At 40.5% G+C, this 138,367-nt stretch overlaps 3 protein-coding genes across 7 annotated transcripts; 1 reads left to right on the top strand and 2 right to left on the bottom strand.

The window, feature by feature from the left end:
* Positions 1 to 40,433: 40,433 nt before the first annotated feature.
* On the top strand, positions 40,434 to 73,666 carry LOC115267037 (ras-related protein rab7). Of its 4 annotated transcripts, none has more exons than XM_062846468.1 (5): positions 40,434 to 40,612; positions 60,577 to 60,934; positions 61,707 to 61,925; positions 61,985 to 62,122; positions 71,952 to 73,666. In XM_062846468.1, exons 2-5 carry the CDS (start codon positions 60,755 to 60,757, stop codon positions 72,039 to 72,041), a joined length of 627 nt encoding a protein of 208 aa, XP_062702452.1. In that variant the 5' UTR covers positions 40,434 to 40,612; positions 60,577 to 60,754; the 3' UTR covers positions 72,042 to 73,666. The 4 variants fall into 4 exon arrangements, with proteins under 4 accessions (XP_062702452.1, XP_062702454.1, XP_029729684.1 ...); XM_062846470.1 differs by lacking the exon at positions 40,434 to 40,612 and adding an exon at positions 40,707 to 40,849; XM_029873824.2 differs by lacking the exon at positions 40,434 to 40,612 and adding an exon at positions 40,865 to 41,125.
* A 4,360-nt stretch (positions 73,667 to 78,026) lies between these two features.
* On the bottom strand, positions 78,027 to 84,913 carry LOC115267038 (zinc finger protein 729-like). The gene is made up of 4 exons (XM_062846467.1): positions 84,755 to 84,913; positions 83,594 to 84,537; positions 82,227 to 83,505; positions 78,027 to 79,797 (listed from the first exon to the last, which is right to left on the bottom strand). Exons 1-4 carry the CDS (start codon positions 84,793 to 84,795, stop codon positions 78,483 to 78,485), a joined length of 3,579 nt encoding a protein of 1,192 aa, XP_062702451.1. The 5' UTR covers positions 84,796 to 84,913; the 3' UTR covers positions 78,027 to 78,482.
* A 16,920-nt stretch (positions 84,914 to 101,833) lies between these two features.
* Positions 101,834 to 133,427, bottom strand: LOC115267045 (uncharacterized). 2 transcript variants are annotated; one of them, XM_029873838.2, is made up of 4 exons: positions 133,134 to 133,427; positions 127,683 to 129,430; positions 127,401 to 127,616; positions 101,834 to 102,962 (listed from the first exon to the last, which is right to left on the bottom strand). In XM_029873838.2, the coding sequence occupies exons 2-4, from the start codon at positions 129,300 to 129,302 to the stop codon at positions 102,729 to 102,731; spliced, it is 2,070 nt and encodes a 689-aa protein (XP_029729698.2). In that variant the 5' UTR covers positions 129,303 to 129,430; positions 133,134 to 133,427; the 3' UTR covers positions 101,834 to 102,728. The 2 variants fall into 2 exon arrangements, with proteins under 2 accessions (XP_029729698.2, XP_019556150.3); XM_019700605.3 differs by having other exon boundaries at positions 133,277 to 133,422.
* Between the last annotated feature and the right edge of the window lie 4,940 nt (positions 133,428 to 138,367).

Raw genomic sequence — 138,367 nt, 5'->3', positions numbered from 1 at the left:
CCCCTGAAACCCCCTCGGACCGCCTGGAACGCAACTGATAAATATATACCCTCCTTAACGCCGAAAACGCCACTGAAACGCCTCTGGAATGATTTGAATATTTTCTGAAACTTCCTGAAATAGCACTGAAACCCCCTCGAACCTCCTGTAACGCACCAGAGGTCCCTGAAACCTCGGAAAACCACCCCTTTAACGCCTCCGGAATCCCCTGAAAATCCTCTGAAACTTGATGAATCCCCGTCGTAACCTCTGTAACGCACATGATACCCTCCGAAAACGGTCCTGTAACGCCTCCGGAAATCCCCTGAAACTACGTCGGATCACGCAGAAAAAAGGTAAACTCAAATAAATTGTCAATTTGTTCTGGCAACAAAAATAAAACTGTTTGGAGCAAATCGAACGTCACATTTGAAGCAAATTCAATCCATTTTTGAAACAAACATGTATCTTCTGACTGGTTATGTTAGAAACAAATGTAAAAATTTTTGTTTTTTTTTGTGGCAGGTCGGCCCTACGGAAATATTTGTTTTCCAATTAAATTTACAAAATTATTTCCTTCTCTACACTGAAATAAATTTTGTTGTGGAAACTACCGATTTCATAGTAAAATTACTAACCGTACCTATTGTTCTCAACAGACAACAATTTCCAGTTGATTCCACTAAAACACTGTCAACTTAACTAGCAGTGCAGTTAACATTACTTAAAATAATCTTAATTTAACAAATGAGCATTGTATTTTTAACCATACTGTGTTGTATAATGCGTGTCCAGGAAAAATAACAATGTTTTGTTGTTGAGACGACTACGCGTTTAGTTAAATTTACTACAATGCATTGTAATTTCAAGCATATTTCAGTTACCTAAACAGATTTTGTTGTCGGTTGAGAATCATAGGTACGGTTAGTAATTTTACTATGGAATCGGTAGTTCCCACAACAAAATTTATTTCAGTGTAGGAAAATCAACTTCCCGCGTGGCACTTTCAATGCCAACATTATGTAGATAACATACGCTCCCGAAATCAATGGGATTTCGTGGAAACTTTTGGAGAAACTTGCCTTTTTTGCAAGAGGAAATCTTGTTTGGTGATGCAGCTGGAACTTGAGAGTTTTGTTTATGTTCTCGACGGCGGAACGGAGGGCTCTTCAATGGGTATTGTAGAAATCAATATGTAATTGAGTTTGTTTTAAAAATTAATATTTTAGTTTTAAATATTTTATAAGTTTACCGAATAAACATGAATATTTTTGTTTCAAACGAACGACATTTGTCTCCGTGAACCCTGTGAATCACTTGAGACCCTTCAAAAGTCCCTGAAAACATTCAATGAATCTTGCAACGCCGTAATCCAAATACCCCGCGTGCCTGTACTATCTAGAAGTATACAATGCTTAGGTCTGATCTGTGTGAAAAAAGTAAATCCAATTTTAACATGTTTGTAATTTTCTCCAAAAATCATGTATGCTTCTTTGAGAGACATCATCTGCAAACGTTTTTGTATATGTTCTCTCTGACCATTCCGGATTTTAGAAATATAGTTATGAGATCCAGGCATGGCCATGCTAATTTCATCACTGTCAAAAAAAATTCAACGGATAGAACTGATGGCACTTTAATTTTATCGTTTTCACTAGTAGTTGGAGAATTGAATTTATCTCCATCATTTCGTCGAAGCACTTTATCGGCGCCATCTGGGTTCGTACCAAATATGTTTCTACGAAATGCTATTTCAATAGACTTTTTTAAACGGTAATTCAAACTCCTCATATTTCTCGATGAAATCGGTGATACGTCCAAGACTTGAACTACAGAATTAAATTTGTTCACATTATATGACCCTTGCAATTGATCCGCTGAAGGAACTGATTCTAGAGATGGCACCGTTTCTGAAAAAAAAAATAATAAACATATTGGGCATTTCAATCTTGTAGATAAATATTCAAATGAGCAAGTTGATAATTCACCTAGTATATCATCAGCATGATGACTTGTAGATGGTTGTGAGTCATGGATTTCACCACCACGATTTCTAGATTCCTGATAACTTGTTGAGGGTTGTGAGTCCTCAAGATGATGACCTTGAGCCAGTGGCGTAGCAATGGGGTGGGGGGGATGGGGGGCTGCGGAGGGTGCGGTCCGCACCGGGCCCCCGAATCTAGGGGGCCTTCAAATTAGGGCAGGTCTAGTGTTATAAACCTTCCCTGATTTGGAGGCCCCCTGAATTCGGGGGCCCAGTTTGAATAAAGTTCTGTGATTAGCGAAAAATTCCTACATATAAGTATAAGTTAAATACTTGCCGATCTGCTGATAGGTATGCAGGGGCCTCTTCGTGATTATCAGGAGATTTTGGAATGGGGAACACAGATGGATATTTTGATGTTCTACCCGGGTAGAGCTTAATGGCAAAAGAATGGCAAATTTTACCATTAAAACAGAATGTTTGAATGGCAAAATGTGTTATTTGTTTGTTTGAAATAAGAGTTAAAATAACAAAAATAATAACAAAATTTTGGTAGCAGAAAAACTTAAAAATAACTTATTTTGCCATTGTAATAACAAAGTAATGGTAAAGCATGCGGATTAAATTGAAGAACAAAATAAGTTATTATTAAGATATTGATAACAAAATAAGACCCAAATTAACTGTTATCGGTGAATAACAAAATATGACATTCTTGAGTTATTGATAACAGAATAAGAACAAATTTAGCTGTTTATGTGGCGATCAAAATAATGGTAGGTTTAGTTGTTCAAATTCAATTTTAAAATAATGGTAGATTCGGCTATTTCTTTTTTTTCTTCAATAAATTTTAAGTTCATCAATCAATGTAAAAACAGTTTTATTTTGTGGAAATTAAAAACTCAAAACGAAACGAACTTAAAAATCTACTCTGGCTTCTCCTATTTAGGAACGTTTGCGCAGCGTAGGGTTGTTTGCGATAACATTCGCGATATGCTTATTAACCATTTTGGATTTTGGAGCCCCAAAATACAATAAAAAATGTGTTCGAGATCAAAATTGAATTTTAAGATATTCAGTACCGATATGGAAGTATAATTCATGAGCATTATGAAAATGTCCATGATATTCTAACCACAGAACCAACATAGGTGTTGATTTAGCATAAGATAGCAGCTGAAACTCAGGAGCCCCATTTATCAAAATTAGGAACTGAACGCATGTTACGTTCTTGAAGGGTTTCTGCGGGAATTCCTTCGGGCAAGAATATATTTTTCGATTTATCAGGCAGTTACTTTTTTCAGGGGTTGCTTAAGAAAACTTTCTAAGCATTGGTTTACGAATACTTACAATGATTGCTTCAGGAACTCCTCCTGACATTTCTTCAAGAATTTCTTCAAACAATTATCAAGAATTGCCGGGGCCCGTGACGTAGTTGGTCACACGTTCGCTTCATATGCGGATGGTCATGGGTTTGATTCCCAGCCCCGGCACTTGCAATTTTTCGTCAGCTGCTCTTCCCCCGAGAGTGGCTGACACTGATCCTCTTCTGAGCCCCGTGGCTCAAACGGACCCGGATACCTGGACATCGGTGACATGCAACTCATAATGGACCCCCAATCGGACTGGAAAGGAACAACGGCCATCCATCATCCTTGTGCTCATCATTCTACCATGTATAGAGTAGAAAAGTGAAAGCAGCAGAAGGTAACTAGTTCGATAAAGTAGAATTGAATATACATCTAGGCGCTGTAGGAAATGTAAGTGCAGCTATCAATTGAAATCGCTCACGTAGTGCCCTTGTGGACAAATAGAGCTGTAAATTAGGTTAAGTGATTAAGAATAAAAAAATATCAAGAAATCCTTCAGGAATTCCTTTGAGATTTTTCTGTAAGAATTTCTTCAAGCAGTCATTCAGAAATACCATTTCGGGACCGTTCATAAAGCCATTCAAGGATTATATCATGGAACTCTTCAAGAAATCCTTCAGATGGACCTCAAGGAATTTCTCCAAGTTTGGTTTTAGAGATTTCTTCAAGAAGGAATCTTGCAGTAGTTCCCCAAGCAACACACATGTTATATTAAAGTTACGACAGCGCAAGTTTTGGTTGTATAGAAGTTTATTTTACGTAATTCTAACATTGTGTTGAAATAACGTAAAATAAACTTCTATACAACCAAAACTTGCGCTGTCGTAACTTTTATATAACATGTGTGTTGCTTGGGTCCTTATGGAAAATATATTTGATGATTTTTTGAGATTTTTGAAGTCATGCCCGAATGCATCCTAGGGAGATTTTCCAAAGAAATTTTAATGTATTCCCGAAGGAACTCTTGTAGAAATATCTGTAGGATTTTTTGTAGAAATTTCTAAAAAAAATCTTAAAGAATCGCCTAGATGAATTCTAAGATGTATTAGGAAAGAATCATTGGGTAGATTTTGGAGGTATATTTGATGATGTTCTGGAAGGATTACTACTGTACTATGAAGTAGTACTACAAGTACTAGGAGTACTATGAGTAATTACTTAAAGGATTCCTGAAAAAAATGTGTAAGCAAAGGGATTTTTGGAAGAACTATTTATGAAATGCCTAGATAATTTCTCAAGAAATCAATGACGGAAACCCCAAAGAATTCCAAATTCTTTGGTGCAAATAAAAAAAAAACAATCTTCAAAAGAATTTCCGCAGGAGGCCTTGGGTGAATTTCTGTAAGACCCCCTTTTGCTCTGAAAATTTCCTTTGGCGATATATTTGATTAATTGTTAGGCATTTCCTTTGGAAACTTCTTCAACTAATTCTCAGAAATGCTACAAAAATGGCTTCTGATTTTTATTTCTACGAACTTCTATTTTTCTAATTCTAATTTCTATTTCTACGAAAATTTTGTTGGGGATTCCGTCTGCAACTTTTCACTGACTTTTTTTGACAATTCGTTTGAGAAAACTTCTGGTAATAACTTTCGGAATAACTTTAACACTTTTCTGGAAACTTCTATGCCAATCCCTACGGGAATTGATTGGGTAATTCATATGGCAATTTTTTTGGTAATTTATTCGGCGAGTTTTCTGTGAGTTAACTGAAAAAAACTTTCAAAAATCTTTTGGCGGTTTTTTTTGGCAAATTCTTGGGAAATGCTTTGATTGGATTTGATCCGAAAGTTCCTATAAGAGTGTTCTTGGAATTTTCTCTGCAAATGTTTTTGAAAACTATTTCGGCATAACTCTTTTGGAATTTCTCGGCAATAATATTCTAAGTTAAATTTGGTTATTATTTTTGGAAATATCTTTGACAGAACTTTTTGAAATTCTTTGGGTTTGGAAATTTATTACGGGATTCAGCAATTTCTCTGAAAGTTCTACCAGCAGTCCCTTTGCTCATATACCTGACAATTACTATTGTAATTCTTTCAATAGCACAGCGTAACAAAAATTAACTTTTGGTCTGTCTCAAGAGTAAACTAATGTGTCTCTAACAGATTTTGGGCCGCGGTTATGTTAGGTACGATACAAACCACCCTCCAAATATTGCATGCAAGTTTACATATTGTGGCGTCCTGAAACAAATCTGAGCCCGGATTCGGATTCAGCGGCCCAAAACCTGTCAGAGACACATACAGGTACTTTGAAAATTAATTAGTCGATTCGTTTGTAAATTTAAGTCGCAACTTTTAAAAGCTTCTTTGGTAATTCCTCTGTAAATTTCTTCTGATAATTCTTTATTAAATTCCGTCTGTTATTACTTTTGATGTTCTATGAGATACATCTTTGCAAATTAAAAATAAATCCACGAATTTACAACGGAACGACCGAGAAAAATCTCAAGAGAATTACCAAAAGAATTTCCAAAAAATTAAGATGATTACCAGAAGAGATCACAAACAATTTCCTAAAAATGTATGAAGAAATTTCTATAGAATTTCTAGGAAGAATTTCTGTGAGAATTGAAAGAATTCTTTTTTTTTTGAGTTTCTGAAGTATTCATTGGAGGAATTTATAAATCCTTGAATAGGCTTATTAGAGGAATTTCTAAAAAAAATCTAGTAAAAACACTCAATGCATCCCCTGGAGGAATTCCTATGGAATTTCTTGGAGGTATTTGTATAAGAATCTCCGGAAAACCCTTGCAGTAGTAGTTAAATAAATACATGAAGAAATCGTTGCATAAAAAGACCTCAAAAGATTTCTTGTACAAAATTATTTGTAAAATACCAGGAAAAATCAGTTTAGGAATGAATGAATGAAATCAATTGAAGAAACTCTAAGAGAATACTTGAATAAAATCTGAACGAATCTTCGGGCAAATCGCAAGAAAATTACTAAAGAAATCTCTGGAAAAAATCCTGAAGGAATTTTGGGAGCAATTTCTAAAGGCTACCTTAAAGGAAATCCTTTAGAACTTCGAATAACTTTAGAACATTTCCTAAATCCTTGGAGAGACTTCTGGAGAAGTTATTTGTTTTGATAAGATAGGATATCTGTTTCTTTACAATTTAGCCATTTACGCTGCCATTTTTATCCCACTCAAAGCAATGGAATGAAGCGTTTTTGTTCTGTTTCTTATTTTTGTATATTTGTTAGAAGTGAGCACGGATTATATAAAAATAACGTAATAATTCTGGAGGAATCAATAATAAATTCTGGAGAAATAGAATTTTTTTTTGAAAAGTGCCCAGAGGAATACTAGCAAAAATACCTGAAGGAACTCTTGAGAAAACTCCAAGAGTTGATGGATATTGAAAAATTCGTTAGAGGAAGTTCAGAAGGATTTTTCGAAAGAATTCCTACAGAACTCCTACAGAAGTCCATCTAAAAATTTAATTTAATTAATTTAATTTAATTAATTCAATTTCTTCATTAGGAATCCTTGGAGATTTTGTTTAATTAATGGAGAAATCCTATGATGAATCTCTTAGTAAAACCTTAGAGAAACTTCTTGAAGAATCCTTGAAGATTTTTTTTGGAAAAGGGTATTTCTGAAGTAATCTTAGGAAGTAATTCTTAAGCAATCTTTAAAAGGACACTAAGATAAGTGATGAATGCTTGAGGAAATTCCAAGTTTAATTATTGGAGAAATATCTAAAAGAGTTATTTGAGGGAAGAATTGAGAAATACTTGAAGAATCTATGGAAAATCACCAAAGGAATATTAAGAGGATTCTCTGAAAGAAACGGAAGAATGTTTAAAGAAACCCTAGAAGGGCTTCTCTTCCTCTGAGGGAATCCCGATGTAATTTCTTGGAAGAACATCTGGTTCTAAATGAATCATTGATCATTTTTTTCTGGAATTTTGAAAGAATTCTTTAGATGATCTTCTAGATGAATCCTCAGAATATAATTGATAGATTCTTGAACTAATATTTCGAGAAATACTCGATGAAGCCTTTGCAAGAATTTTTTGAATTACTCTGTAGTATTTTTAAAACATTCCTGCATGTCTGAGGTGAACCAGCCAAGGGACTGAAAGCCTCATTGATAAGGTTAATTATAATAATATCATTCCTGAAGGAGTGCTTTTAGAGGAATACTGAATGATATCCTTGCATTTACAACTTAAAAGTTTCTTGAATACAAATTATTCTTTAAGAAAAAATTCTTAAAGAAAAAAGTAAAACAATCTTTGAAAGCGTTTACAAATGATTATTTGGTGCAATTTCTAAATAAAATGTTAAAACATTTTCGGCATAATTCTTATAAAAAAATCTCGCGCTCCCGAAAAAAATTATAAAGGAAAACAGAAAATAAGATAAGATAGATAATTTTTAACCTTCCGTTGGCCATCACTGCCAGTATCACTAGAATACTGAGTACAAAAAGCGAGATTTTTTCAAAGTTTTGTACAAAATATAACAGTGAGATTATTCGACAGTTATATGTATAGATTTTTCATTGTAAAATATGTACATATTAAGTAATTTTCATGGGGGCCTACCAATTTGCTTCCGCACCGGGCCCCCAAATTTCTAGCTACGCCACTGCCTTGAGCTAATTTGTTTCCATCCGACCGCCTCTTTTTAATACGAGGAGCCCTATTATGCACTAACAGTCCACGACACGACTCACAGATATACATTGTTTCATCCAACTGATGATCAAAGCCACGTGAATGTATGTTCGCTATGATAACTGGTGTTATGCTTCGCAGTTTTTTTTTTTGCTGCAATTCGAGTTGTTGATTTTAGCACAGCAATGCATGACACTAACACGAGAATGATCCATTATCAATAGAAAAACTTATCGTTATAACTTTTAAGGCTGTTAAGCTACTATAAGAATTGTTGTTACATCAAACATAAATATGATGTAGGTAAATATTAATTTATATCTATATTTATACCAATAGTTACAAAAAATATTGTTTCCTCATACATACACCTAAGGTTACTATAATCTGTGTCAAACAAGGTACAAATTATTACCAAACATTCTAGGTACACAATAATTCAATTTCAGCAAACAGAATGCTGTTTTAAGCAATCAGATATCCAAACAGGGGCTCAGAGAGACATAGTGGTAAACGCACAGCTATTCAGCAAAAGCTAATTAATAAAGCTGAGAAACAGGTTCTATTCCAGTTTGGATGTAACGCCAAGAAAAAGAAGGCATCCAACCAAACATAGTTGTAATGCTCATTGAGTGTTATTAAATTGGTATAAGGATTCTTGATACATCCTGTACGAGTAAATACGCAACACGCTCAAAAATAACATGAAAAAGTTTTTGTAAGAAAATTTTGTGATGTATGGAGGAAAGATAGTTTCCTGAGAAAAACCAGCCTATCGCTGGAAATGCAATTTACTCATTTGTTTGAGCTGTTCCAGTTTAGCTAAGTTTTGTGTGAAATTTCTGACCGTGTATGCAAAGTTGCTTATAAAAACCTAGTCTTCACGCCCACCAAGTTTCATTCGATTCAGAGAGGATGTTGCCAACCGCTGGTCGAGTTGGCGCGAAGTTCGTCTAATGCAAAGCCAGGCTCAACAGCTGGGGTACGATTTTGACGAAATCTGATCAATATGTGAGCTTTGTGGACGACATGTAAATTCTGGTTGAAAGTGATGTCACGATACGTCTATCGATGTAATGAAGGAATTCGACTGCATCGAATCCTTACTAACGGCTAGCAACAATCCAAGTCATGACAACTTAAGGCGCACTGAGGGCTGTATTACCAGTATTTCTACGAATACGAGACTTTGGGCATGAGGCATGAGCAAGAATGATCTAGAGAAGGAGTCCTCAGTCCCTTTTTGATCGACACGTGCTAAATACGACATTCGATGGTGTGCAGGAGAATAGTGTGAAGTGGCAAAAGATGAACCACCAGCCCGCTTCTCTTTATGGCGAATCCAACATCCAAATTATGGGAAAAACCTGCAGGATACGGCGTGCAGGACCTGTTGCAAGAATGCTAGATAACAACCCTGCAAAATTAGTGTTATCCTCAGATCTAGTTGGTACAATAATACAAGGAACACAATGGGCAAGATGGGTGGACCACATAGAATGTGATCTGGTGAGCATCGGACGTGATCGAGAATACGATAGTCGCAAGCTGAGTATTGTGGCTTGATTGTGGCGCATTATTGTTGATTATATGATATTTTAAATGTGCTGTAGTGCAAAGAAATGTAGGTATGTATTTCCTGTAGAAATACATGCATTGTGCCCTATTTTTCATCAAAAACCTTTCCATGTGTGCCTTAAGGCGTAGCGCCTCTAAAAATACAATGACAAAATCAATTATCCACTATTGAAAGTTGTTAGAACAGAGATCGCATCTGCCGTCATGAATGTTCAAATCGATGTTCGAATATAGCTGATAAGTAGCACCTCTTACAAGCTCATTTTGTCCGCATTAAGTTACTGAGCTGATGCAGTCGGTTGATTATCTTCAAAGAAGCAGCCTAAATGCAACATCGACGACCACATGAATGACGACGATTATCGGCACGCACTGCTTGTTGAAGCGTTTAAGTGCACCGCTCTCTATGTTGCTGCATCTACTCGTTTGTACCTACCTACATCGCTGAAACAACGCTAATCGTCGTCACTTACCCACCTCGAATGGCGCTTCGTTGGCTATTTGAACCAGGCACCATCATAGATGGTTAATAATTTTCACCTAATCTCCGGGTGATTATCTCTGTTAAATCATTGGAAAGTGCACCAGAAGGATCCGTTTGGTGCAAAACACTGCAAACTACTTCAAATTTCATTCAATTCGTTTCGGAGAAGCAGAACACAGACCTACATATGCGCATATGTTGCCTTGTGGTTCTTGGGATTTTCGGGTCGGGAAACAAAACCATCCTCAGCATTGAAAGAAACGGGAGTCGTCGGATGACTTGATGTGTTTGCAGAACTGGTTCCCTCCTCTGGATTGCGTTTCTTGGCCATTCCCCTTGGATTTTGGCAGGCACTGGCTCCAAACTCGAGCATAATTACATGTTATAAACCATTTTAGATTATACGTAATATGCAAGTGATAACCATATATATTTCTCGGCTTCTCCCTTTTTTTGTTCGGTGTTCCCCCGGCTGTCTGTCGGTGTCTGCTGGTCCAGCCCGAGCGAGAATCCTTTAGCTCCTATAATTAATCGTTTCGGAACTGACCTTTTGGACTCTCGTTAGTTTATGCCGGGTGAAGTTTTCTTTTCGACCCGATATGCAGCCAACAGAACATGCCGAAATTCGAATGGCTCTGTAGTAGGGTGCGGCATATTCATATGAATTCAAAACCATAGTAGGTATTATATATCTAAATTGGGTTTTTTGAAGCTATTCCCATTGTTTCGTATCACGCTTCACCTGGTCCACTCATCATGCTCTCTACGCTCCACACCTTCTTGGGACAACCGCATCAGCTGCGAACACCAACTTTGCAAGTTTGTTGTCCGGCATTCTTGCAACATGCCCTACCCATCGTCAGTGTTGCGAAATGAGCGAGTACTCACACAACTTGTCAAACTCACGAGTGAGTATGAGCAGTACACCTTAAACTCACCGTGAGTATTACTCACATTTGAGTAAGCGCTGTACAACTCACACTCACTCGTGAGTATTGACGTGCAGATACTCACTCACGAGTATGCTTTACTCATATTCATACGGTAATCTAAAATTTATCTAAAGGCTTGGAATCCTATCAAACATTAAAATGGTATGTTTTATTGGGGCGAATGTATTGAATCAGTAGACAAGGTTGCTTGTCAATAATTGTTTTTTTTTTATTCTAGTGAATTGTATCTTACTGGTAGTTCTAAGCGCTCCGTTAAGGGCGGCCCTGAAGAGGTCCCCTTTGAGCCCAACAGCTCAACGTGAGGGCTTTTGTTTGAACTCAAACCTCTTGTAGACAGAGATCAATCCCCTGAAATGGTTGTCATCCACATACTGGCATGAAGCTAAAAATTTGGTGCAGGACGTTGTGCTGATTTGAATGGGCGGTTGCATTAAACTGAAAACAGTGTTTTTTTCTGTTAGTGCAGGCGTGACATTCACATATAATTGAGTTCAGCGTTGTTTTGAATGGACGAAATGTATTTGCATGCTTGTGCGTCTTGTAAATTTAATAAAGAACACTAAACGCATTGAACAAATGTGTAAACGATCGTTTCTCAAATGTACGATAATTCGTACGACAAAGTTCGCTTCCACAAGTAGCAGATTGAAAGGCAGGCTGAAATTTCGTAAACGAGCCCGTTCGAGCTGGCTTCAAGAACTAACGCTTTCTTCAGGGGGTTGGCAGAGATAGCAATTAAGAAAAAGTAATTTTACGGAATCGTGTGGTGTGCTCGATTGGCCGATTTGACCTTGGATTTGACAGTTCGATAGCAGCAGACCTGCTACAAAGGCGCATATAGTGCTGAATTAATGCCACTTTAGCTGCTTATTGGTTACCTGGGTGTGATTACTGGCCATGTTACTGGTAGTAATTTGCTCGGCAGTTTTTTTTTGTTCTTTTTAGGTCCGAGGCTCATATAATTAGGGTGGTCCAACTATATATGAAAAAAAAACTAAGACTTGAAAAAGCTCATGGGATTCCTTCAGAATTTGTTCCTTCTTTTTTATTCTTCAATCACTTTACCTAATTTACAGCTCTTTTGTCCACTAGGGCACTGCGTGAGCGATTCCAATTGCTTTCACTTTCTACACTATCATGGTAGAATGATGAGCACGAGGATGTTGATGTGTGGCTCTTGTTCCTTTTCCAGCCCGATTGGGGGTCCATTATGAGTTGCCGTTAGCCGATATCCAGGTGCCCGGGTCCGTTGGAACATATGCTCTGAAGAGGGTCAGGTGCCAGCTGCTCTCGGGGGGAAGAGCAACTAACGAAAAATTGCAAGTGCCGGGCTGGGATCGAACCCATGACCATCCACTTATGAAGTGAACGTGTAGCCACTACGATACGGGCCCCGGCAATTTGTTTCTTTTGCCACCTATAAGTTCCAATACAGTTTTGTTTCAGTTCTATCAAGTCTAAAAACTTTTTTATGAAACATCTAGCAATTTGTGCTGATAGGGCACAAAGTTGTACCGGATTCTAGCAAACAATTTCTTAAAAATCAACTATTCGTTTTGCTGGTTTTTGCTTTGCTGGATGCGTTTAGTGTGTAAGTTTCATGTTCGAAAGTTGAGTACTCAAGTAAATTTACTATTTTTTGTAAATTTTAAATTACAAACTGATCAAGTATTTAGTATGAGGAAAAACGTTACTTTTCCTTACGGAATAATAGAACGGACTATTTTTCCGCGCAGAAAAAACTACAGCTCTTTTCGATTTGCAAGGGAGGCGTTACCAGTGTAAAACTTGTTTTCCTTACTTGCCTACTCAAGTAATTTTGAAGCGAAACCACTATTTGTCCATTATATGCCTTATCTTTTTGCACAGTAGTAGAAACTAGCCATATGTATGCAGAAAAGAAAAGTTTTGAATGTTTGGACCTAGGAGATGCTGTAATTGACCCAACCATTTTTAATTTGAAGGTAGGTAAATATATGCCAAACATCTTTATTGAATACCGTAAAGTGACCCGAGTTATACCATTAACAAAGTGTAGTGAAATATAGAGATTTCCTAATTGATGATATTACTTTGCATGCGTAGGTAAACAATAAAAGTTTTTAGCCTATGGTGCCAAAGCTCTCGAGCAGATCCACCTTTCCTCGAAAACTGTGCCTTGTATATAAATAATCATCATTGCATTGCAGTACATAACAAACGAAAACATCATTTAAAACCAACAAAAATAACTTACTCACTAAACTCACCGTGAGTAAAATGAGTAACTCACGCGTGAGTAATACTCACGCGAGAGTATGACGTCATTACTCACGCGTGAGTATACTCATACGCGAGTAGCTCACAGCGTGAGCATTACTCGCAAATGAGTAAGGTGAGTGAGTATTTTTTACTCGTGAGCATGAGTTTCGCAACACTGCCCATCGTATCCTTCCGGCTTTTGCCACCTTCTGGATGCTGGGTTCGCCGTAGAGTGCTGCGAGCTCGTGGTTCATCCTTCTCCGCCACACACAATTCTCCTGCACACCATCGAAGATGGTCCTTAACACGCGTCGCTCGAAAACGTCGAGTGCTTGCAGGTCTACCTCGAGCATGGTCCATGTTGTGTCCATATAGAACCACCGGTCTTATCAGCGTCTTGTACATAGTGCACTTGGTGCGTAAGTGAATCTTTTTAGACCACAGCTTCTTCTGGAGCCCATAGTAGGCACGACTTCCACTGATGATGCGCCATCGTATTTCACGACCAGCATTGTTGTCAGCCGTCAGTAAGGATCCGAGGTAGGCGAAATCCTCCACCACCTTGAAGGCATCCCTGCCAATCGTCACATTACTACCTAGACGGACCCGGTCGTGTTCAATTCTGCCTGCCAGTTAGACGCATTCACCAAGAGCCCGACCTTTGCTGCTTCGCGTTTCAGGCGAGTGTACAGTTCAGCCACCGTTCCAAATGTTCTGGCGATAATGTCCATGTCATCCGCAAAGTACACAAGTTGACCGGATTTTGTGAAAATCGTACCCCGGCTGTTGAGTCCGGCTCGTCGGATTACACCTTCCAGAGCAGTGTTGAAGAGTAGGAAGGAATGAGGGTACGTCACCTTGTCGCAGTCCCCGGTGAGATTCGAATGAACTGGATAGTTCACCCGAAACTTTTACGCAGTTTGGTACACTGTCCATTATTGCTTTAATCAGTCTAGTGAGCTTCCCAGGAAAGCCGTTTTTGTCCATAATTTTCCATAGCTCTATGCGGTCGATACTCTCTTATGCTGCTTTGATGTCGATGAACCGGTGATGCGTTAGGACCTAATATTCGCGGCATTTTTTTAGGATTTGCGGCACGGTGAAAATCTGGTCCGTTTCCGGCCGGCCGTCGATAAAGCCGACTTGATAACTTCACACGAACTCATTCGTTTAGGTGACAGACGACGGAAGATGATCTGGGATAGCACTTTGTAGGCAGCATTCAGCCCTGAAGCTATCACATTCCAAATGGTCGTCTTTCTTGTGAACGGGGCAGATTACCCCTTCCTTCCACTCTTCCGATAGCTGTTCGGTTTCCCAGATCCTGACTATCAACTGGTGCAGACAGGTGGCCAACTTTGAGGGCCCATCTTGACGAGTTCAGCTGCGATACCATCCTTACGAGCTGCTTTGTTGGTTTTGAGCTGGTGAATGGCATCCTGAACTTCCCTCAGCGTAGAAGTTGGCTCATATCCGACCTCTGCTGCATTGGCGTAGTCATTCCTTCCGTTGTCGAGGTCTCCCGTGCCTATGTCCCCCACGCCATTCAGATGCTCGTCGAAGTGCTGCTTCCACCTTTCGATCACCTCACGTCCGCCCGTCAAGAGGCCTCCGTCTTTATCCCTGCATATTTCGGCTCGCGGCACGAAGCTGTTGCGGGATGCCTTGGGCTTCTGATAGAACTTCCGTGTTTCTTGGGAACGGCACAGCAGTTCCATTTCTTCACACTCCACCTCTTCCAGGCGGCGCTTTTTCTCCCGAAAGAGGCCGATCTGATGTTTCCCCTTCTGTTTGTAGCGTTCCACGAATTGAACGTTCTCCTCCAAAACCGTTCTGCACTCTTCGTCGAACCATTCGTCCCGTCGATTCCGTTCCACGTACCCGATGGTGCTCTCGGCTGCGTCGTTGATGGCTGCTTTCAATGTATTCCAGCAGTTCTCTAGAGGGGGCTCATCGAGCTCGCCCTCGTCCGGCAACGCTGCCTCGAGATTTTGCGCATATGCTGATGCGACATCCAGTTGTTTCAGTCGCACAAGGTTGTACTGTGGCAGTCGCCGGTACCGTACATTGTTGATGACGGAGAGTTTTGGGCGCAGTTTTTTACGTCGATAATGTCGAGAAGTGTCGACCGTCAATCAGAACGTGGTCGATTTGAGATTCCGTCTGCTGTGGTGATCTCCAGGTGTAACGATAAGGGAGGCTGTGTTGGAAAAAGGTGCTACGTATGGCCATATTTTTGGAGGCGGCGAAATCAATGAGTCATAGGCCGTTTCGTTCGTCTGCTGGTATGCGCTGAACTTACCAATCGTCGGTCTGAATTCCTCCTTTTGGCCTACCTGAGCGTTTAAATCTCCTATGATGATCTTGACGTCGTGGCTTGGGCAGCGATCGTACTCGCGTTCCAGCTGCGCGTAAAATGCGTCCTTGTCATCATCAGTACTTCCGGAGTGTGGGCTGTGCACGTTTATTATGCTGAAGTTGAAGAATCGGCCCTTGATTCTCAACCTGCACATTCTTTCGTCGATCGGCCACCAATCGATCACGCGCCTCTGCATATCGCCCATCACTATAAAAGCTGTTCCCAGCTCACGTGTGTTGCCGCAACTCTGGTAGATGGTATGATTACCTCTAAACGTTCGCACGATGGATCCTGTCCAACACACCTCCTGCAGTGCTACGATGCCGAACCCGCGGTCCTTCAGTAGATCGGCGAGTATGCGGGTGCTCCCAATGAAGTTGAGAGATCGGCAGTTCCACGTACCGAGTTTTCAATCGCAAGTCTTTTTTGTTAGTTGGGGTCGTTGCCGTTGGTCTTGGTTCGTATTATTCTGTTGCTGATTTTCCGTTACTATGGTTTTTTTACGGCTGGCTCGTAAGGCCTGACACCAGCCCCTTACTTTCTGGAAGGCCATAGAGCACAGCTGTGTTTAGAGTCCTTCCCTGGCACTCAGACGTTGGTCAGCCGCCCCTAACATGGGCATCAGACGCTGTTGTGAGCCGTTCCATCTGGAGAACAGACGCTCGGGTTTGCAGAAGAACCCCCCCCCCCCCCCCCCCCTTCCCTGTCAGCCTACCACCAAAGTTCCCACCGGGGTTGGTTACCCGATCTTCCCTAAGGTTGCTCATAGTTTCCAGCCGATACCACGCAGAGGTAGGGATAGGAGTTGCTTTGCAGAGGCTAGTGGATCACAATGCGATCTGAATTGCGCAGCATACCCATCCTTTACCGTGCCTTCTCACAGAATTATATGGCCTCAATATGACCAGAATAACGCTCTAAATGTGTTGTCAACGTTTTAATGCAGTGTACCATTTGTTCGATTTTAATGTGTCCAATGTATTTAGATTGAGAATAAGTTTTAGATAACAGTCTGTACGATTTTTAAAGTCGAAGACGATAAATAAATAAATTCCTCCAAGATTTCCTTCAAGAATTCCTCCAGGAATTCCTCCAGAAATTCCAACATGTATTCCTCCATGAATTTCTTCAACAATTCCTCCAGAATTTATTCCGTAAATATCTCCAGAATTACCTGCAGGAATTTTTCAGGGATTCATACAGGATTTCCTTCAGAAAATCTTTCAGGAATTCCTTCAGAAGTTCCTCCAGGAATTCCTCCGTGGATTCCTTCAGATATTCTTTCAAGGATTCCTCCAGGTATTCTTTCAAGGATTCCTTCACGAATGTCTCCAGGGATGACTCAAGAAATTTCTTCAAGGATTTCTCTTAAAATACCTCCAGGGATTCACCATCTATGAATTCCTCCAGTAAATCCTTCGGGAAATCTTCCAAGAATTCCTCCTGGAATGCCTCCACGGATTCCTGCAGAAATTCCTTCTGGATTTCCTCCAGAAACTCCTCGGGGAATTCCTTGACGGATTCTTCAATGAATTCTTTCACAGATTCCTCCAGCAATTCTTTCAAGGATTCCTTCGGGAATTTGTCCAGGGATTCCTCCGGAAATTTCTTCAAGAGTTCTTAAAGAAATTCTTGCAAGGATTCCTCTAAGGATTCCTTAAGAAATCCCTACAGAGATTTCAATGCATTCCTCCAGGAATTCTATCAAGGATTCCTCCAGGAATTCCTCCCGTTATCCTTCCAGGAATTCATCCTGGAGTTCCTTCATAGATTCCTTAAGGAATTCCTCCAGGGATTCCACCAGGAATTTTCCAGAGCTTCCTCCAAAAAGCCATCCTTCAGGAATGTCTCCATGGATTCCACCAGAATCTTCTTCACGGATACCTTCTAAAATTCTGACAGGGATTTCACCAAGGATCCTCCAGGAATTCCTCCTGTAATCCATCCAGGGATGCGTCCCAAAGTTCCTTCTTAGATTCCTCAAGGAAATTCTCCAGGGATTCCACCAGAGATTTCTCCAGGAATTTTCCAGTGCATGTTCCAGAAATCCTTCCAAGGGTTTCTTTAGAAGTGCCTTCAGGGATTCCTCAATGGATTCCTTCGGAAAATCCTCCAGGTATTCCCCCAGGTATTCTTCCAAGGATTCCTCCAGGAATGCACCAAGGGATTCCTCCAGAAATTCCTTCAGGAATTACTCTTGAATTTCTTCAAGGGATTGTGCCAGGGATTCCTCAAGGATTTTTCTCGAAATTTCTCCTGGGATATCTCCAAGAATTTCTTTAGGAATTTCTCCAGCAACTTCTCCAGGTATTCCTCCAGAAAATCCTCCAGGATTTCTTCTAGAAATTTCTCCAGGGATGCCTTCAGGGATTTTTCCAGGCAATCCTCCAGACATTCCTTCTGAAATTCCTATATTGGTTCCTCGAGGAATTCTTCTAGGAATTCCTCCAGGAATACACATTTAGGGTACCCTCCAGAAATTCCTCAAGGAATTTCTCCCAGATTTCCTCCAAAATTTCCTCCAGGGATTCCTCCATGGATTCCTCCTAGAATTCTTCCAGAAATTCCTTCAAGAAATTTTCGAGAAATTTCTCTACGAATTCCTTCAGGAATTTCTCCTGGAGTTCTACCAGAATTTCCTCCAGAATTTCCTTCATAAACTCGTCCAGGAAGTTCTCTAATTCTTCCAGAAATTCCTCAAGGGATTCCTCCTGAAACTTCTCCAGTGATTCTCCATGAACTTTTCCTGAAATTCCACTAGGAAATCCGTCAGCAATTACTCCTGGAGTTGTTCCTGGAATTCCTGCTAACTGAAAACCCGAGAGCATCCAAGGTTTCTCCAGAAAATCCTCCAGGAATTCCTCTAGAAATGCCTCCAGGAAATCCACCAGGAATTCCTCTAGAAATTCCTCCAGGAATTCCACCAGGAATTCCTCCAGGGATTCGTCAATGAACTCCTTCAGAAATTCCTCCAAATATTTCTCCTGATATTTCTCCAGGAATTTCTCCACGGATTCTTCCATCAAATCCTCCAAGGATTCCTACAGGAATTCCTGGGATTCCTCCTTCAATTCTTTCCTCTAGGAACTCCTCCAGGAATCATTCGTAGCATTCCTCTAGTCAGGCCCGGATTAAGGATTGTGGGGGCCCGGGGCCCAAGCGGATGTGGAGGCCCCTCGGAGAGATGACCAAAACTGTTTTTCCTTATTTTCGAACAGTACTTGAGCAATATGAAAAATATAGCTATTGCTAGCAACCAAAAAAGATTCTTGTGGGGGCCCCTAAAATGTGGGGGCCCGGGGCCCGGGCCCCCCTGGCCCCCCCTTAGATCCGGCCCTGCCTCTAGTAATGCCTTCGGGGATTCCTCCTGGAATTCATCCAGGGATTTCTCCTGCAATGCTTCCAGAAATTTCTCCAGGAATTCTTCCAAGAATTCTTCCAGGTAGTTAAATATGTTCCAGGGCATCAAAATTCATAAAAGTTGGATTTCGGCTCAGTTTGGCATGCAGATTCAGAATATGGAATTATCTCAACACCGCTAAAGAAGCCATTTCATACTAATGAAAAATAAGTCACGTTCAAACATTTTTTTCGAGTGGTGGGACAAAAAGTGAAATAAATATTTGTAACGGCCTTATAAATAAAAAAAAATTACTAAGAGAAATCAGTCAAGTCAGGGTTAGGTCGTAAAGAAAACCCATTTTCGATTTATAAAATTGTCTGTTCTTTTGTAACATCAATTTCAAAGCTTCACACCCTAACCTTGTGATTTCCTACCGGCCAGCAGTATCAGAAAGCAAGGTAGGTATATTTTCCCTCCTGGCCAACCCGAACAAGTATTATTGTACCCTTATTGTTTGCGCTGCGATCTGTGCTACTTAATTCATCCCTCGCTTTAATGAGATCCAATTTACCGAAAACCTCGTTACACGCCAAAAATTGCTCCGAAAGACAACCGGAAGAGGACACGTGTTGACGACGGTTGTTGTTGAAAGGGCTTCCATCGGCGATCCATATGGCTCAAGGGTGTGCTATTTCGAGCTGCACCCGCTGTGCCTTATGGAGTCATCCATCCGCAGTGATGGATCGATCGATCTGTTTCCGATGATGAAAACGGTAGCAGTGCAGGGTCAATTCCATACCTACAGCAAGAGGTGGCTTACCAAGCGATGCAATCGATCATCATCCGTTTCGGACTTGCTGACTGACTGACTCAGTTAAAAGACCACAAAGAGGGAAGTTTGATACAATTGCACTTAATTAAGAGTTATATTGTCCCAAGCTGGGCGAACTATTTGGCTGTTAAAATTGGTTCATTGCAGAAAAATTGAAAACTTCCGCACAGCAGACGACCACGACGGTTGAAAGCTGAGCCCCTTCGTCAAAATAACCTAAAACTGTGTCACTTTGTGACTTAATAAGTTCTCATTATTTCCCACACTGACTCTGCTTGTTCGGTTTCTCGTTAAGTGTGGCTTTTGTTTGCACATTGCATTCCGGTTTCGTTTGCAGTGTGGAGTGAGAATCCAAAATTCATTTCTGAAAAGTCAATCAATTCACATTGCAGAACTGCTCTTAATTATTTGCTCATTTGCTGTCACAAAAGGGTCTTCGCTGACCGGGAGGTATCCCGCTGGGTGCAAAAATGACCGACTTTCGGACAGTCCTTCTGGTCAGCAACAAAGTGCGTGCTCTCTAGTGTGAGCCCTCTTCTATGTAGAGCGATCCAGCATAATGCTATTACTCGAAACAGCAGAATGGGCAATTGCGATAATATGGTTTAAATGTGGACATTGGCCAGTCAGTGGTGACCATCAAACAATACAACTCAGGGTCCGATACCTGATTCCAGACGGTCAGCGAAATGGCAATCCAATTAAAAGTGCCGCTAATTTAGGTAAGAAGAAGGTAAAGGGTTACGAGCTAGTAAGTGGATTCGACTTTTGCAGAAGTCGACTCTAATGGGCTTACATTAATTTGCACAGACTTCTATGCGTAATGTTCCACTGAGGCAGAGTTGGTTGATTTTTTTTTATAGAAGTTCAACATCATGTTATTTAAATAAATGAGATCTAAGAACAAAATTTGGCATTTTTTCATTGGCAAATCTCCAACAATGCCTTTGAGAATTCCTGCTATAGCAAAACCTTTGGGAAATTTTTCGACACTTTCTGTCTTTGGAAACTGTTTTGGCGATTCACTAGGCATTTTTGTTTTTGGAAATTCATACCCTCATAATTACACTTATTAGAAATATCTGTTGATATATGTTAAGATATATGTAAATATCTTGATAATTGATAAGGCATTTTTTCAGTATTCCTGATGGTTATTTTTCCTGCATTTTTTTATGAATTATAGCGGTAATTCTTTTAATGATTTTTTCGAGGTATCCTCGGCGATTTCTTTGTGAAATCCTCCCGAAGCTCCTTTAAAGTGTTTCGGCAATTTCCTTAAGAATTTCTCCTTGATTCTTTTTTTATGTTAATGCCTTCTTAAATTAATTTACGAGAGTTCTCATAGATATTTCTGATGGGTTTAAAAAAACAGACAAAATTTATAAAGTAATTTTCAAAGAAGTTGTCAAAGGAATTTCCGGGGGAATTTTCTAAGAAATTGACTAAGGAGTTCCTAAAGGAATTGAAGAACTAATGTAAACGAAATAATAAATAAAATTCCCTAAAAACTTGCCAAACGAGTTGTCGAGGGAAATCCCAGAGAAATTGATGAAGGATATTCCAGGATCACGAAGGAATTTTTAAAGGAATTACCTAAGGGAATTCCAAAGACACTGCCAAAGAAATGTTCAAAATTTGTCGAGGAAATTGCAAAGACATATCCGAAGGTATTCCAAAAGAATTTCCGAAAAAATAAACCACTCAAAAATTCTAGAGAAATTGACAGCTAAATCTTGAAAGAACTTGCCGCAAGAATTTCCAATCGAATTACAGTTTCAGCTCAGATTTTTTCGGATGAACTATACATGTCAGATTGAAATTGAACATCCCTATCATTTAGTAAAACTCTATTGTAGATCGAATCACATATGAATTGTACTCTTTAGTTCTAGTTTATGAGTGCGGCAGAGCAGTTCGCTTGCCGTGAAAATAAAGGATTGAACTCATAGCTTGTTTACGCGCAATGCAATATGTGTCCGAAATGAACAGTTTAATCGTGGTGGCTTAGATGGTTTCTTTCCCGGTCAACAATTGGGGGCTCGTCCGGGAAACCATGCGCCACAGATTTCGGGATAGAAGCTTGCGGTGTTCGTAGTGATATGCAGTGAGTAATAAAAGTTGGCGACATGGAAGCTAATAGTTGCAGATGCTCGGGCCCAATACACAGTGATTGTGTCCAGTGGGACATGGAGGCTCCATATTACCATACTGATACGGCGAGTTATTTTCTAGATCGTTTAGTTAGAGTAAGCACTCAAATAACGTACATGGTGTATCAAATAACGGAAATGAGCAAAATCATTTGCGATTTACGGCGCGAAAATATGGAGCTGAAAATTAGGTTGAATGAGAATCAAATAGCATCTAACTGTAAACGTACCGATCTTATAGGCAATAGAAGTGATGAGAACAACAGTGATAAGCTCCAACCGTTTCTTCACACAGCCGGATGCGACGGCAGCAAAAAAGAACAAAACTGGGTATCCCATCAATTGCAGATGAAAAATTTGAACATAGTTTCTGAACACGTTAAGGATCGTGATCATGGGAAAAGTCATCGAAGCACTTCACTGAATGTAATGTTAAGAGTTAGGTTTAAGCGAAAAAAAGATCGTGCTAAAAAAATATTTGAAAGGTAGGGTAAAAGGGTATAATACGCCCCACCGGGGCAAAACGCCCCCCTTTATTTTGTAGCGATTCAAGCGCTTTTTGCATGCGAGATCGATTGGGAATCTTAAATATTGATGACTAATTGCCATCAAGCTGATCCGTTAGTTGATTGGTATAGAAAAGCAATAAAAATATCAAAAAGTCTGAAATCGAGGCTTTTGGCGTAATATTATACCTCTTGCAAGCTGGCTTCATTGTAAACGAAGCCAGTTCTGTTCGCTTATGTTATTTTGCAACTTTTATGCAGTTAAACACTTGTTAAAAGGCCCTCCTAGGATAAGCATGTGGTAGAATTATCCCGTGGTACAGTTTTATCACGGAGCTGGACGTTTTTCTTTTGATGGGGCGTATTGCCCCGTTTGTTTTGATAAGGTAAATTTTGGAACGTTTTCGGAAAACGTTTCAAAGCTTCCATAGCCGCCCCTCCAGAGGTAAAGTTCTCATGCAACACTTTACTGACTTTAGAAACAACGATTTGCAGTGGATAATAGATGGAATAAGGCGCCAATTTTAGATATATTGCCATTTCTGCTTAGGGGGGGCATATTATACCTGTTTACCCTATGTGTGGGTTCAAGAAGACAGAATGAAATCAACATTCAATAATAAATGCAGATTTGTCACCATCCGAGTCGGATGGCGGTCAGGGTGGCCGATTGTCAGATTGAAATTGAACATCCCTATCATTAAGTAAAACTCTATTGTAGATCGAATCACATATGAATTGTACTCTTTAGTTCTAGTTTATGAGTGCGGCAGAGCAGTTCGCTTGCCGTGAAAATAAAGGATTGAACTCATAGCTCGTTTACGCGCAATGCAATATGTGTCCGAAATGAACAGTTTAATCGTGGTGGCTTAGATGGTTTCTTTCCCGGTCAACATACATACGTACAACTGAACGTACGATGATTTTTGCAAATGATGATGATGATGATCATGATGATGATGATGATTGTGTACCCACCATCAGCGCAAGGATTACATATGGCTGCAGAGTCATACCGGAAGGGAGTGATCTACCTGATGGTTAGTTGTAGCAGGGTAAGCTAAATTAACTGGAGACCTTCGGAAGACAACACGATGGTTGTTATCTCGTGACAAAGTCTGGCCACCCCACGAACATTTGTCCAGAAATCAGTTCATTTATCTTCCTTAGGCTACCCCTCCCAATATCCCAAGTATCATGTAATTTGAATATATTTAAATATATAGTTGACCAATTACCTGATTTTACCTGAAACAATGAATACTTATTATGATTATGATACAAAGAATGTTAATTGACTTACATTACAATTACAACTTTATTTACCTGAACAGCGCTGAAACAAATCGTTATTTTATTAAAGTTGAAGTTAAAATCAAGCAAATAACATGGAAAAAATGGTACATATATTAGTAGTGAAAAAAACAAAATACAAAAATAAAACAAAACACAGAAAAGTAAACCAAATTTTGATCTTATAATTTTCCTGCATTTAAACCAAGCTGGAAAATTACAAAATCAAAATTGGTTATGGTAGATCTTACGCAGTAACGCACCATTATAAGGTGATCTACCCACGTTACGGGTACGTACGATTATTTTTGCAAATGAACGTAAATATTACCGAACGTACTGAAGTTTTTCGCAAATTTACGGCATTTGTACTACTGCCGTGTGCAACTACAGGGGATAGACAAAATGATCGGGACAGGCAAAATTTTCACTTTTCAAGAAATGTTCAATTAGCTGTAACTTTTCGAAAAGTGCATCAAATATTCTCAAATTTTTACTGTAAGTTCTTCAACTAGTTGTGTATCAGTGGACAAAATTTGGAAAAGATCGGACAATTCTTTACGAAGTTATAAAGATTTTTGAAAAACGTAAAATCATGCGATAGCCAACTTTGAGCTGTTATATCTCCGGATTCAATGAACCGAATGCAATGAAATTTTAACCATTTATGACTTATATAATGAGCTATGAAAAACCATTGACTTAACTTAACATTCTTAACACGGAAAAAATTATAACGATTAGATTATTTTTCTAATAAAACACCAAATTATCCAAAACATCAACATCGTTTCAAAATTCAAGATGAAACTTATAGTTCATTTAGCTTCCCTCTAATTGACTTATATATAAATGCGTTTTGAACGAAAGTGACAACATAACCGCCAATAAGTTGAAAAAGGAATGATATGCATATTAAAAATAGATCAATTTACTAAAAAATCGTGAAAAAATAAAATCGCTATAACTTTTTCGCTTGTCAAAAATTTCAAGTGAAGTTAAATGTTTTCCAGAGTTCATTATATAGGTCATGAATTGTCAAAATCTCATTGCATTCGGTTCATTGAATCCGGAGATATAACAGCTCAAAGTTGGCTATCGGATAATTTCATATTTTTCAAAAACCTTTATAACTTCGTGAAGAGTTGTCCGATCTTTTCCAAATTTTGTCCACTGATACACAACTAGGTGAAGAACTTACAGCAAAAAATTGAGAATATTTGATGCACTTTTCAAAAAGTTACAGCTAGTTGAACATTTTTTGGAAAGTGATAATTTTGCCTGTCCCGATCATTTTGTCTATCCCCTGTATACTATCCCATAATTACTATTACGTTCCCATCCCATCCCTATGGATGGTCTATTACTTCCAGAGACCGTTCTCGGCTAGTATATTTTGTTCGGAAACTCTATCAAAACAACATCAAGTCAATTTGTCAATTTGTTGCGATACATTTGTGGGAGGTGCCATTTCGGAGATAGCGTTGGTTTTGGCTGGATCTGGGCGGAGACCATCCTTATCGACGATGTGGTCCAGAAACTTGATCTGCGGCAGGGAGATAACTTTTCGATGCGAAGATGATAACCATACTCACGAATTCTCTGCAGCACAACGTGAAGCCTGAGGTCGTGTTCTTCTTGAGTCTCTCCAGCGATTAGGATGCCGTCTAGGTAAGGCTTGACACCAGGAAAGCCGGCAACCATGCTGACGATGATCCTCTGGAACTCCCCAGGAGCTGATTTCACAACGGACGGCAGACGGTTATACTAGAACAAACCCTTGTGCGTCTTTATCATGGATAGGTGCAGAATGAAGATTTTTACAGCACGAGTCGTTATCCAAAGAGGCTTGCCGAGTTGGATAATTACAGTTCTGCATCGAGTTGCATACAACATTTTTTGCAATTTCATAAATTAACGCTTTAGGGGCTGTCCATTAATTACGTAAGGGATTTTTTGCGATTTTTCGACTCCCCCTCCCCCCCTTGTAAGATTTTTTGTATGACAACCCGAAATTTTTTGTATGGCGCGTAAGATTTCTCAAAACCCCCCTCCCCCCATAAGCCCTTACGTAATTAATGGACAGCCCCTTAGGGTATTTTTTATATGGGGTCTCCAGTTAGCCTAGTGGTTAAGGGTATGGATCGCCAATCCGGAGACGGCGGGTTCGATTCCCGTTCTGGTCGGGAAAATTCTCTCGACTCCCTGGGCATAGTGTACACAGCTAATCGCGTTCGGTAATTTTTACCGAAATCTCAACCGCTGAGCGTTCGGTAATGGATTTTTAACGAAATTCTGTAAAAAATTATCAAATTTCGGTAAAATGTTATCGTTTATCTGTCAAACTCTAACGAACTTCGGTAAAAGTTGCTACCTTTACCGATTTTTTCCTGTAAAACAAACTTAACGGTTGAGGTTTCGGTAAAAAACTACCGAAGTCGGTGTTTTTTTCTAACTGTGTATCTGAAGGAAAACACGTCCCAAGTAACCAAAAGTTCAGATAAAAGGGTACTTTATAAGCTAAGCAGCTTGTTCGAGGTCACTTATTAGCCTTCTAAGCAGCTTCTTTTTTAAGTAATTTTGGAACTTGAAAGTTCACATAAGCACGCTGGATAGCCTTCTAAGCAGCTTCTGACAGAACTTTGACAAAATTCATGCAGAAACAAAAATGTGTTTTTCAGAATCACACCCCACCCTGTTTTGTTGGTGGGTTTGTGATTCTTATACATAGGGTCTTGTACCATTTGGGCAGGTGTACCTATTTTGGGCACTTGCCGTTATAACTAAGTCGGTTTGAAATCGGTTTGAAATTGATTGATTTGAAATTTTGTATAGAGTTAGGCACGTACAGTATCTAACTCTGTACAAAAATTCAAATCAAACGACTTGAAATTATCTTAGTTATAGCGACAAGTGCCCAAAATATGTACACCTGCCCAAATGGTACAATACCCTATGTCTGGCAATTGCTTCTGATAGTTATATTTACACACATGTCGCTGCTATGTAGATTTGAACTAGATCCTCCTGCGTGATAGCCTGTCGACTAACCGCTGCGCTGCTAAAGACACTTGACAAAGTTAAGCTAACTTCACTACTGTACAAATGTGCAAAACTAGCTGCCGACAGAAAATCGGTTCAAGTCAGACTTTACCTGCTGTTCACTCAATCGCAACTGTAGTACTGTGGTAGAGCGTAGGGTTCTCACACGGTGACTATCGGTTCGAATCCGATGGGCGGCATTTTTTTTTTTGCTCAAGCCTCTCATTCATTGATTTGATAAATTCATATTTGTCTTTTATTCGTGTATGCTTAAACAGTTGTTTTCTGTAAAAGAAATAAATTTAATCTTCATTGAAACACAATGCTACTGAACTGAACTTCTATGAACTTGAAAGTTCCGACAAAGTTCCAAGTAGCATCTTAAGCAGCTTTAAAGTTCCTCGAAGTTCAGATAAAGTTCCGAATGGAACTTTCTGGATGCTTAAGAGGCTAACAATGAGCATTGCCGGAACTTGTGACCGAAGTTCCAGCAAGGCTCATCGTTAGCCTTTTAAGCAGCCAGAAAGTTCCATTTGAAACTTTATCTGAACTTCGCGGAACTTTAAAGTGCATTTTTTTTTTTCAAGGGAAGGGGAACTTTTGATTACTTGGGGTGTGATTGCAACGGAATGACAAACTAGAATGATTTATTTAACTTAAATAATTCAAGGGTTACTATGACCAACATCCCCCCTTAACCCTGAATTTGAGAAACCCCAAGTGATTTTCTTGCTTCTCAGAGTTTCGGATACGGAACCGGCTTCGTCAGGACATCCGCCAGTTGACCTTCGTATAGAACGTGTTAAAGGGCAATAGTTTTTTGCTCCAACTGCTCCTTGACGAAATGATGACGCAGATCGATGTGTTTCGTCCGCGCCGAGTAACCGACTTCTTTTTCGGCTAAACACATTGCACTTCTGTTGTCGCAACGCATTTCAACTATGGTAGTGAGGCCACTGAGCTCTGCTCGGAATGAGCGCCACCATACACGCTAACGCCGCTCAGCACTAAAGTGCATAATTTCCAGACTACACCAAAAATGTGTAACCCTTGCACATTCACAAAATCAGCTCCTGTGTCCGCAAAATCGTTAAATTGTCAAAAAATTTTGCACAGTAACCTAGCTAGGTTTACTAGTGACCTTGGAAAACAAAAACAAAATATCGACATTTCGCATCTAGACGAGTGTACGAGCTGTTTTTGAGAATGTGTAACAGACGTAACACTTGCGAAATTTCCATCGACCACGCTTTTAACGATCATTTTAAATTTTCAGGCGCGCGCATCGTTTTTCTATGCGTTTGACGTTTCTCATTAGCGCCTTCTGTTGACGATATTGCACAACTCAGTGATTCGTGCAACTTTTCCACCAGGTGACGGTAGTGTGAACTGGGCGATGGATTTTCATGAAAATTGTTCAAGGTGTTACGTCTGTTTGTCTGTGGTGTAACTGAAACACATTTTTGTGTGGTCTGGAAATTATGCACCTATGAGTAGGGTTTACACATTTTAGTGCTGAGCGGTTTTACTATGCAGAGCTTCCTGGCCCGCGGCTGCGATCGCCATGTCCTCTGCTTCCGTCGTGGAGAGAGCAACGGTGGGTTGTCTTCTGCAGCTCCATGCAACTGCACCGCCCGAGTGCTTGAAAACGTAGCCTGTCACGTGTTGATCAGCAGGAGTAAATCCATTTAATTTTGTATGGCGAAAAGTATCTAAACTTGAATTACTTGAAATAGAAAGCTCTTCCTACAAAAAAATTTGGTAGGCATAATAGTGGTTGCCATTGTGCACAACCACTACCAAATATGTTTTCGAATATTGTATTCCCCTTCGAGAAATGTGCCTTTAGATGCTATTCGCCATACAATATTTTTGCGATTTACTTTCAGCGGTTTTTCGCGCATAGAAGCTAGCGCCACATTGGTCGATGCGGAGAGTAGGAAAACAGCCGATGCAGGTAATTAATAGGAAGTAATCAGCTGCGTTTTTGCTAGAGTGCCGGTAGAGGCGCTTTTCTGATAAATGCGGTAAACGTGATAACAGTGTAAACAAGCAGAAAAGTTTGCGCTACGGAATCATAGATGGCGCTCGTGTTCCACGTGTTTTTCACATATACAGCGGCGCCGCCTGCACCTATCCACTCGGAAACATCATGCGCAGCACGGGTGGAAAATGCCAGTCAGAAAAAAAGAAGTAAACAGCTTGCAATTTGTATGGTGGCGTAATAAATTCTCTATTACTGTAATGAATCCGGAAGAAACGCGTAGGCATAATGATTTTGTTTCTAATTTGCAACTTTTTGCCCCAGGATACAAATCGCTGCGATGCGGAACAAGTGCAAGCCAGCGATTTGTCCATACAAGAAAAATGATTTTACTTTTAATGTGGTGGCGCCATCTCTGAGAAAAACAACCTTTGATTTCTTACTATTGCTCGAAGTACTTCTCCTTGTCCAATGTGATCCTCCCGTCAACTTGTGTGACCCGCATTCCGAGGATCTGCCCCGCGTAGCCAAGATCTTTCATCTGGAACCGGATCATTAGCTGCTGTTTCAACACGTCGATTATTTCATCATCGTTGGCGAACACCAATATATCGTCCACATACACGATGAGAATCTTGTCGCCGTCGATCAGGAAATACATGCACGAGTCCATCTTCGATTGCTGCAGACCGATTTCCCTGAGTACATTATCGAGCTTCTTGTTCCATACGCGACTCGCTTGCTTGAGTCCGTATAGCGCTTTCTTCAAACGACACACCTGGCCGCCGGGGATAGCGAAGCCTTCTGGTTGCTCCACGTAGATCTCCTCATCCGTCAAGTCGCATTGAAAAAAGGCCGTCACTGCGTCGAGTTGATGGATCTTTAATCCTAACCTCGCTGCTACTGCCATCAGGTAACGGATCGTGGAGTATCGGACCACTGGAAAGTAGGTTTCTCCATAGTCGACTCCTTTGATTTGCGAGTAGCCCTTCGTCACAAATCGCGCTTTGAACCGCTCGATTGAGCCGTCCGCCCGTTCATCTTCAGCTTGAACACCCATTTCTATTTCAGGGCCTTCCGCCCCGCCGGCAGGTCGCACAGCTCCCACGTCCCGTTATCGCTGTGGGATTTCATCTCCGCCTTCATTGCTTCATACCATCGGCTACTGTCATCGCTTTGCATCGCTACTCTTCATCAGGTTCATCCAGAAGTACCTGAGATGGGGAAATGCTTTGAGGGACGGCACTGAAGCTCAACTGAAAAGCATTGTACTTGCCTGGGATACGGCGCTCCCTGCCACTGCGCCTTACCACACATTGGGGGTCCTCTGGTTGTGGATGGAGCGCAATTTGTGATGGGTCCGACAGCACTTCGCCGTCAGTTCCATTCGTTGGTAATGGTTATGCTACGGTAGTTTCTCCGCCTTGCTCGGATTCCGCCCAGACAACCAGTAATCGTATAATATGTTGCATAAGATGATAAAGTGGAGGCCATATGCTTGCATGCCTCCATTTAGGCGCAGGCAAAATGTACGCATATCGCCTCCACTTTAACATCTTATTCCAGCATTCCAGCACTTCCGTCTTCGATCGAATGAAGTAGATGAAGCACTTCCTGCTGCAATCGTCGACGAAGGTGTAGCCTCCGGCTGCTCAGACGGGAAATATATGTGGGAATATTTGCTGATCACAGGGTCGTTCATTCTGAATATTAACAATTCGTTCACTGCAACCAGAGAAGAGAAGGTCATCTCCCGAGTCAGAAATTGATAAATATTTCATGCTGTTGGTCGCGACACCTAGCGGTTGAAGCCACACTTTTTACATGGAAAATTTCAACCGTGTTGACACGAAAAAGCGAAGTATTTCGGAGGCAGGTACACCAACTCAAAAACTGATTCGCAAAAAAAAAATGTGTTTTGTTAGAATGTATTTCGGGGACACAGTCAAAGTTGCTTATCTCTTAAAACCGTAAAGAGTGTACGCGATACAATAGTGATAAGAATATGTATAAAATCGTTAAGATAAATAAGAAAAATAGCTAAAACACCATTATTATGCTTAATAACAGCCTGCAATTGCAAAAAACATCTTTGGTACGTGTACCATATTATTGCAATAGTGGTCGAAACAACAACTGATATGCTCTCAATGAAGCACAATTTCGAAGAATAAGAATCTTATCTGATAATTTATCATCGATATGACGTCATCTGTTCATTAATTTTGATTATGCCTGAAATAATCAATACACTTTGAGCCATGCAGTTGTCTTAACGTTTATACACGATGGAAACGAAATGGGCAGAAACAAAATAAATCGAGTCGATTTTTCACGCCTAAAATTGATCACTTTTCGTGTGTTCGGTTTGTTCTGAGATGCCCTTCTCTTCTCTGCTGCAACGCTGATCACTTACCTGGTAAGAGCATCGGTTTGTAATCAATGAGTGGAATAGGTAGCCAACCGGTTTGTATGTAACCAAGGTGGATCAAAACAATAAAGAGGTCGAAGCCCTAAACTGACTACCCAAAGCCGAGGCTTGGATACCCCTTTAGGTACGGAATCGAACCAAAAGTAGCGGAAATGTATTTAACCTGAGGGACTGCGCCTTTTAAAATGACGTAACTATCAGTGCTTAACTTAACATAATCGTTTTATTCGTCCATTGGACAATAGAGAGAGAGAGAGATAGAGAGGTGGTATACTTGCGTATTACATTGGCGGTTGTTGGTGGCGGGATGGTTGACGGCGACGGTCTACGTTGGCTAGCTTTGTGGATGGCATCTTCGAAGGGGGGCCAGGCGGGCACCGGAGAGGTTGCTACTAACGACGGGCGAGCACTTCCGCCCCGAAATGGCTGTCCAAAGATCGTTGTTGAATGGCAGGTACTCAACCGGATAGGCTAGGGCCCACCAGTAGGCGTACGGGTTGTTGGGAAAGCTTGGCACCTCCAACGGGCAAACCGGGGTGAAATGGCTTGGTAGAACGCTTCTTCACGGCACGACGGCTTAGTTGAGCTTCAGCGCGGGTGGTGGCGGAAGTCCTTCGATCGGCACACACGATGACGGAGGCGGCGATGAAGATTTAGCTTGAATCAGGCCAGGCGGCCCACACAAAAGCTGGGGAGGAGGACCGACTCTCTGGACAGGCTACGGCCCACCAGCGAGGTTACGGTTGATCGTGGGTTACCGTCACCAGGGTCCAGGTATTTCGGCAATACTCTTGGGAAGCTGGGAAGGAGCTTTTCCGTCAGTACTCCTACTGGACCGATGACACTCTGGGGTCCCACTGGAGTGGCTAAGGCCTACCAGCGGTGGGGAGGATTCGCGTTCCTGGTTTTGGGGACGATCTCGGTGATCGACTCTGACGGGCGTCGGCTGAGTGACCACGCGGCCGATTGCGCGGTCTACAAGATGGCGGAGGCAGCAATGGCGATCCCGGTGCGTACTAGGGCTCTAGCTCTACACGAGGGTCGTGCCGCAGGTTTCTGTCCAGTGTTTCGATCCTGGGAAGTAAACGAGACTCTTTGGGAATCATCCGAGGCCACCATAGAATAAAGAAAAGGTCCGGAAACACTCACGGACCTTTTCTTCACAAATTAACACGTTTTCTTTAGGATCGGTCGCTTACGGACAATCTTCAAATGCTTATGGAAACTCAGAACGGCGCGCACTACTAAACTAGAGGGTAGCCTTTTTAGGAATGAGCCCCGTCCAATGCTATGTTCATAGTTTTCTTCGCTTCGGTTTTTCACATCTTCGTGAAAAGCCGAAGGTGTCATTTTAAAAATGTTGGCAGCCCTTCCACGCAGGGTCACATTACGATTAGGTCAACTCCATAAAGGGTGGTTGTCCTAGCTCAGTACGGGCGGTAACGTGTCGGAGTGAGCAAACGCTTTGACTAATATTCGAATGCACGGTTCGGTCAAGCTTATTTCTAGAACAGCTAGGTATACGCCACCAGTAAGGCTGTTCTACGATTGGGATGGAATTGGTTTAGGTGCTTACTGGTAGGTTACGGTGTTAGGAAAAGGAACTTGTGGCAAAGCCAACAAGCCACGAATTGGAACCAACGGTTACAAAGGTAAGGAAGTACTTGCTGCCTTCTACGGAAGTCGTTTCCATGGGACCACACAGATCACTGTGGACAAGTTCCAACACCTATGCTGCTCTGGCCCCTTTGAATTTGAACGGTTTACGTTGACGCTTCCCTTCCAAGCACGGAAAGCACGTCGGCATATCGGATTCGTCGAATTGCACACCACAGACCATACTGCGAAGTTGCTTCAAACTGTGTGCATTAAAGTGTCCCATGCGGCGATGCCATAAGCCTTCTTGGGCGTCGCGATGCACGATACATTTCTTCCGGTTTGGCGGAGACGATATCCGCCTTGCTAATCACCAACAGCCACAATCCGACCGGTCTGGTCGAAAACTTCACACACGTCATTGGAAAACACCACCTGATGACCACGACTGCAGATCTTGTGCACGGATAAATGTTTCATCGCTAGTTCCGGAATGCACAGCACTTCCGAAACATCGAGCACTTCGGTTGCATCACCCAAGTCGGCTTTGATTACCAAGTTGCCCTTAGCAACGCCTGGTGTCTCCATGTGGTTTGCAACTATGACAGTGCACTATCACTCACCTCTTTTGCTTCTTTCAGATCCAATTTGTCCCGACACATGTGAGACGACGTGCCAGAGTCGAAAATCCATTCATCTGTACTGGCGCGTTAGTGCTGTACCATGAAGGCCGAGTGTCTGTTCTTATTGTGTTTGCCTTACAATATACTAATTCATGCAATGGCTGGCAAAGAAAGCCCTCCAATTAATAACTGTGGGAAGTGCTGAAGAACACTAAGTTGAAGAGAGGTAGGCCAAGTTCCAGTGGCAACGTTGAGTCATACAGAAGAAGAATAAGAAGAAGAAGAAGAAGATAGTTTATAAGGAAACAAACTGTCATCGTTTTTCAAAAAATCAAAAGCAGTTTTCTCGCTCAAAATCAAACAGATCTCAATGAAAGTATATCACTGTACTCTATTTACCATCTGGATAGCAGTGAAATAATTTTTATCTACGACTTTGAAAATTTAGGCCACAAAAAATGTTTTTGAATGGTTGATGATTGCTGAAGACTGAATGATGGTTTCTTAAGCCTTAACAAAACTTTTTCATCAAACTGCACCCTGATGTTGATAGCCATGTGGATAGACGTCTGTTCTCTGTGATACAACTCTCAAAATATCAGCATGTTTTTTTTTAATATTTTTACATATATTTAACCACAGAGAGCAGACGTCCAAGCTCATGCAGGGTGGTTGTGTAAAGCATTGCAACGGTTGTTTTGAAATAACTGGTAATGTGGCCATTACGCGGCGCTGTCACATTTCGAAAAGAGGTACAAATTTGCCGTTGTTTACCTTTTGGCGCTAGTGTTACCAAGTGTGCACCCCAATATAGTTCCACCGAGAGAATGTGTTGGATTTACTTGGAAAGCAATAATTGTATTGTTGTTCAACTCACTTCTAATTGAAAGCGATGAAACAAATTATCAATGGGTTTGTCCAAATTTTGTTGTCGAATTAGTGAAATAATCAAAAACATCTTGTTATTGGACCAAATACAGCACAGTCTCTGAGTAGGAAAATTTAAAGGTGCGCTAGTGGAATATTTCTTTAGTAAGCGCCATCATGATGTCGAAACGAGTTTTCAGGTGGGAAAGTCACCGTCGATGCCACTACTGAGCTTGTTTTTTTTTTCATTACACAAGATTTTCAAGCAATTTTGTTCGAGCATGTTCGTCTGTTCTCTGTGATTTAACCACAGAGAACAGACATCCAAGTCCAGTTCCAAAACTGTGTAAGGAATTTAACGGCCATTTGAAATCGGCAACACAAGTGGCAATAGCGCGGCGCTGCAATCGGTTAATTTCCCATACTAATTTAATTCACCACTTGAAATGTTTCAATTCACCACTGACTGTGAAATCGGCAACACAAGTGGCAATAGCGCGGCGCTGCAATCGGTTAATTTCCCATACTAATTTAATTCACCACTTGAAATGTTTCAATTCACCACTGACTGTGGCAATATAGTGTTTGGTGGCGTTAGTGTTGTCATCGTGTATTGGTTTGCAACCTTACTCAAGTAAAGATTCAAATCCTTACACAACTTTCCGAATGAAATTTATTCTAGCCTGGATGTCTGTTCTCTGTGATTTAACGTAGATGTGTACTCAGCATGTGTGCAAAATTTCAGCCAAATCCGTTCCTGAATAAAAAAAAGTTGTCCATATACCAACCAAAAACACTGCTATAAACCTAATTGATGGCTGCTTTAGACACTTCCAAGAATCAAATGAAACCATCGATATCTGATTACACAACGTAACAAAAATTTACTTTTAGTCTGTCTCAAGAGCAAACTTATGTGTCTCTGACAGATTTTGGGTCACTGAATCCAAATCTGGGCTCAAATTTACTCCAGCACATCACAATTTTAAGCTATACCTCAATTTAAAGAGCAAAATATGCGATTTTGGGCTTTTTTGACTGCAAGCCATTAGGCTGATACTATTTTATTTTTGACTTTTTGTCTCCCCTCCCCCCTTTTCAGAAATTTTTGGCTGGATTTTACATTTTGAGGGGGCAGTTAAAAAATATTTATCATATTAATCGGTTTCAGCTAAAAAATCTTTACCAAATCCGATGAGTTTTAATTATTTTATGCAATTCAGTATCATAATTTATATTTTATATAGCTCATTTTGGTATCATAATGGCCAATTTTTCCGACCTGGCTCATTATGCAACTGAAATGAGTTGCATAATGAACATTATGCAACTCAAATGGGTTGCATTATGAAAAAAAATCATTGCATAAAATCTTGTATGAAACTCGTCGCAAAACTCGATTTTTTCAGCACTCTACGTATTTATGTACGACTCGTGCTGAAAAAATCAACTTTTTGCAACTCATTACATAAATAACTATTTAGGATTATGCTTTATTATTTTTATTCCACCACCCCCACACCAGAGAGGTGGGGCAAAAAGTGAAATAAATACTTGTAAGGACGTTAAGCATGGAAATATTTTCTTTACCAATCAAAAGATAAATTGTTCAATTAACATCTAAATTAACGACTCATGCAAAATATTTCGTTTTACCAAACCGAATTTGATAGTTTTAACTGATTTTTGTTAGGTACGATATTTCGCATACAAGATACACTCCAAAAGTTGCATGCAAGTTCACATACTGACATAAAATGCTTAAATCTATCAAATTTGATTTGGTAAAACGAAACATTTTGCTTGAGCCGTTAATTGGGTTTTTAAATTAAGAAAAATTCAATGATTTTATATTTTTAAATGAAAGAGCACCTTTTTCTAAGACACTATGATTTTTTTCAGATTTTTAGAACTTTGTTTTGATACCTAAAATCAATTTCAAAAAGATTTATTTAAATCACCTTGTGACAGCTGAGCAACTGCTTGACAGCTCCGCCCAGTACAAAACCCGATGAGGGGTGATTCAACAAATTGCTCCAATACAAACTTTAAATTGATTTTCAAATAGGTTCCCGGGCTCCTAAATTCATGAAAATTTGGATTTCGGCTCAGTTTGGCGTGCAGATTCAGAATATGGAATTATCTCAACATCGCTTAAAAAGCCAATTTAGATGTTAATTTATCAATTTATCCTTTGATTGCTTAAAAATATATTTCCAAGTTTAATGGCTTGCAGTCAAAAAAGCAAAAAATCACATATTTTGCCCTATAAATTGAGGTAGGTATGGCTCAAAATTGTGAGCAAATCTGAGCCCGGATTCGGATTCAGCGGCCCAAAATCTGTCAGAAACACATAAGCACAGAGAACCGACATCCAAGTCCAGTTCCGAAACTGTGTAAGGAAATTAACGACCATTTGAAATCGGCAACACAAGTGGCAATAGCGTGGCGCTGCAATCGGTTAATTTCCCATACTAATTTAATTCACCACTTGAAATGTTTCAATTCACCACTGACTGTGGCAATATGGTGTTTGGTGGCGTTAGTGTTGTCATCGTGTATTGGTTTGCAACCTTACCCAAGTAAAGATTCAAATCCTTACACAATTTTCTGAATGAAATTTGTTCTAGCCTGGATGTCTGTTCTCTGTGCCATAAGTTTGCTCTTGAGACAAAAAAATGTTGCGCTGTGTTGTTTTTAAATACACTTATATCACGTATAATGTGAATAATGATAATCGATTCATATTGACCAAACATTGATTAAACATGTAGTCGCAAACATTACGTCAGTGTTATGTCTATTTGTATGTAGTTCTGTTTATTAGAAAAATAATAAATTCGCTGAACAAAAAAAATGATAAAACTGAGATATGTACTTTATCTCAGTTTTTGTTTTGCTTTAAAAAAAAACTTGGTGCAAGACGTTTGACATAAAAACGCTTGAAGTTGTAAATCATATGAATGATGATAGTTTTACCACGGCAATAAAATTATCATAATCGTCTTTCATCCCTGAATTTCCATCTCTTCCCATTCAAATGGCCAAAAACCATTTGATTATACTTCTCTACAGCCACAGAGCATCATTTACAGCTCATTTTGCTGGCAGAACAAATTTCCCCATTTCTTGCCTCATTATCCTTTTTTTAATTCTTGCCTAGCCACAAAAGGAGCACAGTAGTGCCACAGAAACTATTCTTACCACACACACGTGTAGTGTATAGATGCTAATTATTATGAAAATTTTATAAAACGTGAGATGTATCTATTTGCAAAGCTAGTATTGATTTTGGTGTAATCGCATAGTCGGGATACGTTACACCAAAACCAACCATGAACAGCTCGCGTGCTGCCTGCACGACCGAGAGCCAAAATTAGCATCTATACACTACAACACGGAAGCTCACACGGTACCTAGTGGGAGGAGTCGGCGGCGGTGGATTATCCCTGGTTTTGCGCTTTCGTCTCGCATGTGTCTTCGTCATCGGCCCCAGTCAGTGGTGAGTGCAGCAGGTTCGGGCCATTTGAACTCTTTCACGGTTCATCATAAAACTTTTAATGCAATTAGAAAAGTAGATTAGAAATATTAGCTCTTCGAAGGTACCGGATTCAGTTGCTGTCTTCCAAGGAACAAGGATTTGAGACTGGACTTTTCGAGCAAACAATCACTTCTCGAAGAGATTATCTGCCTTTGTTGGTTTTTGGTTTTCAGTCCATAAGGTGTTTCGGCTTATTTGGAAGTCGAGATTTTTGCCTCCAAGGAAGGTCGTATGAGCCTTTTAAATGTGATTTATGACTTTTATATTGGATATTTGCGGTATTGGCTGAGAAGGTTGGTTTGTCTTTATTTGTTAACAATTTTGACATTGAATGGAACCGTTTGAAAAAGGTGCTTAGAGAATCAAAAATTGCACGCACAAGAATAGATATTGATCACAAATCACTCAATCATACAATTTGCAATGTATCCGACTCCAGTGCGTCATTTTTATCAGCCTTCCCAAATAACCACGCTGTTGAAGCTGTACGTATTGCTTAAATAACGCCCATATATTGACATGCATTACTCTATATAAACCATTGAAATTGAATTCAAGTGGAAGTGGCACCACTATTGTTGAATTACGATTATACCAGTGGCAATGCATGCGTACAACCTCAACAGTATGGTTACTTGGGTTGTTATCACGTTTCTAGCGATCGATGGCAGAATGAATTAACCAAATTAACTACATCGGCTGTTTTCCTACTCTCCGCATTGACCAATGTGGCGCTAGCTTCTATGCGCGAAAAATCGCTAAAAGTAAATCGCAAAAATATTGTATTGTAAATTTATCGAAGTGGTATACATTATTCGAAAAAATATTTGGTAGTGGTTGTGCACAATGGTGACTACTATTAAGCCTACCAAATATTTTTTCAGTAAAAGCTTTCTACACAGACAAACAGACTTAACACCTTGAACGATTTTCATGAAAATCCATCGCCCAGTTCACACTACCATCACCTGGTGGAAAAGTTGCACGAATCACTGTGTTGTGCAATATCGTCAACAGAAGGCGCTAGTGTGAAACGTCAAACGCATAGAAAAACGATGCGCGCGCCTCTGGTTGTGAAAGCCACAACTATGAAAATTTAAAATGATCGTTGAAAGCGTGGTCGATGGAAATTTCGCAAGTGTTACGTCTGTTTGTCTGTGGTTGAAAGATTGAAAAACCTACATGCCCAAAAACTAGGTAATGTGTTGATTGTTTGTAAAGTGTCTTGTTGTAAAACAAAAATAATTATATTTATTGTTTCGAATAAATACAGATTCCTTGATAAAGATCCGATACGGATCGAAACGTCGGAGTAAGAGAACATAAGGTGTTTTTGATCTCACAATCGGAAAAGCCAAGAAATTCTCCAAACCCTTAAAAACTATTAAAATATTGAAAAAAAAACCTTTTTTTCTGAAGTCCACGTGGACTATAGGGGAGGGGGGTAGGGGTTAAAGCAAAGTCCACACTTGTCCACGGGGAGGGGGGAGGGGCTCAAAAACCACGATTTTGCTGTCCACGTGGTAGGTATATCAGTCCACCTGGATTTCTAGAATGAATCAACTACATCGGCTGTTTAGCCGTATAATATTTTATCACAGAGAACAGACGTTTAAGCTTGAACAAAAATGCGTCGAAATAGTGTGTAAAGGATTGAAGTGTACCTCAACGCCACCAACGGAGACTGCCCCACATATAAAGTCGATTTGACCCCACGATGGCAGTGTTCATCGTTAAAATTCATTAACCCACAAAGTGACACGAGCGCCGAACGATCAAAAACGGCAAGCACTGGAAACAAAAATGACAACACAACAATGTAAGTGATGGGACGCTAGCGCCACGCAACGGGAACATAACCACATACTCTGATATGACCGTTACAAAGTTTTACACAAGGTAGAAAGCAAAGTTAGACGTCTGTTCTCTGTGATTTTATTGACATCATCAAGATTTTCGGTCAGCGCTATCGCTGGAAATGCATTTTTTGAGCTGTTCCAGTTTAGCTCAGTTTTGTGTGAATTTTCTGACCGTGTACTCATTTTAGAGTAACTTTTTCTTAGCGTGTAGTGATATCTCTTTTCAGCGCATGGTCCAGCCATCTGTTGACGAATCATGATTATCGTTTTTGCTACTGCCGCGCCACCGGTTGAACAAAAACAGCTAGAGTTACTGCACCGTTACAACTTACCCTGCCACCTTGCGCGTAAAAGTTTAGCCACGAGAGTGCATCACCGGATGGAAAATCTGACTTTCACTTTTCGGCAGGGACGACCGAGTTTGACGTTATTTGCAGCTGTGTGCGTGAGAGAGAAAATCCGAAATCGATGTGCAAGGATAATAAGAAAGAAGGTGTAATTCAATGTTTTGTTTTATTATGAAGAATCTGATTCAAATCGTTGTTTTCAAAAGTTTAAATGTGTTTATAATTGTTTAAAACATAAACAACGTTTCTGTAAAGCGCTGATCCAGCAAAATAATACAAATTAGACGTAGAGAACGAGCACCTGCTGCAAAACATCTTGATCATTGGCACCAACACAATCGAACTTGTTTGTGTTTTTCTTGTGTCAAACGCCCGTGTAAAGAAAATAAACGCAAACAGTGTCAGCAGTGTGTGAGTGTGTTTGGTAACTATCAGCCAGCCAGTCAGTCGACTGATGGACGAGTGCGAAGAAAATAGGCAGCAGTAGCAACCTAGTGATTCAACAAAGCTTATTATCGCGAGTGATCTGGCAGGAAAACGATTTTTCTTCCGTTCGGAAACTCCTACAGCCTGGAATAAAGTGTCGAAACATCGGATGCAGGATTGGAACACACGGTACGGAAGTATTTTCTGCACGGGGAGATTCGGAGTTGGCGAAGGGTGTCTTGAAAGGTGGTGTGAAATTGTGCTGACGCAAAAACGACGCAGTGTTTTCCCGTTCGTTCCGTCATTCGTCGTATGATCAAATTGTGTAAAATTCCTTTGTTGAAAACGGAGGAGTAAAATAAATGTAGCGTAATATGTGACAAAGACGCATGTGGTTCCTGGTGAAGACGTTCAAATTGGCGAGAAGTATTTGTGCTATAGTTTAAACCTTAGTGTAAAATATAAAAAAAATAATGAAATAGTGTGACTACACATATTCTAGATAATGTTTAGAGTTGAGTCAGCCTAGCTATTTTCACAACGCACTAGATATGAAAGCTCGCGGAAGCTAATAGCAATGTTGGTGAAGTTTTTGTATTTTGTGAGTTTCTGATTCTGTCCACACGAATGAAGCCATTGTAATCCGTGTACCACAAGGGGGAAGCAATTACCAGCGCTCTTATCATCGCTCAGAAGTACCACGTAAGTGAAAGAACCCGGAATACCCTCAGAATAAATTCGGTGCTGACGTTGGCCGATCTGAAGGCCTTTCTTGTGTATTGGGATCCAGGTCACAAAATGGACTCGACGATGACTCGAGGCCGAGAGGGAGAGTAGCAAGTAGTGGAAACATCAAGAAGAAAACACGTAACAACAGAGTGGAGATAAGCTAATTTTTCTATTCTTGTGAGTCGCTGCTGTTGCTGCTGCTGAGAGTGCGATGCGATCGTAGTGATCCATTGTGTGCTGTTGGATTGCTTGGATTGGTGTCGCTTTCAAATCAGCAGACAGAATCAGAACAAGGATTGCTCTGACGGCGGCAGTGAATCAACCAGCAGCAAGTAGACTTGGACGGAACGTACGTATCGCTTGTTACAACGTAGTGCCAGTGCAGAGTGCAAGTCTGATCGACCAACATATTGTAATTATTGCGTCTCTCATTGAACCAATACCTACGTAGTTGGTACACACGGACAGACCAGTTGAGTAGTTTTCGACCTGAAGGCAGAGCGTGTGCCTCTGGCGAACTAGCGAATGCAGCAGGAAGACAAACTTGTTATTTATTGATGTGCGACTAGCGAGTTCTTCAAGGTTTGATTGATTCTAATTTTATATTGTTTATTTACCTTTACAGAAATTGGTCTTATGGCATTTCCAGTTAAGTTTTACAATGGTGATAAAAACCAAGTTTATTATTTCATATGCCAGATATAAGTAAATTTTTAAGAGCTTCATTATTAACGATAACTGTTTAGTGTATACACTTTGAATCGAGTCAAGGAAACTGATAGTGTTTCTTCAGACCAAAATTATTGTTAACCTACACATACGTTACTAATGATTTGGATAAAAAGCGCTCTGACGGTATCCAATACGCTGAGCTGGAATAGCATTCAATTAGCTACAAGGCTAGCTTTTTATTCAAACAAAAATACATTAATGCAAAAGTGAACTAAATTGGTCAAACAAATTGCCATTTAGACATTGTGTATAGTATACACTGTATACACTTTGCAATAGATTCTTATATTTGTTTCCCTCACCGAATGAAAAGTTTATAACTGCAATTTTCGTATGTTAAACACGAGTCTGTTCTTGCTGTCTGTTCAAGAATCTTGCTTTCGTAAGAAAAACTTTTGTCTTGGTAACCCTTTGCAACCGGTCTTTGCTACTTTCAATACAAGTGAAATAACAAACTCGCGTGTCATGCCTCGAGCATGTGCGCTTGTCAAAAACTCACATGACAAACTGTTTTCTGCGTATGCTTTCAAGGAAGTCATCGCATGCTTCACTTTAACCCTCCTAAAATGTTAAGCTAGGTGCACCACGATGGCATAGTGCCCATTCAGCGAGCCTGGCTGGGTCATATTGACCCCAACTTCCTACTAGGGTAGAAAGGGTAAAAGGCCTTGTGCTACTTCTTGCAGAACATCATCTGGGACAGCTCAGACATTTACTTGAAAGTCCAGATTTATGGAAAACTTAAGTAGGTAGTACAAAAGATCGTGGATTACTTATAGACAGTTTCTTTTTTGAATATTTGAATGTTACTTCGCAAACATTGCGTTTAGAAACCCCCGTGCAATCAAGTGAGTGCTCTTGACTGATTTGGTTACCAAATGTCAATAATCGTCGAGCAATCGCGCTGTGGTACTTTGTACAACACGTTCGGTTACCCGCTGTTCAAAAAATAACAGCGGCTGTTCGAGCCCGTATGAAGTTGATCAACAATGTTAACTTCTTTCCTCGATCAGCCTAGATAGCTGTGCAGTGTCGGGAGTGATTGTCTCAATTGGCCAAGAATAACACTACGGACCGCCTGTTTCGTTGGTAAGAATCCATCAACAGGTAACCCCTAATTCATGGTGTGATGCGGCTACATGCTTACCGTGCCTAGGAATGAATGGCTAGGGGGGTCTGATAAAAACCTAACAGCTATAACGGAGCCTGTGGAGTACCAGGGCGCCCTCCACAGTATGTTGCCCTTACTGCGCTAACCGGAGCAATGGTGCAGTGGACCTTGTGTTTCCCCGAGACAATCAGCTGCCCTTCTTTATGTCGTTTTCGTTTTTGCGGTGGAGCTACACCGGTGTAGCACTTTTGCACCGAAAGTGTTCGTTTTTGATTTTCGTGCTGCACCGGTGTAGCACTTTTTCTGCACCGCTCAAGATAGTGCAGCACTCAAAAATTCGAGAGTGTAGCGGGTGTACACCGTGTCCACCAATCAACGTTTGCGAAGTTGTAAATATTTTGGTTTTTATTCACGCACACCAATGCAACTGCACCGAAAATGTTCGTTTTTGTAGTGAAAAGTGTAGCACGAAGCGGTGTAGCACCGCCACAAAAACGAAAACGACATTAGTCTCACTTGAGGCTAAATAAGGGCGGGATCATGAAAATGTTGTTAATTAGTTTAAATTTTCACCTATATGGTTTCGCATTATGCGATTTACACAGTGTATTCTGTATATCCTCGACTTAAGCGTTTTCCAATCGATGCCGATCTGGTTTTATTGCTGTTGTTCTTTGTTGTGCTGCTATTGCGAAGAGATTAATCTCACCTAGTTCGGGTAGTGGCTACGGTTAGGATAGCTCAGATTGATCATCAGCATTAAAGAACAGCAACGATCAATCTTTGCAGACTTATGCAAAATGGTACAGCCCAAGTGGTCTTAGTACAAGAACCTTACTTTCGTAAGTTGAATTTCTATCTAGGAAACCTTGTGAACCCGGTGTTTGCTACTTTCAGTAAACATGAATTGACAAACTCGCGTGTCATGCCTCGAGCCCAGGCTTGTCATTTGCTCCCGCAATGTGCCTCAAACGCATGTTTTTGTTCTCTTTATCTTTGTCCGCTCCCACCGCTATCGTTTGTGCGGGAGCGTAGCGCAAGGAGGAAGCATGCGAAAACAAAGAGAAACATCGAACCACAAAAAATCAGCACAAAGAGAAACATTTTTGTGCATCATTTTTGAGGCTCCCGCAAAGTTGATCGACAATTTCACCGGCGTTTTACGCGGTATGATCGTTCCGTTCGCATGGCATGACACAACTGCATACATAAATACTTGTACGCTTGTTAACTATTGATTTTTGAGCATAAGCAAATTTATGTTAACTCCCGGTGCACAAAGTGCCTCAATTTTGAGTAAACGCACTTTTTTATGCAAACAAATCCGCACATGTTTCGGTGTCACAAGTTGCAAGCAGGAAGGTGAAAGAAACCGAGAGAAGCCGCTCTAACATTGGATGCGGGAGCGTGGTGCAGATTTTTTGTTCTCTTGTTTTGCTCTGAGGAGGATTCCATCTCTGCTCGAGCCTGTGTGCTTGTCAACAACGCAATAGTTGCTACACTCATCTCTGAACTAACCACCAGAGATGTATGTGCTATCACAATAGGCTCCTAAAGGCCTATCTCAATTTTTACATAATTCGATCAAGCATTGATTAAAACGACATGTTTACTTATTTTTTAAGTATTCTTATTAGGTTAATCTTATAAAATAAATTATCAAAAATTTTAATAATTTATGCAACACTCCTTGTTTAACACTCAATTTTGGGTAAATTTGGTTTACCGTGTATGTCAAACAGGAACATTTGTTGTCAAAAGTGAACCAATGTGATGTCTTTTGCAACCCGTCGTTTCACTTTTGTTACGTCAAGGTTGACCTCGAATGTCAAACAAGACCTGCTCATCATTATTTTATTTCCGTGTTTATTAACTATTCTGTCATTGTTTAAATTCGGAAAAAATACCATTGAGATCAGAAAAGCATGCTTCTTCATTTTATGCAGCAAAACCGGGAAAATATTTATCATTTTAGGACCCTATTAATGTATCTGTTGGACACCTCAACAGGAAATTCGTCTATTGTTTGGTGTATTTATCGCATGATGAACCATCCCCTACGGATGCTTTCAAACAAGTCATCGCATACTGCACTTCGAAAGGCCTTCAGCTAATTGTTGGTAGTGATGCTAATGCTCACCATATCATCTGAGGCAGCTCAGACATTAACTTGAGAGGCTTCAGTTTGATTGAGTACTTAAAGTAGTACAGATCTTGCATTACTTAACCTTTCAGCGCGCGCGCTGTTGTAAAAAGTACAACACTATCAAAAATCTTCGCTTTTCGTATACAGCGCGAGCGCGGTGCAGTTTTGGTTGCTTGATGGCGCACGTCCTGGAAGGTTAACATAGGCAACCGCCCAACCTTCATGGTATCTGCAAGAGAGGAAGTGTTAGATATAACACTTTGCTCTAGTTGAATTAATCACGAGCTGACCAATTGGCATGTGTCAGGTGAGGAATCTTTTTCTGATCATCGCTACATCTTTTTTGAACATTTAAATGTTACTTCGCAAACATTGCGTTTCAGGAATCCTCGGTCAACAAACTGGGATCTTTTTACTGATTTGGTTGCGGCCAAATTGTGGGCGGACAATCAACCGGCGGAACCAGACTAGGGGAAAATACGGGAAAATCCGGAGCAAATAAAAACGTGCCACGATCGCGTACAGTTACAACGTGTTTTATTATCTGTCTCAGCGCAACTACAACTGTCAAAGGTACAATGTATTTATGTTGTTTCTCTCAGGGGTGGATTCGCGTATGCGCCTAGCGTAACATCCGAAAAGGGCGCAACACTCCTCCTCGCGAATTCAACTCTTTCTCTCCTCGTCCTTGATCGGCAGGGTTGCCAATCCCATCGCGGTTGCGAACTTCTTGACCTTGGTTGACCCAAGCGGCTTGGTCAAGATATCCGCAATCATGCTCTCCGAAGCACAATACTGCAGCTCGATGTCACCAGATGTGCAGCGGCTCCTGGTGTAGTGGAATCGCGTGTCTATATGTTTAGACCTCTTTTTCTGCTGGTCCAACGCAACGAAATCCAGGCAGCTCCTGTTGTCTTCAAAGATGATTGTCGGTTGTCGTTGGATCTCGTTCAGCTCCGTCAGTAAGCGGCGTAGCCAAACAGCCTCTTGCGTAGCCTCTGAGAGGGCCACATATTCGGCCTCCATGGTCGACATGGTCACACAACTCTGCTTCCGGCTGACCCAAGTCACTGTTGCTCCTCCAAGACTGAACATGTAGCCGGTACACGACTTGCGATCACTACTATCCCCCGCCCAATCGGCATCGGAGTATGCTGACAGCAGTAGATCACAATCTCTCCTCCCAAGCGTCAATCCGTAGTCAATCGTATTGATCAAATAGCGAAGGATCCGTCGTGCCTCGGTCCAGTCGGTCACCGACGGGCAACTGACTTTCCGGCTTAGGATTCCAACCGCCGCTGCGATGTCCGGACGGCTATGGACGGACAGGTACAGCAGGCAACCGATTAACTTGTGGTACTCTTCGTTGTTCTCCAGTTTCGGGCTATTCTCAGTCACTTTGTAGTACCCCGGGTCCATGGGATACTTGAACCCCTTTGAGTTCTCCAGGCCAAATCGGGTCACTACTCGTTTGGTGTAGGCACTTTGGGAAATCACGAAGAATCCATCCTCGTTCTTCCGTACACGAATACCTAGGAAACTCTTGATGTCCCCGAGCCAGGTAATCTTCAGTCGCTCCTGCAAAGCTTGCTCGACCTGTCGAATTTCCTCCTCCTGTGCGCAAACCAGTAGCAAATCGTCCACGTAGACGAGTAGAAACATCCAACCATTCTTCGCATCACGCTTCCGGTACAGGCACGAATCGGAACTACACTGTTCGAATCCCAGCTGTTTCAAGATGTCCGTGAGCGTCCTGTGCCACACGCGTGCGGCCTGCTTCAAGCCGTAAATGCTCCGCTTTAGTCTGCACACTTTCTTCTCATTTCCGGGCGACGCGTACCCCGGCGGTTGGCGCATATACACCACCTCGTCCAGCTTGCCGTACAGGTACGCGGATTTTATATCCAGGTGTTTTACGAACATCTGCCGATGGCCCGCGACTGTCAACAACACTCGGAAGGTAGAGCACATCGCCACTGGAGCAAACACTTCTTCAAAGTCAGACCCGAATCGCTGGCTGCAGCCTTGCGCCACGAGTCTCGCCTTCATCCGTTCAACCTTCCCGTCTGCATCCAGTTTCCGCACTGGTAGTACACCTCTCGTGGAGCGACGTGAAACCTCTCGCCGGGTTCCATCCTCCGGAACAGGAACATTCTCTTCACCGTAGTACAGTTCCTCAGCCGATTCATATCCGTTTAGCTCTTCTTCTTCGTCAGCTTCTTCCAGATCAACTGCAGGTGCCGCTCCAAGCGGCGCTACCGGAACTGGCAGTGGCTCCAACTCGACGATCGATTCTGTTGCTTCCAGCTCCTGCTCGGTTACCCGGTCACTGTCCATTCGCCAGTCTTCGAGGAACTTCACATCGCGACTGATGGTGATCCCCGATCCCGAGGCCGTATCCAACAGCCGATAGGCCTTGTGCTCGTTGGAGTAGCCTACGAACACCAACTTACGCGCCTTGGGCTCCATCTTCTTACGCGTCTCAGCTGGAATGCGCACCCACGCGTCACAACCGAAAATTCGGAAGTGCTCATACGACGGAAGTTTTCCATACCACGTCTCATATGGGCTCATTCCGATGGATCTGGATGGTACTCGATTCTGGATGTAGGTTGCGGTCAGAATCGCCTCACCCCAATACTTTTGGTCCAGCTTTGCCTCCAACAGCATACAGAGCGCCATCTCCTTCAAATACCGGTTTCGCCTCTCTACAACACCATTCTGTTGTGGTGAGTAGGGCGCGCTGAATTGACTCACTATGCCTTCTGCCCGCAAGTAGTTCTGCAAGTCCTTACCGATGAATTCTCCGCCGCCGTCTGACTGCAGCACCTTGGGTGTTTTTCCAATCTGCGTCCGACAGAAGCTGATGAAGTCCTTAATCTTCGCTGCGGCCTCCGACTTCTTCCTCAGAAGGTACACGAACGCCATCCGTGTATGGTCATCAACCAAACAAAGGAAGTACTGATTTCCGCTCGGCGTGCGTGTCATCGGGCCACTGAGGTCGGCGTGTACGATGTCCAACTTCTCCTTCGAACCTCTATCCACACTCTTCGGAAAGGGCGCGCGTGCCATTTTCCCCTCCAGGCAACATTGGCACACGGTGCGCACACCGCAGTCCACTAGCTTCATCCCGTCTGCTTGCTTACCTGTGTGGATCGCTCGAACCATGTCCGGATCTCGGTGCCCTAGCCGCCGGTGCCACGTATGTAGGCAATGAGACGTGTGCGCCGTCTGGACACTAATCATCGCTTGTTCCGGAACACACAGTCGATAAAGGCTTCCGTGCCGTTCGCCTACCGCACATACTCCCCCATTGCGCTTTCGAATCTCGCATCGATCCCCACTGAACACAACGTCAAAGTTTTTCTTGGCAAGGATACTCACCGAAACCAGTCCACTGGTAAGACTCGGGACATACAGCACCTCGCTCAGCTCGATGGAGACCGCATCACCACAATCGTTCACGCCAACGATGGTTCCGTGGCCGGTTCCGGCCAGTTCGGCCCGCTCGCCGTCGGCCAACATCACGCTCGTCCCTCCGGTCTTGTCCAGTTCGGTGAAAAACTTTCGGTTCCCCGTCATATGCCGAGAAGCGCCACTATCGATGATCCAACTCGATGGCTCAGCTTGTCCCACCATCCACGCCAGCGGTCCCTCGGAAACTGCTTGCGCCTGCTTGGCTTTCGGTTCATCCGGTTTCTTCTTCGTCGGCTTCGATGCTGATTCGGCAGCTGCAACATTCGGACAATCTTTCTTCAAGTGTCCCGGCTGTTTACACTGGAAGCACGAGCGCGTCTCTGTTGGTTTACTTCCAGCACCGGTGGATTTGCCGCCTCCGCGGCGACGACGGTGGTCCACTCGCAACGCATGTCCGCTACTCGAAGTGCTTCCTCCACTGCGCTCCCGGCGTTTTTCTGCCTCCGCCAACAGCTTCGACTTGACCAGTTGAATCGTCAACTCATTCCGTGGCCGCTGTTCCAACGCCGTCGCCAGGTAGTCGTAGGAGTCTGGCAAGGAACACAACAGCATTGCCACTTGTAGTTTTTCCGGGATTGGGTCGCCGACATCCGCGATCCGTTGCACCAGATCCGAAAACGATTTCAAGTGGTGCTCCATATCGTCGCTCTCCTTCAGCTCCAGGTGCGTCAACTTTTTCAAGAGGTATACCTCCGACCCCTTGTCGTGGTAATTTTTCAAGGCGTCCCAAGCCTCCTTCGTCGTCGCACAATTCCGCACCATGCTGGTCTGGTCGTCCTCGATGCAGAGCCCGATTGTCGCCCGAGCTTTGGCATCCGCTTTCGACCACGCATCCGTTACTGGGTTCACGGGGGGCTGGGAGATCACATGCCAAGTCTCCTCTCGGATCAGGAGCATCTCAATTTTAAACCGCCACGATTGATAGTTGTGGTTGTTTAATTTCTGCAAGGCAAATCTCTGGGAATCCGCCATTTTGCTTCTTGCGAGAACCTGCCGGCCGCTGCTCGACGCCACAAACGACCGACCGAAAACGAACCGTACCGTAACTTTTTCGCGTAACCGAACCGATTTCCACTACCGCGGACTAGCTGGTGCCCATAACCTGTGGGCGGACAATCAACCAGCGGAACCAGACTAGGGGAAAATACGGGAAAATCCGGAGCAAATAAAAACGTGCCACGATCGCGTACAGTTACAACGTGTTTTATTATCTGTCTCAGCGCAACTACAACTGTCAAAGGTACAATGTATTTATGTTGTTTCTCTCAGGGGTGGATTCGCGTATGCGCCTAGCGTAACATCCGAAAAGGGCGCAACACAAATTTCATGGATACTCACCATCCATTGACACTCCAAAAGATTTAGATGATACCGTTGATACAACAACGACCTTCATCATGGAAGCTTTTGAAGAAGCATGCCCTCTGCGGTCTGTGAAGATCACAAGAGGAACCCCTTGGTGGAACTCTAATCTGGCGAAACTCAGCAAACGATGTAGAATGAGTTGGAACAGACGACGTTCGGCAGGCTCGGAGGCTTTCAGGTGGTCGGCTCGCAAGGCCAACAGAAAAGCTCTCCGATCTGCTGAACGATCTGGCTGGAAAAAAAAAACCTTTGTACAAATGTTTCCAGTTTGAGTGAAGTCAGTCGGTTAACCGTTATGTGGCCGGCAAACTTTTTGCTTTTTTCTACACCGTGTATTTTAAATGGGTGCTGGGTACCCGGGTACCCTGCCGGCCACATAAGGGTTAAACAAAATACTTGCGAAATTTAGGGATTTCCGAGTGAACGAACTTCGTTTGCCAAATGGCGATCTGACTTCCTCTAATGAGGAAGTTCTGGAATGCTTATTCAGTACACACTTCCCTGGATGTGTGAATATTGCATCTTTGGACGAACCTGATGTCTTTCCTTGTAGTTATGATTCCCTGGCCTCGGCTCGGAGTATTATAACTATAGAATCGATTGAGTGGGCACTTAATAGCTTTGCTCCTTTCAAATTTCCTGGGGCAGATGGGATTTATTCTATTTTGCTTCAGAAAGAAATTGATTATTTCAAACATGTTTTGAAAAAAAAAATACTTGTTTGCAGTTCTTGGCGGGATATTACTGTGAAGTTCATTCCGAAACTGGGTCGTGCGTCGTATGAAGAAGCAAAGAGTTTCAGACCTATCAGTTTGATTTCTTTTCTTCTAAAATGCTTAGAACGCATTGTGGATCATCACATCCGTGATGTTCATCTGGCCAACGTGCCTCTTCATGTGAGCCAACATGCCTACCAATCTCGTCAGTCCACTATGACTCTTTTACACAAGGTTGTTTACGATATCGAGAAAGCATTCGCTCAAAAGCAATCTTGTTGGGGTGTTTTCTTAGATATCGAGGGTGCCTTTGACAATGTGCCTTTCAATGCCATATTGGAAACCACATGGAGTCATGGTATATCATATATTTCCAATGATTTACAATTGGATTCATCAAATGCTCAAAAACCGATATCTCTTCTCGACAATGCGTCAAGCAGCGATTAGGAATTTGAGTGTTTGTGGATGCCCCCAAGAGGGAGTCTTGTCACCGCTTTTGTGGAATCTTGTAGTAGATATGCTATTGCGGCAACTCAATAATAACAGGTTTTGCTGACGACTACCTAACAGTGTTAGTCGATAAGTGCATCAGCACTCTCACGCCGAGGACCTGGGATCGAATCCCACTACCGACAAACTCGCAAAATGTGAATTCTTCCTTCGGAAGGGAAGTAAAGCGTGGGTCCCGAGATGAACTAGCCTAGGGCTAAAAATCTCGTAATACAGATAAAAAAGCACCCTTTTCGAACTGACGCAAAGCAACAGGTAGTTGATAGTTCGTGTCGCCAATATGGCCTATCAATTAATCCGAGTAATCTATTGTTCTTTTTACGGAAAGGCGAAATCGTAATGGTGTTCGACCTTTGCGTCTCTTTGATTCGGAAATCGTTGTGGTGATGTCTGGAGCGTTCTTTTCCACTTCCATGGCAGCGCTCGAAGTTCTTTTTGACGTTGCCCCACTACACATTCATCTCGAACAAGAATCACTTTCTTGCACTTTCCGCCTACGGGTGCTCGGTCTACTAGAGGAAACTCCTGTGAACCGCAGATCAACACAAACCTCGATGTTTTCATTTTGGGACAAAGTTGTCCTTGCTGCAAGTGATCTTACAATTGCGTATAGTTTTCCATATAAGACATTTTTCGAGAAATTCCCTTCCCAAGATTAGTGGCGATATGGTTACCTGAAGAGAAGTATTTCAAACGGCATCGCATGTTACACTGATGACCAGGGTTGTGCAGTTTCAGGATGGTTAATGTCGAACGACACTCGCTTTAACCATCACTTCATACAACAAACGCAGTTCATCAAAACATAAACGATTCACGCAAAAGCCACTCAAGCCAACCCTCGTTCAATGCAGAGTCTACCACATCCAACAGAAGCGATCGTATCTTGTTTTCGAACCACACGATGAAACACCGAAGCGAGTTTTTATTCTACGCCTTGCATTCATATGCATAGGGCGTGCTACATTTTTGTGTTTGTTGCGCCATGCAATACTGCCTGGCCCTTTCAGATGAGAGTCACCCAGCACTAGCAGTGAGTGACATAGCTCTGCGTTGGAACGATTGTTAACAAGCGTTCGGCTGCTTAGGAGATTTGCCAAGAAAGAGCGTGACGGCGGCAGCCACCGTATCAATGCGTAGCGTTGATGGAGAAAGAAGGGCAATGTTGATGTTGCGGCTTTTTTGTGTTATGATGGAGATAATGCACAACACTGCTGATGACTCTCTTCTCGAAGGTCGAGCTGGTGTTGGTGGCCACTTTCGTGAGCTAAGGCTGCATCAGTCTTACTTGGTAAACACTGCACCGTTTTTTAGGCCGGGATATTTGCTCTTATGTATAGAGTGCAATCAGTTTTTCAAGCGGCACGTAATGGGCAAAGAGTATATTACTGTTCAGATAGCCAGGCTTTATTAGCGCACTTTCTCCGGCTAAATGTAGGTCGTAGGTCGTAACTTCAGCAAACGCTGTTCACCTTGTATGGGTACCTGGCCATTCTTCCATCGCTGGAAATGAATTGGCTGATGAGTTAGCTCGCTCTGGAGCATCACATGATTTCATTCGCCTCCAAACGTCATAACCCCACCGCAAAATCGCTAGCGTAGAGCGATCGACGCACCACCATTTTTTCGAATGTTGGAGAGCACAGGTACCTTTATCGCGGTGTTGCTTCACCGTAAACAACACCGCGAAAAGGGTACCTACACCCTCCACTATTCGAAAGATGGTGGCGCGTCGATCGTTGCAGTTTATCGTTTGACAGTCAATAGGCCCTGAGCCAGCTATTCCGATATCGAAGTGTTTGGTAAAGCTTCAGATTCACACCTGGGCTCAGATTCAGCATAAACAAGACTGGAATTGGGTTTTTAAATTAAGAAAAATGTATTGATTTTTCGATTTCATACGAAGGAGCATCTTTTTCTGAGCCACCATGATTTTTTTCAGATTTTTAGAACTTTATTTTGGTGCCTAAAATCAATTTCATAGATAGTTTTTGAAATCACCTTTTGACAGCTGGGCAACTGCTTGACAGCTCAGCCTAGTACAAAATGCGACGAGGGGTGATCCGACAAATCGCTCCCATACAAACTTCAAATTGATTTTTAAATAGGTTCCCGGGCACCAAAATTCATGAAAATTTGGATTTCGGCTCAGTTTGGCATGCAGATTCCAAATATGAAATTATCTCAACACCGCTAAAGAAGCCAATTGTTTGGAGTCATGTCGTCAAACAAAATTGTATTGTACTGAGCCATTTTCAAAGGTGATGAAGTAGGGGTGATCGGGGCAATATGGGCCACCTAAGGAAATCGTTCTGAAATGCACAGAAAAACTCAATAAATAATTATTTTAATGTAATTGAACCATGCTTAGGAGTGTTTCCCTTCATATTGCGTCGATAAATTATGAAAAAAACTTTTTGTTAATTGTTGGGATATACTTTTGGAAACCATTGATTTTCATGTGTTTCCCAGCTATACGGGGCAATATGAGCCACCAGGCGGGGCAATATGAGCCACCATTTAAAACTCTTGTTTTTTTTTGGACAATGTTTCGTAACAAATGAGAAATAGAACAATATGATTATTTAACAACAATTTAGTGTATTTTATACAAGTTTGATTGTTTTCGTTTCAAAATAATAAAGAAACATAAGCAGATTTCATCGCATTTTACAAACGCAACATTTGGTTCAACGTAGGCACATATTTTTCATCACAGGCATGAATCCAAGAATGGCATCGATGGCATTGGTTCCATCCCTCACACTCTGAGGATGAACTGACGAAGGGAGACACAGTAAGGGAGCACTTACAAATTACGTACCATTTTGGTCAATTTTCTATAGTCCCTCCCCATCTGTAATTTGTTTTCACATACCTAATGCATGGCTCGTAACAATATCAAGAACTCTTCCCTCCCCCTCCAATGCTACGTCATTTATGGACGGTTCCTAAAATAACCTTCCTTGGCCGTTGCCAGAGAGGATATCGTTCCAAGCGAAGACCGCAAATATCCGGTTTCATTCAACGTTTGAGATTGGGATGTAATCTGTAGTGGCGCCTGTGTCTTGGCGGCGTTCAGGCTGCTATGTGACCAATTTTTTCGTTCCGATCGCCGCTTGTAACCTCACACCAGTAATGAACCATGGTGTTTGCTCGTTTACGCACGTCGCTTTAGTTGCTCTGCTTTTAACTGTTAAAAATGCAGAATTAGGTGTCCTAAACTGCTGGAATTTAATGTGATTGTTGAACAACATCCGGACTTAGCGATATCAGTACGAGATCTGCACATCTGTGTCTGCCAACGACAATAATTAGACACTAATTAACTGTGAATCCAGCGCATTCCTGGATTGAACCATATTCGTTCATAATGGAGAAAAAGTGCAAGAAGTGTTCGCTTTCTATCAATGTTAACGACGAGCTATACACAGTGTGTGAAGGCGATTGCGCCAAATCGTTCCATGCAGCCTGTGTTGGTCTTACTGAAGACGACTTGTGTGCTCTATCGAACAATATTATTTGGATCTGCGACCCTTGTATGGTGCTGTTCTGCAGGAAAAGGGAGAGAATGCATACCACCGATGCGACAACAAATACGGAACCTACTCGATCGATGGAAAATGAGATTGATGATCTTAAGCGCACCGTTACCGAAATAGCGAACACGCTTGCAAATGTTGTGCAGAAGTTAGATGTAGCTGCTCCGATTCATCATTCTACTCCAGTATCGTCCTCTAAACTTCTCGATGGAACGAATGACATGAGCGCTTGTGACAATCTGCAGCCTGAGGAATCATCGCAGTGCCCCTTGCAGATACCAGAGAGTGAAACCTTTTCGTTATATCTCACCAATATAGATAGTAGTGCATCTGAAAATGACATTAGTTTGTTGATATCACGTACATTAAATGTGCCTTTGTCATATTGTGCCGATGTAGTTAAACTAGTACCACAACACAAAAACGTGCGTATGTTAGATTACGTATCATTTAAAGTTGTATTGAGGAGAGATTTGAAACCGCTAGCATTGAGCGCTTCCACGTGGCCAAAACGAATTAAATACCGTGAATTTGTAAACAAGATGAATGTAACTTGGAAGCCTAAGTCGTAAAGATAAATGTTTGGAATATGTCTGTTTTATTGTTGAATGAATTCCAACTATCGATATTGTTTTGTATGTTGTTTGATATGATAAGAACCTTAATTGTTTATGTGTAGAAAAATGATAACTTATTGTTTAATGTTGCTTACTGATGTAATGAAATTTCGTTTCGTTTTTTATTGCACAATAGTTTTAAGAAGTTCAATAAGACCATTGTAGGTCAGTTGGATATTATCAAATAAATACAAAATACAAAATACAAAATGGTACTGCAGATAATGTTCATGTTTTGACAGCAAAATTTTGAGGTTAGGTTACAAAATAAAACCGATCATGTTGGTCCGAGCAGGTATGACCATATTGCCCCGTAGAGACTAGTTTCGGAAAATTCATGTTTTATTGTAATTTCAGTTTCGAAAAAAATGCAGACTTGTTCACAAACTGCTCAGTAATAGTAGGAGTATAAACTGTAATGGAATATTTACCTGGGCAGTAGGGAGTTATCTGTTAAAAGCTTATTTTGGAGTATTAAATCTTATAACATTTTTGCGTTCGTAGCAAAAAATTGCATTTTCATTAATATTTGCATTTCAGAATCGAATTTTGGTACGGTTTTTACAGTGAGACATGATTGAAGCACTCTATAAAAGATCCTAAGGCTTTGAACAGAACAAAACTTGATAATATGGCCAAATTCAGGGTGGCTCATATTGCCCCGTATGGTCATATTGCCCCTACTACCCCTATCTTACAAATCTGTCAAAGCAGGATTGCAGCATGCTGGTCAAGCTGGCTACTGTCGACTCAGCTATCACATGGCGAATATTCAGCAGCTGATTCATTTGTATATGATAGCTCTGAATCCGATTATGGAACTCAGTATCATTTGATATGTAACTGTCCAGATTTAGCGCAATTGCGCAACCGAGTACTCGGTTTTAAACACTTGTTAAGTGAAACTAAATTCAGAAGCCTGAACCTTCAGGATACTCTGTTTGTCTTGACCCGCTGTGATAAAAAGCTATAGGCTCTCTTTACGCTTTATGCGTTATTATTTACAGTGGCTTTTTCAGTGGTTAAGGGCTGGTTACCAGTTTACCATTCAAAATTCTGAATGCAGATAGGGGGAGGCGGGGCAGTATGGATACCCTAAGGATTTTGCCAAGTTTACCTGGCAAGACGTCATAAAAGTTAAGTTTTTTATACACGTATCCTTTTCAAGTTTATTTAGCAGCTATTGCAAACGAGTGTAAACGAAACAAAAATGATTTATCCACTCCAAAAATGTTTCGAAAGATGTTACTATTTCATGACCGTTTTGAAGCATACGGAGCAGTATGGACACCATGAGACTTTCACGAATTTCGTGCATTATTTACACCTATAAAGTTATTTTATTACAAAACAACTACTATGGGTGAATAGTACACCAAACTAGATCATCTTTGTTGAGTTAATTCAAATTGAGGATGTTTGGGTAAAGCTGTGTTTTTGTGGGCATGTACAGCTGTGCCTAGAACAACTATTTTCCGCCGTTGTCGTTTTTTGACCAGTTTGTTTCACCCTGTCTGGGTCAAACACGTGTCAATTTGACGTGTGTTATTTTCGGAGGACTGGGGAAGAATTTCTTTTAACACGCTTCTTTTAGCTCACTTCATTCATGACATAGACATAAGAACAGATGTGTTTATGTGATTTTGCACAACCAGTGTATTTTATCACTAAATTCATCTATTATTTATTATTTTCCCCAACGATTCAATAAACTATACTGAGTTTTCTTCTGTTGTTACATTCTCAATGTACTGCTGAATCAAACTGTTTGATTCGCCCTCATTCACAAGACGCGCTATCTTCGATGGGTCATCCACAGCTGATAATGAATGAATCATCATATCGCCCCCTTAATGCTAGAACTAGGTAACTCGTTTTGGAAAATGCGGATAAAAATAGCTGGTAAAACTTATCCTGGTATAAAACATACTCTTTGTTGGTCTTAAAAGTTGAATTAATATGTGTTTTCGAGTTTTCAATTGACAAACTTGTGTTTATTGTGGTGTACGTTCAGATATAAACAAATTTCTATCGATTTCGCAAAACTAGTTACCTAGTTCTAGCATTAAGGGGACGATATGTGCACAATACATTGACGAGTCGCTTAGCCTACAGCAATGATAGCCAATGAGTGCATTTTTTTTGAAAATAAATCATTCGTGTGGCTTCCGAACAACTAATGATTTGTACGGGTATGTGGGTTGATCTGCCTTCATACTGTATCTGTAATATTACAAGCCTGATATAATTCGCCTATGGTGAACCGCACCATTAGGGGAAGGTGGGGTAATATGCACCCCCTAAGCAAACGTGGCCCTATAGCTAAGATTAAATGATTTTATGGGTGTCTTGCGTTTTGAAAGTTACTTTAGTTAATTGACTAAGAGACGCCAACTTTTGGTCCGCGAGATATCAATTTTACCGAATCAAATTAACAATTTAAAAAAGTGGAAGATTCAAATATTACGTCCATCATTTTTCGGGATTTCTAGACCCCCCCTCCCCCCTCTGTCACGCTATTTTCCTATACCCAATACACGTACTGTCACACTTTTGTAGACCCCCCCCCCCCTCCCCCAAATGTTGGACGTAATTTTTGAGCGTTCCCGCTACGTTTTGGGTGCTGAAAAACTGTTGGGGGCAAAACGCACCTTGAGGTGGGGCAATACGACCTCTGGCATTTTCCGCTTTGAATTCTAATGAAATACCAGGCGGCTCCATCTTACTGTTTACGGCAGCAAATGGAAGGAGTTGGAGGCGGATAATAGTTAATAGGTTGATTCCATGTAATCAGCGCGCAATTGCTTAAATTGTGTGCGCTTCAAATTAGACAATCTTTCCAAATGTGGAAAATCATCGTTTTCCACGCTTTTCATTCGAATATTCTTTGCATTCTTGGACTTGTTCTGCTCAGTTTTACGTCTAGTTTGCTTGCATTGAATGGAACTACACTTATATAATGAAATAGCGTGAGGGCGTTTTGCCCCGGGGGTGCGTTTTACCCCAGGTTACCCTACATTTATCAAAAATGCTGCTATATTTTTCGTATTTAACATAATCTGTTTGCGAGATTGTACATTACATACAGTCGTGCTCCCCGTGGACAGCAATTCCTCAACAAGCCATTTCTCAACAAACTGAAATTTGCACAGGATACGGTAGGAACTGGAAAATTTCATTAAAAAAAAATGCGGGTACTTTTTTAGTAGATTTTGATTCGGAACGGAAGGAAGAAGCCTGAAATGTGTCACGCGTTTCCTCTCACATAGGTATGTTGATTTCGTAATCACTTCGACCCAGTCGGTGAGTTGCTCGCTACAAGTGTAGCCATTCACATTATTGCCATAACGAGGTTAAAGAACACAACAAAGAACAACTTCTAGACACATTATGGTCGTGCAGCCAAGTGTTTCGCTTCAATTGCACTGTTGCGTGATCTTAGCCGCAAACGACCGTTATGACATGCAATACTCAATATCTATACGGAAGTTCTCAAACTCAATATTGATTTATCATGGAGTCTTTGTTGCAAATATGCTTCATACTGCTGTTACTATCACGTCAAAAATCAGCTGATCTTGAGCTAGATATATGATCACTCACACAAAATAGCATTGTGGTGAAACTGTATCACTGGCTGACTGTTTATTTAGTGTTACCTCTGCACCAACGCGTATCCGCATCTCGGCATCGTGTTTCCACACTGAATGTCAGAGGGGCGTCTTCTTCTTCTTTATGGCTCGACGTCCCAACTGGGACTTGGTCTGCCTCGCTTCAACTTAGTGTTCTTTGAGCACTTCCACAGTTATTAATTGAAGGGCTTTCTTTGCCTGGCATTGCATGAATTCGTATATTGTGAGGCAAGAACAATGATACACTATGCCCAGAGAGTCGAGAAAATTTTCCCGACTGGAACGGGAATCGAACCCGCCGTCTCCGGATTGGCGATCCATAGCCTTAACCACTAGCTAACTGGAGGGGCGTCTAGACTGGCTTATTTAGCTTTAGTAGATTTTTGTGTTTCTCGTGATTTTCTTTTTGTATTATAGTAGAAGTACGAAGCCAGAGCAGCCCGCATAGAAATAACCGTACAAATTAGAAGTTGCTCAGAAGCCGCATTTTTATTCAAAAGATTGGAACACGAAATGCTCTTGTCTTGCTACGAGCTTGCACTGATTGACCAAGAATGCTGGTCTGGGTGACTCGCCAGTGCATAGTGTGCACATATGGTGATTCATTCATTATCAGCTCAGGACTACCCATTGACGATAGCGCGTCTAGTAAAACGAAGGCGAAACAAACGGTAATCTGTATTAATATTTCAATCAATTTTTACATTCATTTACTTAAAGCCGGTTTTTCTAATATAACGACGTATGTATTGTACCAATCGTCCAGAGTTCGTTGACTGGAATGGAAAGTCGCTTTACCACGACTGTGTACACGTACTTGTCATGATTTCGGAATTTCCAACAGCTTGTGAATCCACCACAGGTGCTTGTTGTGAACTATCATCAGAAGCTATTAACCACAAAGACGCAGACATTTATGCTAGAAACAAGTAGCCTGTAAATTCAAACCAAAAGTCAAGAACACTGTCATAACTGCGTGAAATATTTGTATTTACCAACTACATGATGTTGATACTTTTTTTGTCTGTATTAACGAGGCTAGTTCGTCTCGGGACCCACGCTTTACTTCCCTTCCGAAAGAAGAACCCACATTTTGTGAGTATGTCGGGAGTGGGATTCGATCCCAGGTCCTCGGCGTGGATGTTGATACTTGCAATGCTTTGGTCTAGGAATCTTTGTTTCTATAGTTTTTCGATTGCTATGTCTGTTTTCTGTGTTCTAGCATTCATGTGATAACGGCTAAGTACGGTAGTATCCCTCGCTGACAGGTGAATCAACGATAACAATAAATGTAATGAATAGCAGACAACGCCTGACTAAGACAAGAGTAGCCTTTCTATATAGATTATGGTAAACTTACTGTTTTCGTCGCCCACTTAGTGAACAGCGCATCGTATTCGCTCAATTTATTCCAAAGAATTTTACACAATCTGGTCAATACATACTTTTCCGTTGCAGTCATCTCGGTAACATAAGCACAACCTACTACAAGTCATCATCGTAAAAACTGTTATTTTACATGCATATGGTTTTCAGCGTCTGCAAATCACTAACACTTTGTTCTCCATTACAGCTGATAATCTCTGTTGTCGTCACCAATAGTAGTTCACCAATCGACGATTGAGCGCCACTCGAGCTAGAAGCAGTGCCTGTAGTGGCGAGCACGTGCGTTGTGTGCGCCTACCGCAAATAGTAATTTCGCCAATATTGTATAAAAACCCCGGACAGCGGACACCGCTCCCTAGGCCACAATGGCAACTAGGAAAAAGGTTCTCCTGAAAGTGATCATCCTTGGCGACAGCAGCGTCGGCAAGACGTCGCTCATGAACCAGTACGTAACAAAGCGCTTCTCGAACCAATACAAAGCCACGATCGGCGCTGATTTCCTAACAAAGGAAGTGGTGATCGACGATCGAGTTGTGACGATGCAGGTAAATGATAACCCACTTATTTATCATTGATCGCGAACCGGATGGCGTAGTTGAATCGTTGAATTACCTACTCAAACCGTTGATTTCAATTGTTTTGCTTTACGATTTCTCGATTGGTTTTGATTTGAAAGTGACTTGCAAAGATCTTTAGGCTTTATCAATTAGGGTTATTACTAAGTGAAGCAAGTTGTAATATAGAATATCAATGCAAACATTAAACACAATCATCGAAATAGGTAAAAAGGCATTGCATATGTAAACGAGCAGAGCAAAATTGAAAACTTATGGATGAAGAGCTGCTTTCAGTTCTCTCTCTCTCTTCTTGGCGTAACGTCCTCCTGGGACAAAACCTGCTTCTCAGCTTAGTGTTCTATGAGCACTTCCACAGTTATTAACTGAGAGCTTCCTCTGCCAATGACCATTTCGCATGTGTATATCGTGTGGCAGGCACGAAGATACTCTATGCCCAAGGAAGTCAAGGAAATTTCCTTTACGAAAAGATCCTGGACCGACCGGGAATCGAACCCGTCACCCTCAGCATGGTCATGCTGAATACCCGTGCGTTTACCGCCTCGGCTATATGGGCTGCTTTCAGTTATGTTATATGATTTTCAGACATCAGTTAGGGACAACTTTTACTTACATATTTTCACAGTTCTATTTGCTTACAGTCAATACGTATTGGTTGCTATCCCTACTCCATATTTTACCAAACCAATTACCTATGTTGTTGAGTTTTAAGTAACACGGTCATATTCCTCCATTTTTCCAGATTTGGGACACTGCCGGTCAGGAACGGTTCCAATCCTTGGGAGTAGCATTCTACCGCGGTGCGGATTGTTGCGTACTGGTGTACGACACAACGGCGCCCAACACGTTCAAAAACCTCGACTCCTGGCGGGACGAGTTTCTGATTCAAGCCAGCCCTCGGGATCCCGACCACTTCCCGTTTGTGGTGCTGGGCAACAAAATCGACCTGGAGAATAGGGCCGTAAGTGTGCAGAACTTTCCTGCTGAAGATGACCATTTTCATTGTTGCTTTGCTTGTAGGTATCAACGAAACGTGCCCAGCAGTGGTGTCAAGCCAAGAACGATATTCCCTACTTCGAAACGTCGGCCAAAGAAGGCATCAACGTAGATTTGGCGTTCCAAACGATTGCCAAAAACGCGTTAGCCCAAGAGAGTGAGGTAAGTTACTTGTTTTTCGTTCGATTCCCGACTATTTCCTTCCAACCAGAGGTGGCATGCTCCTCAGTGCGAAACGTGAGAAGAGAAAACATACACTCTACACACGACTTTCAACGAGAGCGAGGGTGAACTACGCAACTTTTTTCATACACAAACCAGCCGCTCACTCTCTGGCATCCATCAGCGGCACACTCAAAATGAGTGCTCAAACAAATGATCGAACAAACATGTTTTTCAGTTTCTGCGTGCACATTTTGTGCGCACAGAAAATGTGCACACAAAAAATCGTTGAGTGCGCACTCAGTCGTGCTTCCAGTGCAATACTGTGTGTACCACAGGGAGTATGAAAGTACTATTACGCCGTCTAGTAGCAAATGCATCTGCTTGTCTAAGATGTCACATAAATCACAGACAAATAGATGTGAGTCACATCATGTGACACTAACGAAATTTCAATCTCATATATCTCATGATCCTGATTACTTAGAGAGTTGGTGTCTTCGGAAAAGTTGTTTGGCTGGTCAAGGACTAACCGATAATAAAACATAAGATTCAAAATTCCACCGCTAGGCGGTGCTAGTGAGTTAACAAGTTTTGTTTTTCATACATATCAGGAAAATTTGCAAAAAATTGCAACTAGCGCCGCCTAGCTGCAGAAACTTGAACCAAACGGTAATTATTCTGAAAGCCCTTGATCTACCGAACAATATTGCCGAAGACACCATGTTTCTACAAAATCAGGATGCTGAGATATGCGAAATTTAAAATTTGTTAGCTCTCTAGCGCCGCCTAGCGGTGGAATTATGAATCTCAAGCCTTATTATCGGTTAGTCCTTGACCAGCCAAACAACTTTGCCGAAGACACCAACTCTTTAAGTAATCAGGATCATGAGATATATGAGATTGAAATTTCGTTAGTGTCACATATCTATTTGTCTGTGATTTATGTGATATCTTAGACAAGCAGATGCAACACTGACAAAATTTCCATCCCATATATCTCAGGATCCTGATTACTTAGAGAGTTGGTTTCTTCGGCAAAGTAGTTCAGCTGGTCAAGGGCTTTCAGAATATGGGCCGTATGATTCGTGATTTCACCGCTAGGCGGCGCAAGAGAGCGTACAAATTTTACATTTAACATATCTCAGCATTCTGATTCTTTAGAAAGATGGTGTCTTCGGCAAAATTGTCTGGTAGATCAAGGGCTTTCAGAATAATTACCGTTTGGTTCAAGTTTCTGCAGCTAGGCGGCGCTAGTTGCATTTTTTTGCAAATTTTCCTGATATATATGAAAAACAAAATTAACTAACTCACTAGCACCGCCTAGCGGTGGAATTTTGAATCTTGAGTTTTATTATCGGTTAGTCCTTGACCAGCCGAACAACTTTGCCGAAGACACCAACTCTCTAAGTAATCAGGATCATGAGATATATGAGATTGAAATTTCGTTGCAATTTTTTGCAAATTTTCCTGATATATTTGAAAAACTAAAACTGGTAGCTCACTAGCAAAGCCTATTGATGGAATTTGGAACCAAAATATCCATCAACTGTAAGTTCTTGACCAGCTTAAGACGTCTGCTTGTCTCTGATATCAGGATTTGATACCCCTTAGCGGGTTTTGGACTCACTGGCATGCTTTCGGTTCACCAAATGCTCAAACAACACTGACCCCTTTGAACACACTGTGTGTGCACTGAGTTCTGTTTTTTTCTGCGTGCGCGCAGAAATTGCGCACTGGGATTATGATCTGCGGGCTCTCATTGCTCTCACGCAGCACTCTAATCACCCGCACAAAAACTCTGCGCGAGAGAAATTATGTACATTTCATTGTGCGTTTTTTCTCTTTCTCTTTTGTAAGAAAAATGAAACTGAGAAGTTCAGTGAAAGATGAGCGTAAATGGGCACAGTTTCTGCGTGACATGCCATCCCTGCTTCCAACCTCGGTAAGGATTGCTATCTGGCATTCTTGAACCATGGCCTGCCCACCGTGTCCTTCCAGCCTTGTCAACCGTCTATAGATGCTAAGTTTGCTGTAGTATTTAATTTAGATGCTTGAACACTCCATGTCCTACATGTCCTCGAGCATTGTCATTAGACTCATGTTCGTAAAGAATCACTTGTCTCGCACATGGTTCATTTGCAGAGTGTCTAACACCTGGACACCTTGTTTTTTTGTTTTTTTGGTTGTTTTGGTGAGATTCGAACCCACAACTCCGTATCGCTAGTCCGACGCCTTAAGCAACTAAGCAACAGAACAAGTTACGATTCTGCTGGATAGAAAGTCAAACTAGATTCGAAGCATTCCGCAGAATCGTAACTTGTTCTGTGGCTTAGTTGGTTAAGGTGCTGGACTAGCAATACGGAGTCGTGGGTTTGCATCCCACCAAAACAAGTGGCATTTTTTCACAAATTTATCTCTCGATTTGTCAATTAAACGTATATTTTGCCTAAAAATACTTCAAGTTTTACGTCCTTCTGAAGATTTTCCGCGATTCCCTCCAGTCTCTCTTGGGACTTTCCGGAATTTCTCTCAGCTTTACTCAGGAGTTGTCTACTAGAGCTCCTCCAAGTGTTTAAAGGAGTGTTTTCCACTGATTTTCCCGAATTCTTCCGAATTTCTTCGGATTTCTTCCGAATTTTCTCCTCTTAAGTTTAATTTTTGATTTAACTAGGAGTTCCTCCCGGGACTTCCCTGTCCAAGAGTGATGGGTTTGACGATGGCTTATCAAGCGTCGTCATATAGTGAAAATGTGTTTAAATAATTTCAATTTTAGTCTTTTATAATTATAGATTAGCTAAATTAAATATAGTAACGAAAATTAATGAAATAGTAAATGGAATAGTATTTGAAAGTAACTAGGTTTTGAATTAAAGCATTTCTTTACAAAATTAAACTAAAATAGAATCTGAATGATCATATCATTGTTTTATTGACTTTAATTTAAACGCTTGATTTGTCATGCCTCCAGCATACGCTTAATCGCTGTCGCATGATCTAACAACAGTTGATTACGCGCAGTGTTGGGGGGACCGACAGGGCTTATTACCAGTCTATACTAACCCTCTAACTACTAACAAGACTGGGAAGCCAACGATCACTCATTGCACTTTTGATAGTAGTATTAGTAGTAGTAGTTAGTAGTAGTAGTAGTAAGAGTAGTAGTAATAGTAATAGTAGCAGCATTTTATTAACAAGTTGATTCGTACTATTCTTTTTCACTTCTTCGAAATTATTTTTATAGCAACTATAAACTCAGGAGTGGATAGCATAACGACATTGATTGCAGCAGGGTCAAACCTTATTATGTAATGCAAGAGTGCATATGGGATGTCTCTGCATTACTTATATCTTCTAATTAAGACAGGGCAGGGTGATAAGAAAATCGCATTAGTGAATGAACAATTTAGAATCTAAATTTTAGATGTTGAATGCTGTTTACTCAAGAAGTTCACTGGTGCAGGTAGAAAAAAAACTTTTGAATCTCTCTATTTCTTAGCATAGTAACAAGAAACTATATTGAAAACCGAATATAAATTATGCTCTCTATGATGCTCAACAATGCTATAAACAGAATACTAAAATTTCCGGGCCGCCATTTTGTGGAGTTTGGCGGCCCACTGTCTTCTTGTCATTTCAGGTTCATTTTCTACAACGCGTGGCTACAAAGAGTGAACAATACCATCGTCTAGGGTGCATTTTGGATCTAAATTCGGTTAGTCTGTTCCATTATATTTACGTTGTCAGTATTTTAAATTTACCATGGATAGTTGCGGCCTTTTTTTTTGCATGCATATTGTTATGCATCTGTTTGTGCACATTTGTTGTTACCCATCTTTCGTGTATTTACTCAACTAGCACTGTAAAGTTCGTCACTTCGAGTGTCGGCCTAAATTCTTAGTATTCATTTCATTAAAACTACTATTGTTGTACAGTCCACATATTTGATGTTGCCACTATGGGAGAGCACGTTGAGCACCGGTTTGTCCACATCTGCTAGAACTTTTGGCTGGGAGTGGGTCTGGTTTGCAGGTTTAGCGAAGGCCTACCACAGTTTGGGAGTGTGAGGGGGGGGGGGGGGGGTCTCTGCATTGAACTCACTACTCATCAATTCCGTGGGGTATCTAGAAGACAATTGACGATAAGATTGGAAAAAAGCTTGCAGTTGGGAACTAGACTAAAATAGTGGCCGATAGAAAACAACGCGCTAGACAGCATTATTATTCATTTTTTTAAAATATTTACCCATAGGCTTTTCGCCGGTTGGCAGTATAGTATTTAGCTGTGTACGAAGATACGGATTAGTTGGTGTACAGATGACAGGGTTCTCACGGGAAGTGCTTCAAGCGAGGCTTACATAACAACTGACAATAAAGAAACCTATTTTCCTTGACTTTCTACGCAATGGACATCTGACCGAACACACGTGTTTTCGTTAATCTCCTAGGCATTATTAGTGCATGACGGAACAACTAGCAGGACATAGTTCCAGACGTCTCTTTTTAATAACGATATTCAGCATATTTCCAATAAAACTACACTTCAATAAAGCAAAGACTAAAGCTGCTATGATAGAACAGATCAGAATGACTTAATTGACTTATTGACTACATATTGGAGATCTACTTCGAATAACTGACAAATTGACAAGAACCTAACTAAATACATGGACCATACTACAAAAAAAAACAATTGACAAAAAGAAAAAAGGGGAAACTTTTATTAAAACTATTTTTGTTCAACGCAGGCCAAAACAGTGTCGACTTGGGCCACGATATGCCTACGTACTTCTGTGTGTTGAAACAAAAATAGAGGCTCATAGAAGCAAACGTAGGGAAAGGGTGCGGTGTTAGAACATAAGCACAGTGTGCTACCGCCGTAATCACTATGAAAAAAAAAAAAAAAAAAAAAAAACTAGGAGTTCCTCCCGGGACTTCTCTCAGAAGATTCGTTCCGCTGTTGGTTCTGGGATGTCTTTCTGAATTTATGTGCATACTGAAGAAACCTATGTACAGGCCGACTTCCGAAAGCTTTCGGGACCAAAATTTTACAAGGTGAAAGCTTGGAAGGTGTTCCTAGAAGATATAAATTCGATTTTGCGGACAAGTTCGCTCGCAAATATATGAACTGGCAGGGAATTAGCAGTTGTGGTTAAACGACAAAATTTTCATCACCAAAACAACGAAAAACTCGCAGTTTTATGAAACCGAATGTCTGAAGAATCGAATTCCGCCCTTGATCCAGTCTCATGATGGCCAAGTGACATTTTGGCCGGATCTTGGGAATTGCTACTACATAGTAAAAAATGGATGGTACAACGACAATAATGTCAAGTTTGTTCCGAAATCTCGCAATCCGCCCAATTGTCTTCAGTTCAGGTCTATCAAATACTATTGAGCAATTATGAAGAGAAAACAGAAGGCTAAAGGTGCAATCATCAGAACGACTGCGCAGATGAAGCTTTAATGCAGGGATTCTCAAACTTTTTCAGCTTGCGACCCACTTTTGACTGCTATAAAATTTGGCGACCCACTAGCACATATTTTCATAACCTACATCATTTTTGAAAACTGGTGCTGTCCTTCTAGATTATTGCATAGGGCGGGGCGGGGCAAGATGGGTCGCATAAGGCTCAAATGAGAATCGCATATTATCCGAAACTGAAAAAGCACTTTTCTCCAGTATGACAAAAAAGCGAACAAAACCAGTGTGTCCGATTCTCATAATTGACTAAATAAACAATCGGACATTCTTATTTTCTTTGATTTGTTGACCATTTTGGAAAAAAGTGCTTTTTTAGTTCTGAGGTATTTGCCATTCTCAATGGAGCCATAAGGATGGATCACCATAACTTTGTAAATACAAATCGGATTGGTTTGCATTCGTCCGCTACTCTTTAATACACTAGTTAGCTATGCTAAAAGTCGATAAAAAGTTCATTAAATACAAAATATGATGTTAAACAAGCAGTTTTAAAAAGTGATCGATTTTGTGCCGTGAAAAAAGTGCGGGGCAATATGGGTCACCTTTTAAGTAATTAACATTTTCTCAACGAAAAACGTCAAAATATAATATTTGTTCCGCATTCAAATATGCTCCATATCCATACTGAGTAAACAAGAGCTACTAGTAAACATTTTATAAATTTATTTGGAATATAAAAAACTTTACGATTTGAGTGGTCCTGAGGCGACTTGAAAATCGATGTTTTTACTAAAAAATTATCATAATGTTATGTTATAAATTTGAGCGTTCATTCCGCTTGATTGAAGTCATTTATGAGATAGTCTTGTAATACAAAATAAATAACTTTTGAATGCTCCAAAAATACGTTCAAAATTGAAGGTGACCCATCTTGCCCCGCGGCCGTTTATATGGAGAATATATGTAATGTATCGCATAAGAAAAATGGCAAAAAAAAAAACATTTTATTTTTTATTTCCAATGAGAGTGAATAATTTTTCAATCAATGCCCCAAACTTTTGTATATTCATGCTGGTCATCTAACAAATTTTTTAACATAATCAAAACATGAGTAATGCGCCCGAAAATGGCACTGACCCATCTTGCCCCACGACCCATCTTACCCCGCCCCACCCTATTATCGTTTCCATTGGTTTTGTTATACTTACGTTAACTACGTCATACTAAACCTTACAAACTTTTATATATTCTTGTAATTCAAACAGGTTGGGTTGAAAATTCAGTTCCATATTTACGGCGAGAGAGCCAACATCAAGTAATGTTTTAAGGATAGTACTATGATCCTGGATCGTTAGAAGAGTGTTCTTGATTTTTTTCTTTAAAATTCTTCATCCATACTTATTTTATTTCTATTTAATGCAATCACTTTTCAGCTGTTTTGATTTCTGTAAAGTTCATGTTAAGATTATCGAAATCAGCAGACTTTTATCGAAGTTGAGCTTTACTTTAGTTGAGTATAATATAAATAAATGTTCCGATGGAGGTTTTCAAAATAAAAAGTTAAGAATTAAAGAAAACAAAGCTGATTATCAAACGTATGTTGATTTCTTATCAGTTTGAACTCTGCACGAGTATGCACTCGCGAGGCCCATCTGTCACGGTCGCCATGTTATAGCTAGGGCTTTTCGGCTTACAAGGACGGTCTCAACGCGCTTGAGGTTAAAACTGGAATGAATTTATTTCACTAAACTTAGTTTGGAGAAGGCGCGACAATGACATATATGTGTTTTGGTCGGTTATTGCAGACATGAGAAAAGCATGCATGGGAACATGCTGTGTAGGCAAGTTTATATGAGCTGGAGTTGGATTACTGAGTTTATCGTGGGAATCGGTCCTATTACTGGTTCACAAATCTAGCATTGAGTGATTTGAATTCTATGAAAGACACGTTCCTGCTGAGGCAGCTAGAACGTGTTAGGTGAAACTTATTATGGCTAATTTGGTCTACAACATTGGTAATGTATTGCTTGGTATTCAATATTTCAAAATTGTTTTGAGATTCTACATGCTGAATTACATGTAAATCTAACTGAAAATGCAAGCTGCAAGCAACAACTTGAACTCCGATTCCAGAACGGCAGCTGCAGATTGAATATTCAATATACTCCAGACCTCGCTCCAGACTGAGACTTATAATACAAAAGTTAAAATAGTTTTAAGAAGAAATCGTATTTCTATAAATAACTCTGCCGATAATCTAAGAGAGTATTTGTAAATTGGAAAATGGCTAATATTATTCTTTGATTGAGAGATTTATTACAATATCGTCCAAGCCTTCGCGACCCACCAAAAATTAGCCCGCGACCCACTGGTGGGTCATAGTTTGAGAATCGCTGCTTTAATGCTTTGGTGGAATATAATCGCTAAAACATTAGACGAGACTGTTGTGCGCCGCCTAATGAGCCATATTAGGAGAATAATGCCAGAGTTTCTTCAAATCCATGCCAGAGGTTCCCAAACTTTTTGCTACCGCGGCGCCTTTTGAAATTTTCAAAAATGTCGCGGCGCACCAGCAACTTTTTAAAATGAATTTTGATGTCTTTAACACTTTCAGTTATTTTTTCAAAAACTAATCATGAAAAAGCCTTCAATGTCATGCTTCCTGATAATCCAAAAAATAGGTGCTCAAATTGCTTTAAAAAAATGCTTGAGAAGGAGCTTCATAAAAAAAATACATTTCCGGTGGATTGTAAAGCTAAGCTTTTAAATTAGATTAAATTCTAGTTAACCAAATTTTGAAAAAAAAAGTTATAAACATGGATTGTTTTGAACCTGTCAGGACGACTGCCAGTGACAGTGAGAGTTATTTTTTCATATTCGTGCAATGACACAATTCTAAAAAAAATGTAGATTTCAAAATCACGCACGAAATCGACGTACAAAAATGTAGATTTTTTAACGATAAGGAGATGAACCAGCCAAGGGCTGAAAATCTCAATTACACAGCTTAAAAAACATGACATTTAGTGATGTAAATATGTCGTACTGAAACTTCTGAGACAGCATAAAGACTGGGAGATTGACAGTAATTATCCTGGAATAACTGCAAAAATGTTCCTTGAAATATTTACATTGAATTACAAGCTAATGATTAAATAGAAAACAGGAAATCAAAAAGTTCAAATAACAGTTTCAGAGTCTTAACGAAGATTTTCTGAACTCCGGTAATTAAAAGTAATGGTAAAAATCTAAAAGTATCATGAGGATATCAGAAATTTCGGAAAACATTCGAAGGCTTTGTAATACATACTTTTTGATTGAAAATTTGGAAGAGGGAAAATCCCTTTGATTCCTTGGGCCCAAAATCTCGCTAATAAAGATAAAAATGATAATATCCCCTTTGATTGACTTTCTTTTGAAGTCTTCCTAAAAATGGTATGATATAGAATACAAAAAGGTTGTGAGGCAGCACTAGTTTTACATAGCAAGACAAAAATTTCAAAAAAGATTTTCCGCTTTCAATTATAGAGTTCGTTCTTAGTGTTTTGGCTCAAAAGCCTGCGGCGCACCTGATAAATGTTCACGGCGCACCAGGGCGCCGCGGCGCACAGTTTGGGAAGTACTGAGTTATGCAACAAAGCGAACTGTGCCGCTTCACCGTAATCTTAACACAATCTTTTACTTTACGTCTGGCATCCATGCACCAATGCATGAACCCTGTGCAAAAAAAAACATTCCCCACCAATACACCGACATCCGCATGACCTTGTGCAGGAGCAAAGGACTCAACGGCCTGTTGGCAACCAGCGATTGCAGTCATCACTTCCCTCCCCTTATCCACAATGACCTGCAACCTGACGCAGCAGGTGCCATTCTCGCCTAAAAATACAAGACCACCAACGCTCACACACTGAAGATGCCTGTTAGTCCCAAGCCGCTATCTCATTGGTTCCTTGTATGAGTGTAGCTAATCTGGCGATACTAGAGTAGTAACTGCGGGCAGTCAATCAAGTTTTTTAAGGGATCTGATTTTGACTCAAAAAGGAGCATGTTCAAAGCGTAACCTATCAATCAGAATCCTTCTTTGCGATTAAATTAAAAATGAATAAAACTATAACAAAACCGAATACTTTATAACTTCTCAATAGTGATATAATAATACGACATGCACTATACAAAGGACACGGGATAGATCACAATAGATCAAATATAAGTCACAGTAACTTATAACCCTAACAGAGAAAAACACTTCAGCAGTCATAAAGATTTACAGTAGCCCCTCTCAATCGACAACCCTGTTCTTGAAGTATTGTGACAGTAAAACTTTCTACCCCTCGCTTCTTTGCAAATGTAAATAACAATATTCCAGATATTAACAATATTCCTTTTCATTCTATTATTCCAGGTTGAGCTGTACAACGAATTTCCCGATCAAATCAAGTTGAACGCAGACCGCAACAACCGGCCTCGAACCGGAGACAACTGTTCGTGCTAATAATATCCGCTACCCGCTGCAAGGTAATCGATAGATAAATTTCAATAGTATCCACACTAAACATAATAAGCGAAAGGCACGCTGCAAAATTGTAACAACATCAACCAACAAAGTAACAATGCGTGTTTGTGCATAAGGCAAGTAAAGTTGTAAGTATATAAACACACTCCACAGCAAATAACATAATTATGAAACAATGATGGAAAACAATATACTACAAAACACAATATCCAGTATGCAGTAGATGATATCGACATTAATAGAAGAAACTCACTCATTGATTTCGAGATAAACCAAACAAAACACATCATTTGAAGATCCCTTTTAGATTTGCGCAGATATCTCATTGCATTCGGATCACTATTCTAAATCTGCAGCATAATGAAAAAAGGTTATCTTATATTAGAAAACTATATTTTTGTTTTTTTTTTTCGTATTCGTTAGGGGAAAGTACTACAGAACCTAAACTTTATTTTTCGTGACGAGGGGGAAAAGAAGAGAGTGTATAGTAGTTGTTAGATATAAATACTTTTTTAGATAAGCATCAACGCAGCAAATAGACACTTTTGAAATTGATCCTACTTTCTCATTTTTTTTTTCAATTTCTTGGATGCTTTTGGGCATTATAGGGTCTGGGACCATTTGGGCAGGAGCACCTATTTTGGGCACTTGCTGCTGTAACTCAGTCAATTTTGAACCGATTGGCTTGATTTTTGAGACACGATCAGCTAGGCACAGTAGCTAGTCATGTTTCAAAATTCAAGTCAATCGGTTTGAAATTGACTGAGTTATAGCAGCAAGTGCCCAAAATAGGTGCTCCTGCCCAAATGGTCCCAAACCCTACCTATATCTTCGATCGTATGTTGTTTCTTCTTTGATTGTATCAAAGTAAATTTCATTTGTTCACTGCTCTTTTGAAGCTCATTGTTAAATGTTGGTACCGACAAGGAGCATTTGAGTTTCAAACTTTGCTATGTGCCTGTATGATGCTTATTATTAAATTATTAATTTTCATTGAACATTATATGCTGCATACAATCTAGCTAATAATTCTTGAATGCAAACCAATCGAACTGTTTGGCATTCGAGGCGATCTATGTCTAAACACTTATAGTCAGATCAGGTATAACAAAAGAAATAAAATGGCAAATTCAATAATTTTTTGAATGAGATAGACAAAACAATTTGGTCGAGCTTTGCGCTGAAGTTTAACAAATTTAACCACTTATGCTGAATCACCGTAGAAAATGCGCAGTTGATATCATCGTTTGAAGTAGCTCTGATGAAACAAGAACAACATCGTGTGCAATTGTATCAGAAAAGAAATTCGTAGCTATATGAATCCGAACATAACTCGAAAACGCTACCATTGTGAACCAGTTAATCATGAAAAAAAAACAAATAAAAATATGAACAAAATGAGGAAAAACTAGATCCTCCTGTGTCGATTGTTTTCCGTCGTACCTACTGCGCGTGTTAGCTGAATTGTTAGCATGATAGGATGCGCTAATTTTATTACAGATACACACACCGATGGAAAAAAAAATTGGAGAAATAATTCAGATAACTATTTAAAATAGATATACATAATAAATAATGAACATTAATAAAGTGATATGAATTCATTGATGTTTTGTCATTTCGTAATCTGAAACTACCGAAGAGTAATACCTAAGCGCCGAGCGTAAAGTGCAATCCCATCTTCGTCAATCTTAAGCGATGTTCCTCCAGTTTCCTCGTACGTTCAAAGTTTCCAGGTCTTTTCCCACGACATGCAATTTCTTCTGCGTTCTTCTTTTCCAAAATCTCTCTCGTCGAACCAATCGTTTTTTCGGCTCCGTTCTACATACGACCAACGTTTCTCCCAGCTGCACTATTGATGGCTTCTTTTGACATACTCCAGCAGTCCTATAGAGGGGCTTCATTAACCCTCGAGTGATCGCGCTGTTGTATTTTGTACAACACGATGAAACAATCTCGCTTTTTGTACTCAGCAGTAGCGTGGTGCTGGAGGCAGGGTGTCTACTACCAGGAAAAACCTGGAAAACCTGGAATTATCAGGGAATTTTACTCGACCTGGAAAAATCCTGGAATTCTCAGGGAATGTTGGTGACAATCAGGGAATTTCTGTGTTTGTCATTTCAATAAAAATTTTCAGTTAGAAATGCCTCAAAGCGAATAAAAATTTCCGCTATTAACTTCCCGCTCGTTAAATATTGTACGTGCAGTTGAATGTGGTTGAATCCCGGAATTTTCGACTAGCGAAGTTGGATTTTTCTTCAAATCCGTGCGTCGGACCTAACTTTGGAAGTGGTGCGCTGTATAGCGGACAAGGTTTACTATACAGCGCATCACTTCCGAAGTTAGGTCCGACGCATGGATTTGGAGAAAAATCCAACTTCGCTTGTCGAAAACTCCGATTTTCAACTAAATTGAGAATATTATTTATCAGATATTCATTACCCTTAAGGGACAATTGACGTTGAAACTAACTTGTACTTTTTCCACAGCAATCCCTTATTGTTTTACGTATTTCGACATGCTTTATTTATTGTTAGGATTTTGAATTCTCAAATCTTAAATTCTTCAATCTATTGCCACAGAGAACAGACGTCTATCTTCGCTTTCTGACTTGTGTAAAACTTTGTAACGGTTATATCAGAGTATGTGGTTATGCTCCCGTTGCGCGGCGCTAGCGTCCCATCACTTATATTGTTGTGTTGTCAAATTTGTTTCCAGTGCTCGCCGTTTTTGGCCGTTTGGAGCTCATGTCGCTTTGTGGGCTAGTATATTTTAACGATGAACACTGCCATCGTGGGGTCAAATCGATTTTATATGTGGAGCAGTCTCCGTTGGTGGCGTTGAGGTACACTTAAATCCTTTACACACGATTTCGACGTATTTTTGTTCGAGCTTAAATGTCTGTTCTCTGTGGTGTAACCCTTGTCGGTGGAGTGTGGTTTTTATGGAATTCGTTATTTTCGGGTAGAATGGCAGACTGACTCTTTTGACTTATCTGGTGTCCGGCAGTAGGGTAGTTATACCGTTATACTGTCGCGATGTGTTTTTTTATTTGTGATGATTTTATCCACAAAAGACTTGTCGTACCCATTCCGTAACCCTCTACAAGATTCGAAGGGACTCGATAGTGTTCCTGATACTCGAACTACGCACATCACTCGATCCATTGTCGCCCTGATCAATCTTGTCAATTTATTCAGGAATCCGCATTCATGCATCTATCATAGCTGGTCTCGATCGATTGCATCATACACGGAGGTAAAATCGATGAATTAGTGATGTATGGACACGTAGTATTCGCGGCATTTCTGCAACATCTGGGCCCTGTAACATAATCGGACTAATAACATTAGCTAAGTTAAAAGTACTAATATTACAAGTGTTAATAATCGACTATGGCGTGAGCCACCTGGAAGCGGATGTTCCAATTATTTGATCTATGCGGACGAGATATGGATTTGATCAGATTTAACCTTGTTCGGCAGGTGGCTTTTACAGTGTCAAAGTGTTGGCGAAACGACAGCGTACGGTCCAACAGTACTCCCAAGATGCGGATCGACTTACGAAGTGGAATTGCGTGTCCTTCAATTGTTATAGGTGGATCTTTTAATTCTTGCCCGAGTGGACAGATGTGACATCTAGCAATTTTACTGCCTATGTTCGCATAACTGTCCCATATAAATAGGAAAGCCAGCACTTATGGGACTGATATGCGATCATAGGCAGTTTACTAGCTGAGAGCAGGAAGCCAATGTTAGATGCCCATTTTGCCACTTATTTTACTGCAGCTTGAACACGGATCCTTGTCATGGTAGATGTGGGTCCGACAACGACGATGAGAATATCATCGACCGCCTTGGAGAATGAGCCCGAACAGGAACTGGAAGGGGTGAAGCAACGACTAGTCGGAGCCTGTAGCTTTGAGGTACAGTTTCGCTTAGTAAAGCGAATCGTCATGGGTGAAATTCCCAACCCCTTCAAAAAACACTTCATCAAGCCATCAAAAGACGCCGCACGGAGGACAGTGGGACAGTGGGAGGGGCACATACATCCTCCGTCAGCATTGGATGGTGACTGAGACAACTGACCCTCTTCGACGGCAACAAGCCTGATACACGATTCACGGCAAAACGAACCTGCGGCGCACACAATGGACTGGATGGACATGTATTTGGAACCGCACGCTGCTGTAGCACAACACTAGCGCAAATACGGCATGAGAACTCTCTCCTACCTACTGCGAGGCGGTAGATAGAGAAACAAGCAATTGTCAATATCACTAAAAATAGACTCTGTATCAAAGTGTAAAAGCTTAAAAAAGATATAGATAAACTATGGTAATCGGCACAGTAGAGGCCCAAGTGCAGAGAGTGCCTACAAAATAAATAAATTTAAAAAAAGCAACGACTGTTGTCCGCAGAACCCAAGGGATCCGGTGAAGTTAGACCCGCGGCCTTCATGGGAAGTTTCCAAGAAAAGTTTACTAGAAAATGTCACAAGTGCGGATAACCTCGACATTTTATGATGTGTCACTGGAAACTATCGGAAGATGATGGAAATGAAGAAATGCTGCCGTAAGTTTTGTTGCTGATGCGACCGAAACATGTCTGAAGATAAAGCACAGGCATCAACGTTGTGTTCAAAGAAGATCTTAGCAACGCAAATCAACAAAGCCCAAATGAAGCAGGTATACCTACAACTCACTGAATTTGGCTACGCTTAACCCTTAAATAAATTATTAGTTGAACAAAATGAACAGTTGATGATGATGATGAACCTGGGCGTGTTAGTGGAATACCTGTAAATAAAAAGAAAAAGTTGAGTCAAGTACAAGACACTGAAAACGATCTTATAGTTGAGGTTGAAATACGTACCTGTCACAGGATGCAAATTCAGTGGAATTAAAAGGAATAGGGTAAGAAATCAAACTTTGAACTAGTCAAATTGTAATCTAAATTTGAACCATTTCGAAATTCATTAAAACGGCGTACTTTTTAGGCAAATATTGTCCCGAAAAAGATGTTAAACAGCTTTCCGTAATATAACCTGATAACATGGACTTTAAAAGCATTGAAAAAAGCGTTTTTGTCACGAAAAACAGGCAATTGAAAAATCACTGTGATTTCACCCATTTCCCCCCAGAGAAAGCCCATTTTCGGTGCACCCGTACAGCTCATGCATTGCATCACACGCAATAAGTGAATACGTCAAATGAAAGCTTATTTATCGTAGAATCGACCAACCGAATAATATTCCGCATTATTTGTCATAAAATTATCAAATTTAAGTGATTCTTACTTGGAGAATGTTATCTTAAGTTGAACCATTTGTAATCTAAATTTGAACTAGTAAACGGGGTGAGCTTCTAGTGTTGGCCTGTAGATTGCGCTAGTGGTTGCTTTGTTTACTCTTGGAGGATGAAAAATTCCAAATTTAGTTTCCAAATTCCTAAAGAATTTCGAACATTCTGAGGTGAGATTCCACTGCCTAATGAAAAATAGGTATGCGAATTAGCAGATTCATGTGATTTTTAATTGTTTAGCATGGAATTGGCTGTTTTGTGAGTTGCTCGAGCTGCTGCCGCCAGTAGTTCAAATTAAGATTAAAATTGGTTCAAATTATGATTACGATGGTTCAAATTAAGATTAAAATCATTGTTGATGAAAAATCGAATATTTCAATGAAATTCGGTGCAAATACAAACTTTTTACCATTTAACAGAAAGCTTATACCCGTGGCTTTCATGTACATACGATTTTGCCGTAGTAAATTATTTCCATGTGGGAGAAAAAATCACTTAAAATTTGCACTGCTTCAGAAAGCCGCAATTTGGTTCAAAGTTTGATTACCTACCCTAGTACTTAACCCGATTTTCTCGTTACTTAAAATTCACTCTGACGTTGTACTTACTGGATCGAGGGTTCATCCTTTAGAAAGAAATTTCGGCCCGAAGAAAAAAATGCATTTGTTTTGTTTCATACACATATTTCGGCATTTTCAGATCTTACTCAATTTTATTAAGTAGGTGTATTAAAGTCATATTAGATACTAGACGGAAGGGGGGCTTAAAGGAAGCTAAAAGAGCAGCTCAGCTCTCGAGTATAATAAAATGTAATGTCTTGTTGATTCTCGTGTGAAATTCTCTGTAACCCTCCTAATTTAGGGTTTCCTCTTCTTACAGCTAAAAACGAGAATAATGGAAGTCCTACTTGATCAATACTTACCGTTTTGAACATAAAACCTGGATAAAATATATAAGAAACATAAAGAAGTACACCACTTTTGTGTAAAAAATAATCTGCGTGACCTTAACATATAGATGATTTGCCATAAGGATAAGTGTGTGTCAGTGTGTGCTGTGTGTATGCTTTGCTTCTTGTTTGATAATGATCGTGTAATACTTTACAATTGCTTCCCACGTTAGACAGCGTGGACCGATTCCTGGTGAAAGTTGCAATCCCGCTGGCGCATAAACGTCCTCGGACAATACATGCATCGGTAGGTTTCCAGCGGCGGATTCATGTAGGAGTCCTCCGAGTGGTACTTGTCCTTGTGGGCCTGCAGTAGCCGATAGCGATCGTACATCATGCCGCACTCGTCGCAAGGGAAGCGCAGTTCGGAGTTGTGAAGGCGCGAGTGTGTACGCAGGGTGTTAGACTTGGTGAATACCTTGGGGCAGTGTTGGCACTTGAACCCAACGGATGTGACCTTGCGATTCGAGCGGCTCTTCCGTTTGATCAGACATTTCTCGCAATGATGCGGCCGTACGTTTGGATGGTTTTGGAGGTGATCCTCCCAGTTTTCACGGTTCTTGAAAGTGGAAACGCAAATGGTGCAGCGGCACAGTTTGTACGGTCTGTTGGTGGCCAGGGCCGGCGGTGGGGGAGGTTGTTCCGACTCCGACGGAATGGTTGATTTGGGTCGTTCTGACTCCGACGGAATGGTGGTAGACTTGGGTCGCTCCGACTCCGACGGAATGGTAGACTTGGGTCGCTCCGACTCGTTTGGAGTGTCTGATTTGATAATATCCTCCGGGTTTGTTGGATTTTCTGGGGTATCCCGCTCCGATTCCAATTTGGGTGTGACCAACAGCGCTGGAATGACCGAGTCGCACGTCATCTTGTCCGCCGATTCGTCCGGATGTTCCTGATTAATGTGCCGCTGACAGGACTTCTCCGTCTCGAAACGTTCGCAGCACGTCAGACAGACGTAGTCTTTACGCTTTTTGATCTTAGCTTTCTTCAGCTCCGGGGTACCTTCATCTCGATTGTGGTAGCTTTTCTCCATAGAGTGTACGATCTTCTGATGGAACAGTTTATCGCGATCGCGAAGGAAGATTCTTGGACAGAAATCGCAACTGAAACGCTCCCCTTTATACGGTGCATCTTCCGAGTGGTACCGTTCTTTATGGATCTGAAGCGGTCGATTCCGTGCAAACTGAACTCCACACTCGTCGCAAGCGAACGGCAACTGACTCTGGTGGTAGATCATGTGATGTTTTAGCGACTTGAGTGTCTTGAACACTTTCTGACACTTTGGGCACCGGTGAAGAGTGATGCTCATGTTGAGCCTCGGAGTATCGGTACGGTTGTTATCCGATTCTACTGCATCACCGTTGAGTTCATCATTCTCTTCGTCGTAATCGTCGTAGGATACATCCAATGTTTCCAAGACTTCGTCAGGGATACGTTCCAGTGTTATGACCACGTCGCGGATTTCCGGGTTTTCCGGAATGCTGAAAAAGAAAAAAAACACATTAACCTTCATTAACTAAAGTAGATTTTATCAAGAGACTCAATAATATGGGTTGAAACGATTGTCGATGGTAAAAATGGGCCAACAAAATTCTCCGTCATTAACAACGTACAGTACCGACAGCCGCCTCGGTATAATTTGGAGAGACTGAAGCAATTGAATATCGCCACCGTACAGAATCTTGAGACACCGTTGTCGGACAAAGGTGAGTTTATTGAAGTTCTTCTCTAGGTACTTGCTCATGTATGATAAATGCGGCCATCAACAACAAAGCTGAGACCAACGTTGCGTATGTGTAACGAAGTCGAAGGAAAGATTGATTTTACAATGGGTGTAGAGAGAAGCACGCGCCGAGGTCGGTCAAGCTGCAGCACGGGACTCGGCAGAATGTGAAACGATATAAAAGAGCGTGGAAACATCAGACCCGCCACTTCAGGAAGAAAACGCACCGCCTGGGAGAAGCGGAGTGCGGACAAATGGAACTGCTGCACCGTTTATAAGGAATGTGGAAGCTCTACCAGAAGCTCAAAGCATCCCCAAAGGCTTTGTGCCGCAAGCAAAAATGTGCAGAGATAGGAACTGGAGCATCTTGACGGACGGACGTGAGGTGATCGAAAGGTGGAATCGGCACTACGACGAACACCTGAATGGTGCGGAAAGCGCAGACATACACACTAAACGCTTTCAGCAATATTTTGCTGAATTTTGCCGAGCTGAAGGGTCCAGCAAAATTTTTTGCTGAACTTTCAGCAAAGTTTGCTGAATTTCAGCAAAACGTTACTGGTGAACAGCAGAGTTTACTGAACAAATCAGCAAAATTTTTGCTGAAGCCTTCAGCTCGGCAAAATTCAGCAAAATTTTGCTGAAACTCTCAATCGATTTTTGGTGTGTAGACGACGAAGGCAGTAGAAGAAATGACAGCGTCAGCACAACAGGGAACAACAGCGAGTCAGTTTTAAGAAATCAAAGCTTGTTTTTCTCAGAGATGGCGCCACCACATTAGAAGTAAAATCATTTTTCTTGTATGGACAAATCGCTGGCTTGCACTTGTTCCGCATCGCAGCGATTTGTACCCTGGGGCAAAAAGTTGCAAATTAGAAACAAAATCATTATATTTACGCGTTTATTCCAAATTCATTACTTTTATATCCTTCAAAAGAAGAACATTAAAGATGTTGACAAGTCCAAAGCTTGTGCAGTCTCTGCTGTGTGGTCCAATGACCACACGTATTTATACTACCGTAGGTAGACATAATGAATCATACCTAGACCTTTAGGTACTGTAATGAATAGTATTTCATGTAGGTAGATATCCTATGCATACAACCATTAGGTATAGACACTACAATTACAGTAATAGAGAATTTATTGCGCCACCATACAAATTGCAAGCTGTTTACTTCTTTTTTTGTGACTGGCATTTTCCACCCGTGCTGCGCATGATGTTTCCGAGTGGATTGGTGTAGGCGGCGCCGCTGTATATGTGAAAAACACGTGGAACACGAGCGCCGTCTACGATCGCAAAGCGTAACCTTCGCCGTTACTTTACACTGTTATCACGTTTACCGCATTTATCAGAAAAGCGCCTCTACCGGCACTCTAGCAAAAACGCAGCTGATTGCTTCCTATTGATTACATCACCATACAAATGTCAAGTTGTTTACTTCTTTTTTCCTGACTGGCATTTTCCACCCGTGTTGCGCGTGATGTTTCGAGTGGATTGGTGCCAGGCGGCGCCGCTGTATATGTGAAAAACACGTGGAAAACTAGCGCCGTCTACGATCGCATAGTATAACCTTCGCTGTTACTTTACACTGTTATCACGTTTACCGCATTTATCAGAAAAGCGCCTCTACCTCTAAGTGTGACAAGCAATGTATTAAGTATACGAAAAATCCATACGAAGGGGGGAGGGGGGGTCGAAAATTCCCAATTTTAGCGTGACGTACTTAAGCTCCCTAAGCTGCGATCGAGAAAGATTCACCATTAAATGTACCATGTTCAAAAGGATAAGACCGGTGGTTCTCTACGGTCAGGAGTACCGTGGGGTGCCCTAATTTCGTGTGGGTCCAAATTTCGCCAACTAGATGTAGGGATCATAATCATAGAACTAATTATTGTACAATTGTCCAGATTGCATTTTAGCTACATTTTCTAAAGTGAAATGATCAATGGTCAATTTAACAATAAGTTCTATGATTATGATCTCTAAATCTTAACAGTTAGCGAAATTTGGACCCGCACGAAATTAGGGCACCCCATGGAACCTATGTATCTGACCGCGTATTCGTTTCGCTGAAAAATATGTTTTGAAATATGTTATCCCGAAGGTCGAAGATTCGGTATACATCACTAAAATTAGCAAGCCTGACCTGACAGACACATAACTTGAATATCAGAAATACTCACTCGTAACTGGTGTCGTCTTCTCCGTTCTCCTCTCCAGCAACGTAATCATCGTCATCGTCCCCATCGAAGTCATCCACGTCCTCATCAACGGTGTAGGGAACCACACTCGATTGTCCCCCCGTTGGACGTGTCGCCGCTGCCACATCGCCTCCATCGCCCGTGCCACTGACACCCTCCTCAAACGATCCGTTATGTGAAGTTTCGAATATTTCCCGCTGAACGTTGGTGTCATTGAAATCAGTCACATTGTGCGCGACCCGTTCGTGGATCTTGATGTCCTGTTTCCGAACAAAGGTCCGAGTGCAGAACCGACACTTGATCGCCTTGAATGTGGAATTGTCGCTGTGATGCTTGGCCTTGTGGGCCTTCAGATAGTGCGGTCGGTTAAACATGGCCATGCAGATATCGCACGGATAACGAAGGGAACCGGTGTGGATGAAGGTGTGCTCCATCATGACGTACTTCTGGGCAAAGGTCTTCGGACAGTATTGGCACTTGAATGGCCGTCGAACGTTTAAGCCTTGCCGGATCGGGCGCGGATTTTGGTCCGCTTTGGAACTGGCCGCTGCAGTGGGTTCCTTTTTTACGTGATGTGTGGCGGTGTGGACACGCAGCTTTTCCGGCGATCGGAACTGCATTCCACACTGGAGACATCCAAAGCTGAGTTCCGATTGCTGCAGACTGGCCGGGGTCGAGCTGTTCGACTGCTCCGCATCCGCCATTACTTCATCCCCATCAATTTCCGGATCGAGTTTCTCCTGCTTGATCTTGATCTCCGCTTGGTGCACCAATCGGATGTGAGTTTTACGATCAATCTTTCTAAGGAAGATCCTCGGACAGAACTTGCATCGGAAACGACACTTCATGGCGGCTTGGTTGTCCGCACCTTCTCCCTGATGGTAACGCTCCCGATGCTTCTGAAGGTAGAACTTCCGATCGAAACGAGCGTCACAGTCATCACACTTGTACGGCAACTTGCCCTGATGATTGAGAATATGCATCCGAATGGTTTGCCGAGATTTGAACGTCTTAGGACAGAATGGACAGGACATAATAGAACCTATGGGATGATCCCGGCTGACGTGCTCTTCGAGCTCTCGAACTGATGGATATAGTTTCGTACATATGGTGCAATTAAGATTGGGACCGTCCTGTCCAGCAGCGGCGGTCAACAGACTACGCCTTCTTCGAATGGGCGTAGGAGTCGCGGCAGACATGGGCCGTTTGATGGTAATGGCAGTCTTCTTTTCCGGCATGGCAAGCATGGCTGATGAAGATACTAAACGATAGATAAAACTCAGTTAAGTGTTGATAAACATTATTGTTACAACAAACATTCATTTACTACAGCAGTTCAAAGCCCTTACCTCCAAAGTTTGAAGCCGGCGTGTTCCTTCCACTGGACAGCGTCGGGGTCGACGTTTCCATCTTTTCGTTCGGATCGTACAAATCCGAATGGAGCATCTTCATGTGCTGCGTGCGATCGCCCTTCCTGGGAAACACCCGGGGACAGAACCGACACGGAAGTCTCAACGGTGGATCCTCGGTTGAATCTTTCGAGTGGTATTTCTGCCGGTGAGCCTCAAGCTGTTTCGTTCGGCTGAAGGTCGTTCCGCAGTCAGCGCACTTAAACGGAAGATTCCCTTTGTGCAGCCGGTTGTGCTCCCACAGATTGGCCTTATTCTTGAAGATACGACTACACAGCTTGCATTGTAGTTGTTTATCGACTTCTTCGGATGCGGAAGTCGCATCCAATGTGTCTGACCCTTCCCCAAAGCCGCCACCACCGGCCATGAAGTGTGCGGCAAAATCTGCCAGCGCTTGCGCATTCGGTTTCACATCCTGCTCCTCCGGTGGGGCTACATAGGATGCCTGTGGCACCACCAGACTCTCTTCCTCCCCAATTGCTTGGACATTTTCCTGAACGGATGAAATTCGCAACACCGGTCCATCCGGCTCATCGTCATCGTCATCATAATCGCCATCGTCTTCCTCAACGACAGGAAAATTATGGTTCTCAATCACCACCGCAGGCGCCTTTTTCGCGGCAATCATCTGCTTCCGTTTCCGGCGAATAAGCACATCGTATCGCTGGCATCGCTCTTGGAACCATTGAAATTCCTCCAGCGACATCAGGCACATCCAGCAAACCGCAGCCGGATAATCATCTTCCAGGCTGATCCGAATGCCGGTACACTTGTAAATTCCATCGATCACGTCCTGTCGGATACCTTGCCCGTCAGGAAACAGTTCCTCCACATCCATCTCCGACAAACACAGCCGACAGAACTTGGCCGGATCGCCATTTGGCCTGTTTCGATCCGCGGATCAAATCAATCATCATCGGTGGTTCGCCGCAGTAGTTGTATGCGTGTGTTTATGTGTACACAACAAGCAACCAAACAAGGAGAGAGAGAAGAAGAAGACGCAAGCAAATTTTTTAGCATCCAGATACAAATCTTGTGCTGGGCATTTGTTTGCCTTTTCAGGACCAGTCCGGTACGAAAAAAAGCATGTCCTTTACTTACATCTCAAACAGGTCGTCCCCGAGGGACGTTGATGGATCCATTGCGGTCCGCACGAATGGTTTTCCAGCGGAAAATGCACTTTTTCACGGACGAGGTTTCGTGTGTTGTATCAAACTTTCTTTTTCTTAGGTCCTGAGACTGAAATCGTGCGATAGAACTGTCAATCAAATGTTTCGTGCCGAGTATAGACACTATAGATTCCATAGACTCGCGGAGGCGTAGACAACTGTAGCCAAACGAACTGTCAGTTCGTGTAGCCAAACGAGCATGACGTCATGATTTCAATACCGACAGTGGATTGCGTGACGTCATATTCGCTCGGTACACTCTAAATTCACGGTAAAACACACTAAAATCGTATTGCCCAACCATGTCTCCGCGAGTCTATGGAATCTATAGTGTCTATAGTGCCGAGGGGTTGTCGAACGCCCTCGGAAGACTGACAAATCCGGATTAACTCGCGAATAAGGCATAACTATAGACACTATAGATTCCATAGACTCGCGGAGGCGTAGACAACTGTAGCCAAACGAACTGTCAGTTCGTGTAGCCAAACGAGCATGACGTCATGATTTCAATACCGACAGTGGATTGCGTGACGTCATATTCGCTCGGTACACTCTAAATTCACGGTAAAACACACTAAAATCGTATTGCCCAACCATGTCTCCGCGAGTCTATGGAATCTATAGTGTCTATAGGCATAACTATAGACACTATAGATTCCATAGACTCGCGGAGACATGGTTGAGCAATACGACTTTAGTGTGTTTTGCGGTGAATTTAGAGTGTACCAAGCGAATATGACGTCACGCAATCCATTGTCGCTATTAAAATCATGACGTCATGCTCGTTTGGCTACATGAACTGCGTTTGGCTACAGTTGTCTTCGCCTCCGCGAGTCTATGGAATCTATAGTGTCTATAGGCATAACGGGCATAACTGACAAAACAACAACGGTGCAAAAACACTAAACCGAGTTTTTCTGCTACAATTTCAATGAGCCATTTTACGAAGTGACAACAATGTTGATGATGATATTGGTTTTTACGGGTTATTGGACACTACCTCCTGTCAAAATTCATTCATAAAATCGGCTCGTAAAATGGACTATTCCTATTTTGGAAAAAAAAAGCAGAGTATTTTAACCAACCCCCCCGTAACTTGACAGATGAGCTCAGTTTCGCGTACCTACTTGCAAATCTCAGATGTCGCTACTGTTCGTAAACAACGGGTCCATCCTTCACTGACGCAACAATTTTTGTCCATGCGAAAACATCTTTTTGTTTCATGATCAGTGGAAGCCAACAAGAGGCTAGCGTTTCGTATCAAAAGGACGTATTCAACAGAAGCGCAAAAACTAATGTTCATTAAATTGAAATCATTTTGATTTTTCTTTTTGTTGTTGTAAGAAATGTAATAAAAGCACATGTTTGATCGGTCTTGCATCTTAATTTGTGACTGCTCATGCTAGATCAAACCAAAGATCAAACTCGAAAAAAAAAACACGTAAATTATTATTTTTATCTTCCATTTTGGCTTGCCACCAGATATGTAGCTGCAAAATGTTAGCATAAGTACTTAACCTAATTTATTACTTGCTGGTGTTTAATAACCGCACTAGAAGAAAACATGAGTTTCTAATTAATTTTATGAAAGTCGACTATTTTGCCTTTACCCGTTTTAAAGACATAATTTTCGCTTCTATTAAACAAATTCATCATGCCGCACTTAATTTGCATTTTTCTACCACAAAAAAGCGGAAACAACAAATTAAAGTTTCTGTTTAATGTTTTAATATATTTTGTTATTGTCGGTTTTCGTCCTTTTCAAAAGTAGCGCTTGCCGCTTTGAATCTGACAGTACCACCCGGACCAAAATTTTTAGGTACGCTGACGTTGTTCGGCAGCTGTCAAGAAGCTCCCGGGTTGATTTCAACGATCTACAGGGGATGGCCAAAATGTTTGGGATAGGCAACTTTTTTTCTCCCACAAAAAAATTCAACATGCTGTAACTTCTCATAGCGTGCATAAAAAAATCTCAAATTTTGCCTGTTTGTCAACCTATTATATGTGCATCATTGGTACAAATTTGGGCTCGATTGATTAATTTTTCGCGAAGTTAGAACCGTTCGCGTAAAACACTATTTTTTAGACAACTACTTTTGAAGTGTTATATCTCGGAAACCAGTGAACCGAATTGAATGAATTTTTCAACGTTTATCAACAATATACTGATACTTAATACGACGTTATAAAATGTAATATTTTCTCACGGCGAATTAAGTTATACCGGGTTAAAATTTTTACCCATATACAGGAAAATAAGTAAAATTTACAATACCACACACAAATTATTAAATGTGTTCTTCCTTCATTCTAAATAGGCTCTAATATATCTGTTCGTGCTAGTGGCTGGACTAGCTGGTTCTTTAGGAGTGATATTACATAAGACGAATGAGGCACATATGAACACATTTTATTTAGGTACATGTCTCGTGATACAAATTAGTCTACGTTGTGTTTATAACTGAACTGAGATGATGTGGTAGAACAATGGACAGTTTCACTCGTATAGCTACAATGGGCTCAGCTCCGGTAGATAACGGCGAAGGCGACAGTGTTGTCCAAACATAGGGTCTTGTACCATTTGGGCAGGTGTACCTATTTTGGGCACTTGCCGCTATAACTAGATCAATTTCAAACCAATTGAATTAAGTTTTTGTATAGAGTTAGCTACTGTACGTGCCTAACTCTAAACAAAAATTCAAATCAATCCGTTTGAAATTGACTTAGTTATAGCGGCAAGTGCCCAAAATAGGTACACCTGCCCAAATGGTACAAGACCCTACTCCCCGCCTTGAAGTATTAACTTCAATAAAAGAATGATTGGTGCACTTCGGATGAGGTCCATAGTTAGTTGTCCGAATCGATGCAAGCTTCCGATGAGTTGATTTTCGTCGTCAGAGATTTCCGCTGTGGGCCGCTTTACTGACGAGACTTCAAGCAACATGGACATCTTGATATTCAGACTGGGCACACGTTGAAGGCTACGGGGGACGTGTAGTCCCGCCAGGGTGCTTTGGGACACCCCGGAAGAAATCGCTGTAAGAAGCACTGAACACTAGCCTGGTACACGGTTTATATGGGAAAATATAAAAAATGGAAAAACTCCAACTCCTGTATACTTTTTGAGTTCCATTTTGGTCCCATATCAGCTGTGCAAAATTTCAGATCGATTGAAGAAACTATATTTTAGCGCCCGCCATTCTTAGTTTTTCATACGATTTACTATGGGGAAAATTTACTTCTCCAAAGAAAAATCGCTTGAAGTCACCCATTGATCCCTAAAAATATGTCGTTGAATGATTTCTCTAGATAACTTCACTAGGAATCAAACCTCCGAAGACCGCAAAGCGATGCGACATTCGTGGAAAAAGTTATTAAGCTTTACCCGATCGATAAAAAGACGAGATTTTATTATTTATTGTTATTCCTTACATGTTAAACAGCGTTGGCATGCCATTCGGTTTTCAGTCAATAACTTTTTCCACATGCCTTAGATCGCTTTGCGGTCTTCAGAGGGTTTGTTCCTCGTAAAATTTCCAACAGAAATCATTCATCGATATATTTTTAGGGGTTAAGGAGCAACCTGTGTCGATTTTTCTTTGAAAAAGCGATTTTCCCCATAGTAAATCGTATGAAAATTTAAAACGGCTGGCGCTAAAATATAGTTTCTCCAATCGAACTTAAATTTTGCACAGTTGATATGGGACCAAAATGGAACTCAAAAAGTGTACAGGAGTAAAAAGTCTTTTCGTGTCCCACGCTACTGAACACATTCACTTTCAATCAAAACGACCCAACTGCAGGACAACGAAGCGATCTCATTCTTCCTTCCGTAGGTGAGGTAATAAAACGAACACTGCACATACGATCTCTACCATCTGCTCCGGCTGTGTACTGTAGGTAGAGCTGGTGGCCATTGTTTGTAGTTAAATGCGTCGATCGAGTTGATGGATGAGCCTCACTAATAAATTATGAATTTGTCACACAAATAGGTCACGGCACCATTATGTTCGTGCTAGTGGCTGGACTAGCAGGTTCTTTAGGAGTGACATTACATAAGACGAATGAGGCACATATGAACACATTTTATTTAGGTACATGTCTCGTGATACAAATTAGTCTACGTTGTGTTTATAACTGAACTGAGATGATGTGGTAGAACAATGGACAGTTTCACTCGTATAGCTACAATGGGCTCAGCTCCGGTAGATAACGGCGAAGGCGACAGTGTTGTCCAAACAATATCTGATTAGAGTTAATTTGAGAACAGAAGTGGAAAATCTTTGGATATCAGCACTAAAATTTATTGACATTGATGTAAAAAAATTACATTTTTTCGAGAAAAATCCAAGAAGTGTCAATCTATGATAACTTTTTTCAACGTTTAAAAAGTACCTATGTTTTAATAGTGTGTGAAGCATTTACATATTGTTAGTGTACGTTCAAAATTTCATTCAAGTCGGTTCACTGGTTTCCGAGATATGACAGACTAAAAATGAGTTGTCTAAAAAAAGGTGTTTTACCCGAACGGTTCTAACTTTGTGAAATATTAATCAATCGAGCCCAAATTTGTACCAATGATGCACATATAATAGGTTGACAAACAGTCAAAATTTGAGATTTTTTGATGCACTCTATGAAAAGTTATAGCATGTTGAACTTTTTTGTGAGAGAAAAAAAAGTTGCCTATCCCAAACATTTTGGCCATCCCCTGTATCTATCTATCTATCCCGAGATCTATCCATCTATCTATTTATATATAAATGAATTTCAGTCTGTCTATGTGACTCTTATTATTCGGAAAATACTGAACCTATCGGCGTGAAATTTTGTATGTGAGTAGTTTTGGGGCCGGTTAAGGTGAAATGGGAGAGCGTCCAGGTGCATTTTTGACTCGCATTTTTGCGAGCACCGATCTCGTCATCCACAAAACGCCCGAAAACGAACATGCTTCTCAATTTTTTTTGAGTGAGTGTAATCAGTTTTCGTACCTTTTAATTCCGCCCTATATTGCTTATCCTAGGGCGGAATTAAAAAATACGAAAACTGATTACACTCATTCAAAGAGGGTATTCTGCTTAGAGGGTTCGAAAAGTCGGTACAAGATGCTTCTCAATGTTTATCACGAGTGAACAAGGCTACTCATTGCTTTTTCAGCTCTGTTTGTTGTTTAGATGACGAGATCCGTGCTTTCGGTATTTGCAAGGCAGCCAATGTAACGGCCATCATTGGATTCGCTCATATATGTCCTTAAGGTTCTTAGCATGGTTTTAGCTCAGGAAAGGGGGGCTCCCACTTGGGCTCCCATACACATGAATTCACAGGGCATTGAATTGTCCAAAAATTGTCTCACGAAACCCAATGCAAGCCTATTCATACACGTGAGAACAAACGATGTTTACAAAGTTCTTACAGATAGATTAACACGGGAATTCTGAACACAAACCACTACCATACAGGAATTTGCATTGGTCAATGTATGTCAATACATCAGTAGGCAGGCAGTACGACGCTGGCCGGGACAGCAACACTGCAAAAAATCCACACATTTTTATTGGCAAAAATCCATGAATTGGCTTTTTTAACGGTGTTGAGATAATTCAATACATATTCTGATTTTGCATGTCAAAATTAGCCGAAATCCAAATTTTTATGAATTTTGGTGCCTGGAAACCTGGAAACCTATTTAAAAACCAATTTGAAGTTTGTATGGGAGCGATTTGATGAATCACCCCTCGTCGGATTTTGTACTGGGCGGTGCTGTCAGACAGTTGCCCAGCTGTCAAAAGGTGTTTTGAAAAAATCGCTTTGAAATTTATTTTAGGTATCAAAATAAAGTTCTAAAAATCCGAAAAAAAATCATAGTGGCTCAGAAAAAGGTGCTCTTTTGTTTAAAAATATAAAATCATTGATTTTTTCTAAATTTAAAAACCCAATTTGTCTTATAAGTTTTATTTGTGCACACATGCCCGTTCTCCATGCTGGATCACACATAATATCTATGGACCTTACACAAACTATGTGTATCTACACATGAATCCAGCTTTTTACGCTATGATGAGGGGTGATTCAATTTTGACAATTCTTGCCGACAGCCCTTGCAGCATCAGAGGTCATCAGAGTAGCCAAAAATTCTAGCAAAAATTTCAGTTCAACTTTTCCGAATTGGCTTCTTTAGCGGTGTTGAGATAATTCCATATTCTGAATCTGCATGCCAAACTGAGCCGAAATCCAAATTTTCATGAATTTTGGTGCCCGGGAACCTGTTTAAAAATCAATTTGAAATTTGTATGGGAGCGATTTGTCGAATCACCCCTCGTCGCATTTTGTACTTGTCAAAAATTTTCACCGTTGTTCTTTGCAAGTTTTTCCTTGAGTATTTTTTGTACGATTTAAATAAAAGCATTTTCTTCAATTTTAGGTTCATGATTGTCGCCACCATTGCATAGACAATACCAAATTAAATGGAACATGATGTGTAGATAAAGGAATCATGAGTTGACGTCGGAGAACCAAATGATTTTGTTCCAATGGCCGCAACATCATCTACCCACACGAAGGCAGATTTAAAATTCTCTTCATTAAACGACTAAAAACCGTTGTAGTTATTCACAAATCTTGGAGCGCGAAACTCCGTTCGTTCTTTTATTTACTATCGGGTGCACAGTAGTGGAAGAATCCAGAATAGTTTAAATGCATTGGCCAATTATCTTCTGGAAAAACGAACATGCGGGAAAGGGTGATTATTTATTGATTAGGGAAACGTTAATATATGAGATACACAATTGTTATGGAAATCTTATTTCAAATTCGTTACTCGGACAGAGTGGCTATGTTAGAGATTTTTTTATTTTAAACAACCTAAATTCCATTTATGTTATTTGAACTAGAGAAAAGTCACTCCAACGTTGTAGGACTTCACCACCACTTCACTACAAATAATTATTTATAATAATTATAACTATATTTCAAAAATTCAAAAAATCAAGAATTTCAAAAGGTCACCAAGCCAAGTGTACAGAATGTGTTTGTTGCTGAGCAAGTTGAGGTTGCTGATGACAAAGTTGTGACCATTGGTACAAAATCATTTGGTTTTTCGACGTCCTCTACATTTTCCATACCTTTTGTTTCGTCATTACATATTGTGGGATTCCTTCCGGCCACCTCTTATGGACCAAACCATCCGGAATACTCCGATGCTCGACTGGAACCGTTCACTCACCGTAAAACTCTTGTCCTCTGGCTCGTCACGACAAGTTGTTCTCTAAACAACACTCTTAATCCATCTAACTCAAATGATGCGAATATTTACTGGCTCACTCTTTTGGCAAGGCTCACATGCATCTACAAGGTACAACATTTCCGATGCTGCAGGACACCACACATATAATGAGAGAAAATGTAAAATTTAAACTATAACGCTGAGGGAAAACTTGAAAACATCAACAGTGAAAATTTTTGACGTTCAAGTGACGTTGAACTGAATTTTTTGGCTACTCTGATGACCTCTGATGCTGCAAGGGCTGTCGGCAAGAATTGTTAAAATTGAATCTCCCCTCATCATAGCGTTAAAAGCTGGATATGTCAAGCTGTTTAACCCGTAGGCTACGGGGCTTACAACAAAATTTAGAACCGCTGCCAAAGACGCAAACATCAATATTTTTCAATGAAATTTTGAGGTTCATTTCACAAGTAGTGGTAGTTTCAGTTATGCTGGGAGCCATAAAAATTGAAGCCACGAGGACAGTTTTATTCCGGAGGACGTCTGGGTCAGGAGGGGTAAAAATTGCATAGCCTTCCGTTTAGCAAGGCCCCATTACTTGGAATTCGAATGAATTCATCTGAAAAGTTGTTAGTTATATGTATTATTGTATATTACGTCAGGCCTGGGGGTAAAGAAGTATATAGGTGGTGTAGAACTTTTTCCAGGCCTCCAACATATTTTCGATTTTGAGTCTAATTTCTATGCGCTTGTAAAAGATTTTGAGGCACGCAAGAAGTAGATTTTTCTGTCCTAAGGTAGGTCTTGGGCATATTGAACTTAACTATAAGTAAAACTTGATGGTAACACACTGTTTTTGTTAGAAAAATAATGTTTTACACGAAAGTAAGACGATTTTACAAGAAATTGCCTACTTTTAGGCGGTAAACATGGTACCTTTTTTTGAGTGTAGAATTAGCAACTAGTTAAAATACACAAAAATAAAAACGAAAAAAAACGGTACCTTTTGTGAATCATTAAACGCCTAAAAGTAGGCAATTTCTTGTAAAATCGTGTTACTTTCGTGAAAAACATGATTTTTCTAACGAAAACAGTATGTTACCATTAAGTTTTACTTATAGTTTAATTCAATATGCTTAAGACCTAGCTTAAAACAGAAAAATCTACTTCATGCGTGCCTCAAAATCTTTTACAAGCGCATAGAAATTAGACTCAAAATCGAAAATATGTTGGAGGCCTGGAAAAAGTTCTACACCACCTATATACTTCTTAAACCCCAGGCCTGACGTAATATACAATAATACATAGAACTAACAACTTTTCAGATGAATTCATTTGAATTCCAACTAATAGGGCCTTGCGAAAAGGAAGATTATGCAATTTTTACCGCTCCTGACCCAGACGTCCACCGGAATAAAACTGTCCTCGTGGCTTCAATTTTTGTGGCTCCCAGCATAACTGAAACTACAACTAAAAGTAAATTAAACCTCAAAATTTAATTGAAAAATATTGATGTTTGCGTCTTTGGCAGCGGTTTGAAATTTTGTTGTAAGCTCCGTAGCCTACGGGTTAAGAATTTTGGTGACATAATTGATTGAATTTTTGCTTCCGTTTACAAATCCATTTTCTTTGATATCAAAGGTACCTACTGATAAAGTTTCTCGCTGTACTGTTTTGAGATGCCTCAGTAGGCCATGGCATTTTTAACGGTTATGTACGCATAAAATGGCTTATACGAGCATAATACATAATTAAACGCACGGCACATTTAGTATATTATTTAATAGTGATATTATACGAATTAAAATAAAATCTGCTTTGGCGGCTACTTTTAAATGCATTCCACGAAACGTGCCGTTTATGTTTTTCAATGATGTTGTTCAAAACATTCAAAGGCATGAACAAAACGATCTAGTAATCCCCATCAATTTGATCAACATATAGGACGATAAAAAATGACGTCACATGTTTACGTCCAAAACTTGTTAACCAATAAAAGACTACCTTGTTTCATTGTATGCCGTGTATGTGTTATTGTGATCAAATTGTTCTAACCTTGGATAACATTGAGTTGTCCAAAAAATGTCTCACGAAACCTACTGCAAGTCTATCCATATACGTGAGAAAAAAAGATGTTTACAAAGATCTTACAGATAGATTAACACGGGAAATCTGAAAACAAACCACTACCACACAGGAAATCGGATTGGTCAATTAGGTTAACTCGCTGGTTCATCTCATCCTACCCGTTTCAATTTGCCTCGTTGTACCTTATTTTCCGTGTTGATAAGTCAGTAGGTATATGTCAAAAAATACATGCTCTGCTTTTTAGAATGTCTTGAATTGGAACTAATTATCTAAAAATTGGTATTCTTATGAAATATGCTTGTAACCGCGATTTGAATTTAGGATGGATCAACAGATTCGCCTTTTTGACTTTACCACTGTTTCCTGGGCTGTTTTGCTGGTCCAGGACTTATACGTCTTCATGCGGAAAAATTATTGAGAAAATCGACAGGAATAAGATAAAAGCGAAAATATGGCGCAACATTTTGTGGTTTATATCTTTAAAAAATCAGTACGAAGTTTGTCGAGAGACCCAAGTAACAATTCAAAATCATTAATAAGCATGCCAGTTGATTAAATATGCTACAAAGGCGCCGTTGTACAAGAGTGTACAAGAGTGTATGTTGAACAAAATGGCGAATAAATGTTTTATGCAGTGGAAACTGCACGTTTGTTAAACATATTTCTGCTCATTGAATAACCAATGGTACAAAAGTTGAAAGACAGTTGCTTAGGTATTCACATCATCTGTCTAATAGTGCTCTAATAATGATAGAATACAAGCTGCTTCCGACGTATTAGATGCCGTTATTCCACATATGATCATCAATCGAACAAGTAGCTTATTTAAAGTTTAACAACTTTTGCTTGATCATTTTATTTAACCTCACTGATATAGCTTAACAACAAGTTGTTATTAGGTTTCTTTAATACAAATGTTACACTTTTATTCAAGCAACGTTGATTAGCAGTGGTACTGTATCACTTCATTATCCTTGTTCGCCCTGCCCCTATTTGTAAACACGACTGCTGATTAGGAGCCTAAGAAAAGCATCCGCGGCTACAAGCTTGAAGACCAAACCTGAGACCAAACAAACTTCTTGCAGCAGCTCAAAATATTCACTTTTCACAAACATTCTTATTCACCTATTACACTACACACTCTAACGACAGCAAAATCAGCAATAAAAACACCAGAAAATTCAGCTGAAGTAGATCCTGGGCGGCTCCTCAGTTTGGTATTGGTACCCACTTTGGTGGCACCGGTCAAACCGTGCTCAGCTTCCTTATGTTCATATTTTATAGCTGCTTGGAGATATACACAAGCATTACACATATTCTTATCCCGACACAAAACAGAAGCAGTGAAAATAAAACAAACCCTCCAATAAACCCTCCAGAAATTCCACCGATGATTCCTCCTGAAAATCCTTCTGGAATTCTTCCTGGAATTTCTCCAGAAATTCATCTGGAAATTCCTCCTGGAACTCCACCAGAAATTCCTTTCAGAATTCCTCTAAAAATTTCTCCAGGAATTCCTTCAGAAATTTCTCCATGGATTTCTACCAGAATTCCTCCAGAGATTCTTCCAGGAATTCATTCAGAAATTCCTCAAGGAATTCATTTAGGGATTCCACTTGGAGTTCTTCCATTAATAGTTCCACGGAATTTCCCCAAGATTTCCTATAGAGATTTGTTCATAAGTTCCTGCTTAGGTTCCTCCAGAAATTGTTTCAGGGATTACTCTAGGTTTATTTCCAAGAATTCCCCCAGGGATTCTTCCAAGTAATTCTCTAGAAATTCCTTTAAGGATGCCTCCAGGAATCTCTCCAGACGTTTCTTAAGTACAGTAATGTTCCGATTTCATCACGCCCTCCGCGTGTTAGTCCTTCGTTTTTCATTAATTTACTGTAACATTTGAGAGCAAGTGCTTTCCTTCTTATTAAAGATGAATGTTGAAGGCACGTTTTGCGACGGTAAAAATATTGAAAATGCGTATAGATTTTGTAGAATATTCAAAAGTAGTTTTGAAAAGGGGCGTGATAAAATCGGAACAATACTGTATTACCCCAATGATCTCTTCAGAAAGCCCTCCAGGAATTGATCCAGGAAGTCCCATAGGAATCCCTTCATAAATTACTACAGAAATTCCTACAGGAATTCCTCCTGGAATTCCTCCAAAAACCCCTCCGGGAATTACTCTACAAATTTCTCTTGGAATTTATTCAGAAATTTCTCTTGGAATTTCTTTAGAAATTTATCTTGGAATTTCTTCAGAATTTCTCTCGAGATTCCAGGGATAGTTCCTCGGAATTTCCCCGGAAATTCCTTTACAAATTTATCCAGGAATTCGTCCTGGGATTCCGCGAGGAATTTGTCCAGAACTTCCAGCAGGAATTTGTCCAGAACTTTCCAGGCATTCCTTCTGAGGTTCCTCCAGAAATGGGTTCAGGGATTACTCCAGGGATTTTTTCCAAGAATTTTCCCAGGAATTCTTCCAAGATTTTCTCTAGAAATTTCTCTAAGGATTCCTCTAGGATTTTTTCAAGAGGTTTCTTTAGAAATTTCTCCTGGGAGTTTCTCCATGGACTCATACCAGGATTTCTCTAGGAATTCATCAAGAGATTGCTCCCAGAATTCTTCTAAAAACTCCACCAGAAATTCATCAAGGAATTTATCTAGAGATTGCTCCAGGCATTGGTCCAGGAATTTCTTCAGGGATTCTTGAAGGAATTTCTCCAGGGTTTCCTCAAAGGATATCTTAAGGAATTTCTCGAGATACTCCTCCAGCAATTAATACAGGCATGTCTCCAGAAATTCTTCCAGGGGATTTTTTTCCTCCCCTGTTGGGGAAATTAAGCCACTGCGTCCAATAGGCTGAACTTTTGTGGCAGGGGTTCCTCCAGGCATTCTTTCAGAAGTTCCTCCAGGCATTCCAGGATTCCTTCAGAAACTACTACCACAATTTCTCCAAGAATTTATTTATAAAATCCTCCAGGGGTTCATTAAGAAATTTCTTCAAGAATTCCTCCCAGAGTTTATCCAAGAATTATTCCAATAATTTTTCCTGGGATTCCTGCATTCCTGAGATTTCTCTAGGAATTTCTTCAAATATTTTTTCAGGAGTCCTCCAGGAAATCCTCTTTTAAAAATTTCCCCAAAAATTCTTTCCGGAATTCATTTAAGAATTATTCCAGGTATTGCCCCTGGCATTCTTCCAGGATTTCATCCAGGCATTTCTACCACGAATTTCACCGGAATTACCCCAGGTATTTCTTCAGGAATACCTCCGGGAATTTATTCAGGAATGAATCCAGGAATTCCTCCAGGCATTTCTTCGGAAATTCGTACAGCAATTGCTTCAGGAATTCTTCCAGGAATTCCTCCAGAAATCCTTCCAGGGTTTCCTTCAAGAATTAATCCAGGAATTTCTTCTCCTCGGTTTCCTCTACACATTCCTCCAGGAATTATTTCATGGATTCCTCCAGAAATTCCACCGATGATTCCTCCAGTAATTCTTCCACAAATTCCTTCTGAAATTGCTCCTGGAATTCCTCCAGAAATTCCTCTTCAAATCTCTCCTGGAGCTCCACCAGAAATTCCTCTCAGAATTCCTCTAGGTATTTCTTCAGAAATTTCTCCATGGATTCCTTCCAGAATTTCTCTACAGATTTTTCCAGGAATTCATTGAAGGATTTTTCAAAGAATTGATTTAGGGATTCCTCCTGGAATTTCATGAATAGTTCCATGGAATTTCCGAAGATTTCCTATAGAGATTTGTCCAGGAATTCCGCCTGGGATTCCGCCTGGAAGTTATCCGGAAGTTCCTCCAGGAATTCCTTCTGAGGATCCTCCAGAAATTTGTTTCAGGGATTCCTCCAGAATTATTTCCAAGAACTCCCCCAGGGATTCCTCCCGGAGTTTTTCCAGGAATTATTCCAAGAATTCCTCCAGGGGTTCCTGTATGAATTCCTCCTGAGATTGCTCTGGGAATTCCTTTCAAGGATTTCTTCAGGAATCCTCTAGGAAATCCTCCAATGATTCCTTCAGAAATTCTCCCAGAAATTTCTCTGGGAATTTATCCAGGAATTATTCCATGTATTCCTTCAGGATTTCATCCAGGCATTTCTCCAGGGACTTCTCCAGGAATTCCACGAAGATCTACCCCAGGTATTTCTTCAGAAATTCTTCAGAAATTGATCCAGGAATCCCACCAGGAATTTCTTCGGAAATTCCTACAGCATTCCTCCAAGAATTTCTGCTGGAAATCCTTCAGAGATTGCTTCAGATATTCTTTCAGGAGATATTCCAGGAAATTTTATAGGAATTTTTCCAAGGGATTCTTCCGGAAATTCTTGCAGGTTTCCTCCAGAAATTAATCCATGAATTTTAACTCCAGAGATTCCTCTAGAAAGGGCCCATATAGCCAAGGCGGTAAACGCACGGGAATTCAGCATGACCATGCTGAGGGTGACGGGTTCGATTCCCGGTCGGTCTAGGATATTTTCGTGAAGGAAATTTCCTTGACTTCCTTGGGCATGAAGTATCTTCGTGCCTGTCACACGATATACGCATGCGAAATGGTCACTGGCAGAGGAAGCTATCAGTTAGTAACTGTGGAAGTGCTCATAGAACACTAAGCTGAGATGCAGGCTTTGTCACAATGAGGACATTACGCCAAGAGGAGAGAGAGATTCCTCTAGAAATCCGTCCAGGAGTTATTTCACGGATTCCTCCAGAAATTCCACCAGGAATTCCTCCAGAAATACATCAGAAATTCCTTCAAAGATTCCTCTAAGGATTCTTCCGTGAGATTCCTCCAGTTCCTTCCTTGCAGTAATTCCTCCAAGAATTCCTCCACGAATTCCTCCTGGAATTCCTCCAGAAATTCCTCTGCGAATTCTTTTAGAAATTTATCTTGGAATTTCATCAGAAATTTCCCTAATGCTCCAGGCATTACTCCAGGAACTTCTCCAGGGATTCCGCCAGGAATTTGCCCAGAAAATTCTCCATAATTTCGTACCAATTAGTACGATAATAAAAAAAATCCAGTCCAGGAATTTCTTCAGGGATTCCGCATGGAATTTGTCCAGAAGCTTGTCCAGGGTTTCCTCCAGAAATACATCTAGGAATTCCTCCTGTGATTTCTCGAAGAATTCCTCCAGAGATTCTTCCAGGAATGCGTCCAGAAAATCCTCCAAGGATTCATCTAAATTTTTTTCTAGTAATTTCTACAGGGATTTCTGATGCGGATGCTTTAGATTTTTTTCCTGAAATTCTCGCATAATTGCTCTTCGGATTCCTCCTGGAATTCATCCTGGCATTCCTCCAGGTATACTTTCAAAAATTTCTCCAGGGATTCCTGCAGGTTTTGCCCCAAGAATTCTTGTAATGATTTCTTCCGAAATTTCTCTCTGGATTTTTCAAAAATTTATTCAGCGATTAGTTAAAAATTTTTAGTAATCCGTTCATAATCTTTACCACGGATTCACTCCAAGGTTTTTTTAGGATTGCTAGTAGATTTTTTGAATAATTTGAAGGATTTCTAGAAGAATTCCTCCAGCGGTTTGTATTGGAATTCTTTTAGATAATTTTAGAAGGAAGGGACACAGAAGCCAAGAAATTCTCCAAGTAGTCATCCAGGAATTCTTTCATATTTATCTCCGAGAAATCTTTAAGGAATCCAATCATGAATCAGTGTTGCCACATTTTTTTCGGTTTTCATCTGTGATTTTGGTAAAAAAAATCTTTTTCATCTGTAGGAAATTTCAGAAAATCTTAGTAAAAATCTGTGATAGGTTAATGTCTCCGAAATCGAATATTTTAGAACAATTTATTTAAAAAAACGGAAAAAAATTTCTTAGAATAACGTCGACCAAAACACTCCCAGGTTGCATCTGAAGATCATCAGAAACCACAAGAACGTCGAAAACAATGCGCCAGAGGCTTGGCCTAGACCATCCAACTAGAAGATTTAATTCCTATTATTTAAATTTGAGTACCTGAAAATTATAATAAAGCTTTTTTTCACGAAAGTCATTGTCATAGTTTTCAAAATCTTAAAAATCTTTTTTTTTTGCAAAAATCTTTGATCTGTGATCACAGATATCTGTAAGAGAAAATGGGAAAAAATCTGTGTAATTCTAGGTAAATCTGTGTATGTGGCCACTGTCATGAATACCTTCAAGATTACCCCTTGCAGCAAAAGCTTTTAAATATATGAAAATTTCATCAATGGTCATTTGAATGTGTGCATTGTTTGATTGTTTGATAGACCCCTGGCCCACGAAATAAAAGATATTAGTGACCGACTTGAAATCACCTCCAGCATGGTTTTAAAGAATACACTCGCATTTACGCTTGAGCTACATGGATCATTTTTTATTATGTAACATCTATTCTCACTAGGAATTCAAAAACTTTTGCTGGAAGTCCATTGAAAATTCAACCAGATTTTTTCCCACATGATACTTTAATTCCATAAAGAAGCACTTAACCATAGTTTGCAGTAATGCTGCTAGAAAATTCAAAGATTCTTAAAGATACTAATCAAAGAATTCCTGGAAATTATCATTAAGATTTAATTTCTAAGCGATTTAAAAAAGAAGATGTACAAAGCATTGCTGTTTATATAATTCTGGTTATATAATGTTTGGAAATCAAAACTTTCTAATTACATAGACCATTTTGAACAATGATCTTTTAAAGAGTGACAAGTTGAGAATAGACTCCAATAACTGTCAATTTAAACACATATTATGCCATAGTAATGTCTATTATAGATCTATGTTTGTCACCACGACAGTGGTTTTCAGATTTATTTTAATTTCTATATATGAAGTCATGAAAAAGTTCTGGGGGGGGGGGGCTGGCGGATTCTGGAGGGGGGGGCTAGCCCCCAGCCGCCCCCCCTCTCTAGTTACGCCAATGACCATGACAGTTGCAAGTTTATGATCTGAAATGCGATGTTTTAATCGAAATTGCAAGAAAACGATAAGAGATAGGAGTTAGATGTCAAAGAACGAATTGTAGGGTGGAACAGGGGTCACAACTTTTTCTAAGAAAGAATTTTAAATTATTACGCATTTTTTCAAAGATAATTGACAAAAAACAAATTAAAACACACTAGGTACTTTTGAGCTGTTGGCTCTAGAAAACTTAGTTATTTAACTAAACCAATCGATTCAAAAATGCCATTTGATAGAAAATTCAATAATCTTTCGAATAAGGGTAAAAAAAACTGCGATAAGTTTGACCATTTTCAAGTTATAGCCAGTTAAGGCAATAAGAGTCAAAAACATGGGAAGTTCAATAACTACGTAACAGTCGAGATTTAACCATATACGTAGAACATTTTTTTTTCACCATTTATGGTCCTCTTTCACCCTTTAAAAAGTTTGCACTCAGGAACCTAACACCCTGTATAGTCTAGTATATGTATATACTCACTCACCTTCTAATCACCTGCTAAATATAATTGCTCCCAATTTCGCTAACGCACTTCCAAATTCGTCACCAGGCAAAGCACTAACAAACTGTAAACTGATCATAAAACTCTCTTTTAGGCAGTGCAAAAAGTTCATCGCCTAGCGGCTCATCCGGCCGGTCGTGCACGCGCATTCTAATCTCCCAATCATTTGAACACCTTCGAAGACAGCGACAAAACGCAGAACGGAATTTTCTTTCTTTCTTGTTGACTTCGCTCTTTGCACAAACAAAAACTTTCGAAACTAGCAATATTTGTTTTTATTTTGAAAATAATATTCATATATTGATACTTTAGGTATAGGTTACTTTTTGCCCTTCGATTTGAGCACACCGCGTCTCCATTAGCTTTCTTCTTTTCCTTCTTAGTAAAAAGGTAGTGCTCTTTGCGTTCCCTCGGTTCATTGTTTCCTCCTCAACCCTGCTTTTTTTGATTATATAGCTAGCGAGCTGTTTCACTCTCTGCACGCAGCTTTAACACTTTACCTTATTTTCTCCGATCTCAGTCATCAGTTTCGCATTTTTTGGTTCACACTGTCCGCGCACATCACACATTGTTCACCTTTTTTTCCTCTTTTCGATAATTTCAGTTCCTTTGTATTCATGTAAATTTAAATGTTAACAAACACAATAAAAAACGATCCTCTGTTTATATGTCACCTTGGTTACGGTTATTTAGTGTAAACTGTTTTGTATTTTTTTTTTGGAATTATAAACGCATAAAGTTTGAAACTAATAGGTAAAATTTATGTATTTGCTTACAATTAATTTTCGACCCAAAAAGTTCCGCTGGCACACCATGTGTCGTGTGAGCGTGCTTATCGTCTAGCTCGAAATGTTGCCGGTTCAGAAGCAATTTATGCTCTGAAAATTTCGATAAAATAATCCAGGATAAACAACTAATAAACGCTGTTTACGGGCATTAACTCAATAAACGCAATAATTGTCACTACAGTCTCCGCACTCGTGCTGGTGTCACTGAGTCTCGCCACAGGCGAGATTTCACTTGTGTCTCGCGCGCAGAATACACACTAATCGGGAAGTAACGCCATTTGGCATAACAGTCGTTTGCTTTTTATGCCAAATAGTCCGCTTCCCACACTGATCGATCGGCGGGCGGTTTGGTGTGGTTTTAATACAGCTGCAAGAAAAACGTGGTCGCGCCGTCCCGATAGGACGGATCGTCGACGATCTTGGCCCTACACAGCGGGCAGGTCTGTTCTCGATCGAACCAAGTTCCGACGCACAGCTCGCAGAAGATGTGGTTGCACTCGAGTAGGACTGGTGAGTTGAAGTTGTCGTGGCAGATTGGGCACTGGCCACCGCATGCCTGCAGCTGTTCCTTTGACGGAATTGTTCCGTAGCTCTGAAAGTAGAACAATGAGAAAGAAACGATGGTGATGTTAGAAGATCTGCTATTCAGTCATATTTAAGAAACGCTCAGAGAACCATAAAGAGTCGCCCGACGCGACCGAACCATTCAAAGGGTAGAGAGATCCAGACAAACTTAGGCGCCAAGCCAGTACCACTTTCGTCCAGGTCTTCCGAAGAATTCCTGGAGTCAACCGCGGGCGCCGTTGGAGTCGTTGCGCTAGATGATTCACCGCCGGAGTAGGCCATGCTTTGTTCTGCTACCGTGAAGCTCCAAAGAGACACAAAGCAACGCGATCATCGGCAAAGCTAGAACCAATCCAAGTAGCCATTGGTCGCAACCGATCGCGATTGATCCTACTTGACGGGCGTGGAACAACTATCGTGATCGAAGGCAAACTGGACGAACGTGGTTACCGACGTCGCTGTCAGTCAGAGACGTCGTCGTTTTGGTAATAGTTTGATTGGCGTTTAATATCACAATCCCATTCATTCATGCATTGCCTACTATGTGCGCTGCGGCGGCGCGATCGATGGCGGCAACGACAACCGCGCGTTGCCTTGAGTCTTCTTCGGCTGTTCGATGTCGATCGCTCGCTATCCGAGGCAATGCAGTTTTGATGCGATCGACGACGGACAGTACAGTAGCAGTAGCGTGGACGAAGGTGGTGGCATAGCAAAATTAATTTCACTTTCGTTGGCCGAATTGGATGCATAGATGCGCAGAGTGAACTTGAGGGATGGTCAGTAATAATTGCAGCAATTATTATTCAATGCTAATCAACAAAATGTGATTATGAGATTCGATTTGTCACAAAATGTCACTGATAAAAATATTTACGAAGTTGAGGAATTCCACGGAGTCATGTCAGTCGATCCTGAGCGACCATTTCAAAAAAATCTGAAACTTTGCACAGTTTTTCAATTTCATCTAAATCGCCATTTTTCGATATTAAACCTTCATATTCACTCACGACTAACTTTTCAAAAGGGTGTATGCGAAAATAGTTCAAAATATTCTAAAAGTTGTACAGCAAAAATGGATTGTTCGACTGTTATGAATTTTTCAACAAAGTTAGATAACTAAATGATGATTCCTCATAAAATATACACTGTAAAAAAATTCTTTTTTTACTTTAAAAAAATATGATCTTTGTCACAAAAACTCAAATATCTCAAAACCCTATCTTTTTACCAACGTCAATTTTTTAATGGCCCATTATATCAGCTATCTACCATAAAATTTTGGTGATGGTAAACTGATAAACAAAAAAGTTATGACATTTCAAACATTTCACAATTTTTACATTTAGTAACAAAAAAAAAATTTTTTCTGTGTAAATTATTTCGAGAATTATATTTTGATGCTGATTTTATTGTAAAGGCTACCGCCTGAATTAAACAAGTTGTTTTCATGATATTTTTGTTTGATTATTGATAATTACTATAGTATCTATTTGAAACTTAGACGCGATCCAGTGTTGTGATCAAAAACATTGAGAGTGTCATACTTTTTATTGTACGTGACTGGTGAAAAAATCCCTTGATAGTTGTCCCTTGCAATCCCTTGAAAGGCTGTTGATTATAAGAAAAATGGAATTAAACTTTTTTTAAGACAAAAGCTGTATAATAAAAGTTTTATATACGCGTATACGTCTAGTTTATCTGCAAAAAAAAAATTACCTCTTAGAGAACAGACTTTATGATCGGAAGAATGTGAGTAACTTCAACAACAACAAATGCATGAGAGGTACATACCATAGACATACAGACGAAACGCCTAGAACAATTTTCGTGAAAATCCATCGCCCAGTTCACACTAACACCACCTGGAGGAAATGTTTCACGAAACACTGCGTTGTGCAATATCGTCATCAGAAGGCGCTAGTGTGAAACGTCAAACGCACGATGGGCGCTCTTCTGGTTATGAAAGCCACAACCAAGATTCAAAATGATCGTTAAAGGCGTGGTCAATGAAAATTTTGTCAGTGTTACGTTTGTGTGTCTGTATACATATCATGACAATGCTCACGAAAAAGCAAAGAAATACTACCGCTATGGATATTAAAAATTTAATAGTATTTTTTTTCTTCAGCCAAGCAAACAACACCAAACTAGTCAGTTAAAACTAATAAGTGATTTTGTTAATTATAATCTAACGAACAACATGAACAGTCGCTTTCTCAATGGTCTTCAACTCAACGCTCTCTTGTAGACCGTTTGATGAAAAAAAAAATGTTCAAAAGAGTTACGAAATCTCACCGAAAGCACCATAGATAAACTGAAAGAGACTGGTTATGCCCAAATGTCCACATTGAATACAAATTTACTTGCACGTCCTGCCGTCTAGACTTTGACAAACGAGCCATCTGTATATCATCGGTAAAGCAGGGCGCAGGAAGTTCGAAAACGACAACAACTGATAAATTGCCAGAAGTGATAAGTGCAGAGAGTCATGCCACCATACCATCAGCGACATCTGTTGAAACAATTTAATCACACCCCTTTTCAAAAATGTTTTGAAATATTCTTCAACATCTATACCCATTTCAATATTTTTAACGTTGCAAAACACGCTTTCAACATTCATTTTGAAGAAGAGGGAAAACACTTGTCCTCGAATGTAACAGCAAATTAATGAATAAACGACTAATGCGCGGAGGGCGTGATAAAATCGGAACATTACTGTAAATATAATATACATAATACATAATAAAAACAGCTTGTTTTACTCACGCAAGGCCATTAACAATAAAATCAGCATCAAATAGCGATTTCCGGCCGAAATAATTCACACTAAAAACAATTATTACTAAATGTGAAAATTGTGAAATGTTTTAATTGTCATAACTTTTTTGTTTATTAGTTTATCATCACCAAATTTTTATGGTAGATTGTTAATACCAGTGACGACAATTGTCAAATAACAGTCGTCTGCACCGACGCCCAGCGGCGCCAGCGTCGATGATTTGTTTTTGTTTTGATAGTCGTCTTGACAACCCGAGCGGCATTCTCAGAAACGTATGCTTTCGAAATTCTTTTGACCGCTGTCTGCTGAACTTCAACAACCTACTGATACTCAAAGTCAGTATTTTCAATTTCAACTGATTCGTTTTAAATAGGCAAGATGCAGAAGCAAAAAATGCATTTGTTGTGCATCACTCACCAAAAGTAACTATAATGCATATAACATATCGGTATTTGCATGCCTAAAACCAGAATAAATTAATTCCAAAAATGAAATATTCATAGGGGTAGTAGGGGCAATATGACCATACGGGGCAATATGAGCCACCCTGAATTTGGCCATATTATCAAGTTTTGTTCTGTTCAAAGCCTTAGGATCTTTTATAGAGTGCTTCAATCATGTCTCACTGTAAAAACCGTACCAAAATTCGATTCTGAAATGCAAATATTAATGAAAATGCAATTTTTTGCTACGAACGCAAAAATGTTATAAGATTTAATACTCCAAAATAAGCTTTTAACAGATAACTCCCTACTGCCCAGGTAAATATTCCATTACAGTTTATACTCCTACTATTACTGAGCAGTTTGTGAACAAGTCTGCATTTTTTTCGAAACTGAAATTACAATAAAACATGAATTTTCCGAAACTAGTCTCTACGGGGCAATATGGTCATACCTGCTCGGACCAACATGATCGGTTTTATTTTGTAACCTAACCTCAAAATTTTGCTGTCAAAACATGAACATTATCTGCAGTACCATTTTGTATTTTGTATTTTGTATTTATTTGATAATATCCAACTGACCTACAATGGTCTTATTGAACTTCTTAAAACTATTGTGCAATAAAAAACGAAACGAAATTTCATTACATCAGTAAGCAACATTAAACAATAAGTTATCATTTTTCTACACATAAACAATTAAGGTTCTTATCATATCAAACAACATACAAAACAATATCGATAGTTGGAATTCATTCAACAATAAAACAGACATATTCCAAACATTTATCTTTACGACTTAGGCTTCCAAGTTACATTCATCTTGTTTACAAATTCACGGTATTTAATTCGTTTTGGCCACGTGGAAGCGCTCAATGCTAGCGGTTTCAAATCTCTCCTCAATACAACTTTAAATGATACGTAATCTAACATACGCACGTTTTTGTGTTGTGGTACTAGTTTAACTACATCGGCACAATATGACAAAGGCACATTTAATGTACGTGATATCAACAAACTAATGTCATTTTCAGATGCACTACTATCTATATTGGTGAGATATAACGAAAAGGTTTCACTCTCTGGTATCTGCAAGGGGCACTGCGATGATTCCTCAGGCTGCAGATTGTCACAAGCGCTCATGTCATTCGTTCCATCGAGAAGTTTAGAGGACGATACTGGAGTAGAATGATGAATCGGAGCAGCTACATCTAACTTCTGCACAACATTTGCAAGCGTGTTCGCTATTTCGGTAACGGTGCGCTTAAGATCATCAATCTCATTTTCCATCGATCGAGTAGGTTCCGTATTTGTTGTCGCATCGGTGGTATGCATTCTCTCCCTTTTCCTGCAGAACAGCACCATACAAGGGTCGCAGATCCAAATAATATTGTTCGATAGAGCACACAAGTCGTCTTCAGTAAGACCAACACAGGCTGCATGGAACGATTTGGCGCAATCGCCTTCACACACTGTGTATAGCTCGTCGTTAACATTGATAGAAAGCGAACACTTCTTGCACTTTTTCTCCATTATGAACGAATATGGTTCAATCCAGGAATGCGCTGGATTCACAGTTAATTAGTGTCTAATTATTGTCGTTGGCAGACACAGATGTGCAGATCTCGTACTGATATCGCTAAGTCCGGATGTTGTTCAACAATCACATTAAATTCCAGCAGTTTAGGACACCTAATTCTGCATTTTTAACAGTTAAAAGCAGAGCAACTAAAGCGACGTGCGTAAACGAGCAAACACCATGGTTCATTACTGGTGTGAGGTTACAAGCGGCGATCGGAACGAAAAAATTGGTCACATAGCAGCCTGAACGCCGCCAAGACACAGGCGCCACTACAGATTACATCCCAATCTCAAACGTTGAATGAAACCGGATATTTGCGGTCTTCGCTTGGAACGATATCCTCTCTGGCAACGGCCAAGGAAGGTTATTTTAGGAACCGTCCATAAATGACGTAGCATTGGAGGGGGAGGGAAGAGTTCTTGATATTGTTACGAGCCATGCATTAGGTATGTGAAAACAAATTACAGATGGGGAGGGACTATAGAAAATTGACCAAAATGGTACGTAATTTGTAAGTGCTCCCTTACTGTGTCTCCCTTCGTCAGTTCATCCTCAGAGTGTGAGGGATGGAACCAATGCCATCGATGCCATTCTTGGATTCATGCCTGTGATGAAAAATATGTGCCTACGTTGAACCAAATGTTGCGTTTGTAAAATGCGATGAAATCTGCTTATGTTTCTTTATTATTTTGAAACGAAAACAATCAAACTTGTATAAAATACACTAAATTGTTGTTAAATAATCATATTGTTCTATTTCTCATTTGTTACGAAACATTGTCCAAAAAAAAACAAGAGTTTTAAATGGTGGCTCATATTGCCCCGCCTGGTGGCTCATATTGCCCCGTATAGCTGGGAAACACATGAAAATCAATGGTTTCCAAAAGTATATCCCAACAATTAACAAAAAGTTTTTTTCATAATTTATCGACGCAATATGAAGGGAAACACTCCTAAGCATGGTTCAATTACATTAAAATAATTATTTATTGAGTTTTTCTGTGCATTTCAGAACGATTTCCTTAGGTGGCCCATATTGCCCCGATCACCCCTATTCGAATTCATCGAGCTGAAGTTCAGCTGAACTGAACTTCAATTACAGCGGATGACACCACATGACGCCGCTTTCATTGTCTCGTCTCTTCTTTGTCATATTCATTCTCGGCCTCGTGTCTATGGGTAACTGTGTTTGTTTATGTGTGTCCGTTTTCGCACAAATTGAACATCATTGTGCTGATTTTTTTCGACACTGGTTAATACAATGGACCGTTTTCCCTAAAAAAATACGTTGGTAAAAAGATAGGGTTTTGAGATATTTAAGTTTTTGTGACAAAAATGATATTTTTTTAATGTTAAAAAAGATTTTATTTTCATAGTGTATATTTTCTTAGGAATCACCATTTAGCTATCTAACTTTGCTTAACAATAAAATCAGCATCAAACTGCGATTTCTGACCGAAATAATTTACACAGAAAAAAAATATTACTAAATGTGAAAATTGTGAAATGTTTGAAATGTTATAACTTTTTTGTTTATTAGTTTACCATCACCAAATTTTTATGGTAGATTGCTAATATAATGGACCGTCTTCGCTAAAAAAATTACGTTGGTAAAAAGATAGGGTTTTGAGATATTTGAGTTTTTGTGACAAAAATGATATTTTTTTATGTTAAAAAAGATTTTTATTCACAGTGTATATTTTCTTAAGAATCACCATTTAGTTATCCAACTTTGCTGAAAAATTCATAGCAATCGAACGAACCATTTTGGCTGTGCAGATTTTTGAATATTTTTGAACCATTTTCACATACACCCTTTTGAAAAGTTAGTCGTGATTCAAAATAAAAATTTGATATCGAAAAATGGCGATTTAGATGGAACTGAAAAACTGTGCAAAGTTTCAGTTCAATAGAAAATCATGAATTAAAAAAATTGCTTAATTTTGATGCTAGTGCTTGGAATCGCTCAGTTAGGACTCTATTACATCTATGCGAGTTCTTTGTAAATGTTTTTTTATCTGGTATAAAAATTGAACATCCCTAAAAGTATAGCGCCATACGTTTAGTGTATACATTACTGGACGAACATTTGAAAAGGGCCTATCTGCTTTGCGTAAACAAACATGTTTTTGTCTCTGTAGGGCCCATCTGCATCCACCCACGCACATCAACACCCTTATCAGAAAGAGTGTTCTTCAAGCTATCTGTTAAGGGTGTTGATGTGCGTGGGTGGATGCAGATGGGCCCTGCAGAGACAGAAACATGTTTGTTTACAAAAAGCAGATAGGCCCTTTTCAAATGTTCGTCCAGATTAGTCGGTCGTCACTAGCATGGTGCAGTTGAAGCTTTTCCTCTACGTCGATCCATTCTCATAACGAAAGCCGGCACCGGATTAGGGGCTGTTCATAAACCACGTAGATCAAAATTTGGCCATCTCAGACCCCCCTCCCCCCTCGTAGACTTTTGTCCATACAAAAAAATTGAAATTTGTATGGAGCGTAGACTTTGGCCAGACCCCCCTCCCCCCAAAAAGTCTTACTTGCAAACTAGATTCACAGTCACATTGTCGGTTTCGTGCAAGAGGAACACAACTCAAAGTTTGAAAACTTTATGGTTTTTATGACAAATGATGAAGAACTAAGCAAATTTTCATTCCACGAAAAGCATTTTCATTATTATTATTTTTTGACGTAAGGGCGTAGCTCAAAATCAGTAAAACTCAAAATGTTGAATAATCGTTTAAAAGTAGTCACCCCGAACACTTGGAACAGATAGATAGTTCACTAGTCACAATAATTGAAAGTTGTTGTTTATACCCAACGACGAACTTTAACAAAAACGATGAATATACTTCAGTAAATTTGTAAGTGGTAACTCTGGAGTGTGCTGAAGTCCTAATTTTCAAATCCATTTTTCGAAAGTTCATGTTTTTTTTTTAATTTTAGTTGTGTCCCTCTTGCATGAAACCGACGAATAATACGTTGATATGTGCCTACCAGCAAATTCGACTGAATTTGAAGCGCTTATGGCACAATTTGATGTGGATTGTCGTCCAATAAGAGGTCGAGGTGCTCTTTTTCTAATAGGCGATCGTGCGCAGCGCACACTAACGACGCCTCCAAAAAATGCTACACTTAATCCACAGCAAACCCACGTGGGCCTGTGTTGTGTGTGCGTATGGCTGGCCGAGTGGCCGCTTACAACATCAGCTTTTTTGGCCAACCTTGTTTGTATCGTGGTTTCGGCAGTTAAAAGCAAGCAACATAAATACCCACTCACTACCCAGGTACCTACATACACATGTGTGAACTGAACTGATGCTTGGTGAAGTGCAGAAGTCGATTGTCGTAGGTCAGTTTTAACAGCGATCACGAGCTATACTTTTCTCATTCATATGCGGAGTGGAGGACGCGCGAGATATTTGGTGGCTTTGCTGAGATTCCCCGTGCAATTATGCAATTTGGACACATTACACTGACCCCACACGTATGAATCATCTAAGGGTTTTTGCATCATTAAAATAATAATACAGAAGGAAATAAACCATATATTTCAATATAGTCAAAATCAAACCGTAGGATTATGTCTATACTTCTAATTCATGAACACTTTGCTCGTTGATTGTAATGAAAAATATTAAAATTTTGATTTTCTAGAACAATGCTGGAAACCACAGTTTATGAATCAGCAGAATACTTGCCCACACATATGAATCAGTTGAGACACTATTTATGAATCAGCGAATTTTTGACAAATCTCGTAAAACTCATGTCATCATACGCCTCAATGGGTGAAGAACCATTATCTCAGAACACATAACAGACATCTGCCAAAAAACTGAATCAATTTCAGCCAGGTGTGTCTACTTTTAAGATGAACAAAACTTCAACATAGTATTCACACATTCAATAGGCATGTGCCTGAATACTTTACAATGCGCTACAAGGTATCGCAAAACTGGTATCGAGAGGTTTGAAGGCTATTTGTCAATTATTGAAGATTGGGATCCAGAAACGTTTTTCATCGTCGCTTGATATTCTCTTGTGGTGTTATCAATCACCACCTCTATGTAGCGTCACATAAGGTTCAAGTGAATATGACGCTGATTTCATGGAAAATCTCTTTTAGACCCAAGTTGAAGCCAAGGTGAGGCCCTCAACCAAGAATTCACCTGGCAACCATTTAATTCATTTGTCTTTAACTCAGTTCAGTAGCTTGTTACTACAATGTGATGTTCGGCAAAACTGCAGGGTAGTGTTTTTCCTACAATGATTGCCAAGGACGCCATATTTTGACTCTTACGGCGTAAGAGTGTTAGTATCACATACTGTTACTAAACAATTTAATTTTTCGACCTTTTAGTATGAGTAGGTAATAAGAACGTTCTCACGCCGTTAACATGGGAGTTGGAACACGGTATCCTTGGTAATAATTGTAGGAAGAACACTACCCTAGAAGTTTGCCGAACATCACATTGTAGGAACAAGCTTCTAAACTAACTTATAGACAAATGAATTAAAAGATTGCCAAGTTAGTGAAAGCATCCTTGCGACAGGTTTTCAAATTCTGTTTTATACTGTCTCATAACACATATTTTAATCAGCGTAGCTCCAAACTGTACAAAAGCCTGTGCTTTGGATCAATGATCGTTCCTGATAGGCCCTCCATCAAGTGTCCAGCAGCGATAACAACATTCAAAATGACATTGAATCTGTCGAAGGTCATCCGGGATCCATAAGATGCTGAGCATTTTATACAAAAGTTGAAAAACTGATGAAATATATGTGTAAATTGCAAAATTTCAGACGATTTTTGCCTGATTCATAAATTGTGCCATACCCGTTTTTTTCCCACAATTTATGAATCAGGTGTTTTTTCTTTATTTTAGTGCGAAGTCACCATTCCACATAACTTTTTCTTTATAAACATGCTGATTCAACATGTTACAGCAGCTTGCTGCTCGATTTATCCCCAAAAAGCTGCACAGCAACGTTTAAATCGTCAGTTTTTTCTTATCGACAACAGGCGTACGTCTTACAAAAGCGATTAAAAAATGTCAACAATGACAGCATAAAAATCACGCTGACAATGTTCGTTGATTTCGGAAACAAAATCGGATGCCGCGTTGTAACAACTGTTGTGATGTTCGATATACTCAAGCATTTGTCCAACAAAAATACTTTTTGGATGTTTTGTGGCAAGTTACCTTCTGATTTTGTTATTTAAAGTCAGCTGATTCATAAACTGTGGGTGATTCATCGGTGTGGGGTCACTGTATATTGCCGTTCGGTGTATACCATCGCTTCGCAGCCGGATGATGATGATGATGATGTTACACTGCGAAACTAGACCACACATCAATTAAAGTTGGCAATGAATTATTTATTTCGAAATGATTTCTTGTTGGTTCAGAGTTGTGATCCGCTGTTTTTTGATGGGTTCAAGAAGTGTCGTGGGAATTTCGCGATTTTCAGCACCGTCAGTTGGTGAGAATTTGAGATTTTGTTTGGAAGACAATGAATGGGAAGAATGAAAGTCAATGAATGAAGTTATTGCCCTCTTCATAAAGGATATATTTTTGCGCAATGTAAAAAATCGAAAATTGTTGTTTTTGTGACGAGTTACAAAAAGTTGATTTTTTCAGCACGAGTCGCACATTTATCCAACGAGGCTTGTCGAGCAGGATAAATATGAAGAGTGCTGAAAAAAATGAGTTTTGCAACGAGCTACATATAAAATTTTATGCAATTCAGTATCATAATTTATATTTTTTTATAACTCATTTCGGTATCATAATGGCCATTTTTTTCGAACTGGTTCATTATGCAACTGAAATGAGTTGCATAATGAAAAATAGTTGTATAATGTTCATAATGCAACTCATTTGAACATTATGCAACTCAAATGGGTTACATTATGAAAAAATCATTGCATAAATTGCATGTATGGAACTCGTTGCAAAACTCGATTTTTCAGCACTCTTCGTATTTATCCAACTCGGCAAGCCTCGTTGGATAAATGTACGACTCGTGCTGAAAAAAACAACTTTTTGCAACTCATTGCATAAATAATTATTATGCAATGAATTTTTCATTATACAACTCATTTGGGTTGCATAATGTTCATAATGCAACTCAAATGAGTTGCATAATGAACATTACATGGAACATTATGCTACTCTTTTCAGTTTCATAATGAACCAGTACGGAAAATACCGGAGTATACCGAAATGAGTTATATAAAATTGAAATTATGATACTGAGTTGCATGTAAAATTCTAATAGTTTTTCGAAGATGTATTAGATTTGTTGTGGAACAATTTGAACCTAGGTCAGTTAAGCTGTTAGTATACAGGGTCAAATATTTGTCCAAAAAGAAACCAACATCTTGTTTGACTCGATTGAATTTTCATTAGTGTCAAACTAATGTTGTTTCTTGAGTTCTTTTCTTGTCAAATATTTGACCCTGTGTACTCCAGGCCTTAGCATAAAATGTTTGTTCGCAACAGAGATCCATATTCGAAATTCAAGTTCAGTTCAGTTCAGTTTTTTTGGAAGTGTTTTTTTTTTCGTTGCATACCGCTTTCAGTAGCGCTGCGCCCTCCGGCCGCACGAATCCACTTGCGAGGTGTGACGTAATCGCGTGTGTTACGCGTAATTCGTGTTTTTTTTTTCACCTTTTTTCAACTCACCTGAACACCACAGATTCCAGGGTATCAGGAGCTGGTTGTGATATTCCACCTTCTTAAAGACCCCACGTCTCCATCGGTGTAAACAGGCAAATAGACTTCAAGTGAGTGAAGTGACGAACCCGATAATATGAAAATATTGTGAACCGTGCGCCCCCATTGAACGTGAAGTTGGTTTTTCAATTACGTGCTGCTAGATAGTGTTCCCCTCCCAATCCCTTCCCCTCCGGACGCAACTGGGGTAGATAGCAGGTGACTGCTATCACTTTCTGCGGTTCAGCAAGCAGTGCAACTGCACTCATGTTCAATCAGTTTTGACCGCAATTTTCCTATGGCCTTCGCCAATGGAGACGACCCAGGGGGGTCGTCGTATGGCAGGAGCTTTCCAAGCTTCATGGATCCTAGGAATGAGTTCGGAGCTGTTACCACACTACTCTTAACAGGCAAAGACGGACATAATCTACCGATCGAGCCTTTCATCATCGCCAAAACCATTGAAGATGCTGCAGGATCAATCAATGATGCGAGAAGTGAAGACAAAGGCAATCGATACGTTTTGCGAACCAGAAAAGCTCACCAGGTGAAAAAGCTGTTAAAAATTACTCGACTGATAGACGGCACCGACGTGGAGATGAAGTTACATCCAATGCTGAATGTTAGCCGATGAGTGATATCGACATTCGATCTCATCCACAAAAGTGAAATGGAAATTGCAACTGGACTTGGAACATCAAGGAGTTATCGCAGTCCGTAGGATTTTGAAGAGTAACAAGGAAAACACGCCAGAACTAATCTTGACTTTCAACAAGCCGATCTACCCAGAGGTTGTCAACGTTGGGGTTACCCGAGTTGCAACTAGACCTTATTACCCAAATTCTCTACTGCGGTGCTACAAATGCTTCGATTATGGTCATCCCCGAAAAAACTGCACTAATCCTCCACGGTGTTACAACTGTTCTCAGGGTCATGAAGCTAGAGAAGTATGCGAGGATGAACCGTTTTGTCTAAACTGTGAAGGCGGACACAGACCCAGCAGTCGTCAATGCGAAATCTATAAAAAAACAAATGCAATTCGCACTAAAATAGACTTCAATCTATCGTATGCCGAAGCCAGAAGCAGAGTAGAATCAGGGAACGGTAGCAATGCACATGCCGCAGCGTAATCTCGTCTCGATCAAGTCAGAATCAGTGCACTCTCTTCTCAACTGCAGGAAATGCAGAACAAGGTTGTACAGCTCGAACAGCAACTAAGACAGAAGCAGTCCGTAGAGAAAAAGCTGGACCAACTAATTGAGCAGAATAGACAAAAAGAAGCAAGAAACATCGAACTATTGGAACTTATTCGCGCGCGGGAAACAAAAATTGCGGAATTGGAAACACAAATCCAAAACATTCTTTGAAAGCGCACGCAACGAACAAACAGAATCTGTCAACAGCGAATCTGAGCAAGATGGAAGCAAAAAGAAAGGTAAACGGTCAAAACACCAAAAACATCAGCAGAAAAGTACAGGAATGTCCCATCCGCCAGCCAAAAAAGTCATCGAATACATCTAGAAGTCCATATATGACCAGACGTAAGACCAGCATATCTTCCGTGAAACCCGTTGGTAAAGCAGACATTGGAAAAGACCAGATGCTTAAATTTCGTGATCCACCTCGCAGTAACCACCCTGGACCCTCGCAGTAACCACCCTACAACGTCATCGCGCACTTCAACTATTTCCAACAACACAATTCAGCTCTACCACAACTCCAGCACCCGGTTTGAGGAGTGGGAAAGTGTAGTACCACTTCCAATTCTATCAGAAGCGCAGCAGGCAGGGGAAACCATTCGGGACGTTGTACCCCAACCCGTTGAAGGTAGACCCACCTCTGCGGCCGGCGATCCTCCACAGCAACACATGTCAAAATAATGCAGTAACAATTACCTCCCTTTCAATCTCCCTCATAGCGCCAATCTTATCCTGAACCCAGCCATAGCAAACCCCAAAACTAGCGAATTACCCGAATTACCGAATAAACTAACTGAATAACTAAGAACTAAAGGCGTACAGAGTAAGAAAAGTCAAATTTGGTGGCTTAGCTTAGCTTAGACTGACTGCACATATCTATGGTTGCTATAGATCACTCACGTCAAGTGATCGCTCAATATTTACCACAACCGACGTGTTCGAACAAGCACACAATCCCGTCATTGTTCGCTTTACGCGAGAAGCAAACAATAGACCACTCGCGTCAAGTGATCGCTCAATATTTACCACAACCGACGTGTCCGAACAAGCACACAGTCTTGCCATTGTTCGCTTCACGCGGGAAGCAGACAATCGAACACTCGCGGGGAGTGATCGCTCAGTGTTTACCACAACCGACGTGTCCGAACAAGCACACAATCTCGCCAATGTTCGCTTCACGCGGGAGGCAAACAAAAGATCACTAACATCAAGTGATCGCTCAATATTTACCACAACCGACGTGTCCGAACAATCTCTCGATGTCGCCATTGTTCGCTTCACGCGGGAAGCAAACAATAGATCACTTACGTCAAGTGATCACTCAATATTTACCACAAGCGACGTGTCCGAACAAGCACATAATCTCGCCATTGTTCACTTCACGCGGGAAGCAGACAATCGAACACTCGCGGCAAGTGATCGCTAAATATTTACCACAACCGACAGTGAACTTTTGAAATACATATCCACAGTAAAAAGTAGTATGAAACGAGCTCACCCATTTATTTGTTTTTATTCATCTCTCCATCGTTAGTTGTCTGGATTTCTTGCCGTCGGACGAAGCACAACTCCATAAGCAAAACTCAAATCAACTGACTAAATCAACTGACTCCTAAGTAAGAAAAGTCAAATTTGGTGGAACCAAAAAGCTGCAGGAGTGATTAGAAAGCGAAGAAAAGCTATGAGAAGACTTCGTAAAATGCACGACGATGATCCAGCAGTTGAAGAAGCGAAGCGGCAATTCAACATTGCAAAATGTGAAGCTAGAAGAGAAGTAGAAGAGGAAAAGGCTAGATCCTGGGATAACTTCCAGGAAATATTTACTAGCAACTCATCAACATCCGAGCTGTGGCAAAATTTTAACCGATTTAGTGGTAAAAAACGATCAATGGAACTTGGTCTAATCATCGACGGGAAGCACTGCACTAATCCAGCAGAAATTCTTCGCGACATACAGCCAGTTATCCCGAAGAATTTCTAAGAAGAAAGCTACAATGTGAAGGGACAACAATTGAACTGGAAGGCAACGAAGAATCTCCACTAAACAATGATTTTTCCATCCAGGAACTATTCCGATCCTTGGAAAGCACAAAAGAAACATCGGTGGGGCCCGACGAAATAGGTTACCTCATATTGAAGCACCTTCCTTTCCACTGTAAAGTGAACCTATTAAGGAGCATCTAACCAAATATGGTCCAGTGGTGAAATACCTGAGAGCTGGAAAGAAAGTGTAGTCATACCAATACCTAAACCAGGTGGAAATGCGAACCGTATCGAAAATTTTAGGCCAATATCTCTTACGAGCTGCATCTCTAAGACATTTGAGAGGATGGTCAACCATCGGCTAATTACTCACGTGGAAGGTCAAGGTAGTCTACATTATAGGCAATTTGCATTTCGAAGAGGATCACAAGGATCTCCCTCTTTTCGTTCACTCCAAAAAATGTGTCTTCCTGTACGCGGATGATATCACCCTCATTGTCACCGGAAAACGCGTGGTGTTCCTGAGACGAAGACTTCAGAAAGCTGTGGCAGCGGTAGAAGAGTAGGTCAACAGCATCGGTTTCAAAATGTATCCCACAAAATCGAATACTATGCATTGCGGAAAATTGCCGCGCCACAAGAATTGACACTTGGAAGCAAGCTAAACCTTCTTAAAGCCATATCAAGGAAAGCAGACAGGAAAACCCTCATCAACAATCTGCAAAGCTACAGTTGCATCGTAGCTTCTGTATGTAATCGAAATACTAAGGGAAGAGAATGTTAAAGCTCTAACCCCGACCTACAATGAAATAATGAGGATAGCATCAGGAGCGCTACGAATCAGTCCGATTCTACCCCTATTCGTGTAGAGTCTGGATGCTTGCGCTTCCACCTACAAGTAACAATTGCGTTGATATAAAAAAGGCTGCTCCATACTCGAAAAATCATCTGGAAATACTAACGAACTGTGGACGAAGGCAAGATCTGCTTTTCAACACCTTATTAGCAAATGTCTCCCACTACTGCGTAACAGAGTATCAGCGCATAACAGGCCATGGAACAAAAAGGTGCCAACCATAGACTGGACAATCAAATCCAAGGTAAGAGCAGGACAAATGCCCCTGGTAGCAGCGAGCACATTCCGAGAACATGTACCTACAACACAACGAACCTATCATCAGCACCACCTATGGTACACAGACGGTTCATTAGCAGATGGAAAAGTTGGCTTCGGCATAATTGGTCGTAATGTTTGGAAAGAGAGCAGTCTTTCGCAGCAATGCTCTGTGTTTTCGGCAGAGGCAGCAGCTCTAGCATATGTAACTCACCTAGTGGAAGATCCATCAGTTATTTTTTTAGCGAATCTACCAGTTGTCTGATGGCTCTGGAAACTGGAAAATCAAGACATCCATACATACAAGCAATAGAAAGAGAAGCGGAAGTAAAACAGGTCACATACTGCTGGATTCCGGGCCACTCGGAAATTTTCGGAATCGAAGAAGCTGATCGGGCGGCAAACTAAGGAAGACAACAGGAAAGAGCAACCAAGGCTGTTCCAGCAGCAGATATCGTAAGATGGAGCAAAGCGGAAATATGGAAGGTATATCAACAAACGTGGAACTCGACAGATAGAAGAACGATCAGAATAGTGAAACCGACGGTGACGAAATGGATTGATCCACCCAACAGGAGAGATCAAATCGTATTGACGCGCTTACGATTAGGACATACGTGGATATCCAAGCACCATTGCATTAGTTCGAGAAGAAACCAGCGGAAATATGTGAGCCATGTAGGAGAGTGAAAAACATTCACCATTTTTTAGTCACTTGTTCACAGTTTACTTTGCAAATACAGGAAGTTAGCTTAGCTGAAAATTTAAAAGAAATAAAAAAAATGATCAGGAGTCCGAACCCAAGTAACAATTATACTTTTGTGGCAATCCTGAAGTAATTTCTAAGATAGAATAATAAAACTTAGCAATAAAGCTCTTTGTTCTGCAAATCAGAGATAAAATAGGCATAAAACATCCATAAGACTAATCTGGCCCACTCTTCAGGAGATCTTCAAAGCAGCCTTTGAAGACTGCTTTGAAACTAGTTGTATTTATGTACTTGCACTGATGATAGATTATAACAACTTCATGAAACTTTAACAAGAATAGCTTGAGACATGTTGATCTTTTAGATGTCTTTCTCAAAAGTGTCAACAGTGCATAATAAATGAAATCTTTTACCTAAGCATTATGCAGATGCAAACAAGTTTTGTTTCATGGATGAAATGTTAATTGAACTGCAAATTAATTTTCATCAAATTCAAATGGCTAAAGCATCAAGATTGCCTGACAGATCATTGATGACAGGGAATCAAAATTTTCCGTGCCATACCCACTTTTTCGTTGAAATGCCGCCCAAAACATACGAAAACAACAAAGCGCCCCAAAAATAATATCAATCATTAATATACGAAGACATAAATTTCATATAAAAACAAAATGCTACGCCACTTTTTCAATTCCATCTAAACATGGCTGCCGTTCCAAGCGAACAAAACTCATGCAGTCGCCATCAATTGTTATTACCTTTAATCCAAACCCCCTCAAAACAATGATGGAACCATGTCACCTTGCATGAAAGCTACAGCCTTTATTGATGATTGTTTTTACTAGTTATGATCTTAAGGCAGATTTGTTCGGCTTAAATGAAACTTATTCGTTTTATTCAAGACTAACAGCCTTTGACAAGTGTTTGTTTACGTTTTCGATGCTAGAAAGTTGTCTCTGTACATTTCACGGTGTTTCGCGTCAAGATGTGCCAATTCTATTTTGTTTCCTGTATTTTTGCAATGAATTAAATGCTTTGGCTGTTTTCCTACTCTCCGCATTGACCAATGTGGCGCTAGCTTCTATGCGCGAAAAATCGCTAAAAGTAAATCGCAAAAATATTGTATGGCGAATAGCATCTAAAGGCGTATTTCTCGAAGTGAAAGACATTATTCGAAAAAATATTTGGTAACGGTTGTGCACAATGATGACTGGTTTGGTGCCTACCAAATATTTTTTTCGGTAAAAGATTGTCATTTCGAGAAAATCGTGTTTAGATGCTTTTCGCCATACAAAATAAAATTGATTTACTCCTGCTGATCAATTGTGGGCGCGCACCAAGCTGGTAGTCCATTAATAATGAAGTGAAACTAACTAAAATTACACTATTTCGCATGAGCATAAGCAGTAAGTCACAGTAAGTCCCCATTTCAGTTTCGATTTGTATAGCTGTGGCCTGTGCGAGGAACTGGTTGAAGGCAGGACGACAGCAGCCAGCTACTCGCATTTTTGATTGGCCGTAAAATCATTATTTCGTTGCAATGATTACTTATTAGCACAAGAATGGCTAAATTATCAGTGAGCAAACATGTTTATGTGTTTATATTTGCATGAGAACGCGGTTTTTCAACCAACTTGTTAAGTGTCCCACACAATGCATACGTTTGCGTGTGCGTGACAGTAGTTTGACACATTTCGCATGGGAAAACTGTCAAAAAAACGCAAACCTCGACGGAACGGACGCTATGTGTTCCAGGCTTTACATTCATTATATGGATTGAAAAATAGTTCGTTGTCTTATTATTATTTCGCATAGTTCTTGTTCCAGAGTAATGGCTCTAGTTCAAGAATAGAAGGCTTCAAGAAGTTTTTAAAGGAGGATTAGCCAGATGAAATGCACTTGAATAAACGAAGCATAAACATTTACTAAAATATGTTGATGTTATGTGTTGAAAATAACTTCAAATACGCCTTAAAACTTATTATAAGATTTAATGCTCTTGTAAATTCAGTTGTTTTATGCGCGAATTTCAAAATTGACTTGAAAACAACTTAAAAACCGCAAACGAACGAAGATTGTTTTCTCTTGATAAAAACAACTACAAATGTTCCATGAATTGGTCATGCTGTGATAAATCTTCCATAAAAATAATCAAATCTAAAAGGAATTAAAATTGTTACTTGGGTAAGGAAATTCGAAATGTATAAACTCATATGAAATTATAAATTCAAGCCTAACTTTACCAAACACCGTATCTAATAAAATCGACGAGCTGAGAAAATCGAAGGGGAAGTTCGTTGTTCTCATAGCAACTCATACATAGAGCATTTCCGAAATGTAAAAAATCCGGGTATTTTTTTACAAATTACCCCCAAAGGTGAGTGATACAAGTAATCCTTAACGAAATTCAGCGCCTCATGACAAAATCTCTTTTTTTGTTTACATATGTTATATACGGTGTTCGGTAAAGTTAGGCTTGAATTATTGTTACAATGTAATAGCTTAATATTTAATATGCAATAGGAAACAAATAACAAAGCATCAGAGACGAATGCCCTCTCTCTAAACAAAAAAAAAACTAGTTTGAGGACGATAATAAAAGAAATTCTGCAAACAGAAAAATGGGGTTTCCGAGCGTGCTCGTGGCAGTAGCTTCCATATTGAGTCAAAATTCATGACAATTTCCCAAAAGAAATTTCAAGAAGAGTTTACAGTCACAGCTACAGTTTCAATAAATTTCAAGATAAAACTTCAAGTGGGTGAAAATCTACTTCATCATATGTGCTGATTTCCGTAATATCAGACGGGAAATAGTCAATAATTACAGATATTCTAACTGCCAATGGCTCATCAGGTGGAAGAAAAAAGATGTGGACTATGAAAAACCTGTAGGACTGTAGCACTGGAAATCGATTAATTCCGCAAAATTTCACGTTTCAATTTCACTCCACTTACTAGTTGAAATTTTTCGTTGTTTTGAGTAGGGGAGACTGAGGAGACTTGATTCCTGGGGAGACTTGTTCCCCCCATATTTTCTCGGAATCAAAAACAGTTTTCTTCCAGCATATTTTTTCCAAAACGTCATCTGGACAAACGACAATGCTTTGGCTACAATTGATTTTAATTGTGTATTGCATTATTTTTTAATGGCTGATGGTTTGTTTTCAGTCTTTCATAAATCTTTTAGGCGATTCCGAAAAATATCAATAACTTTGTGAAAATTGAACCAAATGATGTCAAAATTTCACAGCACATAGTATAAATAAAGAACTATTATGCGTTGCGCGAAATTTTTTGAGCGCAAGTGCTCGTATACCTCCGCCAGTACGGTAAATCGTGTTGGTGTTTTCGGCGCAGTATTCTTTGGCCCATTCGCGCACTTATTGTAAAAGACACCAGAACGATTAAACGTACGAGCGGAGGTCTATTAGCGATTTTGCACCATTTTCGCTCTCTATTTTCTTGCAACGGATAATATCAAACGTATTTATTCAAATAAGGCTGTTACACAGAAAAAAATATTCATGTAAAATTCAGCTAAAAATCATGCACATAAAGGGAATGCTAGAGTTAGTGAGATATCATGTAAAATTACGTTACGTTCGTGTAAATTTCCGCTAATAGCCGTGGAACCGGTTGGTGTCCATGATGATTTACGCGATCCCCCCAAGAATTAAAATTGAATGAAAGATGGAAAAGATATCAACAAATCACTTTTCCATGTTTTACGAAAGTGACCCCAAACTTATGGCCGATACATCATTTTGAGGGGTGACCCCAAACTTTTGGTGGATGACATGAAGAGTTAATTTACTTTATAACTTTTTGTTCTAGATTTTTCAGCTAAGTTTTGTAAAAAGCAGTTGAAAGCTAATATAAAATGGATTATATTACCGCTCTCATCTTAAAATTTGGTCGACCCAATTTGCAGCGACACTGCCGTAAGTTTATATTCATTTTTTAGAAAATTTGGCAACTTTGGGTTAAGTTTACATACATTTTTTTTTTGAAAAAGTTTCTTTTAAATCATGTTCAAAGTTTCTTTGACTTATTATCTTTTGAATGAGACCTAGGGTTTTGAAATCGGACGCAAATTGGCGAAGATATGGGCCTAAAAAAATGACATGTTTTTGAGGGGGTGACCCCAAACTTTTGATCGGGGGTGTACATCCATCACAATTTAAAGGTTTTCTGCTCAAAAGTACTTCCAACACGTGATTTGATTTGGATTACGAAGAATTGAAGAATGACCGACTTCTCGAATAAACACCTTCGATCAAATCATAATTTTTGACTATTCTAAGTACCGTAGTGTCATGTAGATGGTATGCCGGGAATTGAGCTCAGGTTGTGCCCGAAATAGACGTGGACAAGATGGAAACCGATTTAGAGGGGCAATTACACAGCGCAACATTTTTTTTGTCTCAAGAGCAAACTTATGTGTCTCTGACAGGTTTTGGGCTGCTGAATCCAAATCCGGTCTCAGATTTGCTACATCACGTCACAATTTTGAGCTATACCTTAATGTATAGGGCAAAATATGCGATTTTAGGCTTTTTTGACCGCAAGCCATTAAGCATGGGAATATATTTTTTAAGCAATCAAAGAATAAATTGGTCAATTAACATCTAAATTAATGATCCATGCAAAATATTTCGTTTTTAAGAAAATTTAGTTCTTTCTCATTTTTACATGATATGGAAGCTAATTTATAAATTAGTAATTGATACCAAATTGGTCATGATGCGTTAGCGTTAGGTGAGGTGCAAGAATAAACTTGACCATTATTGGTCGGTGCTTAGTTAGACGGGAAAAAGGAAAAAAAAAACAAAAAATGCATCGCTGCTTCTTGGGTCGTTTTTTGCAAAAGGCCGAAAAGAATTTCTTACAGAATCCTTGGTGCAATCTCGAGAGGAGTTGCTGTTCGATTACCATATTTTGTTGTGGAACTTTCTTTACCTTCGCACTGTTGGGGAAATTAAGCTATGGCTTAATTGCACTGCGTCCGTGTGACACTTAGGCATCTGAATCGTTAACTCGACTGCGAGAGTATTCTTGATAAAATTCGGAAATAAACTTCTGCTTAAATTTCATGCAACATTGGAAGTTCTGTGACATTTATAGCGGAGATTCTAGTCAAATTCTGGTTGAAAAAAGTTAGGCGAAAAGATCAAATCCCGATGGAAGTCGCAAAAACTCTACCATGTTTTTTAAAGAAATTTGGATCACAACAGTTCTTTTTATTCATGATGTGATATTTTATGGCAGCCTCTATTCATTGGTCTAACATGGCAGGCTAACCTCGCATTCATGGGTATTTTTAAGAGTTCGCCGGAAGCGATTAAGACAGCAAATCGCAGAAGCGTGTAAGGCAGCCGTGATGTGAGAAGCTCCAGGAGGCGCTTGCAAGGCTAGGATGTTGTTAACACCGAAAATCGGCAAAAGTGCCAGTAAGTGTGACCCCAGCCAGGCGTCCCGGAAAGCTGGAGAAGGTGAGCCTGACAAGGCTGCCCCGTATCGGATCGATAAGTACAGAAGGTTGAGACCATTGATAGGTCCAAAGGGGCTACAGGTTAGGGCGGGACAGGGAAGGACGCCCCCTGAATCATCAGTAGGTCGGCTCCCAGAGGCACGGTCTCCTCCATTTGGGAAATTTGTGCCCCTGAAGCATAGTAGACAGCAAAAAGAAGAATAAATATGGGTACAGGAGTGTAGGGACTCCAGGCCAAAGAAAGGTAGGAGAATAGGTGCCAAGCGCAATAAGCATGACATGCTCATCATTTAAACGGAAGAGTTCAAGTATGTACACGGGAAATCTTGAAGGCGATAAGGTGGAGCGAAGCCAAACTGGTGGATCTGGTAGCCGACGTACGTAGTATTAGATGTACTCATACAGGATCCTCGAACTCAAGCGCGACAAAGAGCGCAAGGACGCCGCCTGCACGTGTCTGGCGGAAGAGGTTCTTACAGCGGAAGCGCCTAGGCAGAAGAAAAACCTAGACGAGATCACTGACGCGGAAGACCTCGTGGCAACAATGCGAGGTGCAGGTGACCAGCACAGCCTTTTGGCTACGGAAAGGCTTGGCAGGGACACATGTGGCCATAGTATAGCTACCTGTGGTGGACGATAACAAGTCCGTTAAAGTAGGGAAGCTCGAGTTACCGATCGGAGGCAGGTTTGCGTCAGGTGCCTTGAATCAGGACTTAAGTCATGGGACTGCAAAGGCCCTAACAGGAACAAACTGTGTAGGCGATGTGGAGGTAAAAACTGTAACGCACAAGGATGCACGAAGTGTTAAATTGGTTCCAGGAAATCCGCGAACCCATGTCTCAGTGCAAGTAATGCAGTTGGTCTTCTTCTGTATTTGCAATGTGCATCCGCGGTGGTCGATCGAACAGATCACGCACTGTATGACGCTCGTACTAACAAGGCGAAGACCGGTGGTAATAGTGGGTGACTTCAATGCCTGGGCTGTGGAATGAGGAAGCCGTTTTACGAACCAACGGGGTCAGATATTGCTAGAGACACTGGCCATGCTGGATGCCGATCTGGCTAATGTCAGTAGCTTGGTCAGTATCAAGAGAACCTTTTTGTTATCCTAGCCTAACAAGAAGTTGGAACTGTAGGGTTGACGAAGCCTACACTCACAACGATCACCTTGGCGTTCACCTGGCGTCCAGGCCAAGGCCAAGCCCTCGTAAGTGGAAGACATCATACTTCAACGACGAGGTATTTAGGGAGGCACTCCGCCGTGAGCGAAACCTAGTCGGTTTAAGCGGAGACGAGCTGGTAGTGGTACTACCGCGTTCGTGCGATGCGACTATGCCTAGGCAAGCCCACCCACTGGACTCAAGCGATTGCGGACCTGCGCCGCGCCTGCTTACGGGCCATGCGGCGGATGCATCGAGCACTAACTGAGGAAGAGCGAAACGAACGACGGGTGATGTTCGCCGCTAACATAGTCGCACTGAAGTCTGAGATAAATGGTAAGCAGAAAATCCTGCTTTGTGGGGATTATCAAGGAGCTTTTTCCGCGTCATGATGTTAGTCCTTGGCTTCTTTTCGAAGGACCCCACATTTTCGGGGCCCCCACATTTTTTTTCTAATTGCTAACATTAGCTTTACTTTGCATAATGCTCAAGTACTGTTCGAAAATAAAGAAAAAACATTTTTGGTCATCACTTCGAGGGGCCTCCACATCCGCTCGGGCCACGGGCCCTCACAAGCCTTAATTCGGACCTGGGCACAATTCGTAATCGCATGCTTGCCACATACGGGGAGGACAAGACTCCGAACAATCTTGTCTAGCGGATGTGCAAAGACGAGTTTGGCTGGAATGCCGTTTCATCGGCTATCACCCACATCGGCTAGAGCTACAGAGGAGGTGGTGCGTGGATTCGAAGAATGGCTTGTTCAGACGCTATACAAGAGGTGGTCCAAGGGTTCACAGTCGGCTACGTAGGTCATACCGGTGCGTTGCTCTGTGGTCAAAATCGATCCTAATAGCGATTAGGTGGCCGCGGGGAAAACATCTTGGCTGCTTCAAATAGTACCAACACCTACAAGAATCTCTGGAGAAATTCATGGAAGATTCCTTCGTGAAATCTCTGGAGAATTCACAGGTGGAATTTTTGGAGGTTTTCCAAGAAGAAACCTAGCGGAATTTCCAGGGAGCCCTAGCAGAAATTCCTGAAAAATCTAGAAAAAATGCTGGAGCAATCACAGGAAGAATCCCTCTAAAAAAATCAACAATGCATAGAGGAGTCCTTAAAAACTCTCAGCAGAAAATCTTGGTTGAATCCTAGCAGACGAATCTCGAGAGGAATGCTTGGAGGCATTTTTAGAAAGACGAAGTGAATTTTGAATTTTGTCGTTTAGCCGATAACACAGTGCCACGTATTTCAAATGATAATGTTAACATTCCACTTACCGTTTTCTGTAGCAGCTTTATCACCGAACGCTTGCAGAACTTGATCCGGTCGAGAAGATCGGAAGATTTTGCAACCATGTAGACCGCGGACAGAATGACGCCGACGATCTTCTCCGAGCCGGAGTACGACTCGAACAGGAATATCAACCACGGCTGGATAGGAGCGGCGGCTCTGTACAGTTGAGAGAGTGACTCCGTCATTAGATAGATTTTGCCCTGCAAGCAAGTGGGAAGAGGGTTATTTCTGGTTTGTTTTGACTTAAATAAAACACGGGATCTTACTCGACTTTTGTACTCGATTACGCTCGGTGGCATCAAAGTGATGACGATCTTGACGATGATGGTGAGAAGCTTGAGCACCAGATCTGACATGCACACGGAGAATAGAAGGGTTTTTAGCGTCTGCGGTTCGGACAAGTCCGGCATGAACAGGATGCTGAGGAAGATGTTCTTCCGTTCGAGGACAAATCCAACGACGGCCAGGGCGATCCCGATAAAGATAAGCTCACGCAGCAGTACCATTATTCGCTTCTGGCCTTGCTTGGAGATCTCCTGGCGGACGACCCAGTTAGCGTGCGAAAAGGTCATCAGGAGGGCTAGGAAGTGGATGATTCCGTCAAGGTGGTCGTAGCAGAGCTTGGTAACCAGAATGAACAGCAGAGGAATGTACCGGGCGAAGGTGTCCATCATGGCGCGAGCTTCCGGTATTTGGTTGAGGGCTTCGTGGACAGTGGCCTCATCGTTTGGCTGGTTGGAGCTGACACTATTGCTGCGAGTGCCATTGTTAGGGTTCGGATTGGTTGGAGAGCTGGGCCGTTGAGGGGGTTCGTTGGTGGAACCTCCAGTGCCAGGTGCCCCCAAGGAAGCTGACTGGTTCTGCTGGGCTGATTGGGCTTGCTGGAGAAGTGCCGGCTGAGGATGTGAAAGGTGCTGGTGGTGATGGATGGTGGACAACGGTTGATGGTTGTGGAAATGATGATGATGGTGGTGGTAGTTGAAGTTCGGCATGATAGAAGCACGACTTGCCATGGCGTCCTCATCTGTGGTGTTAGTAGGCATCCAGGAATTTGGCCGGATACCACTGGTGATCGATGAAGACGTAGAGATAGGGTAGATTTCATTGTTGGACGAACGGAGCGATGGTCCGGTAGCATTGTCAAGATCAATCACTACGTCTGTCGGGTTCCCGGTGGTAGCATGGCCAATCGGTGGAGTGCTGCTTCCTGGCATGTGGGACGCGGAGCGGCCGGATTGGAGGAACAAAGTTCGTCTTTCCGACGAGAATAGACTGTTAGGGTTTCGTGCTTGCTGTACGAAGGCAAAAATGTCATTCAACAGGTTATTGCTTAGGTTTCCTGAGACACGTGCCGTATCGTTGCCGACTGCTCGGCGATCGCCGGCACTTCCGGTAGATAGAATTCTGGCAAAGGGCACCCGGCCGTTGAACGAACCACGGAATCCAGAGCCTCCTGCGCCGGTGTTAGTACTGTTCGACATGCTTCCCTCGGTGGAACTGATCGAGGTTTGCCGCTCAACGATGATCGAGGGCTGGTGAACCGTTGCCGTTACCGTCGATTCAACCGGAATGGACGACGCAGTCGTTGAGGAACTGTTCGCCGTTAGAAGTGAACCTTCTATGGTGACGGTGACCGCTGGAATGTTGCTGGTTGTGCTGCTGGAATCTTCTTCTGTTGCTAACGGCGGACGGCCGTGATCGTCAAGCGTCAAAATGGTGGAGGTGGTTTCAATGATGGCGGGCGAATCAGTTGACGTTGGTGAAGATGCTTTTGGTGGTGGTGGTGCTGTAGGCGATTCTACTGCTACTGCTGCTGGTGATTGCGATGGCGACTCAGTGCTCGAGCTCGAATGCTGCTGTTGCGGCTCGGATTTGGTATCGGACATCTTACGCGCTGCTGTTTCGAGAGGTGTATTGTTTTGGTTTATACGGCTCTGTTGTCAAGCATTGTGTTGCTGGGCTGCAGATGCGGCATTGAAAGTCACGTGCGCTATATCGTTCTCATGCCAGAGATCTGAAAGTGAATGAAAAGTTTAAAGATCATTTATAGCATAAATATTGTGAAGCATTGAAGCATTGCTGGACGAAGGGATTGGCATATGCATTCAACAAAGAAGTATCTCTCTTAAGAAGGGCTTGGCACATGCATTAAATGATGAATTTAAATTTCGTTTGATTTCCATGATCCTTCCACCAGAGGGGCTTGTGTTCGATCGCTGTGGCAAATGCAAACGTCTAATCGCAATTCATCATGACCGACAGTCTTTCGCGCGGTTCTACCAATCGGTGGCAGTGTGTTCATTGAAAAAGTCACAGGCCGAAAGTTTTAATGAATTTCACAGCGCAACATTTTTTTGTCTCAAGAGCAAACCTATGTGTCTCCGAAGGATATTGGGCAGCTGAATCCGAATTCGGGCTCAGATTTGCTCAAACACGTCAACACGGAACTACAAATGAACCCAAATTTAAGTTGTTTTGACGCAATCCCGGTCTTCCGTGGAATAACTCAAATTTGCGTCAAACAGCGATAGTGGCGAGTGAGTAGTTCTCGTTTGAGAGCGGCAAAAAAATTAACTCAGTGGTAAGTTATTTTCACCCAACGGAGGCCTCAATTGACGCAAATTTGAGTTAACTCAAGAAAACCCAAATTTGGCTTCTTCCACGGAAGAGCAGCGGATGCGTCGGTGCTTCTCTCTTTGTTTTCGAAAACATTGCGGTGCGGCGAGGGAGAAAACAACCCAACTTTGAGTTAAAACTTTAAGCAGTTTAGTCAAATTTGAGTTTTTAAAACTTATTCTTTGGGTTATAATATTTTTCCGTGAAGATTTTGAGCTATACCTCAATTTATAGGGCAAAATTTGCGATTTTGGGCATTTTTGACAGCAAGCCCTTAAGCATGGATTTTTTTTTAAGCAATCAAAAGGTTAATTGGTCAATCAACATCTATTTTAACGACTCATGCAAAATATTTCGTTTAACCTAATCAAATTTGATACATTTAAGCATTTTATGTTAGTATGAAAACTTGCATGCAACTTTTGAAGGGTGACTTGTATGGAAAATATCGTACCTAACATAAATCGCTTAAAACTATCATATTCGATTAGGTAAAACGAAATATTTTGCATGAGTCGTTAATTTAGATGTTAATTGACTAATTAACCTTTTGATTTATTTAAAAAAAAATTTCCATGCATAATAACTTGCAGTCAAAAAAGCCAAAAATCACATATTTTGCCCTATAAATTGAGGTATAGCTCAAAATTGTGACGTGTTGGAGCAAATCTGAGCCCGGATTCGGATTCAGCGGCCCAAAATCTGTCAGAGACACATAAGTTTGCTCTTGAGACAGACCAAAAGTAAATTTTTGTTACGCTGTGTTTCCTTTAAGAGCTACGTCTGTTTGTGATTGTTTTATACGTAATCCGATGACCAAAAATGCGCCAGCAATCGCTAGTGATAAACACTGTTATAGGTTTTCCATAACTATCTGATCTATCACATTTATTGTAGCACAGACAAACCGACGTAATACTCTCGAAAGGGTTTAACACATGCATTTAGTAATGAATTTAAAATTCGTTTGATTTCCGCGATCCTTTCACCAGATACTCTAGTGTTTGATCGTTTTGACGTTTACTATTGCCGTTGCTGAATGATGCAAATAACACATACAGGTGACATGTGTAGGTGTAAGCATGTTAGCCAAACGTCAAATCGCAATCCATCGTGACCAAGAGTGTATCGCGCGGTTCAACCATCGGACAAAACTTCAAATGGATTTCCTCTAAGAGTTACGTCTGTTTTTCTGTGATCGTAGTAACCACCATTTGAAATAACGTACCACGTACCTTGCGTGTTGAGGTCACGGTGAAGGTTGGTGTTTTGCTAAGAGATGAGATGTAATTTGTATTTTCTTTTATGACACAGATAAAACGATGCGATATCGCAAGCTTTATTTTTGCTGTGCAACCTGATAAATGCAACTTATTTATGTTTCAGTTAACGAATGTTGTCCGATAACTGCACCAGCTGACGTACGTCAAAAGTTGTCAGATTCTGCAGAATGCCAGAATGCCGTCAAAAAAGCATTCGAATAATATTTATTGCATCGCTATCTAAGTTTAATTTTGACTGACGGTGGTTGTTGTTTACTGTAAAGCCTAGTACGCACCTGGTAAGAAAAGCACTCAAGAAAAAATCCCTCTAATTACCAAAGGAATTTTGACAACTGATTAGTATGGGAGTAAATGTCAGTTTTCCTTGGGGAATAATTGAACGGAACATTTTTCCGCAAGGAAAAGTGACAGCTCCATTCGATTTGCCCGGCAGGCGTTACGAGCGTTACACAGTTGTCATTTCTTTTCAGCTACGGACCGCTCAAGAAATTTTGACAACGAAAAAACAGGAAAAATGATGGCTTCAATAAGATTCACCTTTTGCTGCATATGCAGACTTAAATATCTGCTGAAACCGTAATTTCCCATATAATAGGTAGCAAGGTTGTCGTTGTTGTTCAGGCCAATAACCAAACGAACAACAAGAAGTTATCTTTCTTTTCTTGGTATAATGCTCCAACTAAGATCTAGCTTGCTTCTCTGCATAGTGTTCAGTACGCTCTTCCATAAGATAGTTATCTGAAAGATTGATTTGCCTTTGTAGTACATGTTTCATTCGTATCTTGATTTGCTGTTTGATTCACTATACAAAAACAGCAATAAAGCATTAGCGCATATCTGATGCTGAAAAAAGAGCTCATCGATTATAATTCCTACCAAATAGGGAATCACGCCACTTGGGCGGTGACTTCTATTTTCGTCTGTTTTCCACTATAACTCAGTCAAATTTGAACCAATTGACACAATTTTTGGAATGCGGTGAGATAGGTATAATATCTACCCGTGTACAACATTTGAAGTCAACTGGTTCAAAATTGACTGAGTTATAGTGGAAAACAGACGAATATAGAAGCCAACGCCCAAGTGGTGCGATACCCTATCCATACGAAACAAAACATTGCATCGGATTAAAATTCAATTTTTGTTTTATCTCATCCCCATTTGGAATTTACGTAAAACAAGTAAACACCGCACACTGAACCAAATCGGTACGCACTTTTTCGTATCGAAGGTGAAAGTTATAATGGTTTGATACGAATCCGCTACTGAACCAATTTCCAAAGCAAGCAGCCGACAACAACCAAGTGGAAACTCAGCGATTCAGGTCGATAAGAGATAATCTACGTAAGTAGGCATTATTTTCAATTCCTTTTGTACGGACTGGATTGTATGACATCATCGTTCGTCGGTCACCATTCGATGCAGCTGTGTTTGATATTGCTGCTTGTGTTCGATGAGCGAACAAACGAGATCCCACCTGTCAAAACACAATCGCGTCGTCGTGACAGTTCGGCCATTATGGAAGATGAAATTTCCGTCAATAATCACGAAATATCGTCAATAGGCAAAATCTGGACCAAAATAGGATCAGGATGATTGACATTTTCTACCTCTCCGAATGTCGCAGTTTGTTTCAAAGGGTTCCTCACTTGGGCGGTCGAAGGTCATATTCCCGCACGTAGGAATGTGTTATGTCTGCAGATAATAAATATTCCCCGTTTCGGTCTTTAAGTCCTAGCCAAACGAGAAAAAATGTACACCACACAAGCCCCGTCATCATTCACCCATCAATACACATAATACTCCATTGGAACGCACCCAGTTTTTTTCTTCCTTCTAGTCACTTCCACGGATCTCCTCAGGTTCGAACTAGACCAGCACCTAATCTTCTTTATCAATCGCGAAGCACTAATCTAACGCAAAAGCAAACTGGCAAGGTCGCCGAAAAACCGAAAACTCACTAGGAAACGGCACTAAAATCGCATCTGAAAAGTTCAGGTTATTCGTGTAAAATTTGTCACCATAATCCAACTTCGTCTTCCTGTTACACACTCCTCTCTGGGCACGACTCGACTCGACTCTCTCCGATGGACGACTCGACTGACTGACTGGTGGACTGACTAATCGCAGCTGCGAGATGCGATAAAGCTCACACACTCTCATCATTCATCTTTGTCGAGTGTATTGAGGGAGCACTTGCTCACGTAGCCATCAGTTTCTTGTTTGTGGATGTAAAGCATTGTCCAGTTAGAATCCGGACGCAGATAATCACTTATATCTCAGAGGTGGAATAACAAACAGAAAAGGTGAAGCCCTCAAAACAAAGATAATTTACTGTAGTTTCATGGAAAAATATCATTAAAATTATTTAATTAAATTTTTAATACATTTTCTCATTTTTTCTGTGATTACTTCCTTAAAAATCTGCACAATGGTAGTAAATTTTAACATCAATCCCTTCGGCGGATTTGTTTAACAATCAGGTCATCTTTGTAGTGTCCTGAGACCCTCTACCAATCTGATTAGGATTCCAAAGAAACTTTGCCAAATATTTCTCTTCTTGCGAAATTAAAAGCTATTCAGTGAATTCCAAAGAATTGGAATTTGAGTGTTTTTTCGTTAATAAACACTACTCAACATTGATGACACCACTGCACATCTCAGGCTGTCGTGATAGCTCACCAAATTAGCTCAAACCTCTGCAGATCCCTTGTGTGCATTTTTGAAAAGCAGCACGCGATTCTTGAGGTTATCATCTTTGTACACATTTGGTGTCAAAATCGTGATGTGAGAAAACGATGTCCAGAGCTCAAACTTCCTGGCAAATCTTGGAATTCCAAGCAGATTTATCCATGAACATAAACTTCAATCTTCCTTGGGCACTTCCTCATGGCATGGTTAACAACATCTGTGCACATCACACATAATGGTTGTGGAGACATTAACATTTTTCGCGACTGTCGTACCTGACCACGCTTAATTTTCAGCGTGTTTGTGCAAGATTTTTTTCCTTCACTTGTCTTCAATCTGAAATAACTTTTCACTCGTAGCAAGAAAATCGATGAAATTTTCACCATCAATAGAGGACTTGTTTATGATCAGACTGCTGTAAAAAGAATATGATTATGATCATTGAGAGCGTCACAATAAATTATCCTTTGCGTCCGGATTCTAACTGGACAATGCTTTACCTCCTGTTGGCACAGGCTTCCTAGTGTTGGTTAGTTTAAACGTGTAAACAGATGTTGGAAAAACAATGTGGGTTGAAAGGTGGATCGACCTGAGCAAATGCAAACATTTGGAGAGATGCTATAAAACTTGTTTGATTGTGAATTCAATTTGACAGTTGATATTTCTTTCAGTGTAGGTTATTATCATTATTATTTATCTTTACTATCGAGATTTTCAGCCCTGGTTCATCTCGTTCAGTGTTGGTACAATGTTTATTCATCGTCAAGAATTCAAGTGCATGAACAAGATAGTTTGAAACATACAGGGGGTGGCCAAAATGTTTGGGATAGGCAACTTTTTTTTCTCCCACAAAAAAGTTCAACATGCTGTAACTTTTCATAGAGTGCATCAAAAATTCTCAAATTTTGACTGTTTGTCAACCTACTATATGTGCATCGTTGGTACAAATTTGATCTCGATTGGTTAATATTTTACAATGTTAGAACCATTCTAGTAAATCACTATTTCTTAGACAAGTTTTTGAACTGCCATGTCTCATAAACCAGAGAACCGAATTGAATGAAATTTTTAATGTTTATCAACAATATATTGATACTTGATACGTTATAAAATGTTATATTTTCTCGCGACGAAAAAAGATATACCGGTTCGACTTTTTTATATGAAGGAAAATAAGTGAAATTTACAATACCACACAAAAATTACTAATTGTGTTTTTCCTCTTATCCAAATAGGCTTTATTATATATCATATTAGAGATAGCTCGAGAACAGAAGTAGAAAATCTTTGGATATCAATACTTAAATTTAATGACATTGATGTATAAAATTTACAATTTTTTCGAGAAAGACCCAAAAAGTACCCATGTTTAATAACTTGTGAATCATAATTATTTTGTAATACACGTAGGTATTATCATTATTATTTATCTTTACTATCGAGATTTTCAGCCCTCGGCTGGTTCATTTCGTTCAGTGTAGGTACAATGTTTATTCATAGTCAAGAATTCAAGAGCATGAACAAGATAGTTTGAAACATACAAGGGGTGGCCAAAATACTTGGGATAGGCAACTTTTTTTCACTCACAAAAAAGTTAAACATGCTGTAACTTTTCATAGAGTGCATCAAAAATTCTCAAATTTTGACTGTTTGTCAACCTATTATATGTGCATCATTGGTACAAATTTGAGCTCGATTGGTTAATCTTTCACAAAGTTAGAACCATTCTAGTAAAACACTAGTTTTTAGACGGCAAATTTTTGATGGCAGTCTCGGAAACCAGAGATCTGAATTGAATAAAATTTTTAACGTTTATCAAAAATATATTGATACTTACGGCGTTGTAAAATGTTATATTTTCTCAAGACGAATAACGTTGACCGGTTTGATATTTTTACTCATATAGAGAAAAAATAAGTGGAATTTACAATACCACACAAAAATTACTAATTGTGTTTTAGCTTTAATTCAAATAGGCTCTATTATATATCATATCGTCCCCTTAATGCTAGAACTAGGTAACTGGTTTTGCGAAATCGCGAGCAATTTGTTTACATCTGAACGTTCACTACAATAAACAAAAGTTTGACGATTGAAACTACAAAAACACATAATGATTCTTCATTCAAGACCAACAAAGTGTTTGTTTTATAGCAGGATTAGTTTAACCAGCCATTTTCACCCGTACTTTCCAAAACGAGTTACCTATTTCTAGCATTAAGGTGAAACATCAAGAAATCCCATTGCGGTTTTGCATAAAAAATTTAGAGGCACAAATCTGACGAACGAAGCTTCGAACCAAGCCACACTTGTTTATCGCGGCTTTGCTCACTTGCAAAAAGAAGCAGCTTTTCCAAATCGAGAGCATTTGTTTACGAATTTTCAAGATTGGTGCTTTTGAAAACGTGAGTAGGGGACCAAGTCGGCCATTGTGGCAGCCATGTTTGTATTCTCTGTAGTTTCTCCTTAAGGGGCGATATTAGAGATATCTCGAGAACAGAAATAGAAAATCTTTGGATATCAAAACATAAATTTAATGACATTGACGTAAAAAAATTACATTTTTTCGAGAAAGATCCAAAAAGTGTTAATCCATGGTAACTGTTTTCGTCGTTCAAAAAGAACCTACTTTAATAACTTGTGAATCATAATTATTTTGTAATAAACGTTCAAAATTTCATTAAATTCGGTTCACTGATTTCCGAGATATGACAGCTTAAAATTTAGTTGTCTGACTATGTACTGCGTTCGTTTTATTTGTTATATATTCTTTTTTTATGAATTTCTTGAGAAATATGGTTGTCCTTTGAAAATTTCTCGGATCATTATTATTTGATAAAATAAGTTGGAATATTCATAGAGACAATTAGAAAGCAATACCACGATTAATTCGACAATGATTTTTCTTAAGGGCCTAACTGACTTGATCGATTTCCCTTCGTCGACTCTCTTTTTCACTAATGACTTGGCGAAAACAAATAAAATCATTATTCTTTTTGTTTCTAGAGCAAGATGTAGTCGTCGTCTTCGCATTTCAGCCAAAAAATCTTTGAAAAACTTAATACACTTTCCGTAATAACACAAAGAGAGGATCTATGAATAGAAATCGAAAATGTCAGTTAGGCCCTAATGAAGAATCAGTGTCGAATTATTTAATCTGAGGAATTTGTATACGAATGGACGCCCAAGAGCTTTCTGTACTGGTGAGAAGGTCCTCCCACTTTTTTCTCTCCGAGATTTTAGCGCCTACAAGTATGCTTCATTCGTCGCAGAAACACACGCTTTGCGCTTGCATCACAGTTGCATGTAACAAAAGAAAGCCAATATGAGTCAACAGACCCATCAAGGCAAGAGGTCTTCCAAGTTGATTCTACATACGCTTTACACCCTACTGTCTACCTACTGAGTAAGATGCTGTTTTTTTAAACATTCGTCAATTTCAACGATAAATCTCATTTGAAAGGCATTCAAAGTGTTAACAGAATCCAAACAATATTTGCCCTATATGGGAACCCGGCCCGAAATGCACTGATGGGCTACAATGATCCATCTCATAAAAATCATTCCTGAATGTGGTTTGATGATTACTATGTAATAGCTCTATATAGGTGAATGATGTCAAGATATGTTTGTTTTTTTTATCTGTATTCACGAGATTTTTAGCCCTAGGCTAGTTCATCTCGCGACCCACGCTTTACTTCCCTTCCGAAGGAAGAACTCTTTTTTTTTCGAGTTTGTCGGGAGTGGGATTCGATCCCAGGTCCTCGGCGTGATAGTCAAGTGTTCTAGCCATCACACCAGGTCCGCTCCAAGATATGTTTGTATAAAACATCCTTCTAGAAACCGCGCAGGCAAACCCACGGAAAATTTTTTGATTTCCCTAAGAAAATTTGCAACTTCCGATTTTTCAGGGTTGCAATTAAGGTTTTCTGGTGATTTTATTACCATCCATGTGCTCTCCCAAGGAGATGGAGAAACACATGGAGACGCATGGTTGTTGATGCCTACGCTATCCATGTTAGGGTCATTCAAATTTGTGGACCATCATTCGTCTGTAAAAGTGTGACACTCCATGCACAGACAAACAGACGTAACACTTTGAACGATTTTCATGGAAATCCATCGCCCATTTCACACTACTATCACCTGGTGGAAAAGTTGCACGAATCACTGTGTTGTGCAATATCGTCAACAGAAGGCGCTAGTGTGAAACGTCAAACGCATAGAAAAACGATGCGCGCGCCTCTGGTTGTGAAAGCCACAACTATGAAAGTTTAAAATGATCGTTGAAAGCGTGGTCGATAGAAATTTCGCAAGTGTTACGTCTGTTTGTCTGTGCTCCATGTATGGAGTACCGAAAA

Source organism: Aedes albopictus, chromosome 1 (genome assembly GCF_035046485.1).
Source record: "Aedes albopictus strain Foshan chromosome 1, AalbF5, whole genome shotgun sequence".
Taxonomy (NCBI): domain Eukaryota; kingdom Metazoa; phylum Arthropoda; class Insecta; order Diptera; family Culicidae; genus Aedes; species Aedes albopictus.
Note: the sequence above shows the minus strand (reverse complement) of the source record. Positions and strands in the feature narration are given on the sequence as shown.

Excerpts from the sequence above, each read along its gene's own strand:
- LOC115267045 (XM_029873838.2), bottom strand. The coding sequence starts at position 129,302 with ATGTCCGATACCAAATCCGAGCCGCAACAGCAGCATTCGAGCTCGAGC. Across the intron at positions 127,617-127,682 it reads TAATCGAGTACAAAAGTCGA|GGCAAAATCTATCTAATGAC; the intron begins GTAAGATCCCGT and ends ACTTGCTTGCAG. Across the intron at positions 102,963-127,400 it reads TAAAGCTGCTACAGAAAACG|AGCTACGGAACAATTCCGTC; the intron begins GTAAGTGGAATG and ends TTCTACTTTCAG.
- LOC115267038 (XM_062846467.1), bottom strand. The coding sequence starts at position 84,795 with ATGGATCCATCAACGTCCCTCGGGGACGACCTGTTTGAGAT. Across the intron at positions 83,506-83,593 it reads GCCGGCTTCAAACTTTGGAG|TATCTTCATCAGCCATGCTT; the intron begins GTAAGGGCTTTG and ends TCTATCGTTTAG. Across the intron at positions 79,798-82,226 it reads GAAGACGACACCAGTTACGA|CATTCCGGAAAACCCGGAAA; the intron begins GTGAGTATTTCT and ends TTTCTTTTTCAG.
- LOC115267037 (XM_062846468.1), top strand. The coding sequence starts at position 60,755 with ATGGCAACTAGGAAAAAGGTTCTCCTGAAAGTGATCATCCTTGGCGAC. Across the intron at positions 60,935-61,706 it reads ATCGAGTTGTGACGATGCAG|ATTTGGGACACTGCCGGTCA; the intron begins GTAAATGATAAC and ends CCATTTTTCCAG. Across the intron at positions 61,926-61,984 it reads TCGACCTGGAGAATAGGGCC|GTATCAACGAAACGTGCCCA; the intron begins GTAAGTGTGCAG and ends CTTTGCTTGTAG.